This window comes from Cololabis saira, chromosome 7, assembly GCF_033807715.1.
Source record: "Cololabis saira isolate AMF1-May2022 chromosome 7, fColSai1.1, whole genome shotgun sequence".
NCBI classification, from domain to species: domain Eukaryota; kingdom Metazoa; phylum Chordata; class Actinopteri; order Beloniformes; family Belonidae; genus Cololabis; species Cololabis saira.
Genome location: NC_084593.1, coordinates 18916368 through 19045412, shown reverse-complemented (window position 1 = coordinate 19045412; position 129045 = coordinate 18916368). Strand labels below are relative to the sequence as shown.

Sequence of the window (129045 nt, the reverse complement as noted above, 5' to 3'; positions counted from 1 at the left end):
TTGTGCATTTAATTTTCTATTCTACCCTGGCTGTCTAGTTACTAGAAAAATTAAATAAAAGGTTGATTTTCATTGTCAATTATTTCAGCCACTAATGAGATAATTGATTTTCTTTTTTTTTTTTAGCTAAAAATGTCAGAAATTCCTTCAGGGACATTAAGATCTGCAAATACTGGTGTATTAACCAACTCAGAAATTTCGGCTTTTCATGCAACAGTTTCATTATTTTCAAATTATTCAAGGATAAAATTAGTGTAGGTGTTGTACCTGGATTTTTTAAATATATATATATATATATATATATATATATACACACACACATACACATTAGCTTTTACAACAAGAAATAAATCAAAATGAGTAAAAGCGAGTTCTTGTTCAATGTGATCATTTTCATTGTTAGCAGCAGGAATAAGTCACTAAGAAAGTATTTCATGCAAAAACAACCAAATGTGATGTTATGCATGTGTGCATGACATACATTTCTTGAATTTAAAATTTAGAGTAATTGTTAAAATTCTATCTCAAACGTTTTACTTGTATTACATGACAAGGGTTTCTTTTGAACTAGAATGTCAGCTATCTGATATCCTTCTCCTCCTCCTCCTTTCATGTCTGGTTCTTACTGTCTCCCATCAGTTGGACACTTGAGATGACAATTGAAAACTGGTTCCACCTCTGAATCGGGTAAAAATTCTACAAAGAATTGGATTTCTAGACCGCAGAAATTATCAATGACTCCAGGTGCCAAAACTGTACATAGCAAATCAATGCATGATATTATATTTGACATCCATCTCTGCAGTGACTGATGAAGAGCTGTGAGCGGCTGCATTTTAATAGTGCTGTAAGCTGCAGACACATCATGGTACTGATTTGATGGCAACTTTCTGTTCTTTTTGAATTTGAGACACTAAAGCCATTAGTTTAAGGCAAACATGTTAGGCACATTTGTTTCATCAGTGAAGTTCTTTATGTTCACAATCACATTTCATGCCGACTATGTCAAGCTATATACACTTTATTGTTATATTTTGTCCAGAATTCCAATCTTCCTTAGATTTTGTTGTCGTTATTGCTTGCTTTGATTTACACGCTATTGTCTATTCAACTTAAGTAATTTCCTAGTTCAGCTCCAATTATTGTTATGACCTAGTTCGTTGAGCTGCAACATAAAATGGAGAATGAACACACAAATAAAAAAAGCAAAGGCGAGCCACTCGGTGGCGTAGTGGGTTAAGCAAGCGGTTCATACCGGTATATACTGAGGCTACAGTCCTCCTGCAGCGGTCGCAGGTTCAAATCCTGGCCTGCGCAACTTTGCTGCATGATCATCCCCATTCTCTCTCTCTACCCCCTTCCTGTCTGCTACTTCAACAAAAGGCCAGTAGAGCCCTAAAAAAAAAAAAAAAAAGCAATGGCTTCATTATAAAAAAAATGAATATTAAAATCCCTCCCAAGAAAACCCCAGATCTACCAAGAACAACATTGGAAAACAACATCGATGCGCTCTCTATGACCCATGCCAGGCAAGTTATATGCTACACCTTTACAGGTGTAGCCAATGACGCAATTAAAACACCCATGCATTGACACTGATGCAAATCTGGCAGAGTTGCAGAGAGGCGTAACACTATATATCTATCTAAAGTTCTAATGATCATAACTATGATGCATCACTGAACATTTCTCATTAATACCGTGCTTCGGTATGTGCCTCTTTCTCCTGGGAATGCAGAAGGAAAAACCATCTCTCAGCCGTCCTGGTGAACTTTTAGCGCTGTGCCATCGAGAGCATCTCCACCAGCTGTATCTCAGTCTGGTACAAGAAAGGCTCTGTCTCAGACCGCAAGGCTTTGCAGCTGGTGGGGGAGTCGCCCCAACACATCACAGGGACTGTGTTTCCTCTGTAGATCTTCAGTGGCAGGAAGCAGTGTCTCCATCAAGCTCAAAGGATCATCGAGGACTTTTCCCACCCAGCTCACAAACTGTTTGTCCTCCTGCCTTCTGGGAGGCACGTCAGGAACTTCCAGATAGAGACCAGCAGATTTAGGAACAGCTTTTTCTCCATAGCTGCCTCTTAAATGAATTCTGCCCTCTGCTGACTCTGTGACACTTGTACAAAAACAAAGATAACAAATGTAATTGTTGAAATGTACCAATCAGGAGAAGAATATAAAGGAATATCAAAGGCTCTGAATGTATGGTACACCATGGAACACCATCAAAACCATCAGTGATAACTGGAGATGTTGCAAAAAGTTAGGACGCCCCTCCACAGTTGAGGAGAAAAAGAAGAGAAACCTTGTTGTTGATGCTACCATGAGGCCAACAGCAATGATGAAGGAATGAGAGAAACTTCTGGCAAAAAAGAACATACAAGCCTGTCCAAATTAGAATTAACTCAATCATCCCAAACCAAGTTGGAAATTTAATGATGGTCTGACAAAGCAAAGGTTCAACTTTTAGGCCTTTTTGATCTAAAAGATTTGTTTTTGCAAAGTCAAAGAAGAGAATCTTCCAAGAAACACTATACCAAAGAGTCAAACATGGTGGGAGTAGCATCACGTTTTAAAAGGAACCCTGGTTATTAAGACTTGTAGTCCCTAATTAGCCACAATTGTTCTCTTATACTAAAATATGTTGTTAGAAACACATAAAATAATCTAATTGCTTTAAAAATCTACAATGTTTATCACATATTTTGACCTGTGGGAGGCGCCATGTTTTACCTGCGCAATGCATTCTGGGGGCGATGACGTAGTCCGGTGGCTCTGGGAAGATAAGCCGCGTTAGTTTAACTGGGACAGGTATCTAAAGCATAGATGAGCAGCTCTCTCCCGGCCGTGGAGGCTGACGAGGGAGCCCATAAGACGTCTCGGTTCAGGCAAACTGGATCAAAGTTCTGTGATGCACGGGAGATCTGCAAAAATGATCAATGTTGTGCGCATCTTACGCCGTTGACGCCGTAGCCTACGGCGTGGGCTCCTGCGTAGACGGCGTAGGCTACGGCGTAGACGGCGTAGTCGTGGCTCTAGAGCCTGCAGCGCACCGCCATCCGCTCTCGCCGCCGCCGGAAATGGAGACGCCGGTGGGCAGGAGGCACGTTTGGGTGGGCACAGCCCACCCCTCTCCCCCCCTAAAACCGGCCTCGCTGCTGGGTCCACCGTTTGATGACAGACCAGAGGCTGAGGGGACTGGCCCGGGACTTTGACGAAACGGGAGGCGCAGACTTCGCATCAAATAGGCAAGAACATCTTTATTTAATTTAATGACACCAGATCTGGCTGGGGTTTTTATTGTAGCATCGGCTATCTGCTAGTTGAAACGTGTGGTCGATTAGTCTATCTGAGTTTTATGGTGTTTTTATAGTTCATGCTTTATGGTGCGGTACTTTTTTTTTTTTTTAACTTTTTTGTAGGTGCGCCGTCACCTTAATGTTTAGCTGTGTTTTGATCTGTGTTTCTGGTGCGCCGTCACCTGTTTAGCTGTGTTTTCATCTGTTTCTTGGTGTCAAAACAGTGTACGGGGGCTAGTAGGAGCCACCGTCTGACGTCACTACCCAGAATGTAAACAACAATGGCAACCTACGAGTTAAATTATATCTTCAAATTTTATAAAAACGAAGACATCAACAAGGTTTTTTATATCAAATTGTTATAATTGATACCAACATTTATCTTTTAAGACCTACATGTCTTAATAGCCAGGGTTCCTTTTAAAGCTGCTCCTCTTCAGCGGGGTTGGGCCATGGACTAGCTCAAAATACCAAGAAATTTAGATGGAATACCTTTTATCCTTCAGCTAAAAAAGCTGAAAATAAAGGTGAATTTCACATTCCAACATGACAAACCCCCAAAGCAGACATCAAAATCAACCAAGACATGGCTTCAGTTGATGTAGGTCACTCCTATTCACCAACCTCAGTTTACAGATGAAACAATACCTTTCTGCTGCAGCAGTTACATTGGGACAAGTTGTCTTACGGCTCCCCCAGCTTCACATTCAACTCCTTTCCTCGAAAAACATTTGATATCCATAACAAAAGAAAGCTAGGACTTGACAACTGCAGCTGCCAGCTTGGTTTACACTCCGCCTGTCGCTGTGAATAAAATATATACACCCTTGTTGAGCAGGGCTATTTAGTAAACATTCAGGGATGGGGCCTCAGACACTCTTGGTGACATTTATGAAGTCTCTGGGTCTAGCTTAATAAACTAAAGTACTTGGAGTTTGAGTTAGGGTATAAGCTAAATATAGTAGATCAACCAACAAGTCAAATCCCTAAACCTGGATCTGTGTCCGCTGTGATGTTAAAAGACAGCTATGGTATTTTTTTTCTTAGGAAGACAAATCAACACATTTGATTTTCACTAATGCACATTTGCTTTTATATTTACTCGGTATGTTTCTAGATAAGGAATAGGCTTTGGGATGAAAGGAAGTGTAGTTCCCAGTTTTTATAATATTCACTAGTTTTTGTTGTTGAGGGGAAAGGTGGTTTTATCAAGGCTGACTAAATTAGGTGATATTCTCCCAACAGGCAGGCGTTGACTTGACTTGACATCTGGAACTGAAGCTGTGGAAAAGGTGTTCAGTGGTTGGTGGATGTCTGCAGGGAAGGAAGAGACAGACGGAGAATCTCTAACCCATATCTTTGCCCATGCAGAGACTTTTCTTCAGGCTACATTGCTGCTTGGTCTAGTCTGAACAGCTTCAATGCAATGATAATGACTGAATGACCGAAAGGGTGTTATCAGAGGGGAATGTGAACTGACATCCCCATACACTCAGCCCACCAGCCTGCTGGATTCAGAATGTCTCTTTTAGCAGCAGAGCATAAATTCAGACAGAAACGTTCTGGATGATTACTGTCAGGGAATTGGTTGCGAGTCAACATTTTGAATCATGACGATTTGGTTGGCCTAATTTGAAAACTTGTATGTGCAACTGTGGACCAGTACATTACATTTGTTGGGTATGTGGAAGTATTTTTGCTATTCATGTGAAAGTGTGGCGCAAGTTTGCTTCTGATTGTCTAAGATGTTGTATAATTAATCTAATTTAAAGCACTTTGCACAAATTTGGTTATAAATGCCTTTAATGGCTCTTCACCTGGATTCCTTGTTTCACCACTCAGGGGCAATTTTGTTAAAATGTAGTGGGCTCTTTTCTTTTACCTTTAGGTCAGCCAGTTAATTGCATCACAGGCTCTGCTTCTATCATCTCAGCTCTTTCAAACTGAAATACAGTACCTACCAATTAAATCCCATTGGAATGGAAACACGCTTGGGTGAAGGGCTACATTTAATTAATGCAATTCAACGTGACAAAGGCTACCTATATATAGGGCTTTTCTACATTTGTTGCGGTTTGAAAGAGGAGCAGTGAAACCGTACCTTTTGCATAAAGTGTGAAGTTGAAGTGTGAGTGGGGTGTTCCTATTGACACAAAAGAACCTCTTTCCACATCTCGAATGGACTTTTGGAGCCTTGAGAGAGGATATTCTGCTCAGTTTTAACAGTTTTTTTTTTTTTTAAAGTGACTGGAATTCAATATTAGATATCTATATGTTTTTAAAGCCTGATTGTGGACAATAATACAACAAACCTATATTGGAAAAACTTGGGAGAGTAAAGCTTTGGCACTTTTGTAGTATTGTAATATTCATTTCCACAGTAATGATCTGGAGCATCCCGAGCAAACATATCTTTAGGTGTACAGAGTTTGGGCTGATAGTAATATGACATTTTTGTCAACAATTAGTCATTAACTGCAGATTTGTTTGCTTTGTTTTTGCTCATTTGAATGCATCATATATATGCCCTACTATCCTAACTTTTTCTCATCGCTGTTTAAGTTCAATATTTTTTTAATTCTTTCCTCTTTTGTATTCATTATGGTTTTACACTGCACAGTCATCGGTATGCAACTTTAATATTATAACCGTCTGTAGACACAGTTGTGCATTTAATTTTCTATTCTACCCTGTCTGTCTAGTTACTAGAAAAATTAAATAAAAGTTTGATTTTCATTGTCAATTATTTGAGCCACTAATGAGATAATTGATTTTTTATTTTTTTAGCTAAGAATGTCAGAAATTCCTTCAGGGACATTAAGATCTTAAAATACTGGTGTATTACCCAACTCAGAAATTGTGGCTTTTCATGCAACAGTTTCATTATTTTCAAATTATTCAAGGATAAAATTAGTGTAGGTGTTGTACCTGGATTTTATATATATATATATATATATATATATATATATATATATATATATATATATATATATATATATATATATATATATATACTGTATATGTTTAATAGATCTATCGATCTATCTATCTATCTATGGTCTGACAATAATTTCCTTTTGTGAAACAACTGTCCAAAAATGGGCAACACTGTCTACTTGGTAATGGGACATAATTTAAGCCAAGGGATGATTGGAGATGGCATTTTTGAAATGTCAGAAGGGGTTAGAAGTTCAGAGCTGTCACAAGGCTTATCTGTACTTTGTTCCTATATAGTATTACAATGTCAGAGAGTATATACTTTATTTAATTTCATAGGGAGCTATGTTAGGGGATTGTGCTGCTGTTGGGGAAACAATAGAGAATGTCAGACACTGTTGTTTACTGGAGCAGTAACTGCACACTCAGATGTAAGGAGCTCTATTATTTTTCCAGTGTATGGCAGAAATTGGGCACTGAGTGATGTGAGGTCAGTTTCCGAGGCCCTCCTGATATTTCGAGATGCCCATCTACAAGACCGCCTTGAGCTTCTACGTTATTACATTCTATGAAAATATTATTGACAAGCTGAACCTGACACACTGCCTGTGTAGCTGACTGCTCGACCATACTCTGTTCAGTTAGTCAGTTCAGGGTGTGTTTTATTGGCCAGCTATATATATAACACTGGCAGTGGTTTGAGTCTTATTTCACTCTTTTTTTTTATTACCTGCTTGATAAAATGCACCATCCATCCATCCATCCATCCATCCATCCATCCATCCATCCATCCATCCATCCATCCATCAATTGATCCATTCATGCAACCCTTTAGTTCAATTCAGGGTCAAGGAGACCTGGGGCCTGTACTACGAAGCAAGTTCAACATACCCAGGATATCTTTTCCTTATCCAGATTCACTAACCCGGACAATTGCAATCACGCTAAGCGGTCACACGACGGTGGTTATCAACTCGGTATATCAACCCAGGTTTCTCCAATCTGGATATGAGCGCGTGCACATAAAAGGGGCAGTGTTTTCAGCGCATGACCAATCGCAAGCATGGAGAAGTCCGCTGTCAGAGCCGCTTATTTCAGTAGCGAAGAGCAAACAATAATTTTACGGAAATATGATGAGTATAGGCATATAATACAGGCAAAAAGCAACACAGTTGCAGCTGCAAAATGCAGGAAAGTTCATAGGGATATAAACATCACTGCCCCATCATTAGGGCATAAGTAGATCTGACTATAATTACAGTTGTCTATTCTGTTAAATGCATGTGTTGCTTAGATGTATTCGTATGGCGTGTATGACAATTGTAGCCTCATTCCTTCAGCTGCAACCCCAGCGGAGTGAAACGCACATGGGAGCAAATAAAAAATAAATATAAAAACATAATTCAAAGCGGTAAGTAGGCTCACTTTCATATCTTAGAAGTACAAGTACAAGGCTTTAGTGTTTCTATCACTGTCTGTTTTAGGATGATATCAGTATACAAAAGCACAATGAAATAGCATTGACATTACTTGCAGCAAACAGAAAAAAAAATGACAAGAAGAAGATCGGAGGGATCCTCTCACGATCCGCGCACCGAGCTCCACTGGATTCTCTTCGAAAGGGCATGCCATTTTCCAAGAGAGCTGATTGGTCAGTGGGCGGTGCTTTTATACCCGGCAATCTGTATCTCGAACATAACCTGCTCCGGAACAGGTTAGCTGTTCAGCATAAGTTACCATGGCGATGTATCCCGGTAAGAAGTGAACCACCGTCGTAGTCCTGAAAACCCAGGGTTAAACCTGAAGTTACCTCGCTAACCCCAAATCCCGCTTCGTAGTACAGGCCCCTGGTTGAGGCTATCCTAGCTATCCTCAGGCCAAAGGCAAGGTACAGTCTAAACAGGTGACCAGTCCATCACAGGGACACACAGAGATAAACAAGACAAACAACCATCCACACTCACAATTACTCCTATGCACAATTTAAAATGACCAGTAGAGTACCCGAATCAAACCTGTGCTAGCCCACCACACCAATGCATGTTTGACCTGCTGTCCAGCACCTCCTTCACTCAGCCAAATCCTAATGTTGTCACTGATTTTGGGTTTCTTTGTTCCTGTCTTATTTTGAAATTCTGGGTCCTTGTACTTTAATTCTTCCCCTTGTTCATCTGCCATGAGTGTTTACACCTGTGTCTCCTCAGTCCTTGTGTGTCTCGTCAGTCCTTGTGTGTATATCTTGTCTTGTCTTTCCCTTGCTCCCGGCTAGTCTGGTCGGTTTTCTTCCGTACTGTTTTTTGCCATGATTACTGTTTTGTTTCTACTGCTTGTGCCACAATTATGGTCTGTTCCTGGTTTTTGTTTTTGTTTTGGATTCCTGGATATGCAGTGCTTTTAATTCAATAAATACCCTTGGTTTGGAACTCCGTCTGCATCTGAGTCCTACATTCCCCAAGTCCTGACAAATGATGATATTAAAATATTGAGTTACACTTTCAAAAAAAAGAACCAAATAGTTCCCCCATAAGATTGCATAGATTTGAGGATAAAAAAGGCCAGAAAAACATCAATACTCACTAAATATGTTGCCATCAGATTTTCCCGGTAAATTGAGTGAACGTTTAGTCGCTATTTTTATTTTTTCTCAGGTGGCTATGAAATACAAGCCACTTTTATTCCAATGCTGCACAACTGAGGGGAATGTTAATCCACTGATTAGGTGGGAAGTTCGATTCCCCAGCCTATGAGTGATGATGTGCTCTTTGGCAAGACAATGAACACTATCTGATATGATCATTTATGTGTCAGAGCGCATTAAGAACTGCTGATGATTTTTTTTGAATAGGTGATTTGTGGAGCCTGTGGATGGTAGAAAAGCTGTTATATAAATGCCAAGCGTTTCCAGCTAATACAGTCTACAGTTCTAAAGTACACACTGTCGTCCCAAACACACATTTTTCTTATTTTTAATTCATCCTCCATTCTGAATTACACAGAATAACATGCCTGTAATTATGAAACAGCCCCTGGAGGAGTGGCATTTGATAAGAAAATGGCCTTTTCACAGAAAATTTTAAGATTGGATGAAGCTAGTGAGTTCGCATGGGACCTCAGTTGTTATCTGCGGGGGCAAAGGTCAGTGAAGGCTTGCCGAATAGTGAGCAGTCCGTATTGTCCAGCTGCTCCCTCTCTGAGACTGTACTGCTCAGGGACACGAGCATCTCTTCTGCAATGCAGCTGCTAGAATTTTCAGCATATCAAATTGAGCCTAGGTGTCTACAAACACCTGGGAACGGCTAAGACACATCCAGACACTTTCATGTATAGGTCCTATTTCTTTCAGGAAGGCCTCGCTACAACACAGATTTGTACTTGTCCATTTGTCTTAACAAAGATACAGCTATGCAAAGTGATTAAGGCCGTAAGAACAGATGTTCACAGGCATACGCCTACATGCTTCACAATGCATTATCACACGCCCGCCTCTATATACGAGTACAGATGTGAACAGACAAATGTGCTCATAGACAGACTGCACAGCTGGAAGAGTATATTTGGCGTATATAGGCATCACTTTTCAGCTTGCTAGTCAGAGATGGCAAGTTAAGCTTTTTTGCTCAACAAGTACAAGCTGTTGGAGGCGGACTAACCCATAAATCTGTTCATGAAGAGGGACGTGAAAAAGGCAGAAACAGGTTTTATGATTGGTTTGGTCCAAAACATAATTATCTCCATCTTAAGTACGTGGACTTTAAAAGAAGGCTATGTCTTTGTTTTCTAGGCATAGACAGGGTATTTATTTTAGTTAAATAACAAATATTTTACTGCATATATTACTACTCAATTGTTTTATGCTAAAGGACTGGAGAGCAACGTATCCAAAAACACTCATTTGAACTTTGTTCGCTTCTACGCATAGTTAAAATGAGCTACAGCCACGGCTTGTCCTACTATAAAAGCACAGCATTGATTTATTGATTGAAGAATGTCCGACTCAGTTACAACAGGTGACATACCTGCTTTCAGATTGTTAGCGTTTACCTTTTTTCTGGTTGACGTATTGCAAAACACTTAAAAAAATGTTAAACAGTTCATAAGGTGACAAAATCACAACAAGCGATGAATTGGACAGCTTTTGTGCTGTATGCTTTTACTGCATTTTTCATTTTTAAAGATGAGCAATGTCTCCTTTGTTCAAACCTCGGATTGTGGACTGTGGAGCAGTTTAAGTGAAGAAGTAGTTCAATTTCCAACCACATCAGCATGAATTTTAAAAGACCAATTTTAGTCCAACAAAGAAAAAGATTTCATGTAAATATACTGGCTATTTCTTTTTATATATGCTTTTTTAATGAACACTGAGCATGAAATGTCTCTATTTTTACGTTACAGTAACTGACAATGTGGATGCAGTTTTCTACTGTCATCCAACACAAAAGTTTCTCTGCACTTTATACTGTGAAAAAGATGTGTAATTCATTGCCACCTTTACTGTCCTTGAAATCTGTTCATGCTGCACCTGTTTGACTTTTTATTTCTGAAATAAATAATGCAAAACACAAACAAAATCAGGTACGATACAGCGTATAAATTTGAACTCTCATCATGTATCGACTTCTGCTCTGTTTGATATGGAAATCGAATCTCTAGCTTTGTAGTAAACTACTCGTAAACAAAGTACTATGAAGACCTGTATGTTTGAATGCAAATACTCACCCAAGAACACTTTAAAAGACATGTTCCTCCCCATGCTTATTCCAGTTTCCACACATTGCTTATTTCAGGTTATTGCACAAGGATACATTTTCTAAAAATGTTCACGTTTCAGCGTTCATAAAAATGTTAGTAGTTCCCAACTTTTTGTAGGTACATTCAAAATCTACCCCCCACCCCCACCCAGTCCACAAAGATATGTTGTGTAGATAAGATGTCCTTATAAATATTGTTTGTAACTCTCAGATTTCATGACAATAATTCAGTGTGTGTTCTTTTTTTCCTTTAAAAAAAAAAATCTTTTAAAATACGTGTTTCAAACACTAAAAGATACATTACAAATATAACAGGTTTCTGTTCATTCATGGGAATTCCACGCAGTTCAGGAGCAGCAGGTGAAGGAGCAGATGCCAATTGAAACATGAATTACGTCCATCCTCCCCAAAGTAATTAAGAAAAGATCTGGGCTAATCAGTATTTTAACATTTCCTTAATCTGCAGATGAATTTGTTTGAAGCTACCAAAATAATGTTGTTTGTGGGACAACAAACTTTAAGTAACCTGCAATTATGGAAATGAATGGGCTATAGACTGTATTCCTAGCCATCATTTCACATAGTGTGTGTTATGTCTGTATGCTCCATTGCAGTGGATTTCCTTACAGAGGATGCACCTTTACAAAATGTGAGACTAAGGAACTATGATCACTGTTTCCACAAAAAATACAACAGAAAAAAAAACAAAAAAAAATACTTGTTACTTGAGACTAGCAAGCTTTTTGAACTGGTGCAATTCTGACTTCAGTGTTGGTCTCTCTGCAAATCCAGTGATGCTCTGGGACTTGTTTGTAAAAGAGTCTCTCTTGAAGTGTTGCAAAAGTGCCCTGCTGGCATGAAAAATCTAATTGCGTCCACTGAGCCATGGTCCCCAACTTTCTCCTGACAACTGAAACCACATTTCTTTGGAGACATTATGGGAACGAAAGCAAGAGGCTTATACTCGGTACACCCTGCACAAATCGAGTGTGAACGGTGTGAACGGTTCAATGACGGCTGTCTCATAGCTCTTGCACGCAAAGATTGCCCGAGATAATCTTCTGACAGTTTCAGAAATCCTAAAACTGTCTTTATGACTGGAAAAGTAAATCACAACACGAAATGACAAATGATTTAAGCTGAGTCACCACTCCATCACCAGGCCACATACTGTAGACAAACACACTACCGGATCCACAGGAATGGAAAACTCAGTCCTTCCTCTGCAGTTACAAAGGTTTGCTTTTAAAAAGACAGATGAAGCTTTCGCTTATTCTGAAGAATATGACCATACAGGGATATTTTGCCCTCTATGAGGAGTCAATATTAGAGAAAGTTCTCTAAATTGAAGCGTTCTCAGCATCCTGAGCACAACAATTTTATAAATAAGAATCCTATAATATGTATATCTATTGTTTTTTTAAGCCTCTGGTCAACATAAGATTAGAATTAGTCATTACAACACTGCAGATAAGTCAGAAACATGGAAAAGCTACGTATATGGCCACGTATGCAGGTCAGGGACTTACAGTATACTATGCCCCTACGGACACCTCAGTATATTTGAAGAGATTTATGCAAAAGTCTTGATTTGTTTTCCAGTAAATGGTTATATTTATATATTTATCTGCGGTCTCAAAGCTGATGTATCACAGCCTGAATACCCACATGTAGTTCAAACACTTTGTTTCACCCTCAATGTCACTTCCCACATAGCTTAAATTATTACATTATTCAGAAGCCGTGGGTAGGTGTGTATTATTGGTAATTGCAGATTTAATATGTGCAAGTCAAATTACATCCCGGCCACTGAAAGTTAATGTTTGGCAAGTAACAGTGAAAAAGAGGTTGATGAATGAAATGAAATGAAATAAAGCTGCGTTATTGTGCTGTGTGTTCGGGAATTAGACGAACGCATCAATCTCACTTCAAACTGGCAAAATGAAAACAGTGAAAAAGCACGGAGTCTAAACAGACTGGCTGTGAAAGCGTGTGTTGATATGTTACAGGTAAAACAATTTGCCGCCATGGCAAGAGGCTTTAATACCCGAGAGCAGCATCTGATTGCTATTATTGATTGTTATTGGATTCAGAGTCAGACCAAGCAGAAACAGCGGTCAAGGACAGTGAGGGTGACTGAACTGATGTGAGAATCCAAAATATATAAAAGTTATATACAAGACAGATAAGAAAAGAATAAAACAGAAAGTAGCAAAAGAAAACACTATATTTCTCCCTTTGTCTAGTATTTGAGGATATTTTATCTCCCAGTTTCCTCCATCTAGTTTAGATGACCTCGATAAGCAGTGAGCCATATTATTTTTAAACTACTTAGTTGTCTTCTCAAATTGGGTCATGGAGGAGGATGAACGGATTTTAATTTTCTTGTCAGATTCCCATATCCATTTTTTTTTTCTTTAAAGATCCGGCCTGCCAGCTGTTTTTTTCTAATTCAGATTTTCTTTCTGTAAAACTTTAATCAGCCGTATGCAAATAACATTTTTATCTATTTATATTATTTTGTTTGTTCGTTTACTCCAGTACTGCTGCAAGTTACTCTTCTCTCGCTGTCGTGGGAAGTCCAAAAAAGTAATGTGTCCCAGGTGTATACACGTACTGTACTTTACTTCAATTAATGAGGAAAACTTATGAAGTTCAAAACAGTGATTATAAGCATCATGACTTAATCATCAACAATTGCTCATCATATGTATATATATATATATATATATATATATATATATATATATATATATATATATATATATATATATATATATATATATATATATATATATATATGATGAGCAATATATATATATATATACACACACACACACACACACACACACACACACACACACACACACACACACACACACACACACACACACTTTAATATTATTTAAAAAAAAAAACAGATCCAAGGCTGCATACTTGTGGAAGCAGCTTGAAAACCAGGAAAGGAAGGAAAAATAAGTGCTGAAAGGTGTGTGTATACAGGTTATAGAACTACACATACTGTAGAGCCTTGCTTCTTTCAGCTTGATGATGCTTAACCCCGAAGGGATGTTTGTAATTCAATGTAATTCAAGACTGGAAAGCGTAATTTAACTAGTTAGCATATACATTAAATGACTTATTTGATAAACTATAGCATGGGTCATCAATTTACAAATGAAAAAGCATCTCTAAATGATTAATTAGCTGGGCGTCAGCCAATTTAGCAGAATATATTTAGAATATTCAGATTTATTATAGGTATCTGTTTGTTTTTCTTAACATTTGTAATGCAATATTCTTCTCGCTGTGGAGTGTCATTTTGGAAACAACACCACTACGATTTCATGATGTGAAAGCTGTATAATATAAACACAACTGCTGCATTCCCTTATATCTGCCTTTTTCCCAACACTAAATGGGGATTCTGATCAGGAAAACTCTGAATTTTAGACATTATCAGACTAATATTAAGGATCTGGATATTTATTTTATACTCTTTATTAGCACTTGTTAAACCTTAAATCTGTCCCTATCAGCATCTAAAAATAAAGCTTAGTTATGACTTGGAACAACTCCTTAGTAATACTAGTAAGTAATAACATAATAGATCAAAATGTTCACATTTACTTTTGCCAAGTCAAAGCAACAATATTATCTGCTACATTTACCAACACTCCAAAAATTATAATTATATAATCTAATTTCTTAAATTTAACTGCACAGATAACTTTTAATTATCCTTTTACACAAAACTAAAGTCAGAATGTATATTCTAGAGGGAAAATAGATTAATATAAAATGAAAATAAATAATGCAATAGAAATCATTTAGAATATGTGTTACAGTAATTCTGGACAAATGAAAAAATATTGTAGGGTTCTGTGTTCACCCAAAAGAGATTTAACTTAAATAGCTTAAACCTTTACTCATTTTACCCAGTCCCAACTAGGCTTATTTTTGAGATTCCAGCTCAAAATATGGCATACTTAATTTTAAAATGAGTACATTTCATATCTGAGCATGGCCATATCTCAGGAATGACTTGCCCAATTTGAATGATTGACATCTCCTCTGGAATACTCACAGCCAATAGAATTAGCAGACATGGATTCAAAAGTCCATATCGCGTCAAGAACATTAGTACTTATTAAAAGTATGCGAAGAACTAACGTTTCCCACAAAGCCTTGGTGTCCTATGTTGCATGAGATCCTGCCAATAACAGAAATCGGAAGCAAGAGAGCGACAGGGATTTTTGACTTGGTGAATGATGATGGAGAAATGCTAAAGTTAGGACAAAATTCAGATTTGGGCTATGGAAAATTAAGTTGTTTTTTTTAATGGTGATTCTAAAACCATTAGAGACTTAGCTTTAACTAACGATCAGGGCATACATACAGTGTATTATTGTTTGTATAAACAAAAATGATTTGAATAATCTCTCAAATACCACCAGCTCTGGGGATGCTCGTTCCTAAAATGATGGGAGAACTTTTATTTGAAGGTCCTTTTTAGAATTCACTGCATTTTCCCCAAACAGAAAATACAGAATAATTCATTACTGTCTAACCGATACCACACTGGTGTTGGTGTCATTTAATAATTCAAAGCATTCACTTTTGTCTCTGGGACAAAACAATCAGAGCCCCTTTTTTTAAACAATGTTCACAAACACAATGAAAAGTAAAATGGTTTTACACTCGCAAACACTTGGCACAAAAGCTACAGCTTGAATTACATAGAATCACTGTTTCTCAAGTTATTTCCTTTCAAAACCAAGAACATACAGTATCTTTGCTGATAAAGACCAAGTACTTATATTTTCTATAAATGGCTTTAGCATCTTTAGTTATAACAAGTGTAGTATTTAAGAGTTGTGGAAAGGTCATCAGTTTGTTTGAACAGGTTGATAACTGTCACAGTTTCTTATCCACGCTTGTTTGAGACATCTCATCTAGACAATGCTTCTGGATATGGGGTCCGTTTTTTAGATGAAGATACGTGGATGTGTAGTTGACGTGTTGTTTGTTTGTCATTCACTTCCACTTGTTGTTGGCCAGTAAAAAGGTCCACTTTCAGCCAGTTGAGGAGAGAGGTGTGCTAGCTCCTTCCAGATCCTTCTTAACCCTTACAGTTGACAAAGTCTGCTATTTTCCTCCAATCATTTTCCATATAAGAGTTGCAGCAAGCCAATCTTCGTAGGTGCAAACTTCATGTCACTGCAGTATCATACATACCTGTGTGTATATGTTTTGTTTTAACTTTGAATACAAATACAGCTGGATAGATGACAGCAGGTTAGTCCACAGCTTTGTAGGATTATATGAATGTACAGACGGGTTCCACACCTACATCTGTGGAAGATTCCCACACTGTGAGTGAGAACACTGGCAGGTGCAACAGGACTATTTAGACTGGAAAATAGAAAAACAGAATCACTGTACATATTTAAATGGAGGAACAGTGCCACATGGTCCATTTTCCTCTGAACTGCTTCGGTGCTTCCATCTGCTTGGAGGTCCTCAGAAAGATGCCCTGCAGTGTTGCTTAGTGTCCATTGTTGAAGAAATGAAGGAGCAACAACATAATGTTGAACGCACCATTAACCACTATGCTTCGGGATGATGCCGAGTTAGGGAGGCTGTTGGAAGGCAGGCTGTCATGACCCACAAGTAGTTCATTTCCCAGAGCCTAGGACAGAGAGAGAGGTACAGAGTTAGACTGGCTTATGGAAAACACCCACCCCACCCCGTCTCCCAACTCTTTTTGATAGGGCTACTGCTAATGTGCAAATGCCGTACAGCCACTTGAGTCTCAAAGGGTGATCAATGCTCCTTTTAATTGGGACTAATCAAAAACAGTGATGGAATAACCATGTAGCTTAGTTTTGGGCATACGAATTGTAATAGGCCCTCCAGTGAGCTTTTTCATAAGGCAACATCCCCTGTTCCTCCTAAGTGGCTATCGCAAGGCTGCAACACTGATTTTAAAAGATGTATATCTTGTGAAAGAGAGGAGTGGAGCCTAGTCAAGTGCATAACTCCACTGCCTAAAACCAGCTCTATGACCCATAAAAGATATTGAAAAGAGAACTGTTGTACAGAGTGTCTGTGGTATTTTGAGTGATACAGCTCAGTTTTAGCTCACTCATTTATTCAACTGTGGCCAATTTTTATTATATAAGAAAAATTCTGATTAAAAAAGGCATGAAATGTGTCTTTTTAATATGTAATATTAAAGAGTGATATTCTGTTATTGGATTTTTTTTTTAAGTTTTTGACAAATATCATTATAGAAATTTTAAACCGTGCATGTTCTTTTGTTATTAAAAACGAATCAATCTCCTTTCGCTTGCTAAGCATTAATCAAAACCTTTTTTTCCTTACCCTTTTTTTTGCTTGTGAAAATGAAAATACACTTGTGTTGACTAATTCTTGAACTCTGTTTATTACATGAAAATATTCTTCTTACACAAGAAGCTGTACAACAAACTGAATAAAGACAAGGACAGAGTAAAAAAAATACATCTAATGGGTCATCTGTACATTTTTTGACAGAATGACCCAGAGGCAAGACTAGGCTTACAAAACAATGTGTGCCTTTTCCAACAGTCATTGGGTCAGTTGATAATAGTAAAAACTCATCCCTGATAGCTATGTCACACTGGACATCAAATAAATCAAATTTGGGGCATTCACACACAAAATGGGCCACATCGTATTTTAGTTTTTTCCTTTTCATCTTCATTGTATTTGTTAATTTACAACATTCTTTTTCAGGTGTCCAACACCATTCGTTCTCAAAACCCAAAGGTTTTTGTATCCTTCAAGATTGCTGGAAATTGAGATTTTTGAGGGTTCTTTTCTTCTGCTTTGTCTGCATACACGTTTTAATGCAATTGATATGGTCATTGTGGCCACATTTTTTTAAATTCCAAATTATTTTCTCTCTCTCTGAATTTACAATGGGTCAGGACCTGTATCCGCTTCTTTCTGAATCACACCGTAATACGTGAGCATTGTGATTTTTGACAGGCTTTTTTGTGAAAAATGAATGGTTTTCTCTGAAAAAGATGTGGTCTTGAAAGCAGGATATTTACTGAAACATCTAATTGTACTCTCAAGAAATATTGCTCCAATATATCAGAAATATATCAGAAGTGTCAATAACATTTGCCATTGGCTCTGATACGGCCCCATACCATCACTGACTGACTTTTTGACTTTTCAAGTTTTGTGCAGCCCATACAATTTCTTTCAAAAGAACATCTAGAATACTGATTCAGTACACACTTCCACTGAGTAATGATCCATCCCAAATGCCTCCGAGGACAGAGAGGTCAACACCATCTCTGGAGAATTTAACATTAGTCTTAAATGGCCTTTGTGAATTTAGCTCCAAATTGTTTTGATTGACAGAAGTTTTCTTTCATGGTATGAACTCCCATGTACTGTAGTTGTATTAAATAATGAGGTAGTGCCATTTGAGGTGTTGGAGATCAATGGTATCCAGCTCAGGCCTGAGCTCTTGTCCTTACACACTCTAAAATCATCTAATGATAATGTGCAATATAGAAGCGGAAATGTGAAAACCCATTCCACGTTTTGTGTCAGGAAGAGTCTGTAAATGTTGCAGTGATCCACACCCCATCTTTGGTATAATGACAAAGAATAATATGATTCTGATTCTGTTTGAGACTGGGTGCAGAGAAATAAATCATGAGTTTGGGGTCATGTGTTATGAATGATAGTTACCTTATAACCAATTGACATGCAGCCATAGTGGCCCACTTTTGTTTTAAAAGAACTTGTGTAGAGGACAGACAGAGGTCTAACTGCAGCCATAATTTGTGTGCATTTTTGTTCTTGATGCTCCATGTCTCTCGGGTCTGTCAAATCTTCTGGCTGATTTTGTCTCAGTCCATCAGAGAACTCTGAGACTGAATAGTTAATGAAATAATAGCAAAGGTCCCAAAAAACTCAGAAATGTACACACCTGTGTTGGTATTACTGTATCCAGAAGGTTCCTCATAGTTTCTATTGTTTCCGGTGGAGAAGTGGTGCTGCTGTTGTCTCTTCTGCTGCTGCTGGGTGTGCTGGACTGCCTGGGTGTCGGCTGCTGGTCTGATTCACTTCCAAACGTCATGAGAGCATTCTCTGAAACACGAAATGGTTAAAAAAAAAGTGTTAATTTAATTAATCAACTGAATGTGGGCTTGGTATCTTTTAATGTAGTTTCACCCACATCTTAATCAGTGACATATGCCTCCGGTTCTGAATTGTAAATTTTGCCTTAGAGCTGTGCTTCGCAGAGCCAGTTTGGAGTGGGTCAACAGAGGGGAGAAAAGTGAATACTCAGTATTCTCTTCAAGTATCTCGACTGCACCTGCCTCTCCACATTGACCTCATTAACGCGTGAGCATTTGCGCTGGCCAAATAACTCTGAGACCCCTCTCTTTATTTTTTCTAGGCAAGGGCCCAAGCAACGACTGCCCAAAGATTCACCTCACCGCGCGCCCCAAACAAAGATAATCACTGTATGCACAGGTTCAGTGATAGATTGGTATCGACTTACTGAGGTCAGCAATAGGGGTATTAATTACTGACACTTCAGAGAAGAGGTCACAAGAAAGAGAGACTGCATTCGGCTCAGAATTGGGTGAGGAGATGTACTCGTAGAGCAGTGTATGACTACTAAAGTAAGGCAGATATATCACCTTGAGGTGGTGAAATGATCTTATGATTATGTGTTCCCTTAGTGAAATGATTTTATGTGCACTTTAAACTATCACATCATTTCCATTTGCATGTTTTGTCCTCTGCTTGTGTGGGCTCTCACCAACTTTGTTTCTCACCACAGTCCAAAAACATGCATTTTAGGCTGTCCTGTCCAGGATGTAACCCTGGCTTTGACCCAAAGACATCTGAAATAGACTCCAGCAGACCCCTGTGACCCAGAATAGGAATAAGTTCATAATGACAACGGATGGATGTTTCTATTAGCATCATTCATGGTCTGAAATCCATTTTTCAAAACTGGTCATTCTCTCTTTTATTACTTCTGACCTGAAATTATAGCTGGGTAGTGTAATGATTAAAAAAAAATTCATATAACACCATTCGTATTTTTCACCTTGTAAAGCCATTAAGTTGGTAGAGCTTTGCCACTTCCTATTCATCTGTATTTTTCATCAACACAGTTAGCTGCAGACTCCCTAATAACTACTTATTTTATGGCAAACCTAGAAATTCGGGTTTTATTTGCTTTATACATAACCCATTTTTTAAAAAGACACCAAAGTAAAAACACTCTAAAATTAATACATTTGCATGATATATTCATCCTTGTCATTAATTGTCCAACAAAAAAGTTAATCAAAATGATGTGTGAAAAGGTATATGCATGTTTGCTGCTTCCGTAGGAGTTACCGTATGAGAGTAAGTAGGAGCCAGGTGTTGCTATGCAAATGCCACCAACTTCACAGGACAATGATCCCAAACACAACAGTACATTTACAACAGAATAGTTGAAAAGGAAAAAAAGAAATGGTAGGGAAATGGCCCAGTCCACATCCAGACATCAATCTGATTGAAAAGCTGTGTTGGGGCCATAAGAGAGTCGTGTAAGAATGAGTGTCTGCAAACCTGAAACAAGCTGTACGGAAAAACTGCACTGCAAAAAATAATAACTTCAAGTTATTTCTGCTAAATGTAGTTCTATAAACCATTGAATTATTAAATGTACTCAGATTTTCCAAACACTGATTATGTGTTTTGTAAAGGCTAATGTTTTCTAAAATGTGAGGTTCATTTAATAATGTAGTTTTATTTTTGCACACTGCTTTCAAGGGTAACAGTGAGAAATGGTTCTCTGGAGTCACAACTGTATTGTAAACAGCTGCTCTTTAGTTTGAGCTTTGCCAGTCAAATGTGCTTGAATGAATAATGTCTGCAGCAGCTGGCGAAGATGGAATAAGAAAGAAGTTATGTTTTTTCAGCACGCTCTACTTCCACCCAGGTGGAATTACCAAGGAAACCTTGTGAGAGGGATACTAATAACAAGAAGGGATGGAGTGAGCATGTAAATGGGAGGGAGAGAGGACTGTTATTAATGCTACAAAAAGCACAAAATGTCTGATTAAATACATCTCACTGCTTTTGTGGGAGCATGCTGGGAATCATCTTTTTCACCAAATACAGACAGCTCCGATCTTTCCCTATTTCAAATTGAGTCTATTTGAATGTTCCTTTTTACAGGTTATGAATGCAAATTATTATGATTAGTAAGTCATTTTTGTCTTTCATTTGAAGGATATTCATCCACTGTTCCAAGTAGGGAATAAAAGCATGTTAAACCACACAAGCAGATTTTGTTTCAGCTCTGTCATCAATTCTTTCTTTTTATAACAGTTCACTTGTTTTACAGTGTCCATGCGGTTCATTTTTCACCAGGTAAAATTAAGATGTAGTTTATGAAGAGTAAATAATGAGCATCTTCAAGGTGACCGTTTTGTTTTTTCCGATATTTTTTAATCAGTGCTTTAAAAAATGGCTTAAAAGATACATTACATTTGTTCCATGCAAACAAATGTCTTGTTTGCACAGGACAGGTATTAATTACCAGCAGTAATTAGTAATGCAAGGTAATTTTTGATATTCATCCAGTGCAAACGTGCCATGCCTGTAATTTGTAAAGTAGAAATTCCACAGTAATTTACCTCCCATAAATCAGAAAACACAGAAACTCATTTTAATCCTGCAGGAACCCACATCTCAGTGATCCTTTGCTTTGTTTTGTTTTTTTCTGTTCCGTTTCTTCAGGCCACCTTTTCTGCCTCTTTCCTGATTGAATTACACCGACTTTGGTTGATGTAATGATTGATTATATTTTGGTAGAAATTCAAGAAGGTTTTCAGCATTTAGCGACACATGGAGATGCATGAAAAGAATGAAGGAAAGCTCTGAATACATTCACTGTTCTGTTCACTGTAATTTAAGCGCATATGTCACTTTTCAGCAATCATTTTATCCACCTGTCTAAATGTGACCTATTGTAACTGAAGCTCAACTCGAGAATGTCTGTCTGATCCTAAACTTTTGATTTAATATGTCAAAATATCAGGGGATTAATGTTGTTCAATTTCTACTGAAATGCAGGCTTGTGCTTTGGGAATGTGCAGCACAAAATCTAGTCATAGGGGTGTGATTTTTAAATTACTACAGGTCCCTGGGTAATTCTAGTGCCAACAGGGGCAAAGGATATATATTTAGCTCAAACTTAAAAGCAAAATGGTGTCTGGGTCTTGTTCTTGATCTTTGGAGCTCTGCTGCCCATCTTTGTCGCTGAAATTTTGAAAATTCTTGTTCTCTCTACACAAAGCCTTTGTGACCCACACAATGATTGGCATCCAGTAAAGGAGTTTCAAGCTTGTAGAGTTGGACAGCACTTGAGTCTGACATGACGCACATCTGGTGATACCCACCAGCTGCACTCCATGAACACCTAGCTGTGCAAATGAACATGCTGCCAATGAACGAGACCCACTCAAAGTGGTTAACCCAAGGTCAAAGAGTCCTCATCCTGAAGGATTCCCAGAAGGAGGCACTTCCATCCAGCTACCAGCCAATAACCTGCTTTTCCACGACATGGAAGGTCCTTACAGGCAATATGGTGGACAAGATAAGTAGAAGCATGGATCAATATACAGTGAGTGAATCTCAAAAGGGAATTGGAAATGACACCGGAGGAGCCAAGCAGCAGCTACTGACTGACAGATGAGTTGATCTGAACTGAAAGACCAGACAGATGAATCTCTGCACAACCGACTAAAAGAGACCGTGACTCAATGCCACACTTGAAATTCGACATCAACAGGAAAGCTTTTATCAAGAATTCAGTAGGATTGTGAAAAACACACCAAGCGGCCAGTTGAAAACCAACTGCACAAGTTACCGTCAAGTGTGGTATTAACTAATAAATCACTGCAGGTGCAACAACCTCTTCTACATGGTTGATGGCAAACTGTATGCCAGGACTGTGAAAGATACTCACTGACTGACCACAACAGCAGGAGTGTGAAGCAGTGATACAGGACTGTTAGTCAGTCGAAACTGAATTCGAGTGAGGGCAAAATCATCAGAAATGACTACAAGTTTACTAACAAACCACGGTTTCCCAAAGGCAATATGGCAACTCAAGGCAAATGGCAACCATGAATTCCCCTGGAAGCTCAGGCAAATCCTGAAAAGCCAGGTGAATGGGAAAATCAATGTCTATAAATGCACTAAGCCAGCCAAGGATCAGAAAACCCACTGGTTTGATAACCTGGCCCCAGAAGGTGATGGAAGCCACTTGTGTCAAGACAAGATGAGTCAGTGAGACAAACTTGTGACCATACTTGGGCACTAGTTTGAATGTCTAAATATTTTCAGTCTTTGTATAGTATAGTGCAAGTAATTAGATGATGCCCTCAAAATGGTTCGGAAATTTCAAATTTAACACTAAACACTTCTTTCACTTGTTCCATTATGCAAGGGTGCCACTTGTTTGTTTTTTTACGTTTTCAGTTAAAAAGTGGGCAGTGGTCTAAATTATGTACCAATGACAGTTAAAGGTCCAACCTCATGTAAGAGGGATAGACATTACATACACATAATAAGAAAGAAAATAGCTTTTATTGTGTCTCTATCAATGAAAAGTTGAATCTTAGCAGTGAATCAGTGACTTGGGTAAAGCAGCTGATGAAAAAGGTTCATCACTGTCATTTCCTGTAACAATGGCATTATTTATGTTGGGACAACTCTCATTTGCCTATGCAAGTACAAAGTAGATAGTTAACTAGTTACACAGTATACTTAGCAAGTCAGTTGTCTTTTTTTAGTTAGCTTGCTATCTTCTCTTGTTAGCAAGATAGCTGTAAAACTTGTTAGATAGCTAGCTAGTTAGCAACCTAGATAGACAGTCATCTTTTACATTTAGGTGGCTGGATATTTAATATGTTTACCAGATCAGCTATCTTACTCACACAAACACGAACACATAAGCACACTTCTCCCATTATTCAACGCCATTACTGGCTCGCCCCCATATCAACCCTCCTAGCACAGCAAACCAGGTTGAGGTTCTGCACCAGGAAGCTGTGGAGCTCACTTAGGTGGCCTATGCCAGGAACTCCACCGTCACTCCCTCCACATGTGCTAGTGTTTGAGTATGTTGCTTTTCTCTGTGCTGAGGTGTTTTTTCAGTGTCATCCTTTCTCAGCTAATAAGGGTGGCGCCTACCGTGGCTGCGGCCCCAGGCACCTGTCTACCCCTGTCTAATGTTGTTGTTTGTTTTGTTTTGTTTTTTCTGTTCTCTTGGATGGCTGTACTGGAATCGTTGGCTGTATCCGAAATCGCATACTAACGTACTACATGCTACTGCATCAGTATGTACTGTATACTGCTTACTAAATGAACGATTCAGTACGCCGCTCCAGCAGACCGTTCACACAGCAGTAGCAGCCAGGTATCCCAGAATGCATTTCGCACCAAAACGTCAGCGGAAGCCGAGAACTAAAAGCAAGCTAAAAGCTGTTTTAATTTCCGCTGTAGCGCTGTTAATATTCCACTTTATTAAGTTTTAATATTTTTTCAGGCGTAAAAGTAACCGTTAAGATCCCCAACCCGGGCTCAGTTTATCCAAATAATGCCTGTTAAGAAATTTGCTCCGATGTTTTCAGGGATGAGAAGAGCCGCCGGCTCGGGCGCAGCAGCAGCTTACGACCGGAGTACAGACTTGATCGCCGGGTCCTGGGGAGAAAGTCATCCAATGAACTGACCTGCAGCTCTGTGGAGAATTACCGCTGGATGAAATAAATCATTTAGGAAGATAAATGTTGGTTTAATAGATTAAATCTAACAGTTGTAGCTGCCACATTAGTTTTTCTGAATATAAAGTGAAGCTTCATGTTTTTACTGGAGCCCCAGAAGCAGCGCTGCTGCTCTGTCTGTACATCAGAGCCGTCACAATTTTAATAAATGCATTAAAATGAACATATCAGTCTATTGAATTTCATTTTATTTTATTAAGCTACATATGTTTGGGTTTTTATTTAGTGCACCTCTACGTACTTGGTATAAAACATAATAAAAATAAAATTAATATTTCGCGCACATCCACTGACGTGACGACATCCACTGCCAATCCAGGAAGCAGGAACACACGCACGTGTGGTCCTCCTTCCAATTTTTGAATACGTGATCAGATATTCTTTAAATAGAATTCTTATAGTTTCATATGACACGTTAACTCTTCATGTTAAACTGCCTTATAGCCTACCAGTTAAAGAAGATTTTAAAGATGTTGATATTGTAGTGGCGGCTGTGGATGCCGCGGCGCCATCAGGTGGTTTGGTGCAGGATGTTTCCTGCGTTGACTGTGGTTTTATGTGGTTTTACCGTTTCTGTTGTTTTTTGTTCTGGTTGCTAGTGCACCATGAGGGAGATGGGCTTAGCAGCTAATGATACCCCTCTGTGTTGTGCGATGTGTGGTTCAATGACTTGTTAATACAGTCAGGGTTTTGAAACTTCTAAAAAGTTTGTCTGAACCCATTAATTTCACGCCTTGCCAGCGCTGCGATATAGAGGTTACAGATAACTACAAATTTTCAGCCTCTGCTCTAAAAAGCCTGACCATATGTTCTGCTTTGCAGTGGGCAGAGTGATACTCACTGAGACAGATGTTGTCAGTAAAATACCCCAGAAAATGATCACAGTCCTCTCCCTGGCTCCCACCAGCTGAGCAGGAACACCACGGGGCCACGTTGGATGTGGAGTTGTCAACGTAGTTGGGAGTTATTGTACTTCCTGCAGATAGACAGACAGCACCGGGTTTCGATCAGTATTACATATTCATCTTCCTTTCACTTGTTACATTGTATTGATAGCGCTCTATTAATGGAAACTGCATTTCCTGTACACCGACCTGCTGTGGAAGGGGATGCTAATACAGCCTTATTGGAGATTTTGGAGGTTATGTGATGATTCAAGAGATAAGCGGATGCTGATGAATACACTTATGTTCCTTTTTGAGGTCACAGATGTTTTTTCCAGCATAGTAAAGGTGAGATTTCATGTGTATTAAAAAAGAATTGGGCATGGAAATGTCAAAACAAATGTTTTTCCTCAGGGACACAATTGTTGGTTTTTGAAAATGCTGCCCAATGTTTACACTTTTATGGACAACTATAATTTTCTTTTCTTAGATTTCACTTCTTGTCCCTCTCCCACACGACATATGGCAGATACCTTCGTATACTGGATCTCACTGCTTTACAAGTTAATGTCGTTAAATTTTTCCTGTCAAATATATATGTTTTTTACTGTGTTACATCTCAGATGTGCACCCACCTATAAGCCCTGTGTAGGCGAGGAGACAGGCTCCATAGTTCCCCTGCTTGCAGTCACTGGCAGATGTTTCCGAAGGTTGACAGTCATATTGAAACTGAGCCAGACGAGACCTGCAATAGGTGAAACAGGCAATGATGACTAAAAACATTATAAAACCCTTTATTGTTTAATGAAAAAGGTTTACTGGTATTTTTTTCCAATTATAAATTCCTTTTTTCTATTACTTTAATTAACATGACATGAAGATATATAGATTTCCCTGCTGAAGACTGAAAGCACTAGACTGTAATGTGAATGTGATAGAAAGAGTAATATATTTCATCCCACAGACCTGGGATCATTAGTAAAGCCCTCTGAGTGTAATGGGGCTGTGGAAAAATAATGGCTATGACCAGAGATAGCAATGAGCGATAACTCTGATCCATCTGGCTCTTTATCTGTGCTAAATGTTTAATGTGTTATTCCAACAGGCTCTCTGGGGTGTTCGAACCAATGGTGGCAGAAAGCTTTAGGGTAAAACAGTGGGCTGTTTGGTTGATTGAAAGTCTGTTTATTTAGTATCAAAGAACCCTAATGCTGTATTCCAATGGCCCAAATATATATATATATATATGTTGAGTATCTTTAAAATTATATTTAAGGAGCACTCATATATAAAATGAAAAATGTGATACATTAGAAAAAGAGAGATGGCTCATAAAACCGAAACAAAACTGGGAATTGCAATCATATTAAAACTATATGTAATTATAGTCGTCTGAGATGGTTAAGTAATATCTATTATATAAATTACATTCAAATTATAATAGAAATAAGCCAATTAAAAGCTTACATTTAGCTCAATCTAACCTGCACACATAGTCAGCCTTGCAGATCCTCATCTGTGCAATACAATCAGGTTTTTCCACACTTTCATAGGAGCAGCTGGGTACAATGGTCTGCCTTCGACGCTCTGCGCAGGCCGTGTCCGTGCAGGGGCAGAAAAGCAGCTCGTGTGTGTAGTCAGCAGGAACCCGGTCAAAAAACCTACGCAGGGCCTTATTGCATTTAGGCCGGTTGCACAGGCCTGACTTGGCAGCGGGTTTGATACAGGCCGAGACGTATTCTGTGCGAAGCTTCTGGCACACGTCGTCCACGTTGCAGGCCTTGGCTGCATCCAGACATCGATTCACAGTTGTCATGCCAACCTCAGAATCTGTGGATGGGAGTAAAGTCAAAGACGAGATGTCAATGGAAAAGTAATAGCAGTATATAAAAGAAGCTTTATGTTTGCATGGGTAAATGCATATGATCCGCCGTATGAACTTGGCTTTCGGATTCATTCCTCTCTGATGGAAACTCATTTCAGGCAGGTGGTTTAGAATTGAAGATTAATGTCAAGAGAGAGGGACTGTGTCTGTAAATAAACAATGGAGACTTGTTGATGTTTTAAAAATAGCTCCATTTTTTTGCAGTTATTTTTGTTAGCTTTAGAACCACATATTGTCCATCTCACTGACTCATCTGATTCAATTAGCAAACGCTACCAGACCTTTTAAAGTCAGCCTTTTGTTATTTTTTTTACAGGTGAAATGTCTGAAAATACACTTTTGTCTTCCTTTTTGTCTGTGAAAATGTGGAACATCCTGACAGTGTCTCTCCAACTGTCTTGCCAAGGTAACTGTAGCTATGCAGTCATATCTGTGAAACGCTGCATATTTTATAATTTTTGTTGTTGTTTCACACCTACAGTATCTGTATATATATGATAGTTCCAACGTTGGCAAAATAAATTCTATATGTATTATATATATATATATATATATATATATATATATATATATATATATATATATATATATATATATATATATATATATATATATATATATATATATATATATATATATATATATATATACATATATATATATATATATATATATATATATGTGTGTGTATATGCAATTTGATGTTGCAGCAGATGTAAGGTTTCTTGTGCGAATGAAGGTGAAAGTGCTCTACACTAGCCCTCTTGACAGTCTAACAAACTTTATTGGGACCTGGTCAAAATCAGAGGACTAAAATCTGAGAAAGTGGAGTACAGAAAGACAAAGACGGACGATTTTGATCGATGTTTTTTATAGATAACGCACTGATGTGTGTGTAGTGGTGGTGTGTGAGTTTCAAAGTTTATTTAGACGGGACAATGCATATTCATGAACACTACATTAAGCAGTGTAAATACACCAGGTTTAGCAGAGATGCTAGTTTCCACCCGCAGTCCCCACAAACACTCACACTAACACTCACACCTACGGGCAATTTAGAATGATCAATTTACCTAGCATGCATGTTTTTGGACTGTGGGAGGAAGCTGGAGTTCCCGGAGGAAACCCACGCAAGCACGGGGAGAACATGCAAACTCCACACAGAAAGGTCCTGCTGGGCCTGGGAGTCGAACCGGGAACTTGCTGTGAGGCAACAGTGCTAACCACTAAGCCACCGTGCTGCCAGACGTGCTGTGTGGTTATGTTGGATGACCACAACCGGACCGTTGGGCTGAATCAGTTAGTACTGGTATCCCAAATATACCATGACTAAAAACTAAAATCAATCCGTCAACACCACATCTAAACCAATAGCATGACCCGGTCTTGCATTGCTGCAACCCCATTCCACCTACAGTACATCCCCCCACCTTTCTTTCTTTTCTCAAGTCCACAGTCCCATACACCACGCACTCTATACCTCTACTCTGCACTTTATAGCTGTGACACCAGCACTTTACATAGACACTTGCACTGTACTTTAGTCTGCTGCTATAACTTATAACTATAACTTATGAATGTAAAAATACTATGAAATGTGTTATGTGGGTGGTTGTATTACTGTTGTATTGGTTATATTATTGTACTATTGTATTTTTTTAACTGAACACTGTATTGCTCTTAAACTTGCCTGTTTTTATATCCTAGCCGGGGGGGACTGCCAATGGGAATTAGCCAATAGGCTACATTTGGGTGCATCTGCCTTTATTTTGTAAACGCATAATGATGTGCACTGTCCCTCCTCATCAAATAAATAAATTGAAATTGAAATTGAAATCTTGGGTCAGTGTCATGCAGCAGATCTCCACCAGCTCAATGTTGGTTTTGGTTGTATTGTCATTGCTTAACTTCTTGATGGCTGCAGGAACATGTTCTGGACTTCAGTACCTTTCTACTCAGCTTTTGGAAAACCGGACAACAAAGACAGAGCGAGGAGAGTAAAGAAGGAAGGATTGCACTGCTTCTTAACAGATCGTGTAAATGTAGACATACATATGTTCATGTCATTTCATTGTAGCTGACCTCATTAAATGGGCACTGTTCACACAGACCCAATCGAAGCAGCACATCAGAGTGATTAAACACACAGCATGGCAGCATGGTGGAGACATTTGAATGGCAGGAACGTTGCCTTCTTCGGTGCCAGCATGTGCAAACACTTGTTGCTTCTGTGTTTTGCCACTGCTACCTCCTGGGGGGGTCAGCAAAGATGTCCCACTTTGAAAGTGTTGTATGTAAGAGGGGATCAGAAGTGATGAATAACAACCTAACCTCTTTAGAATAGAGGTGGGGTCTGGGGAGGTGGTGGGATTTTTGAACAGCAGCAAACTTGGCAGCTGTGTTTCCTTTTAAAAATGCAGAGATCAATACAGTTCCTCTTTTAAATAAATCAGCCAACTAGGCCTTTAAGCACTTTTCTGTCTGGTGGTTTACAGTCTTGACACATCCTCACCACCGCCCCTCCAACCTTTGGGTGGGTGGATACCAATTATACTATATTTATAGCTATTCATATCATATTCTATCTAATCAATCTATTCTATCATATCTCCCATTTACTGAATGATGAAAAGGGTATGGAGTCATACCCAAGCCATGAGAGGCATTTCTCTGGCAAAAACTTTGAAATCTTTAATTTGACCCGATTTGGTTCATAATAGCATTACTCAGACTTCCACATGTTATGATACTCTGTTGCTATGGGAGACACGGAGCAAGAGACATTAAGCCAGATGCTCATTTTTAATCATGATGCATTAACAAATATATTAAATCAAATTACATTGCTCCAATCTGTAACGCAATGTGATCAAAACATGAAAACATACAGCAGCATTAATGAATGGGTGTCTGCGGTGAGAGAGGGAAACCTTTTACTCTGTGTGGAAACTTCCAAGGGGTGAAAGACATACTTGCTGCCAATGAAATGAGCAATCAGGTGACAGCGTCATCAGGCAAAACTCATCTGCAGTGTGTTTAAAGTTTTTTAAGACAGGCAAGTATTCCATCCAGATTGGCGAAATCTGTTTCTGATTAAATATGTAAACAGTTGAGTATGCTTTTGTTTGAGTGTTGATTTATCATTTCACTTAAACTTAAACTTGTTTTGTGAATCAACTTTGTCTATAGTCAGTCACATCTTTTTTTTCTGCCGTGCTGTTCTCTTTTACAAAGTAAGTTAAAGAATAAAGTCATGTAAATAAGTGTAGCTCTTGTAAAATCCAGACAGCCCTCTTTTTTTATTTATGTCAATGATATGATCTTCCTCTGAAATGCAGAGTATCTATCATCATACAGGTAAAGTGCTTTTACCTTCCAGCTTAATGTGATGTTTATGTCATCATAAAAAAACTAAAAAAAAACCTTGTTCAATTATTTTATTCCAAGGAGTGTAAAGTTTATTTGGGAGGCCAAAATGACATAAAGGGGAGCAGTTTTAATTGAAAATATGTGTTTACCTCCCTCCTCCCTGTTTTTATGGCATTAATCACATGCACTCAACACAAGGGGCGGGAGGGGGTCCCACATCACCCGCGTTCCCTCACCGGCCTGGGCCTGGGACGGGTGGGTCGGGTTACCCGGGCCTGGCGGGGCCCGCCGTGCAGCCTGGGGTGCCTTCTGGCGTTGCTGGATCCCCCCGGGGAGGGGGAAACGGTGCGTGATTGTATGTCTGTGTCGGTGAGAATGCGGTATGGAAGGGTCCTGCCATGGAGGATTTGAGCCTCCATTGGCAGGACATCAAAAACTTAATAATTTATCAATATTATATTATACAAAGATGGTTATTATTATTATTATTATTATTATTAGTATTATTATTATTATTATGTATAGTATATTATATTATTATTAGTATAGGTATCGGATAGGTGAATGGATGAATGAATGGGATGCCTGGGTCTGGGGCCCTCCGTTGTCGGGCCTGCGCGGGTGTCGCCTTGTTGGGGGGTTCCCTCTCTCCGGGCCCGTCTCCAGTCCCCCCCGCTGCCTCTACGGCGGGGCGCCCCTCTGGTCTTGGAGGGCCACTTTCGTGGGGGACGGGTGCGCCTGCCCGCGTCGGCGGCCGGGGCGGCTCTGTCTCTCCGGGCAGGCTGGCCCCCTGCCGGGTGGGGGTCGTTGGCCTGAAGGGTGAGGGCCTCCTGGCCGCGTGTCCGGCCCGGACCGGGTGGCCGGGGATTGCCTGGGTCGCGGTCCGCCGCCGCGGGATCCCTGGCTGCCGCCGGGTGGGGGGGGGGCCTCGCAGGCGGTGGGTTGCCTCCCTCCTACTTCTCCCCTCTGTGGGGTTGCCGGTGGCCTGGGTTCCGGGCTCTTCCTTGTCGGCCTCTGGTCTTGCGGGTGGCGGGGTTGCTCCCCCCCCTCCCCCACTATAGATACACTTCAGGTGGAGCTTTGTTTGGTTTATTACACACACACACACACACACACACACACACACACACACACACACACACACACACACACACACACACACACACACACACACACACACACACACATATAGTCATTTAGTCACATGCATACACACACACACACACACACACACACACACACACACACACACACATGCATGATCATATACATACACACACACACACATAGACATACACACTGGCTTGTTCACCTGCATGCTGGCTCTCTAGTTTTTGGGTTTAGGTAGCGGTAGCGATAGCTTAGCTCAGACTGCGATCAGATCTCAAGATTTAGGTCGATTGCTGTTCGTGTTTTGGATGGCTCCGTGCCGGTTTCGTGCTTTGTTTGTGGTTTTTTTGTTGTTGCAGATTTCCAGTGCTTGACGTGTGTCTCCGTGTGTTCCTGCTTCCTGGATTGGCAGTGGATGTCGTCACCCCCCACCCCCACCCCCTCCCCCCCCCCAAAAAAAAAAAAAAAAAAAAAAAACACTGGGTTTGTATGTGTATATTTATGTATGTGTACGCATATGTGTGCGTATATATATGTATATATTACATATAGTAATAATGCACATATATACACTTTTGGTTTCTACCGTCATGGTATCAATCAATAATATGTGTGCAGACAAGGTAAAAAAAAAAAAAATAAAAAAATAAAAAAATATGTGTTTACGGCAAATTAGCAATTAATAGCCACCCAGGGCCAATTGACCTATGTCAAAATAAATTGCCATTTTAAGCCAGACTTGAGTGATTACGTCAATAAAGTTCCAACAGACAGACTGAGGAAATGTTAACTTTGTAAATGTTTGAAAAGTGTAAAAAAGAAAAAGAAAATGACTGTTTGTTGTATACGCACGTGCACGTCTTTCCAGTTGGCACCAACTTTTTACAAGTCTGCTAAGTAACCACCACTGTGGACCACATGCGTGGGACCAAATCATTTTGGTTCACACAAATGCAGGAATTAGATCCATATGGATGTGAATGAGCAAGAGGGATGCACAGCACTAAGCTGGTAGACCTCACAGACTGAGAGGACCGGGACCAACTAGTGAGTTATTAATGTGTGCGAGACCAAATGAGGAGTGCACAACAGTATGATACATACACATCAGTGGGAAAAAAAGCCCTATCTAGGGATAAATGCTCAGGGGTAGAGTTAATGATTCGCCAGCTTGTCATTGCTCAATTAAAAGTATACCACACAGCTGAACTCTACGGCATGCCGCCCTGGTTAACAGTCAAAATGAAATGTAGCACTACATTTAATTTGACATTTCAGCCAGGACCCGAGGGGTTCCTGACTGTGGAGGCACACAGAGGTGCACTTGGGCTCTTATGGTTGCCCTAGGCTCTCCTGGAGAGCCTAGGGCAACCTTTTATACCCAAACCTGACTCCGTCCTCCATACTAAATAAATAAATAAACATATTTAAAAAAAGTAACTGATACACACCAGGCCACATGTTTAGACACCTTCGCTTTTATCCTTCATTTGTTTATCACAGTGACTTCAAGTAAAACATACTTTTTTATCACCATTAGGCAGCCCTTGATATCATACACCTGAAACATGGCATACAGCTTTGGTCAGAAAACTGTATGCCTCTCTAGCATACCTGCATCGCAAAATTTGTTATCTCTTAATAATCATATTCCTAAGTTTCCTTTGTTTGTTGTCAGATCTTTGGTTGTGTTTTGTCTCCTGCTTCCCAATCAGGGGGTCAGTGAGTCAGTCTTTGGCTTCTATGGTCTGCATTTCAAAATGTCCTCGGGCAAACATCTGAAGCCCACATCACCAACGGTGCTTTGCCTTTCAGCAATGTGAAAGTGTTTGTATGACAGAGCAAAGCCTGAATTACACATCAAGAAGTTCAGTATGAAGGTGTATTATAGAAATGGGACTTTTACTTAAAAGTGTTTTGAGTGGTCAACAAAGCTAAAAGAAGAAAAAAAAAGTATAATATAAATTAGTGAATTTACCACTTATCATGTTATTATTACACTGTTAGAGACGTATGTTACCAAGGAAAATAAGGCAAGCTTTAGAATATCATATCACGGCAAGTCAGCTATAAAAATAACTCCATTATTATGTTATTTCAGCATCAGAGTCTATGATGTGAATATGCATCGGACATCATTTTGTATACTGCGGTTATGCTCGAATGAAGAACATTATTTGTGCTGTGTCTGTAGAAGGTGTACAGTATATTCTGTTACCTAAAGGTTTATTTCTAAGGACAGCTGTGGAAGCTTTGCGTTGTAGAAAAGAAACAATCAAAAAGTGAGATAGTTTAAGATGACGTGAACGGTAATAAAAGGTAATTCAACTTGCCTGCTGTAATGGAGGCCAAGCGGACATAGTCGTAATTCCTCCGCACTGTCTCGTAGGGAAAACTCTCCACCAGGTTGAGTCCTGAAGGGAATGATGAACATATGGAGTTGGTGGCTTAAATGAACATCACATCTCATCAGCAGTATATGAGACATAACACAGAAATGTTGGTTTTATTTATAAGTACATTGTTCTGATTTACTGGATATAGCAACCTTTAATTTAGTTTTAGCTGTTACAAAGTTTTCTTCACTCTGTCCCCTTTATACACAGTATAGACAGTATAGAGTGACTTGGTCTCTACAGTTACACAACAATAATCACACTGCAGTTAAGATTTGTTGTCTTGTGCAAATAAGTGTCAACATGTGGAGGAATTTAAAGGCGCAATGTGTAAGATTGTAAGTTTACAATGTGCCGAAATAACCTTGAAACTGCAAGAAAGTGAGAAGAAATAAGTGCAGTCCTGTCATAAAAACGATGACTATGTCTTTGGCTGCTGAGATATCCACCGAGTTAGGGTTGCTAAATAACTAACTTCAGTCCGTCCTGTCTTGTAATACCATTTTCTGCCATGTGTGGCAGTAGCGAGCAACATAGAGGCTTAAGTACAACATAACACAAAGAAGTTTCAAAATTTGTAGCAGTGCTTGAACTTGTTGTCAATCATGTAGTTTAGAGGTGGAGAATTCCAGTCCGAGGTGCTGTCATGCATGTTTTTTAGACGTTTCGCTGTTTCATCACGTTGTCATTAAGGTGTGTACAAGTCTGGTAATCACACATTCATTTATATCAGGGTGTGTTGAAGCAGGGAAACTCTAAATCGTACAAGACAGTGGCCGTCTCGGACCAGAATTTCCCACCCCTGATGTAGGTACTGCCCACAAGTTACCATTTTAGGATAGGTAAACAGAAAAGGCAGGGACAGCTGAAGCTCTCAGGAACTTTGCAACCATCATATCCACCCATACAGGGAAAGTTTATTTAGGAAGTGAAAAAAAATGCAGATAAAAACGGGTAAATTTAGAATAAATATCGGCAGTGCTTTCCCTCGTTGGAGACGGATCATGGACAACAAAGAAATGAATGTTGATACAGAACTTGCAATGTTTCTTTTTGATTGGTAAGTGATTATTATTTCACTTAACATTTTTGATGATAGTGTAAGTTATAATAGCGTCAGGTCAACACCAATTGTATTGATTTCGACTTTTTCCTGCCTGCCCGCAGTAGATTGACACAGCATTGATTTGACTTGTTTCAAAATTGCGGAGATGGCTTTAGAAATGATGTTGAGAAAAGAAAAGTGTAAATGAGAAAAACAATTTCGATGTCCGTTATAGATCTTGTTTTCTTGGTTACAGATTCTGTTTGGATTCTCAGATTTTTGGGTTTGGATTCGGGATATATGTCATAGAATTAATGGGGAGGGACTGAACGATTTCTTGTTTCTTACGCGAGGGTAGACCAACTCACTTTGCACAGCAATGCTGCCCCCGTTTTGATAGGAGTATGAATTACATTTTGTGCTTCACATTACACATTGCTCCTTTTTAAAGATCAAATTGCCAACTTCTGGTTAAGGGATTTTGTAAACCACATCTGCCCTAACAGTTTACTCCGGTGGTACACATCAGAAAACAAAAATCTTAATTAGACCCAAACCTTTGTCTTTTTAATGATGTATTGTCCAACAGTTATTGTGTATATACAACCTAAATTCCAAAGAAGTTGGGACACTTGTAAAATATAAATACAAGCAGAATGCAATGGTTTGCAAATTCCCTATACCCTTATTTTATTCACAAAAGAATATATAAGACATATCAAATGTTTAAAGTCAGAAAATATATCGAAAATAAATAAATTACAGTTGGGATAAGATCACGTTCTGTGTAGCATCCCCAGTTTCAACAGCAGCTCATATTTGAAACTGAAGAAACCACTGGGTGACGTTTAGGAGAGATTGAATCCTTTTTAGGGTTTGATATAGCATTCAATCTGCTCAACTGTCCTTAGTCCACTTTGTTGTATTATTTTGTTTCATGATGATTGAAACACTGCAGGAAGGTCAGTTCAGCCCCCAGAATTCTCCGCCACAAAGCTATGCTTTTGTTATGAATGCATTAGCAGTTTAGCATTGCTCAAAGAGCCTTGAAAGATCTTCCCTGACCACTACTTTCTCTAGTTGGGAGATGTGTTTCTCTGAAATCTGAATTTACGTTTCCTTCCTAATGCCTTCTTTTCCAGATATGCAAGCTGGCCATTCCACAGCCACTAAGCTTGGCATTTTGATTTATTACTTTAATTATATTATCTCTTTTCCAAGACATTGGTTTTTGAGGCATTCTTGGAGGTCAGCACAGAATTAGGCATTTTAATGGAGATAAAAATATATACACAGATATGCTTACATAATGTTTCACCATTTTAAAGAAAGTATGAAACATATAAAGAGAAATTATGCAATGTTTTCACCTAGATGGAAGCTGTACAAATATCCAATACATATCCGATTTATTTTCACACATTAATAAAGCCTCAAACTATTCTCAGAATATCTGAATACGTTTGCTATTTACTTATTTATTTTTGTAGACAGTTTTACACAGATTAGTGAATATCTAACCATCTGTGGTTGTTGAAGCGTCTCTGTGTCTCTAAGATGTTCTTTTTATGCCTGATCATGTCACTGACCCATTGCTAGTTAATCTAATAAGTTACAAATCTTTCCCCACAGGTGACTTTTTAGGACCACGGACATTTCCAGCCCTTGTTTCTTACCAACGTCACAACTTTTTTGAAATGTGATACTGCCATTACATGTAAAATGACTTAATATTCATCATGATGTCTTATTTTCAACTAATGTTGTGATTTCCTTTTTATTTTGAATAAAAAAAGGATTCATTAGATTTACAAATCATTGCATTTTTTATTTTTTTTGTACACACCATCCAAACATTTTTGGAATTGGGTCTATAAGTAATTTAGAGTTTGGATTCTTAGAAATCTTTCAGAGCAAATCCACAGACCATGTATGATAGACTGATGAAGGCTCCAGTAGATGCTCAGGCAGTTCTTCTCTTTCTTCATCCCTCGCTTACACTGGCAGCCATGTAAAGGGCTGGACAGGAGGGCGGACACTGCATTGGCACACTGGCTTCTGGCACCAGGCCCGAGCTTCATGCTGCCGTTGCCAGCCACACACTGGCGCAAAGTACGCAGGCGCGGGCTACAAGTCTCATCACTGGAGCACGAGACTCCCGCTTCCAAGCAGTCTGTGCCGGCAAGTATGACCTCTACCAGGGCTGAGAGGGAGGAAATCAGAGCACAATAAGAGCAGAGAGGTTAGAGGAATCGAGAGCCAATGTAAACATTCAGATTAGCTGCTGGGTAGATGAAAAGAGGAAAAAGAACAATGTAATGAATAGGAACTTCTTTTCTGGAGACACTGGGTTTTATGTAAAGTCATTAAGGACTTCTCACTTTCACGGGTCTATTTCATGGATTGGCACGTGTGGTTGCTAGTCCACCACAGGACCACACAGACAGAGACAAACTGTCCAAAAGGAACCCCACCTCCTCTATGACAGCTTGTGCCAGCCAAGTGGCTGGTTCAGCCTTGGTTGCGCAATTCCTCCATATGAATTTGTAATATATGCCCACAGATTTGTAAACGTTCCCACAGATTTACAAAGGGAAGTGTTGGTTAAAAAGCTAGGAATGCAAATCTGTGGGCACAGTTTGTGGAGGGCATGGATCATAAACCCATACTGACTTCAAAACTGATAACAGACTTGATAAAACGAGAGGATTTTAGAGACTTTTTTGTATGCAGGCTCTGTATAAAAAAATATGTAAAACTTTTAACAATCCTCTCATGATTTTTATTTTTGATATCATTGTTCACATTTATTACACCTGAGATGTGTCTTACATGGCCAATAAGTGATTGTTTGCAACAACACTGTTGCCAGCTAACGCTTGATAATAAAAAATTAGAACAGACTAAGGGAATTAGTAGAATAAACTTTGTGAATCTGCTTTTACAAATAAAAGGTGAAACAAATGAATCAATGACTGTGTTCTATGTAGTCTCCCCTATAGAAGAGGTCATTTCATCTTTAATCCAGGTTTGACCAGTCTAGGTATTGTAGTTTTTGAACTGAACCTGGTCTAAGGTTGTCTCAGGACTTGTATTGTGCTCCCTAACATCTCTAAAAAAAAAATGACTCTTTGCCTTCTGTGGAAATGGACACTAACTCCAGCATTGTGGTGTAAAGGTGGAGTTTGCCTTTCCATGCCGACAGAAACTGAATGCCTTTTGCTGTGACGAACAGTACAAGGTGATGCCAAGTCTGGTCATATCTGGAGAAGGAGATGGATAAAAAAAACCTCACAAACCACAGAGTAATTGTCTTCTTTTTTTTTAAGTGTCATAAAATAAATACCAAAAAAAGACCCTGTGCCAAGCAGATGTAATGGAGTTATCTATCAAGTAATTGATTATAATCTTCATCCTGCAAGATTCACAAAGTCTACAATACTTGATTATATCTAAAACGTTCTGATCGTGTGTTACCTGGCAACAGTGCTGCTGCAGAGAATCAGCGTACACTGATAATGGTGCCTCAATGAAATAATGCTCCTTGTATGTATCTGTAAGATCACATCCTCTCATTTTACATGGTTACTTCTCCATGCAATAAACGCGATAAAGTCACAACATGTAAATAAAAACATTTGGTAGTTATTAGATGGTTTATTTTGTTACTAAGGTTAGGTGTAGCAATCCACTTCAAGTGACGATGCTAAGCTGGGAAAGTGGGGTCACACTGATTTACTGGATGAAAAGAAAAGACAGTGGTATTTAACCTCTGGGGTCGATGGCAAATGAGCCATTTCTAAGAATGTTGGCGTTTCCCTTAACAAGGTTTTCAATTTGGTTTTCAGAAGTTGAAAATATGAAAAATTAGACAATGTTCTCTGTCGGCACCACGAAATAGAAAAGCAAACTATTGAATTAAGCATCTTAAGCAAACTAAGAATGTCTCTTAATGTCAAAATAAATAAACAATATAAACTACATTAAAACATTCTTTTTTCTGAAATGTGTATCAATCTTTTCGTAGCTTTGTCAAGCCAGGTTGCTTTAAATTTGATAACTTACTCTCACTGCTGGTCATTAAACCAGGTCATTCAGTTTTCAACACCTAAAGTTCCCCTTTAGAATCATTTTTCAACATGTGGGATAATCCCCCCCATAGGTAATGTCACTGTTCTACCATGTGCTGCCATGTTAACCTCTAAAATTAAACTTTTGCATATAACTATTTTTTAACCCCTAAACACAATGTTTGCCTAAACCAAACCTTTGCAGGAGTAAACCTCACAAAACAGCTACCTAACACATACTTATGTTGCTTTGGACATTTAATATTGAGCCCCAAAGCCACAATCACAGCTGTCTTATTCAAGCCAAACCCTGGACAGCAGTTACTAAAGGGATTTCCTCATAAATCTTTTTGCTGGAAAATGTAGCTGTAAAGTGTACCATATTAAAAAAAAAGGTGTACTCAGTGAGTTTAAGTATGACAACAGTAGGAGGTTTAGTGCAAATGTGTCGATGACACAAGGGACAGAATTACAAGAAAAGGTCCATGCAGCCAAATGCATTACTGGGTAGATGGCGTCAAGACTGAAATTAATGCTTTGTATGCATTCACAAAGATATGTGTATATGCAATTACTGTGTGACAGATTCAATAATTGTTAACATCATGAAAAATAACAACAATGTTCAGGTCTCCTCTGTGGTGCTGAAAGATGTGCAGCTTCATTACTGCGGTTCAGTGTTTTCAAGTTACTTTTAACACCATCTTTGCTGTTTGTAATTATCTTCAGGTATAGAAAAACCTTCTTCTGAAACAACCCAGTCATAGCTTTAATATTAAAACTTTAAATTGAACATGATATCAAACCAATAATTACTAAAAAATAGGTTTAAAAAAACATCAAATTAGTAGTTTTGTTCTACATATCCTGTGACATGAAACCATTTAACCCATTCAAAAACATGACTAGCATTTGTCTCCTAAATACAGCTTGTTCAACAGATTGGTAATTACTCCTGACTCCTCCAGTTAAAATCCATTTTGGCACATGGGTACAGCTGGAGCACTCGGCGTATGCTTAGCATCACTGTTTACGGATGTTATCGCTCCGCAGTTATCTGCACCCATCGTTACTGCTGTAGTTATTGTTATGATTATTGATCTGTGTGTGGCCCATAAGAGTGGCAGACAGCGAGTCACTGCTAAAACTCGCCCTGAGTAGATCTGACTGCCATGACCACAGGTCCCTGAGAATAATAAAGAGAGGAGTAACTATGACTCATTGCTGTAGCAAAGATTTCACTGTGGAGGTCACTGTTGCAGGATGTGTTGCCATGGTAACCTAGAAAACGAAAGGAAAGCTTTTGCTAAAAACAATTTTAATAGGCTGACCAGTCATCCTAATTCTTTTCCTGTCCAATACTAAGAATTGATCTGGTTCCTCTGGATTAGACTGTGATTACATGGGGTGAGTATCACGTGATGCAAAAGAAACTGCCTCTGGATGCCATTGGACAGGTATTCAACCAATCAGAGAAATTAAGTAGGTGACATGGAGAGACTAGTATCAACCATATATACTAGACCCAAAACCAGAATATCAACACAGTAGGAGAAAAAGAAGACGAATAACAAAGAAGGAACTGGAAGAACGCCAACACAAAAGTGCGTGTGGCGCCACCTAGCATTGCGGAGTGGATCGCACCTGCCTCAATAATCGATTGTCTTCTTCATGTATACTTGAATTTCTCTGATCCTCCAGTTTAATCCTTAGCTAAATTGTTGCCAATAGCTTGATTTGGAAGTGCATGTAACCGCACTGAGTAAGTGGAATACCAGAACCAAAGTGACTGTGCAGACTAACACAAAAGGTGACATTGTTGCTATTATAATGGATTGATTTATGACTTTTACACCTGAATAACTTGGTGACCCCATCTCCTCAAACCCTCTGCTGCTTACAACTGTTAGCATTGTAGGTAACCGTGGAATAATGTTGCTTGACAACCCATCAACGTCATGAACTTTCAATCTGAATCGTTTCTCAAAGCTCATAGGTGTATCGGGTATGACTTCACATCAAAAGATATGAAAACTCTCATCTGACTTTCAGCACATGGCAGCTACACACATCAAGTGGACATGTGGATGCTGGAAGGGATAAAAAACAAAAAAACAATACCAACATCCCAGCAGGCCAACCTGGTCAGATGCAAACTAAGGGCCAAAATCCCATACTCTCCCTCTATGGTTATGTGTGTCAGTTTGTGCTGCCCGGGCAGATGCTGAAATGGACACCATACATCATGAATGCAAATGAGTCATTTGATTTGACATTTCCAATAAGCAGATCTCAGTGTACCAGTAGGTTTAGCCCATTAACCCAGCCAGTAATCAATGTGTTCTGAGACTCAGTTAAGTCCTCAGTCTCCCTGCCACATTAATCACAGGCAGATTAGCTGATCAGTTAGCCATGCGCACATACTTAATGGTCCACTTCAGAAGAGATAAAATGGGAAATGAAACTTAATGAAGTCAGCTGAAATGTTACCTGCACTTCAATACACCTTCAAAGCTGTGAGGCAATAGGTGAAAATGGAAAGCAGCGGTGCACATAATGAGAATCTTTGTTTATGTGCTCTTAAAATTAGTAAATTCTAGGCCATAGTTGGAAAATGATACAATTATAATTGGAGCTTGCAGCCCCACAGTGAAGTGAACATGGCTGCTTGGGAGGATGTTGGGGAACACAGTGCAGGACATTTTTGCTTAACCATAGATGTACCGGTCTTAGCTCAAACAGTTTTTCCCCAAAGCAAGTGTTTTGCTTGATTTACATTTGCTCCTGTTGTAACATTTGTCACACAAAATAAAGATGCTCACACCCATGCGGGTGTATTTTACTTTATTGTATGTTAAGTATGGTCTTTCCATAATTTTTTTTAATCAACTGCAGATCTTAAACAGAATCAAAATTATGTATTTTTTTCATGTGGCTGGGTAAGGTTTTTAAAAATAATATATAAACAAGTGCAATTCAATTCCAAATAAACAGCCAATGTTTTGTCTGATATGAATGCAGCCTCGAGCAGTTTTTTTTTTTCATGCAATTAATTAAAAAAGTTTAGTCGTCTCCCAGCAAAAGAAATCAACTGTGTTCATCAACCGTCTCTGACTTGAAAGGGAGGGGGATATGCTAGTTTGCGAATATGGCAAGGCAACAACTTAATTTCTAATTTAAATCTCCAGACACATTGTCACAGTTGTTTCTCAGGTAAATTATGTTCTGCTACAGCTACTTTCCTTGCTTTTAGTGACGTTAAATGGGACATAATTGGAAAAAAAAAGTGCATTTTGTTTTATATGTGCGTGTGTTTCGGTGTCTGAATTGACTCTGAACTGAAAAACTTTGACATAACACATCCTTGTCACTTTGTTTGTGACCAACTAAGACTCGTAATGTGACATTTAGTAAGGTGTTGAGATTTGCAGGGTATCATGACATCAAAGATCCAGGCCGGAAAACAATTATTGAGCCCACATGTGTATCTCTTCCAGTCTTTACATCATGCTGCTTTTACACTACCTTAGAAGTGGGGAGCACAAAAGTCTATTTCAGATCTAGTTGTTGCTGACTCCACCCCCTAAAGCAAGCTATGAGCAGATTGGTGGAGACTTAGTGGAGAATATGTTAGTTTGATAAAAACATGTAGAGAAACTTTATCATTTTTACCTAGCTTCTTATCAATAGCACCATAACGTCAGGATTTGTAGGAGAAGGACCCATAATAATACTGTCCTTTCATTAATTATTGCATGCAAAACAGGATAATCAGTAAGAAAAACGAAGGCAGAAAACAGGAAGTAGACGAAGAGCGTCAAGGCTATTCTTGCAACACCAACCCCAATATTTGCATCTGAGTTTAAATGCTCAAAGAGGATTTCAAATAGACTTTGGTGTCATTTGTAGATGTGGCTTTAGTCTGAATGCTGTTCATTATTTTTTTTTCTCACCAATGGTAGGCTAATAACATGGTGAAGCTGGGGACAGTGGTCTTTCAAAATGGAGGGGTTTACTGTCACTTAGACCTCAAAGCTTTGCAGTTGACACTTCAGACAGATCAGACAGGTCAACCTGTCTGATTAAACCTTGAGCTGTTGTCTTTAGTTTCCAACTCATCTTCAAAGGGCAGGTATTTCACTAACAGAGCCAGTGCCACTTCATAACCAGGACTTCTTGTGAATGGTAAGAAATAAATAATGTGTTTGTATACTAATCAGAGATACTTGAATTAGTCTGTTTTTTTTTTTTGTTTTTTTGTTTTTTCCCCCAGGATTTTTTCGGTTTAGCCAGTGGTGACCGGGTCAAGAGACTGACGACATGACATTTGAGTTTTGATAAAACGTGCAGTCCTACTTTTGCTAGTATTGTGGTATCCATGCAGGTACCCACTGCTCCATGTGGTTTTTATCTGTCTGCTTTTTTTATGTCCGTCTGCTATGTCCCTTAAAAACATTTTAAAGTTCACACAGCTTTCTCATCTGCATCTGTACTGTTCTACAGAAATTATGCCAACTGCAACTGTTTCTCAATCAATTCAAGATGCGACTTTAGTAAAAGAATGTGTTTTTTTTAAGAGCTTTCACAGTTATTTTTCCTTACTGATGCTTTTCCTTTTTCATTAAACAAATCAAGTCTTTTAAAGCAGCACAATGTAACTTTCAGCTTTTGTTGAGTTTGGCGGCTCCTTTGGACAAAAGCGGTAGTGCTTTACCAGTAGTGTGGCAGGGTTCCTACCATCCACCTCAACGTTACATAGTGCCAGTGAAGGCGATACAGACCCCTCAGACCATGACAGAGGTGTCATTAAACCTGTTGGAAGTTGATGTACCATCACAATGACTCTGGAAATATTATATTAAGGTGGAAAAGTTACATCGTGCTGCTTTCAAGTTTTATATGAATCTCTTGAATCTTTTTTGTTTTTTAAAAGCCCTTTTATTTTGTGTATTTTTTTGTCATATCAATTCAACCAAATAGACAGCCGTGAGATGGAAAAAAAACATTGATTTTCATTACGATTTTAATTCCTGAATCAAAAGTAATGAAAGTAGTTCAAAGGAGTTCAAAGCTGGCACATTTTAAAGACATTCAAATGACGTTTCTGTTTGGTCTTGTTTTTGATTAATCTCCTGGTTGGAACATTAGGCTGTTTTAGGCAGAGCTCTTTGCCTGTGACAAATATGAACGATGTCATATAGAGCTGCATATGTTTATATAGAATAGCCTTTACAATGAGAATATAAGAGAATATAATTGATCTTATGATTTATAAGCCGTTGTAGCATAGATGCAGCCAGAGTATATTAAATGACTGCCGCCTGATTCTCTGAATAATAAAACATTATTCGCATTTATGGGAAAAAAAAACACTTTCAGACATCAAAGTAGACTGAATTTAACAAAATTACAATGCAAAATATCCATCTATGTCCTCAATACAAATGTGTCAACCCCTATTATAATTCACACATCAAACAAATATAAGACCTGGAGAAACCCATTAATTTAGTTTCAAAGTCTTTGAATAGAAAGCATTTGTGCTTTCAGCATGTAATTTTAGCTTTCATGCAGTTTTAAAAGAAAAAAAGCATATCAATCCAGCTGATTCTTTTCAAAGAGCAGCCTCTTTCAACTTTTACTGATGGCAAAAGCAGCTTTAATTTAAACTGTGATTTTTAATCAAATATTTGTTGGTGTGAGCCCTTCACGCGCAACATATCGTTTGGACATTTTTATCACCATACGAAAGGAAAAAATATAAAACATCACCAAATTAATGTGTTGAGAAACCAGGGCACGTTTCACATGTGACAATGGACATCATCATCAACCATCATCGATCTGAAATATGACCATTTTCCAAAAACTGTTGAGCTTTTAATCGTACAACAGTGGTTTTAACCATTTTGCTCTGAACCATGTAGTTCACACTAGAATGTTTCCAGATGTGTTTAGTCTGGTTATTACTTACCTAATAATGGTTTGTGTCAGTTAGGGATGGGCGGTATGGACTAAAAAATGTATCACGATCATTCTGGCATTTATCCCGATAACGATAAAAATGACGATAAAAAAATATCTTTCTTTCTTTCTTTCTTTCTTTCTTTCTTTCTTTCTTTCTTTCTTTCTTTCTTTCTTTCTTTCTTTCTTTCTTTCTTTCTTTCTTTCTTTCTTTCTTTCTTTCTTTCTTTCTTTCTTTCTTTCTGGCTCATTTCCTTCCTTCCTTCCTTCTTTATTTCCTTCCTTCCTTCCTTCCTTCCTTCTTTATTTCCTTCCTTCCTTCCTTCCTTCCTTCTTTATTTCCTTCCTTCCTTCCTTCTTTATTTCCTTCCTTCTTTATTTCCTTCCTTCTTTATTTCCTTCCTTCCTTCCTTCCTTCCTTCCTTCCTTCCTTCCTTCCTTCCTTCCTTCCTTCCTTCCTTCCTTCCTTCCTTCCTTCCTTCCTTCCTTCCCTTCCTTCTTTTTCCCCTTCCTTCCTTATTTCCTTCCTTCCTTCTTTTTCCCCTTCCTTCCTTATTTCCTTCCTTCTTTTTCTCCTTCCTTCCTTCTTTTTCCCCTCCCTTCCTTCCTTCCTTCCTTCCTTCCTTCCTTCCTTCCTTCCTTCCTTCCTTCCTTCCTTCCTTCCTTCCTTCCTTCCTTCCTTCCTTCCTTCCTTCCTTCCTTCCTTCCTTCCCTTCCTTCTTTTTCCCCTTCCTTCCTTATTTCCTTCCTTCCTTCTTTTTCCCCTTCCTTCCTTATTTCCTTCCTTCTTTTTCTCCTTCCTTCCTTCTTTTTCCCCTCCCTTCCTTCCTTCCTTCCTTCCTTCCTTCCTTCCTTCCTTCCTTCCTTCCTTCCTTCCTTCCTTCCTTCCTTCCTTCCTTCCTTCCTTCCTTCCTTCCTTCCTTCTTTTTCCCCTTCCTTCCTTCCTTCCTTCCTTCCTTCCTTCCTTCCTTCCTTCCTTCCTTCTGTCCTTCCTTCCTTATTTCCTTCCTTCCTTCTTTTTCCCCTTCCTTCCTTATTTCATTCCTTCCTTCTTTTCCCCTTCCTTCCTTCCTTCCTTCCTTCCTTCCTTCCTTCCTTCCTTCCTTCCTTCCTTCCTTCCTTCCTTCCTTCCTTCCTTCCTTCCTTCCTTCCTTCCTTCCTTCCTTCCTTCCTTCCTTCCTTCCTTCCCTTCCTTCCTTATTTCCTTCTGCTCTCTCCTTCCTTCTTCCCTCCCTCCCTTCCTTCCTTCCCCATAAATCCGGCTTTACACAAAAACGTCATCAATTTATCGTTTTTACCGTGAGATACAAATTCTTACCGTGAGGAATTTTTTTGACGGTTTATCGTGAACGGTAAAATATCGCCCATTCCTAGTGTCAGTCCAGCATCCCCTGCTTTGTAGCTGACTGATTTGAGATAGTTGTCTATCTGTTATCATTTAAATCCTGACTGTATCATCATTACTCCTTTATGCGTTTTAGTTCTGTGTGTTAGTCAAGTTGTGTTGAGTCAGCACCACATATCAGTAGCTGTATGATGCCCTTGACCTCCCTCCTGTTCAATCAGGGCTCGTAGGTCTGTACTTGTGTGAGCGCAGTTGGATTTCAGTCCCAAGTTCACCCACTCACTCCTCCACTCAATCACTAGATCAGTTGTTACCGTCTGAGTCCACCACTTGTTTCATTCCTGTACGACACGTCATCCATTTTACTCACTCAGGTTCAAGCAACTTTGTTGTCCACAGTTGTCCACAATGTTCCCATCATGAGACTTGTGGCTTATGTGCTGCACGAAGTTTGGCCATGTATTTCCATTTAAGATACTTTTGTCTCTTCCCCACAGAAATACAAGTCACTAACTGGTCAGAACTGGTCGGTGGGAGTCTCTCCATCATGTTGTTTGTGCACTATGTTACTAGTTTTAAGAACCCTGGTCAAGAAAAACATTTCTTACCATGGACAAAGATATTTTTGCTTACACTATTTCGCAATTTTGATTACATTTGTGGAATATTGTGCTTATTTCTAGAGGGACTGTTTTTTCAGTGTGCACAAGATTTGCTGTAGTTGAGTCAGTTCTGCAGACATCACAGTTTTTTTAAACATCCAAAACAAACAACATTCATAAGCATGACACACCATGGGAAAACACAATTAAAACAATAAATATCAATTCATGACTCCTAAAGCGAAAGAGAAACACAAAACTATAGGCTCGAACTGAACAAGACAACTAAGGGCGACCGAATCAATACCCAAGACCATGACATTCAGCTGCTGCCACAGGAAGCACTTTGTAATCTCACCGCAGTTAAAACGGCACCTCAACTTTACAAAACAAATGACTGGTTTTCCTTTGGGACCTGTTTTGTTAGTGGATTCTTCCAGGAGTCATGAAGCAAGTGGAAGTACCCAGCTGAGCTGTTAGATAAGGAACCGGACCCTTCCGAACCCCCTGTTAGAGTCGTGTGTTAACGTTTTTATACCTGGTGAGTAGGTATGGGCGGTATGGACTAAAAAATGTATCACGATAATTTCTGGCATTTATCCCGATAACGATAAAAATGACGATTAAAAAAAACAAAAAACAATTCAACTCCACCTTTTTAACTATAAATCTGTCACCACATTCAGTCTTTGGAGCCCCCAAAACACTGCTCTAAAAGAATACTGAATGCTACAAAACGTCATCAATGGGAATTTATCTTTCTTTCTTTCTTTCTTTCTTTCTTTCTTTCTTTCTTTCTTTCTTTCTTTCTTTCTTTCTTTCTTTCTTTCTTTCTTTCTTTCTTTCTTTCTTTCTTTCTTTCTTTCTTTCTTTCTGACTCCTTTCTTTCTTTCTGGCTCATTTCTTTCTTTCATTCTTTTATTCTTTCTTTCTTTCTTTCTTTCTTTCTTTCTTTCTTTCTTTCTTTCTTTCTTTCTTTCTTTCTTTCTTTCTGACTCCTTTCTTTCTTTCTGGCTCATTTCTTTCTTTCATTCTTTTATTCTTTCTTTCTTTCTTTCTTTCTTTCTTTCTTTCTTTCTTTCTTTCTTTCTTTCTTTCTTTCTGACTCCTTTCTTTCTTTCTGGCTCATTTCTTTCTTTCATTCTTTTATTCTTTCTTTCTTTCTTTCTTTCTTTCTTTCTTTCTTTCTTTCTGACTCCTTTCTTTCTTTCTTTCTTTCTTTCTTTCTTTCTTTCTTTCTTTCTTTCTTTCTTTCTTTCTTTCTTTCTTTCTTTCTTTCTTTCTTTCTTTCTTTCTGACTCCTTTCTTTCTTTCTTTCTTTCTTTCTTTCTTTCTTTCTTTCTTTCTTTCTTTCTTTCTTTCTTTCTTTCTTTCTTTCTTTCTTTCTTTCTTTCTTTCTGACTTATTTCTTTCTTTCTTTCTTTCTTTCTTTCTTTCTTTCTGACTTATTTCTTTCTTTCTTTCTGACTCTTTCTTTCTTTCTTTCTGGCTCATTTCTTTCTTTCTGTCTCCTTTCTTTCTTTCTTTCTGACTTATTTCTTTCTTTCTTTCTGGCTCATTTCTTTCTTTCTTTCTTTCTGACTTATTTCTTTCTTTCTTTCTGGCTCATTTCTTTCTTTCTTTCTTTCTTTCTTTCTTTCTTTCTTTCTTTCTTTCTTTCTTTCTTTCTTTCTTTCTTTCTTTCTTTCTTTCTGGCTCATTTCTTTCTTTCTTTCTTTCTTTCTTTCTTTCTTTCTTTCTTTCTTTCTGGCTCATTTCTTTCTTTCTTTCTTTCTTTCTTTCTTTCTTTCTTTCTTTCTTTCTTTCTTTCTTTCTTTCTTTCTTTCTTTCTTTCTTTCTTTCTTTCTTTCTTTCTTTTATTCTTTCTTTGTTTCAGGCTCATATCTTCCTTCCTTCCTTCCTTCCTTCCTTCCTTCCTTCCTTCCTTCCTTCCTTCCTTCCTTCCTTCCTTCCTTCCTTCCTTCCTTCCTTCCTTCCTTCCTTCCTTCCTTCATTCATTCATTCATTCATTCATTCATTCATTCATTCATTCATTCCTTCCTTCCTTCCTTCCTTCCTTCCTTCCTTCCTTCCTTCCTTCCTTCCTTCCTTCCTTCCTTCCTTCCTTCCTTCCTTCCTTCCTTCCTTCCTTCCTTCATTCCTTCCTTCCTTCCTTCCTTCCTTCCTTCCTTCCTTCCTTCCTTCCTTCCTTCCTTCCTTCCTTCCTTCCTTCCTTCCTTCCTTCCTTCCTTCCTTCCTTCCTTCCTTCCTTCCTTCCTTCCATAAATCAGTCCTTACACAAAAACGTCAACGGGAATTTATCGTTTTTACCGTGAGATGACAAATTCTTACCGTGGGGAATTTTTTTGACGGTATATCGTGAACGGTAAAATATCGCCCATTCCTACTGGTGAGAGGGTGTCAGATTAAAGCTGATATGATTGAAATGATGATAGAACTGACTCATCTGAGTCAGAATTACAGGGGTCTATGAGGCAGATCTATCACCTCCCATTCTCCACCAATGCCAGCCTTTCAAACGCAGCTGTGTGTTTAACTGATGCTCCACTCGGAGGAGCTTAAAACTCACACTGCTTCTCCAAACATGGACTCAAACACTGTCTATGTGGAAACATCAACCTCAAATATACCTAATCCCAATCAGTACAGTGTGTCTGTTTAGATAAAGGCTCCTCTGAGATCCCATTACAGAGTTACCAAGGAAAACGGTACAAGGTAAAATCCACAAATGTGTTAGCAAATCTTGGTGTACAGATGTTACAGTGTTCAATGAAATACACAGTCCTCGGTTTCCATTACTTAGTAATAAACCCATTTTATTCACTATGAGTGTTTTTTCTCAAGGGGAGTTATCAGTATTTATGTCCCACATCTGGGTTAGGTTAGTGAGGCGTTACAGCACCTGCTGAATCAAGTAACATATATGGATCATAAAAATCTAGACTATGTACTTATTGCTCTAGAGGGGCATTGGAAGTTCACATTCTAGTCACCATACATCGTAATTTTCCCATGCATTGGAAACTGGGGACTTTTCAGTCAGGTGCTGAGCTGATCATCAACGGGTGTACAGATCACTACAAATCTCAACCCAGTGTGACAATTTGACTTGGCTTTGCTAAAAAGGAAACATTTTGGCGTTCATATCTGCGTTAGCACAACGCCAAAAGGGAAAAACATCACGAACACTGCTAGAGAAGCAACTGTTGCTGCACATAGATGTGGAAATTTCAAAACAATGTTCTACTGTCAAAAATATTATTTACTTGTGGACAAAATTAAAGTCAGCTGCCAATGTTCCTGGAAGTGGATGATCCTAAAAGATGCAATGCTAAAAAGAAAGCTACATGTACATCCCACTGAGCACGTTAAAGTCCTTGACAGCACAATTAGAAGACAACTGTAGGTTTTATTAAGACGGATTGCCAAGAGAACGCTTATTCTCCTTTAACAGAACATGACGGTACAACTGACGCATGCAAAACTGCAGTCATGACAATGATTCGAGGCCCACAAAAGAAATCTACATCACAATGCCTGAACAATGAAAGAGGTGTGGCTTCTGGATCTAGTCAATGTTTAGATCTCAACCCAGCTTAAATGCTGTTGCATTTCCTTCAAAGAACACCAAAAAACCTCAATGATCATTCAGCATGTACATGTGACAGACTGATAGTCATACAGGAAAGTATTACTCCAAGTTACTGCTGCTGACGGGTCTACAAGTTACAGTATTTATTCATGGGGGTACTTGGTTTTGTCAACACTTTTTTTCACCCCCCATTTTGGCATCATTTTTGTTAAGGAATGTAGGCAAATTGAAAAAGGCAATATGCTGTTGTCTATCTGAGGTTCCATTTGCTTAACACTGAGATACAATATGATCAGATGTTTATTATTATGTTTTTTTTTTCTTTTACAAAAGCACAGTGGAAGGAAGGGGCACAAACATTTGGACGACAGTATTCTTACTCTGGATGTTTTCATAGATCATCCATCACCATCCATCCATCCATCCATGAACAAACCAAACAACCGGCCACTGCTATACTGTAATAAACAAAACCTGCTGCTGTCTCTGGGAAAGTCTTTTGACTAAGATCACTGTCAAATTTCTCGTGACTTGCAGGCAGAACGAAATATTCGGTTTGCCTGCGGTCAGAATAGTGAAGACATGGATTAACAAACTGGAAGTCACTGATGCTTTTTTGCATTTTAGGATTTTTTTATGAGGAAGTGTGTCCTGACTAAATACTCCTAGACATAAACAATTATTTGTTTTAATAAAAACTCTCCCATGTCGCTAAGTGAAAGAGGACAGACTTGGGGAGAGTATCCTGTAGCCTTCAGCACAGTCACCTACACACCGACTTGGTTGCTATAATGATTTTACTTCACTGTTGATTCTAAGTGATGTCCATATGTCAGTTTAAGTACATGTTTCCATCACAGATTTGGTTTTGAAAAGCGGATAAGATGTATTTTTTTTGATTACCTGAATAACTATTGCCAACAGCTCTTCTGTTGATAATAATTACTTACCATTAGCGTTGTCAGTAACCAGTTTCTGCCTGTTACTGTTCTTCCTGCACAGTAACAGGCAGGTTTTATTTTTTAACATGTATATATATATTTTTTTCCAAGTTAAAGAATTCTACAAAAACCTAGACTGGTCCCAAAAATCAATGACATGCCATGTGAAAGGGAGGGGGGATTATATCTGAAAGGGACAAAGATGATTGTTTATGACTTGAATCGCTGCCTGAGGAAAAGATCTGTGTCAGCTTGACCTGAGGACTTGATGCTGTGAAATCAACCAGCACAGCTGCAGAAGTCTGTTAGCATTAAAGTTTATTTTGAACTTCAGAGTAAGGCCTGAGTAGTAAAAGCTTGACCATGAATTCAGATCCTCTTCATGCACTGCCCTTTTTAAGATCCAGTAAGTCTTTAATCTCCGAATGCAAACAAGTCCACAGTTATGAGGTGCGTGAAGTGTCATAAAAATCTTGAACTGATTAATTGTTTTCATACTAAAACTAGAGGTTATTGATCGAATAAAATGCTGTTATTCAACCTTAACATCAGAGAGGCAGCATAAAACTCTGATTTTTCACCTTTCTGCTTTTATTACTGAAGGGGAACAGAACTACAGATATATATTCAGTCTGCAAAACCTTCAGCACTCCTCTCCTTCCTCCTCAGGGGGCTTCCAAAGACTTTCAGAACCACGTGAAGCTGATATCACCAGCAGGCGTAGGTTCCCTTAAAGCCCTGGGCCACAAGCCAAAAATCAAACTGGTACAACACCACACACCTGCTCACATATTCTACACCCAGACGTAACTACGAGTCCACAGCCTGTCACAGCTCAGCAGGAAGTTGCTGAGCCACATGAAACACAGCAGGACAAAACTGTGGGAACGAGGCCAGTTCAACTAACAATGTAATTAGTAGCAGACCAGTTGTTGCGTATAAGATTCATATATTGCTTCAATCATTAATGAATCAGACTTCCATCAGTGGAAAAGATAGAACACACAGCACTCAACATATAGAGACACACATGCCTGATGGCAACAATGAGCACAGCCTGGAAAAGGCAAATTTAAGGTTTTTGTCAAATTCCTTTTGATTTGAACATCCTGATACATACAGCCAAACCCAACTTTAGACTATCACCATAAATCTGTAAAGAATGTTGGGATGCATATGTAGTAGTTTCAACATGTGTTAATATTCCCATCGCCAGAAAAGAAAAGACATTCGACAACTTCTGAACAAGCTCAACAAAAATGATCACTTTATTCTGACAGCAAGTGCTTCATTACATACACATATTCATCATTTTAGTTAAGTTCTGTAATTTAGACGACCTTGTTTCCTCGCCAACTGTATAATGTCCAGTTGGACTTTAGAAAAACCTTGTCCTGCAGGTGTTATAAATGCTGGCCAGCGTGTTAGACAGTACACAGACCTGCTGGCCGACTTCAGGATAATCTGTCAGTGTCACCATTTTTGAAGCGGCTGAGCAGATCCACTCAAAGCTCTGCTCTCTTTTGTCAGCTTGTAGCCTTGTATACACCCTCCTACCACATATTCAGGTATTTGAGATTAAACTCTACCCATCATTGATTTAGACAGATGATAATATTACACATAACAGTGACAAGATGAAAAAATGTCAACTCCAGCTTCCCTTCGTCCCTCTGCGCCTGCACACGCAGTGCTGCAGATGAGCACATCAGAGGACAAGAACCGAGATAAACAACACTAAAAATCAAGAGATACTGACATTGAGTTGATATACAAACATTCATTCAACCTGACTGGCCTGTCAGGCACTCTTGTTGGTGTTACATGAATTTCTGTATATTATAGTTTTTGTTTTGATATAAAGTTGCATTTTGTTGCATATTTTTACATCTTTTCTTTCAAACTCTGACTTGCAGTTAATATTTTTGCATAAAAATTCAGTCCAGAATATAATGCAGAAGTATCGGATTTCTGAAATACCATGATTCTTTCATAATGAAAGTCATTTGTAATGAACTTCCCTGGTGACTTTTCAGAGCTGTTCATGTTGAAATGAGCTAGAGGCTGGTGCGGCACGCTGTGAGCTCATGTTAGCTTTAATTAAAGCATCTTAGCCTTTGTTCATTTCTTCAAATTGTTCAACAAGGCAAGCTTCTTTTTTTTTTAGACCCTGGACCAAGTGCCTTGTATCAAATATTTTTGGCTGACACTCATGGCACGGTGTGCCCTGCAGATGTTGGAGATCGAAGGTTTTGGTCCTCCTGACTTGCCTGAAAAAAAAAAAAAAATAAATAAAAAAAAAATAAAAAAAAAAAAAATAAAAAAAAAATATATATATATATATATATATATATATATATATATATATATATATATATATATATATATATATATATATATATATATATATATATATATATATATATATATATATATATTATTCTGAGCTATATCTGCCAGTCATTGATCATTGTCAGTCAAGCTATTGATGAAGCATTTGTTGCATACCTGCTGGCTTTTCCGGCTAATGGAATGGAAAAACAGAAGATTTGCTTGAGTGGAAAGACAAAATTGAAATGCATTGAGTGGTTACACTGATTTTAGTTTCTTCACAGTCTAAGAAGTCATCCTGCAAATTTCTAACATAACCTGATCCATGTGCATGTTATATATAAGAGAATTCCCAACCATCTTGGAAAAAACCTGAAAGTTACAAAAGATAAAAACATTAGTCTGTGTTCAACATAAGTAACGATGTTTTTTGAGATTTGATCCTACTGAATATTTTCTTTAATAAAAGAAATTAAAATGGCATGGGCAAAAGTGATGGTAGCCTCAACTTTTTTGTTGTAAAATAACCTTTAGCATCAGTCATGCCTCAGGTATTCATGTCCACACTTCCAGATCAAACCGTTTCAGCTGCCTCAGGGCTGAAGTGTGAATTTTGCAAAGTGCATTTTTCACTTGTTCATACATTTAATTTAATTAAATCATACTTTTTGACTTCCACTGGGACTTAATATACAAATGTTTAATGCCAAAGTCAGGGCACAGAGGGGGCCGTTTGAGAATAGTTGACAGTTTTTAATCAGTCAGTTGTTGGTGCATTTAGTTGTGATTTGGGTTTTTATATTAGGTCCCCTTCACAGATTCAAGGCCACCTCATGCATGATGCAACAAAGCAGCTCCAAAGCAAAAAAAACTACGCCTCCTCCATGTTTAACAGCACATATGGTGGTCCTTTCTTTCATAGCATCATTTCCATGGTCTGAACACGGAGCTGGTTCGACCAGCCACAACGCTCCAGCCTTGTATCATCAGCCCAAAGGACTTTCTCCTTGACACCTTGTACCTCGTCAATACACATTTCGAGCAGAGTGGGCTTTTTTTAAATGTTTTTCTTTTGAAAAGTGGAGTCATCGTGGGACTCCTCCGTGGAGCCATTGTTGTTCAAGATGTGACAGATGGTGCAATCAGGCAGTGACGCACCTTGACCTCAAGTTCAGCTTGAATGTCTTTGGATGTTTTCCTTGGCTCTTTGTGTACCTTCAGCACTGTCCTTCTAATCAACCTGGGATCGCTTTTCCTTTTCTGGCTACATCCGGAAGGTTGGCTACCGGCCCAAGATCCACTCTTTCTCAACTTCCCAGACAAATCTCTTCTTTGCTTAGACTAGTAGACCATCAGTGTAATTCAGACGGTGATACCAAACAGCAAGAATAGCTGTTCAAACTACTGAAGACACCTGTGATACGTATAAAGATTAAAAAAACAGTTTGAAAGATGACTATAGCGCAGTTATATATATAATCCCTTTTGGGAGTACTAACAAATCTGTCTCGGCTATAATACCCATTTCAAATTAAAGCTGCAAGGAGCGATGAACGGGCCCTCGCCCCCTTGTGCACATTCAGGCTGCAGTGGAAGTGCTTGTATGATTTGCCTGTAGATTCTTCAGGCCTGGACATTTAGCGGATGACACCACCCACAACGCTCTATATCAAACCATTTAAAAGTTATGGCAGAAAGTAGGAACTATCAGATATCAACCAATCAGATGAAGGGGCGGGGCTAATTCATGCCAATGACGGTCAAGTACTCAACACCGAGTTAGATGACACCACCCACGAGTCTTTATGTCAAACCATTCAAAAGTTATGGGAGAAAGTAGTAACTATCAAATATGGACCAATCAGATGAAGGGGGGGGCGCGCTTTTTGGTGTCTATCGTCGCCACGGTAACGCTTTTGACTGAGAAAAGTAATGCCCGTCGTCACAGGATCGAGACGCACATTTTGATGTATAACACACCTGGGTGCATCTTACGGTTCAGGCCGCATTAACGGCCAAAAAAATGGCATAAATTGCGCCAAAATTACACGATTAATTCAAAATGGCCGACTTCCTGTTCGGTTTTGGCCATGGCGCCAAGAAACTTTTCTTTAAGTTGCGACATGATACAGGTGTGTACCGATTTACATGCATGTACGTCAAACCGTGTTGTGGGGCTTGAGGCACAAAGTTTTCCGGGGGCGCTGTTGAGCCATTAGGCCACGCCCATTAATGCAAACCATTAAATATCTAATTTTTCGCCAGGCCTGGCTTTCGTGCAAAATTTGGTGACTTTTGGGGCACGTTTAGGGGGCAAAAAGGCCCTCATTTTGTCGGAAAAAAAAAAAAAAAAAAACAAGGAAAAAAAAAATTCCTACAGATACAATAGGGCCTTCGCACTGTCAGTGCTCGGGCCTTATAAACAATAAATCCTCTATTTTCATACTTTTATTGGAGTACTCAGTTAAGCCATGCTAGTATACATGAGAAATTTGTTTTCACTAGGAAAGAACATGGTTTCAGTCACATATAACAAATGTATCTGCATTTACAAGTTGCAGTTTCACAGTAGCCTGCTTTTGACACACCTCATTTTTATGCAGAGCCTTTATTCTGGTCATAAATAAACAGGAAGCATCCAGTATTTACATGGTAGGTGGATGCAACCTGTTGTTGTTAATTACTGTTGAAAAGAAACTATGAAAAATTCTTTCAATGCAAAGTAGTTTCCATCAGACATATTTTTTTTCTCAGATGAGAGTAAAATATAAACTAGGATACCATCTTAAACCTTCGGCAAGCCTGAAGGACTAAATATGTGTGTATGTAAGGGTGTGTACAGCCATGCTAGTCTAAAGGCTTGTGAAGTGCAAGCTCAATACCACACAACAAAGACTTCTTTATCTTCACTTGGAAGTGGTGACACTGTGGGTGCATCAGCTTTGTGTAATGGTTGCAATTAACTTATCGGCATATCGTCTTCTGCTTGTTGAGAGAGAGAGAGAACCTGCACCAGCCAGCCACCGCATACAAATGATGGGCCTTATCAAACACAGAGGGCAGAACACAGCACTGATCGGATTTGAAATGTGTCACAGTATAAGATGGCTGCCAATTATATTTTGGTTGAATCAAGATCAGAGAGCTGCCAAACAGCCACCAGGCTCGTCCGCATTACGATTCATCTCCTCACAACGCTCAGTGTTTATGGATCTCACATACATATGTGAAAGATTTCAACCTTGTACCCTCAACCTCTGTTACGTGTGAAACACGGCATGGCAGCATTAGTTAACAATGCAAATGAAATGTCAATTAGACGCCTTCAAGAACACAAGAAAAAAATACGTCTGGTTGCCTTTTTGAACCTTAAAAATCAATTAGAAGCTTTAAATATGAAGGATCACTACTATACCACTACTATATACCTTTTCCATTTTACCATGTTCAGGAAATAGTTATTTACCATAAGAACATAAAAACAACTGTGGTCATAAGTTCTACAAAGCTTTGAGAAGGAGCAACGCCTGTAAACCATAACCAGTTTTGTGTTTACTTGTTTACTGTACTTGTATTTATCCATATCTGAAATGATGATGATGATGATGATGATGCAATATTAACGACTACTTGAGGCAATTGAGACAATGACTAAATTAAGAAAAAATGTCTGAACCTTATAAATCCAGGGAAAAGTTGCCCTTTATAGCTACAAATCCATTGGAGCGCATGAGAGAGGGCACAGATTTTAGGATCTTCCTTTCTTTTTTCAAACCCTGAGAATATGTCCATCTTTAATAACAGTTTCATACAGGGACCAATGCCAAACAAAACAAAAAATGTAAGAAAAGCTTTTTTTATGGTGCCATAATGCCATTTTAACTCATTATGTTATGCATTTTTAAGACTTTGGAGACAATTTCTATATTTCCACGTATATTTCCATGAAGCCTTTCTGGATTATCAGTGTAATTGTTTTTTCAGCCAAATGACCCACATTGGAAACAATCATTGAGCCCAATTTATACTAGTAAAAGCAGCATAAATCTTTACTTAAAGGTATTGTGACATGAAAAACACATTTTTCTTGATTTTTTGTGTTTTGTTGGGTGTCTTGACATCAATTACACCCAAAAAAAAGTTGGGAGGAGGAGCAGGGCAATGATTGACAGGAAAGGGGGAAAAGGACGCGTTTTTCAGGCAAAAAACACCGTCATAAAAGATGCCAGGCATGGAGTACTGGAGTGAAGTTTTTCTTGTCACACCCTTTTAGACACATTTGAGGGATATTGGCCAAGACTTTTAATAGTGTTAAAAGCATGTTAAAAATTATGTCACAATACCTTTAAGTACTTGCGGTGGTCTGGGCACCACAGATAGGAAACCTCCCAAGGGAGTGTTCTGTACATGTCCAACATGGAAATCCCTCAAGGTTTTCCTGGAAGTGGTAGAGGAGGCAGCAGAGGAGAGGGGAGTCTGGGCAGCTTTGCTAAGGAAGGAGCCCCCATAACCCAAATGTGGATAAGTGGGAGATGATGGATGGAGGCATGGAAACAATCAGTTGGCTGACAAATTCTGAAATAAATAACTCTTCCTCCTGCTATTTGTGGTGGTTACAGAAGTCCATGATGACGTGTCCCACAATACATCTTGATGTATTTTTTTTTCAATAGCATCTACCCACTGCAGTATAAATAAAGCTATTTCCAAAGTGGTAAAATCATTGACTTGAATCAAAAATGTCCATGTAAAGAAAAATACTCTTTAAGAGGAAAGGCAATCTGAAAATAGAAAGGAAGTAAAAACATGTCTCTTCCAAGCTTCACTGGAGTGAAATAAATGAGGTGTCAGGAGCACTGCTCAGAAAACCCATGGCTGATGTCACATGGGTCTGATCTCCAGAGTGTATAAAAACTGGACAAATCGCCTGTTTTGGGTGCGTGCCTAGTTCTGTGGTAGCCAGGTGAGTGGAGAAAACTCCAGTCTCCATGAGGTAGGATATTCCTGTCACTGTTGCAGGCAATGTGATAAATCTTCCTGAGAAAGGAGTGATGTGTTGATGAAATTATTTCATAATCATTTCAAGGAGTGAAATGAACACCAAGAGCAGAGCTGAGCTCAGAGAGACAGGAACAGCGGGAGAGAGGCAGAGATTCTCAGCTAGGTTCCTCAAGCTTTTAACAGTCTTATAAATATGGAGCAGTTGTAACATTGAACAGGAGTTTTGATCAACCTGTTGTACTGTATTATATGTTTGGCAGTGCTGTGAATGAACAACAACATTTATCCCACTCCTGGGTCCCACCAGGCACCGAGGTGCCATGGTTCAGCTACGTTAGGCCAGGCGTTGTGAATCAAACCAGATCTAGTAAAAAAAAACTGTGAAATTTAAGGTAAAATACTGGCAGCTGTGGTTGCCAGAATTTCACCGTAAAAAAACGTTAACAATGTATATGACATTACGGTATGCTTTTCAGGCAACCATAAATTTCATAGTTGAGAACTGTTGTGTTTACGGTAAATTACTAGGAAAAACAGACATATTGTAAACCTGTTTATGTAGAAATTACAGTATGTTTTTGCATAATGTTGAACAGTTTTATACTGTAAATCTAAATGTAAACATCAGCTAAATCTGTAATTTAGACAGAATAATACAGTTAATTTTAGGGTAATTATATGCTTGTGATATTACGGTATTTTCAAATTTTTTTACCAAAAAATTATATTTTTACAGTAAAATTGTGTGATTTCTACATATTATTACAGTAAAAAGTATAGTTATGTACTCTTTTCTTGATTTAGGGTAATATAATGTATCTACTACAGTGATATACTATTTTGGATTTTACAATCGTTTACTGTTGCTATTTTACAGTTTTTCACTGTAATTTTTACGATCATTTCTTACAGTGTAGGTGAAAGAAAGTACGTTTTAGAAGAATCCCTTAAGCTTTAGCCACCACTCTGTAGGCAAAAGATGTGTTGAGTCTATTTTGGCTGAACTGACTCAATTTAAACACGGCAGGTTGAGTAGGCAGGAAGTCAGACACAGGAATGCAATAGAAATTCTGGTTGGTTTCAAAAATAAAAAAACTTGCTCTGCTTTACACATCTCCATTATATTTAACCCATGGAGCCTCCAGGTATGAATTTCAGAGATTCTCCGAGGAGATTTCAATCACGTACTGTACAAAGAGAGGTTCATTTTAGAAGTTGAAGAGTTTATTTTATCTCACACCACCCCTTCTTTTTTTTTTACCACACAAGAAGAGAAATACATATTTTTACATCCACATTACCACAAGATCCTGACGTGACCTCAGATAAAATTGTCCTCTCACGAATCCAGCTGTTACACAGCGCTCACAACCTCTCTGCGTCTGAAAAGCTCACAGTGGGACACGCAGACTGAGCAAAGCCGCGGAGCAGCGCGACCACAGGGCATCCGCTTCTGGTGGGACTCGGCTGGACGGGGGTTGGGGGTGGGCACTTCTAACGCCAGGATACATCCCTGCTGATCCCTGCTGATCGCCAACATCAGGCGACAAAGCTAACAGTCTGAAATGACCTGCGGTGCAACTATTCTTTTCTGTTGATCAGATTCATATCAGACTTTTATTCAGGACTATGCAGACACAGAAATCATAAAATCAGATTTCCTGAAGAGAATTGGGGCACTTCAGTATGCAGTCCTTGATAAATAGTCGACGCGCAGCTATACGACAAGAGTGAGAACAGAAATAACGGGATTCCCGTGGCTTTGTGTCTATACACATGTTGATGTCATCCAGCCTCAAAAATCAATGCACTCCTTGGTTTTTTCACACACAGCTGCACAAGTTTGGAGCTCAACGTAACCATGTACGAATCTGCAAATGCCTCCATGCTGAACTGTTTGTATCTTGTCCCATTAAAATCTCACAAATACTTTTCTGCAATACATATGACAAGGAGGTACCTGATACACATGTGTTTTAGAAGGCTGTGTGTAGATTACATGCAGTACTCGAGTTGAAGGGGGATGAGGGGGGATGGCATCCCCCCTGAAATAAAAACAGTAAAAATCATCCCCCCTGTAAAACTGCCATCCCTCCTTTCCATCCCTTATGTCATTTCATCAATGAATGTGGTTTTACTGCTATTTCAACCTGTACATCACCAGAAAAATAACACCATAAAAATAACTTATTTGACAATTTTCACCTGTTTCAAGTAAATTTTCACTTGAAATAAGTAGAAAATCTGCCAGTGGAACAAGATTTATCTTCTCATTACAAGCAAAAAAAATCTTGTTCCCCTGGCAGATTTTTCTACTTATTTCAAGTGAAAATCTACTTGAAACAGGTGAAAATTGTTTTTTTTTTCAAGTGATGAGTTTTGTTTTAAGTGTAATAAGATTTTTTACTAAAATGAGACATTTTAACTAGAAATAGGACAAATATTCTTATTTTGAGTTTTTGCAGTGATCCATTTTACTGTGAAGGAAAGAGGCATATTGATAAGTTCAGAAAACTGTTTTTTATTTTTGTGTTTTGATGTATTTGATGTAAGCCCAGTGGATATTTAAAGCTTACAGAAGGCTGCATTTAACTGCTGCTATGTCATTCCTGCAGGTGTTTTGGTCAGTGCTATTATTTGTAATATATTATATTATTTGTAATGAGCACAAATTATCTGTCCCCATATGATAAAATCCACCATCCCCCCTGATTGTTTTTTACAACTCGAGTACTGATTACATGAGATCTTTGCCAGATCAGAATTGTTTACTGCGGTAGTGTGAAAGCAATCTTGTTATTGTGGATTTTGGACCGGAGGTTGGCATTAACTAAGTGACACGACATAAAGGTTTTAATCTTTAAAAACACCAGAGGGCATGATGTAGAGATCAAAAGGAAACCGACTCTTCAGTTGGTACTATTATGGTATATTAAAATAACCCATCACAGATCCAACACTGCCACTGCTACATAAGCAGTACTCATAAAATCTTCTTTAACTATTGCCTGCCGTGGTGTAAAAAATATTAGCTTGTCATAGCTGGACAAGTATGATTGAAAAGGATATGTGAAAGTCATTGCTAAAGGATCTAAGAGCTGGCAAGCTATTTGTCACCTTCAGAGCTGTCAGTCATGCTTACACCTCAGCTGGAGATAAATGAAATTTGTAGTCAGATGCTGAAGTCTAGAAATGCAGAAAGATGAGAGCGAAGCCTCAACTTTATCCTCTCCTCGTTAGCGAGTCGCAGTAATAGCTCTGAACATGCCACGTGGCCCCGCACGTTGGGGGTGAAGCTCCCAATCATCACGGTTCATAATTTCATCATCACTTTGCATCTAATTTGCCCTGTATTTTCTGACATGATGTCAGCGTTATTTCTTTATCTGCTTTGTTCACATTCTGGAAAATATTCTTGTGTTTCTTGTGCAGCTTTATAATCTGTCAACTGTTTTTGTAAACATACCAACTGAATGACTGACAAGACCATCTACGGATTTCTGTTATCCACTGCAGAGAAAAAAAGACTTTGATGATGATTATGTTCTTATTTTTCACTCACATTAATTTAACTTCCACTGGCAACAAATGATAATGTTGTAATCGATTCAAGCTTTGAAATTCAAAATTACTGGGTCATGGCTTGCTGGGCCGAACAATAACAAATCTTGAGTATAACTGAACAACTGGCTTCATTAACCACATTTCCTGTGTATGTGTGTCTCTTTATTCCAACTCACGATGACATCTAAGACAAGAATGATTTGCTGTAACACTTGAGAAATGCCCAAAAAACACAGAGATAAAAAAAGCTTTGCCTGCTTTAAACAATTCCAGTAATGAACCTTTGGAAACTCTTTGTACCTATTTGTTAACATCTGTCTTGGCTTCAAATACATTAATCAACATCTGGCATCAGAATGCTTCTCTGTATGGGTCTCAGGTGACCAATTTTGAGATGATCTACTTCCTTCCTTTATATTTAGAGTAAATAAACATGATTTCTGTCTGCAAAGACCAACAGCTGGAGTGCTGCTCTGATCCAATTTGCAAATCTACATCATCAAATTTTATCCATGGTAGAATACCATAATCATATAAAAGGCCATATGTGTAGTATATAGCATTTTTAATCTGTAAGCATTCCACGATGTCTTACTCATTCACCTACACACAGACACAACACACCAGTGGTGGTGGGGTTGCCTTGCAGGGAGCTGGCCTGCCATGTGGAACAACTTGGAGCAATTTGAGCCTTAGTGTGCCCAAGGATACTTCTAAATTGGAAGAGCTACTGCAGAGTTACAGCCATCCTAAAACCAACAGAAACCAGAACCAACCTGTTGGGTGTGTTTATGCTTGCATAAGCTTTTGTCTGCCGGTTGAAAACAATAAGGTAATAGCAGCATTGGATACTATGGCTGGGGATCGATTCAAATACCAAGAATCGATTCGTTTCCGATTCTTAAGATTCAGAATCGATTATCACGCTTTGATTCTATTTGCTACTATTAATAAAACTGTTTTTTCAGCTGTTGCATGAATTATATGACTGTGTAGTTCTGCAACATATTAATACTAGTATTATATTGAGATTCAACAGCAAGTATTGGCAGCTAATGATGCTGTAAGGACCAATCAGCTCCCAGAATGCTGATAGAACTGCTTTCAGAAACATCGTGTGGGTCAGAATTATCAAACAGATCCAGGGCAGCAAACAGAGGACGAAAGAAATCGCTTTTATTTTTTCCCCATTTATGAGAATTTGGTTTTTAACATTTATCCAAATGTAACCCCAAGACAGTATATAAAGCAAAGAAATATAGACAATTTATGCAATTATAACTGAAAACTTTAATGTTTTCATACCTTTAAACATATTTAAAGGCAAAAACATGGCTCCAGTTATTCTCGTGTCCAACAAAACATTCCTTTTTTGGGCATAAACAAAAAAGTACCAAAAGTTGAAAAAAAAATGATGAAAAAAAAACGAAAAAAAAAAAAAAAATTTAAATCGATCTTTAGACATATGAATCGATTTCTAGGAATTAATATGAGAATCGATTTAAAATCGGAGAATCAATCTTTTCAACACAGGCCTAGTGGATACGTGATCCTGAACAGGCCTTGTTGTTTTTCCAGGTATGTCAACTGAGTGAAACCCTGGTGTGATATATTTATGTGCAGACTGGTAAAAGAATAAGTCCACAACATGTGGACTAAACCATAAGAGTGTTTGGTTTGACCAACTGGATCTCGAGTCATCCTTAATATTTCTTCAGTTCAATCACATTTGTAATTAAAGATGTGTCCACTATCCTATTTGATGACCGGAGACGTCAAATATCCACAGTCATATTTCCACAGAAGGTATTTAACGGATGGATGCATTTTGAAGACGGCCATGGTCCAGGAGTCAGAGCAATCCTCCGCTGATCAGAAGGTCAGCAGTCATTCCCCAGACCCGGCACCTGTCCACGAGTCCTTGGTCAAGACCCTGAGCCCAACATTGTCCTTTGTGAATTTATTGGTGTGGAATATTTACAAAAAGAGAGAAAAATGGCCTGCATGTAAAAAATAAAAGGCCCTAAACACATATCTGTTTAAGTGGAAGCTTGAGAAACACATTCACTTTGCTAAACTTCGGCACATTTATTTACTATATGTAGACGTGCAAGTGTAGAAGTTGTGCAAAGTATTTATTGAAAATGAATGGCCAAATAATAACAAAAACACTTCTCTGACTTGTTATACTGAAAATTGAATTGAGAATGAAATTAAAATTGAGAATTGTGGACTAGGTTTGTTTGTCAGATGATGCATACCTAATAATACCTGGCAAAATAATTCTTAGCACTGCTCTCTGTTTCTCTTTCATGTGGCCGAAATGTCCTGTTAGATTCATAATCACCTTTTAGAAGCAAATAATATTAATCCTGTTTGTTTCAGCTGTGATTCGACACCAACACATCAAAGTTTATTCACTCAAAACCAGGTATCAATAAGGCTTCTAATTTGCATATTGTCTACGAATGTTTTTTTAATTTCTCTTTTTCTTTTTTTTTTATTGATGAAAACAAAAAAAAACTGACCACAGAGGTAAAAATACACCTCACATTCGACAGACTCCCCCTTTTAGGTGATTGTTACATAAAGCTTTTGTAACAAATACCTTCTCTTCACCACTACACTAAATCATCTGTACTAATATGTTTTGCAGATGTGTTCCTTCTGCTGGAATGGCTCTCCTGCTGTCTTGTACCCCTTTCACACCAACGCCAGCCTCAACAGCCGATCTGGGCAGAGTTGCAAAGCAGGAGGTGCTATTTCTGTTCCCACAAGCAAGATTTATGTCCTTTTTCTCCATGCACGATGTTTCATACCAGCGGTATAAGCTTGTTTACCTAATTTTTGAAGGAAAGTGTTACAGATACCTATGATATACTGTAGCTCAACAGTTTATATGTACATTTTCCCAAAAGCTAGAACAGCGATTAAATCTGCAGAATAAATAAATTCAGCGTTGGGTTCAGCTTCAAATGCAATTACTCTGTCAGGTTTTATATTCAGCTGAAACATATGAGCATTTCCCCTACTCATCACAAGTCTGAAATTACAGCAGTGGTGGCTCATGAGTCAGTATTATTCATGCCAAACTTAAAGAAAAAAGGATCGTCCCTTGTCACAATCTGAAATCACTGGTGACCTTAACATTATTCATGAGCGTTCAGTTTATGCTAAGTAATGCTGAAGATTGGGGAAAGAAAAAATGGTTGTGAAATGAAAATTCAGAGTTGGAAAAGATGCTTCAGGAAAGGATGTACAACCCAGACAGCTGTTTGATAGTGAAAATGACTCCAAAATCAGAGAAAGGTTGGGATGATGTTCAAAATGCAGAATGCAAATTTTTAAAGCAATGACTTTCAAATGTTATCTTGACTTTTATTTCTTTGCTGACAGTTTTAAAGATGCACAAAGGTACTTATGAATTTTTTAGCCAAGCCCCCTGAAGCATACTGTCGAGGTTAAATCGCTTCCATGACTCTGTCTCAGATTTTATTATTCTTTAGTCTTTTGCTCGGCCATTTTCTCCTCTGTAATTACTTTCTTGAGTCTCTTTTTATTAAGTCTCTCTGCCATCAGATGGGTGAGCTGTCGTCACTGTGAACATGTGAAATAGTCCTGTGCATTTTACGCAGTTTTTCCTAAGGACGCCCAGGACAGTCGTCTAAAGTTACTTTGGCTGCATTTCTATTATTCCCTTTTTTATTTTAACATAATAAAATAGAATGTTTTACTATAATTCTACATAAATTACATCATATGTACCATATCTGATCAGTGCTAATACAAAAGTATAAAATAAATATGAGATCATAAAATGTCCATTGACAACCGACTGATGCAGTGGATTGTCTCCAGCAATTTAAGCCCAGTGTCTGCTGAGACTTCTTGACTGCTGCCATCGCGTTTACAGATCCGCAGAGGTCCCTGGGAACTTTAAAGGGGACCTATTATGGCATCTAATACCTATTTTAAACAGGCCTTGAATGTCTTAAAAACAAGCTTTTGATTGTTTTTGCTAAACAAATTAGAAATTCAGCCTCTGAGCCATGTCTTTATCATCTCATTCTCTAACCTCATTATCTATGCAGATTCTGAGTGGGCGGGTAGCTATGATAATGAGGCTCTGTGCTGATTGGCTGCCTGACGCGATGACACGAATGACGAGATACACCGCTACGAAAAAATGGTGGAAGCTCCGGCCGGCGGAGTTAGTTGTGGGCGTTGTTTCACGCATCGGAGGCCAACCGATGTAAATCGCGCCCGTCGTTACGTAACGACAGGAGCAGAATCTGAACGGCTCGTAGAAGCCTCATCACACTGGACGGCTCATCCGGGCGGCTGTACAGACACTGCAGAATTTGGTTGCTTTCCTCCTTCTCTGAGTTGGCAGGCTGAGGGGAGACAACTTTATATATGTTAAAGCAAGAAAAAACCTGTTTTTCATAATAGGTCCCCTTTAAGGTGGAGGTTCTATACCTCGTCCCCATTGATAAAGAGTCTGGCAGTGTCGGTCCATTTCCCCTGAAGTCAGTCACCATATCTTTTGCTTTTCTGGTGCTAAGAGCAAAGTTGTTGTTGTTTATGCTTCACTTGGACGGTGCCCAAACCTCGTCCCATTACACCAACTCATCACCTCCGGTTATCAGTCTCATCAGTGGTGTCATCAGTTAAACTAATGATGATGATGATGGAGGAGTGGATAGAAGAGCAGTCAGAATTTTAATGTGAACAAAAGTCTTCAGCGCTTCTGTAATCCAACATGTCTTTCTTTGTGCATTGACTGCATTCATCTTATTTTAATCTCTAAAAATGTCAAACGTGTGACAGTAAGCTTTTACCATTTTGTGATATTGCACTTCCTTCCCACAGCACTTAAAAGGCATTTGGGCATTGGATATACCAAGTGTTTAATCATTTCGGCAATCATATTGCACTAAAACCCCTTCCTCAGGGGTTTTAGTTGTTTTTTTTGTTTTTTTTGTTTTTTTTTAATAACCAACTATTTTAAATTTAGAAATGGCTTTATATTAACAAATAAAATAAGGCTGACGGGCAATAACAAAAAAAAAATATCGGCTTCATGCTGTCTGCGTAGTAAATGTAAGAATCTGAACTTTTTGTATTATCACAGCTTTTTTTTCCTCACCTTTTTTGGAGCCATTCTTGAAACATCATTTAATTAATTACAGAGGAAGGAAATTTAAAAGCTGAAACGTGGAAGAGAAAAGGGAAACTTCCAGGTGTGTGTTAGAAATATTATTAAAACGTATGTCAATGTAAAAACAAAAAGATTAACAGCTTTCTTTAATGAATTTCTCCACTCTGCGTTGAATGGACCCATGGTATATGTGCATCTTGAGGATGGAATAAAAAAATGGTTTGAGGACAATTAGAGGTAAAAGTCTGAAAACTTGACAAGTAAAGCCTGTGAAAGAGGTGTGGGTGTAGAGATTTCTCCCCTCTAGGATCCATTTTGATGCAAATGTGGACTATTCTGCATCAGTGTTGTGACAGACCATAATCAAGGGTTCACTGCCTTCAAAAAGTCATTGTAATCGTAAATTAATGATTTTCAGAGGGAATAATAAATGTGTACATGTCATTACATTAATTTTGGCTACGTTAAAACACATAAGTACCCAAAGAAACAGCATCATAACAGAAGCCATCCCCTTGGCATTAGCTTCAATGTTATGCCAACTGCAATATGTTAGACAATGAATAGGATATCCTATAACATGCAGAAAAGATAAAATAAGACTTTACTAGATAAAACCACACCAAAATTCAACTCTATATTAACAAAACAAACAAAAAGGACTATGTTGTGTTTACATTTAGCTAATATATGCATGCAAAAGAGAGCACCCAGTCTAAATAATGAGCTGCAATGCAAAACAGCTGTTTAACAGCTGCCTTCAAGCTCTTACAGAGAAATGAGTCACTTAATCTATAGCTACTTTTAATAGCTAAGGACCTACGGTCTTCAGAGAGATGAATCAATGTCTCAAGTTGCTGACGACTTTGGTATAAGTCATAAGCTCCAGTCACAACTTCACTTTATACAGTAGTTCTAAAAATAAAACACTGATAACTTTAAGCAATAATCTCCTGCTTTCACCATTTTATTAGGGTGTATACCTTCATTAAGAAGCTCCCTGCACAATACTGAATAACAGACATTACACAAGCAATCAGTTTATACGCAATTTCAACCCAAACTTTACAGGTTGCATCATAAATGAAAGTTGTGTGAGGATGTGATCCGTACGGCTTTTGAACGAGTCGAGCAGAAGGGATGAAACAGAAAAGCGAAGTGCCAAAGATGATGCAGTACAGTGGAGCAATCGCGGCTCTCGCAGTCGTGTTGATGTGTTGTCAAAAACGTTTGGAGGTGCACGTCAGGTGATGCAGAGCTCCGTGGAGGGGGGGCTTGCATCAATGGAGAGGCTCTGCATCGCTCCGCCACTGATTTGACACAGTAGCATAGGTCAGGCTGTAATCCCTTTCAACCCACAGAGAAATATAGATTTCTGCATTGTCAGTAAAAATTACAAATGCTCAGCATTTACTAACTCACATAAGATATGCTTTATTTGCTTCATTGCTATGCCTGCAAGCTACAGCGCTGCAGGAGTCTCGAGTCTCATGTGGGACTAAATTTTGTTGCAGTTCCTCGACTGGCCACTGGAGGCCGAGTGAGTCAGTCTCCATTGACTGCCATGGTAAAATGTCCAACTTTAGAGCAGAACTAAACTTATTTACAGCACGTTTCCAATATCTGTGACGCAGCCACCCATTTGTATCAACCCAGTGTCAGACATGACTGTCATTTTTGATTTTCCTGTCGGGTTAACATGTTAAACGGTATATTCCGCTGTAAATGTCTGACAACAGCTCCGCAGCTATTTCAGCAGATTTGGTTGAAGGAGCTGGGGGCCAAAGCTAACTTTGATTGACATGCGGTGAGCGTTTCCCATCAGCTTCTTGAGCTACATGGCTGCGCCCAGTACAAAGAAAAATGGGTTTTAAAGCCGTTCTTCAAAAGGCAATGGGTCATGTGACTTTGCTTTGTTACCACCTAGGATTTGTTGATGTAATTACAGTGCAACAACAGAGTTATGGCGGTCTAATCAGAAATTTAATCAATTTTAAACTTCTAAGAATGTATTTCTTGTTACTATGGGCCACCCATAAAGACATGTAATATTATGACATATAGACAACAGAATGTGTGATGTCCACATACATGCACGCCAGGTCTTAAGAGGTTAATTAAAGTACCTCCATTTTCAAGCCCAAGTGGAGTAAATAACTGCCTGAAATCTGGAGGGATGGACATGCGGACCATTAGGCGCAATTATAAGGCACAATATCAATGAACGGGTCTATTTTCATACATAAGGTGCACCAGTGTTTAAGGCGCATGATAAAACATATATAAAGCAAAACAAAACAGTCAAGTAAGTCGCACTTTATTCAACTCATTCACTATAACTTATAATATTGTTCAGTTGTAACTAATACAGAAAAATACACTCACATTTTAACTCATTCGTCTTCCACAAATCCACAAATCAAAACTGGCGGAGGTAAACGTCGTACTACATCCTGTTCCCTGATTGGTTCATCGTTGCCAGCGATAGCAAACACTTGAAGTCAGAAAAACATTGTATTCCAACATTTGATTATAATTGGATTATGATATAGATTTGAAAATTGGGTTTGCGCTAAAAAACGTTGGTTTATAGTAAAGTAATATTGACTAGAAATCAGTAACCACAACAAAAAATGATTATAGGGCGCACTGCAGATTTTAAGTGCGCCTCATAGTGCAAAAAACAAGATAACCAATTTCTGAGTTTTTCTAAATGGAGATGCTTTGACAGGGTTTCACTAAAGCCAGCTTTTGTTGCTGCTCTTTTGTAGGCCTTTATTTTTCCAGTTTTGTCCTTAGTAAGTGAAAAACATGCTCTATTGAGTTGCGATCAGATGACTGGCTTGGCCATTTAAGATTATTCAATTTCTTTTCCTAGCAAAAGATCTGTAGTTGCTTTCAGACTGTGTTTAGGGTCATTATCCACCTACACTGTGAAGCACCATCCCATCTTTTTAGTCTGAATGTGAGCAATGAGTATAGCCCTGTACACTTCAGGATTAATCTTGCTGCTTTTGTCAGCAGTCACAGCAGCCTGTTTCACTGACAGCCATATATATCCATACCATAAAACTGTTCCTTTCACATGCTACACACATGACTACAAGATTTCAGGTGGCATTCATCATTGGGTCTGCTCTCCCAGTTTCCATTATGAATGTGTACGCTTTTGATGTTATAGACTCATAAATTGTGACAGGCTACTTATACGAAAAAAGACAACAAAAAAACAATTTCAGGTTGGTTTGATTGCGAGTACTCATCCAGGACACGAATCAGTCTCTTGTTGTTATACAGTAAAATGAGGATGCAAGACACTGATTTGCATCTAGCCATTAACAGGAGAATCACAATAGAATCAAATCATAACACCAGAAAGATCCACACCTCTATTGTAAAAATATTCAGTGCCAGTACATTACAGGCTTCACTTATAGTGTGTTTTTACTTGTATGATAGTCACATAGATTGCATTTCCTCCCCTTTTCATTTGTTTCTAAATACCAAGACTGACGATCCTCATACTGAAAGCACTGTGTCACCTCCCACCAATCTTTTCAACATCCAATAGTTGTTGTTTTTTCTAAATGGATGTATGCATTTGCAAAAAGAGACTGTTTGCCTGCATTATAAACAGAAATGTCCTCCCAACTGATTATCTGTGCTCAAGTCAATAAATATGGAGTTGTTTTGGGTCTAGCTGTTCACTCTATTGTATATGAGAATAAAGGCACTCTGCTCAGGGAGGTTGCTGGCCACTTTACTTTCTGTCACAGCAGAAGTAATGGCAGGGATCATACAGCGTTTCTCCTCTGCGCATGGTCTCATTTTGCTGCAGTGGTAGAGCAATAAGTACCCTACAGTCTGTCTTGTGTTTACATTTCTAGCGCCTTTCTCATTATGTGTTTGATATGTAAGAGGAAGGACAAACACTGGAAACAGCAAATAATATGGCGCAGATAACAATAATAAGACGCAGATAACTTCAGGCAATAATCTTCTAGCTTTTACTATGTTGACAAGGAGCTTAATACACTGATACACAATGTGAAATCACCGTTACACGTGTGAAGATGGCAAGCTGACTTCCCCAGAGGTCGCCCTTTCGTAGAGATGTAGAGATGTATAAATGTAAGTATTACAGTATGTATCTAATTGAATTTATGAAAGCAAAGACTTGTACTTGGGTTAGAACATTAGTGCCATTGCTTCTGATTGGAATTGCGCCAAAAAAGATCTTGTCCTCCTGCCTTGTAATATGAAACATCTTTTGTTTTAAGCAACCTTTTGTTCGGCACAGCATCGCCATGTGTTTTCCTGCAACCCTTAACAGGAGTTACATCTGGTCTGAAGGGCATGCTCAAAAACGCCCATGAATCCTCATCCTCCACACTTTCGCCGTCCCACCTTATAAAGCACCTTTCCTCTTCCAACGGCCGATTGAGCCACTCTATAAGACGTAAGCAGCGTTTTATAGTGATGCAAACCAAGAACTGCAGAACAACGGATTAACATCGGAGCAGCACAGACAATGCTGCAGAAAACTGAGATGAGAACTTCTTTATCACCGATTAGGGCTGGGCGATATATCGAGATTTTAATATATATCGATATATTTTCAAACGCGATATGGTACCAGACAATATCATTTATATCGATTATTAACATTTTTTTTTTTTTTTTTGATATAGCTTATTTTGTGACAAATTGACTTGAATGTTTTATTTGAGATTTGCACAAATGTTTTGTTAATTGCAACACTGTCAACCTCAGTGGAAAAGTCTGCCTGTTACTGTTACATTGCACAGTGTATTTTAATTGAATTGTTATGCAGGAAAGGGATATTTGTTTTATTTTATTCAAGAAGCATTTTTATTCTATATATGCAGGCAGTTTATTTTTATTTCATTTGTTTTATACATTTTGATATTGTGCAGACCTCTGTTAATAAAGGAACCTGTGTGACATTTGGCACGAGGCTTTGTATTAAAACTGACTGTTTTTTTAAGGGTTTGCCTCAGAAAAAAATGAAGCTAACAGAGATGCTATGCTATAATGCTTTAGGGGAAACCCCAATTATGTCACAGAAAAAATATCGATATATATCGAGTATCGCCATTCAGCTAGAAAATATCGAGATATGACTTTTGGTCCATATCGCCCAGCCCTATCACCGATCAGCCCTATTTTGCACCATTGATGAACAGGAACAAGAAAGTGAACCACACTTTAGCGGCAACATTTTGACCGACGGTCCCACAAGTGTAAACCAGACATCAGAGACATATTGATGGTTGAGATGAAGCAATTACTGCCAGGTCAGAGAGCTGAAAAGAAGTTCTAAATTTAACCAGGACGTCACCCCTCTCTGACTGATTACCTTCTTTTTCAACATTGTTGAGTTGTATGCATTACAGCTGTAGCGCTGTGAACAAAACATTCAATATGTGCAAGGATAAAGGTTAGGTGGCTCTTCTAAATTGCACTGGGACACAGCAATAAGGAAATAACAAAGGACTGGTTCCTTAACACACACATGATCGTGTATTTTTTGCATAAAGCTAGTTCCCCCTCCAGCATTAATTGGATGCCTAACAAGAACAACATCAAAGATGAAAGGTGATTGATTATTTCTCATCTGTGAGCTTGTCTAACAGCACCAGAACAGCTGTCATTACTTACGGCCATTACACACAGCTGTGCCTGCTAAAGGGAACTATACCAGAAATTCAGAATGGGCTGCTTTAAACCTTTACCAATGTCATATCTTGGTAGATTTACGGCACTTGTGTTATTATAAATGTTGTAAAATGTGAATTTGATTTGTTTACTGATAATTAATTCATATTGTGATAATGAAGCAAAGCTCGACAAGCGTGGCATCACATTTATTTTTCCAGTGATATAGTGGTTGTGACTCAACTGTGCAATATATTATATTGTATTATGAAGATATATGTCGAGCATCATGACATGATATCACAGAAAACAACTTCAAAACCCAAAGCACCTTTCAAAGCACAGCCTGTCGGCTTATTAAAACAGCAGCAGGGTTAAATCCCACAGGAACCGTGTGGCAGCGAGTCAATGGACCTAATATGGAGCGATTCCTCTCCTGGGGCATATACATGGAAATGTGGCTGTGATTTTACTGTTATCACTCACAGAGGACTGTCAAATGCTTAGTGGCATTCTCTTGATCCAATTAACTCGGGCCTGAGACGGCATGGAACGGATTTGGATCAACAGGGTGGTGACAGAGTCGAAGGCCCGACAAATGAGGCCGACTTATCATCACACCCTGACTGTTAATGACTGTCGAATACTCTACATGTAAAAACAGGGAAACGGGATTCAACGTTAAAGGGTCACTTCTGTTTGGAAAACTTGGATGAGATAAAACTTGGATAAAAAAGTGACGAGTTATGATTCTATAACTTTTCGTCCTTTCAAATAAATTCAAGAATGAGATGGCCATCTGCTTTAAAAGCAGTGCACTTCAAAGTCTTCATTCCTGAATGTAAAAGAGGTAATCAAGCTTTGTTGAACAAAGGTGGCATCCTGTCCTGCATGGAGCAGATGTTGTAAATTCACTGCAGCTCAGTCAGACAGGTGCCCTCGAGCTGGTTCCTGTCTGATGCTTTAGTAATGGTGTATTTCCTTTTCCTGGAAGATTGCAGGAATCAAGCAGCACTCAGTCCAGCTTTCGTAATCTCGTCATTACAACGCTGTGCAGAGCACGAGTAATCACCTACGGAGGGGCCTTTGTGCAATAAAATGCTTGCAACATACATGTATCGAATTATCTGATTAAAATCCAGTGAATATTTTTAAATGCAAATAAAAAGAACTTTATTTTAGTCCCTCAGAAAACAGAATAATTTCCAGTATTCACGTCACCAGTATTATTCAAATATTACTGCATTAAAAGGGCAGATTTTTTTTCAATTCTCTTTTCTGTTATGTTGAAAACAGGAAACCATCAGAGTATCAGATATGTCCTTATCAAAAGCAATTCCCAAAGCTGTAAAGCAAATGCCAAAGATCCTGGAATCCCTGTTTTTGTTTTAAATGTCATCAAGATGTTTCACCGTCATAAACCTATTTTGATAATACCAGGATGAGGTTTTGAGAAGAAATTGAGCCAGCGAGGTCTGTGAAGGTTGTGGATTGTAGAAGAGTGCTTCAGGCTGACTCAGAGCACTGCACGCACCGCATACTCATGGTACGAGTGTGGCTTTCTGAGCTAGAGCCAAGGGAGACAACACTACTGAACGCAAGAGCTAAAAGGCAATACTATTATGAAAGCCATCTTTCATAAATCCACCTAAACATTTGCGAATGAGCAGTGCTTCAGGAGCCCAATGCATCACTTTGCCTATAACATACAAAGCAGAAAGTGCAATGAAAACAACACCCTCGTCTTCTGAAACACGGTGCCATCATGGTGAGGGACTGTACGGCTACTTGTGCATAACTAATTAGGTGGTCTCTTGGCAGATTGCCCCTAAGTGATTTGCATGTACATTTGGACAGAACAGTTTCACAAACAGCAGGTGGAACAAACCTCCAGAAACAGACATCTGCATCCCATAACACTACAACAACATTAATGAATGTCAAAAATATATTAAGGTTAGATTTAGTTTTTTGTTTGTTTTTAAAATCATAATATAAAATCCAACTATGTTATTATTCAGTACATTTTCAGACTTAATTGTGACATTTAGATTCTGCAAAAAGTGGCTCATTTAATTCTTTCAAAGTTCCTATTCTAAAATAATTGTTACCAGGCATTTATTCTTAGAAACGTATTATCTCATGTTAATTGAAAATGCAAATGCTAATAATTACAAATTTAAAGTAGCAGGGCAATGATGGAAATCCGGAGTTTTGTTACTGTAAGATGGTGGTGCTTACTGTACCCATAATTTATTTCACCTTAAATGTCACCAACATCTGATAAAGATAATACATTTTGTATTTTCATATCCCAAATGCAGTATTTAGACCTCAGTTTTTGGAAGCACATGCAAAAATGATTGTGCACTGGTCACCTGGTGAGTGGGTGGTTCATATATGGTCTACTGATACAGCAAGACCGGCGAGTATTATTTCAACTAAATTAGATGTTTCTAATTCCCATGATGGCTGTGTGGAAGTTACAACAGTATTTATGAGGACATTGGAGTCACATCATTCAAAATGAGGAAAGAAGGCCTCACATGATCCTTGATCTCAGGTAGGCGGTCATCCTATAGTCATTTTGCCATGTCTTACACTGCACATTCTCAGTGCACATAGTGACTCAACTTATATGCAAAAAAGCGCTTCCAGCCAAGCCTCTTGTCATTCTGGCCACAGAAAGAGCTAAAACTGATTTCTCCTGATTTGATTACCTGGACATCTCATCATGCCGGATTAAATTCAGAGAAAATTATTATATTAAGTTCCAGCTCAGCTGGTATATGGTTTAGTCTGGGAAGTCTGAGTTGCACTGCAGTTCAGCTTGAGCAAATTGAATCATTTCTTATCACTTGCCAGGGCATGTAAACAAACGAGACTGTAATTAAACACTTTCATGTCTGAGACAGCATTTATTTTAATGAAAAACAGCAATCATGTAGGGCACGTGCGCATAGGTACAGATGCAAAATAGTTTATTTAGTGAGCTCATTTAGCCTGCATGTCAGAAAGCCTGTTTTGGTACCACAGTGATGCTAGTGGACAGCATTAATCATTTTAAAACAGAGTTGTTTGTAATTCATTTTTCCGGCCCAAACATTGGTTTGTAAGTTTTTGTTCTTTTTTTTTTACTTTCCTGAATTTATTAGAAGGTATAATGAGCCAATTTGCATGTAAGCAAATAATTAAAGATAGAGTAATCCATTTCTAACTCAGTACAGTTTTTGTCACATTTACTAAATATTTCCTCACCTGCTGCCAAATCAACATTGCAACAGCCAATCAGTGATAGGGGGAGGGTTTGTGATTGTACATGCCACGAGGCTTGGGGAGTTCATGATTGTCCATTTTCATGGAGACAACTGGAGTGACCCTGCGTTCACACTGAAAGCGTCAAAAATCTCCCGACGCCAGCATCTCGCTGTTTGAAGCGTTCACACTGAAAGCTTCATGTACTGTCGACGCCCGGGCTAAAGCTGCGCTGCAGAACTGGAGGGAACAGTGGGAACAGCCTACACATATAGCGTACACATCTTCAGTTTCCTATTTCACCATAGATCACACTTTGGGACGCCTTGTAGCGCCCTATAATGTTATAATTTCCTGATAATGTAATAACGCCTGAAAATATAATAAGTTTTGCACTTAACTCAATCGAAAATGTAATAAAACCCAATAATGTAATAACTTAACCAATAATGTAATAAAATATCCTGACTGATATTGTAATAACATTTTTACCGATAAGTTAATACCTTATTACATTATTGGGAATTTATTACATTTTTTGGTGGGTCTTTTTTTTTCAAAACTGATAATGTAATACTTGACAGATAATGTAATATATATGTTTATTTTCAGTCCAGAGTTCAACATTTTGTGTTTTAAGAATCTAAGAATGTTATATACACTGGATGTGAAACACCAGGTGGTATTGGGGTAACTTAGGGGGTACTAGGGATTACTTAGGGGGTACCAGGGGTTACTTAGGGGATACTGGGGGTAACTTAGGGGGTACTGTGGGTAACTTAGGGGGTACTGGGGGTAACTTAGGGCTACAGGGGATTACTTAGGGGATACTGTGGGTAACTTAGAGGGTACTGGGGGTAACTTAGGGGGTACTGGGGGTAACTTAGAGGGTACTGGGGGTAACTTAGGGCTACAGGGGATTACTTAGAGGGTACTGGGGGTAACTTAGAGGGTACTGGGGGTAACTTAGGGGGTACTGGGGGTAACTTAGGGGATACTGGGGGTAACTTAGGGGGTACTGGGGGTAACTTAGGGGATACTGGGGGTAACTTAGGGGATACTGGGGGTAACTTAGGGCTACAGGGGATTACTTAGGGGGTACTGGGGGTAACTTAGGGGGTACTGTGGGTAACTTAGGGGGTACTGTGGATAACTTAGGGGGTACTGTGGATAACTTAGGGGGTACTGGGGGTAACTTAGGGGGTACTGGGGGTTACTTATCGGTAAAAATGTTATTACAATATCAGTCAGGATATTTTATTACATTATTGGTGAAGTTATTACATTATTCGATTTTATTACATTTTCGATTGAGTTAAATGCAAATGTTATTACATTTTCAGGAAATGATTTAATTATAGGGTGCTACACGTGGTACTGGGGGAAACTTAGTATGTCAGGTGTCATGTTTTGTGGATGTAGGTGTCATGAATGCTTATGTACAGTATACCCTCTTCAAATTAAGTGTTACCGAAAGTTGTTTTGTTGGTTTATGGTTGTTTTCATGAGGTAGTGATTTGTTGGAAATCTGTGAAGTGAAGAGGTACGTTTAGGAAAGAGTTACCTAGGGTTTCCAGTTCTGCTCAGAAGCTTATCTGAGCTGGAATTCTGGTCTCCCAAGGAGGTAAGTCCATCTCCTACTCAGTAAGAGCAGGATGTAGCTGCATGTCCCTGAGTATCTGCATATCTGCGTATGACTGTAAGGAACTCAAAGTCTGCAATTTAACCCAATAGTCATTCTGGTGTTTCACATCCAGTGTATATAACATTCTTAGATTCTTAAAACACAAAATGTTGAACTCTGGACTGAAAATAAACATATATATTACATTATCTATCAAGTATTACATTATCAGTTTTGAAAAAAAAGACCCACCAAAAAATGTAATAAATTCCCAATAATGTAATAAGGTATTACATTATCGGTAAAAATGTTATTACAATATCAGTCAGGATATTTTATTACATTATTGGTTAAGTTATTACATTATTGGGTTTTATTACATTTTCGATTGAGTTAAAGGAGCTTGAGGCTCCTTTTAAGAAATGAGACTCTCTAGCGCCACCCTTCACCACGACGGCCGTTGGGGGTACTGCAGCCAACAGTGAAGCCGGCACGGGAGAACGGGGAGAACGCACATACAGCGTCATGTGACGTCACATCCGCAGCCCAGCGCGGGAAATTCGGGCCCGAATTGCAGCACATTTTGCAGCACACAGCCTGTTCAAGGCAAAGGAGAGATACACTAGAGGGATCATTCTTTTGGGTTTGGAACGCTTCATCTGACATTATTACTAGAAAACTTAAAACGTATACGAATTTTTTTCATAAATCTTGCCTCAATCCGGCCTCAAGCTCCTTTAAGTGCAAATTTTATTACATTTTCAGGCGTTATTACATTATCAGGAAATTATTACATTATACGGTGCTACACGCCTTCTTTATATTTTAGCGTTATTTCCGCGTAGATAAGAGTGAGTTTGATGCTCCTTAACAAGTCTGGTCCGCGGATCAACATCAACCATCGGCGAGTCCTTGCTCCCGGCGATCCATAAATCCGCCTAGGCTGATTTATGGTTCCGCGTCACACCAACGCAGAACCGTAGGGTAGGGTTCGCGGCAACTCACACCCTACGCCGCCGGCTACCCCGTCAATTTAACGCAGAACCATAATTCAGGCGATGCTGCCGTCTGTCTGCGCTGAACACTGACACACCGGGTCGGAGCGGATTTGGTCATGATGTTTAACCTGTGATTTGTGATTAATAAGCACGGTTTTTAATTATTTTGCGTTGGATCAATGTAGCTCCCGCCGCTCCTCGATGCGCGTTTTCATAGACAATGAATGGCAGCCGGCTGCCTATGACGCCCGTGACGCTTTCAGTGTGAACGCAGGGTAAGGAGCTTGCTCTATGTGTTGTGTTTTGTTTAAATTTTACCAAATAAGTGATATCATCCAGAAGTTGCTTACCCTACCTTTAACTTAAACAAACAAGGAAATCATAAAGAGACTTTTAATTTTTTCACTGCAGTATATACAATTCGTTTGCATCTGTGAAACTGGTTTAACTTTGTTTGTACAGCACCAATGCACAATAAAAGTAATCTTAAGTTCTTTAAAAGACAGTAAAAAAGCCCGTTGTTGTCCAATTAAATACAATCTAATTTGGTCCAATTGTAGTCAAGTCATATTCCAATTAAATCCACTATTCTGCTGAATATTGCTTTCCAAGAAGAGCATGACTGTGTGGTATTTTTCACATTACAAGAAAATTAGAAACGGCAAATGGGCATAAGAGAGTGATTATGAATATCTGTCATTTCCATCTGGAGGGAAAGATATTGGACAGGTGACTGATTCATTGCTAAGACACTTCGTTGGCTGCACTCTTTATGGTTATTAATACCAGGAAGTCAAAGAGGAAACAGAGAACCATCCTGTATTAATCAAACTGAAGTTCAAAATTGACTCAAGGTTATTACATCAAATAAAAGGGAGCACTATTATTAAGAAGCCCACATCTGCTTATCTTGTCATATTCAAGGGGTTTGCATCTCTCTGACGCCAGCAGAAGTCGGCGTAACTGCTGTCCTATTTCCAGGTTTTTTTGATGATATATTCTATTCAAGTCCTTCACAAAAGAATAAAATGTCAGGAAAAAATAAACTTGCACAAAGTCCCAAACAATTTCAACAGTGTCCCAGAAATACAAGAAAACAAGACAGGGAATGGAGGCTGAGCCCTTCACTTGAAATGTTGTCATAAATGAGCGCTGCCTACTTGTTTGGCTCCCTCTCTCTCTGGATAACAACGTACACTCGTAGCGTTATGAGGCTCTGCTTGGCCCTTTGAAGCTGGTGTATAGCATATTTACAACCTGCAAGCTGTTTTCACTATTCCATGACAGATCTGATGGATTAAGGGACAGGTTTTAGGTTTTGGTCTGGTCAGTGTTATTTGTGGAAGTACTTCAACATTTTCAAGTCATTGAATTTGTCACTATCAGCTCTTTCCAAATGATTGCAGCAGGCAGATTGTAGGAATCCTATATATCAGGGCTATTCAATTGGCGGCGCGCGGGCCACATGCGGCCCGCCAGGAGCTTTTATGTGGCCCCTGGTCATATTTCAAAAAAGGGGGTGTTTGTTGAAATTTTTTTTTTTTTTTTTTTTTTTTTAATAATAGTGATGCACCGAATGTTGAAAAAATGAAAAAACCGAACAGTTAATAACAGCTAACAGATACAGGCAGACACACAGGCAGACAGACATGCCAGGAATGCGTTCACACAAGGTGCGATTTTTATTTGTAATGTGTGCAGAAATGCATATCGCATTTAAGTTTAAGATGCTTGGTAGCCTTTTTTTAGTTGGTTAACGATGCATAGTGTTTGTACATGTTAATCTCTGTTGGAGATGTTTTTTACTTCGGATTTTTTGCCAGTGTTGCACAGTGTTAATGTTTGTCACATTATTTGTTATTAACCTCCGTTTATAGAGGACTTGTTTACATCATTAGGCTTCTAGGATTGGCCTGAAATTTTTTTCATTTGAATAAGTGAGGACTTTGCATTTCAGATGGAACTTCTAAGCCTCCTATAATTCGTGATTGTTTTGTTTTGCTGATATAATGCACAGATGTTTCATTAATAAAGGAGCTTATGGTTAATATTTTGGTTGCTTATTTATAACATCAAACTGGCCACTATGGACTGAAATGCTTGTGCTCAATGCTTAATATAATATTCAAATAAGGAAATCTTGGTGGAAAGTGGTGGTTTGTCATTATGGCGTGTTTTATTAAAAGTAGGTCAATATCAACTTCATTAAGTTTGCACAATGCATGGTTTCAAAATGAACTTGCATTCAAAATAATATTTCTTTATCTGAATATTATATTTAACATTCACAATGACTAAATCTGGAGACAATTAATACATAATTCATATGTAAACTAGATATATTCAAATGTATAATACAAATTTATTATATTTACATAAGTCTTCGTATTGAGTGCAAAATACATTTTGAAAACCCCCAAATTTTCAAATTGTGCAGCCCTCTCCATACAGTCCTTTTGCAGATGTGGCCCCCGGCCGAATCTAATTGAATACCCCTGCTATATATGAATAACATCTCCATCAATTCAATTCAGAAAAGCACTACTCATGCTTCTTTTCCCCATCTTAGTCAATTTGCTATACATTTTGTGTCTCAGGTTTCAGTTGATAACATTACTGAGACTCGTGTTTTCATCCCAAATGTGTAACTGAATTAATTTTCCAGCTAACTGAGCAGCAGTCTCACAGTACAGATGTGCGCAAATATGTATGTTCTTTTGTTGGTGCCAGCCTGATTGTCGCTCTGCCAATGTCACGTCCATCATTTCTCTGACTGGTGGCATGCCTGTCCAACGGCATCCAGAGCTACGACTCTGAGGCAGTTTCTTCACGTCTGCTGGTACTACTCCCTGGATATCAAGTCCAATCCAAAAGAAACCAATTCTTTGTATTGAAAAGGAAAACTATTAGGAAAGCTATCCAGACCATTCAGGGTACTTTATAATGCTTCAGCCGCACTATTTCATTCAGCGCCGCCACTGATGGATTAAGGAAAACATCTTGCTCAACAATTCAGTGAATCTATTCCGATGAAACAAAACAAAATGTACTTCTGAGAAGCTTGATGCAACAGCTACCAAGCATGAGGTTTTCCGCTCCACAAAGAAAACATTTAACCATGAGATGGATTGTTCTTCCAACTTCAACCACACTGGCTTTTCTTGCCAGAACCTTTGTCAGAGGTTGCTTTTGCATGGCTCTGAACTGATCCAACAAACTGGAGGCTTTGTTTTAAACCAGCCACTGTGCTTCAGCTTTTAATTATGCATAGCGAGAAAGTAAGCTGAAAGAAGAGGTTATTCTGGTAATATACATGTGACCCTGTACATATTCTTGCTTGCAGGTTCCTCTTATGTGTAGTATAGAATATAATGCATCCTTTGCAGCTCAACTTATTAATATTCAATGTCCAGTGTATTAGAGTGGGCACTGTTATTATCTAAAGTTAATAATTGCTATTGGTAGCCATATCAAAGTCCGTTTAGAAACCTTGACAAGTGTATTTCACTGAATATGCTTAACTCTCTATCAGGAGAGCTGTATAAAGTATTTGGCTTTCAGTGCATTACAGTGTGAAATCAAATCATTACAGGTTGAATACGTGTTTCAAGAACTTAACTCAGAATTCAGTAAGAATTGATTTTAACAGACATCTGCAGGAAAGGTCAACCAACAGTGCATTTTTTAAAGGCAGATTAAATAATAAATCGCAGCATAAAAACCCAATAGTTGATGAGTCAGCCAATAACCCCCTGCCCTGCTCCGGCTGTTTGAGCGAGACGGAGTCTTGGACATCATACACTTACTCAGAAAACAGCTTTCAACACAGCAGCACTCATCCAAAGTCGAATACATCAATAATTCCATGTCATCACCAACGGCTTTATCACGCTCACGACTTTAGGAATAAGGAGGCCTTTGTTGACTTTCACTGAATTATTAATTATCTCAGATACACAATTTCAAGTCAAACTCAGATTTATAAATGTTGTTGGGGATAAGAAAAATGCAAAAAAAAACATTCTGAAACACATTTCTTTTGTACTTGGGATCAATTTCCTGTTGGAAGGCAACATTTTGTCAAGCTGTCAGACAAATGGGTTCATATTTCCCACTAGAATCATTGGGTAAACAGAGAAGTTTTTTGACAACTTAATGACAGCAAGACGTGGAGTTTGTTTTGAGGTTTTCATACTGTGATGTGTTTTAGCAAAGTGAACCTCTACTACCAGGCACAATCATGCTTACTAGCTAAGTTTTACTTGCTTGTGAATCATCTTTCCAACTGTTGAATGACAGGTTTTGTTTCAGAAAAGACATGATGCAGATCCAAAATAAAAATTGCTTCTGGAAGTTCGTTGCAGATCTCTTTCCTCTTCAGAGCTGTACTGACATGCACCTCGACACTCCAAACTTCGCCAAGCGAGCTTCTACCACTTTGGGTTTTTTTGTACGCTGTAGGTAAATTTAGAATATATGGTATTGACATTCATCTGAGTTCTAGCGCACGCCGGCCGCCATGTGCTTAGTTTTGAAAACAGAGAGTCTCTAAGTGGACCAGGCAAGCCTCTTGCCGCTATTAAAGGACTCTGCTGGCAGTTTTTGGCAGTCACATTGAATTGTGGGTGATGTAGATGTTGTGGTTTTGACAAAAAAGATCATGTGGGTAATATGACTCTAATGCTGAATTTGTAAAACATTTACTGTACACAGCTGCATGGAAATGTCACCTTTATAGCTTCAGTCATCTAATTCTAACTTTAGAGCCATTTTCTAACCGCTGTGAGATTAAATTATTACTTATGGTTGGTTTATTAGAGAACACTTGGGAAAAAACAACTTGCATTTTGAATCTGGGGTCCTCAAACTGTGCAATGATTTTGTCGTTATAGCTATTTCCAGATTTTAAATGCATTTTGGATATAGCAGCAATGCAACTTTTAGTTTGAAGTTGGGTTTTTGGCTACTAAATAAAAATTCAGTTTTCACTAAGTCTGGTCCTATCAGGACTAATTATTTTAGATTATTAAGCATATAATAACTATTTAATTGCCTGACCAAAATATGAGCTGAGATGCACTAGAATGATTTAATTAGCTGAGGGAAATGGCAACATTGTGTGACAAATAGTTTTTGTCATTATGAGCAAAATATGGAAGAAATTGAATTTTGCTTTACTGTTGTATCAAAATATTGACTGAAGCAGACTTTAACCACGGTAAAAATGACACTGTATTGGTCTCCAAATTATCCATGGGTGGTCATTTTCTTCTACCGGCATATATTCAGTCGCTTGACTTTCAAAATGTCAACAGTGATAGAACTGGAGGCGTTTTACTTCCAGGACAGATTAGGGCTTTAAAGTCAGACTCAGACTTAAACATTTTCACCCACATGCTGTTAATCATTCCTAATAAATGGCATGCCTTTCACTTTCATCCTCTCCCAGCAGTTTTCAACATTTCAAACTTAAGACATTTCTACTTGGTGCAGCGGCGTACTGTTTAAAGTTGTTGTAGATTACAAGGAACAATTTGTGTGAAAAACTGAATAATGTCACTTTTAAAGGTTAAAGCCATCAGAGTCACTGGAATGTGCCAAAATCAGATTTAAAAAAACCTCAAATATTAAATACAAAAGGCATATAAATGGCTGTGACAATGGCAGGAAAACAGAGGCAGCCGCCCGGCAAGTAAAGTGTTACAGTCATTCTGTCTCTGAAGCTTTTAACGTCCAACTCTACCAGCAAGCAACTGCTGCTACCACATACTTTATTTATATTTTATATGAAAAAATCATACCCTTTACAGCTTTATATATTGTACACCATAAGATTCATGAAATATAACGCAGATCCTTAAGGTCTTATAATCAGGAAGAAAAGTTTCAGCAAAAATGTTAGTAGGACATTTGCTTTAAGAACTGCAGGTGTTTGGATTCTTATAGGAAACCATTACCTCTGTTGAAAAGCCCTGCAGGCCCAACAAGTATGTACGCTTGTGTATGCTCTGCCTGGTGAAGTTGAGTAAATGTTTTACTTGCATTCAATTTAATGGAAAAACAGATGAAAACATGGCAAAACCATAGAGAGATAAGTTTTTCTAGAAAGACATAAAACATTTTAAATTACAGTACAAGTTAGAACTCCAGTGTTTTTGGTAGCACATACTATGTGTTTAATTAGATCCTTTTGTTACTATCACACATAGAATGGCAAATTGTTTTTGGTATTCTTTGTGGACGATATTAACTCAAGATATGCCGTAATTCTTTTTTTTTTTTTTCCAGGCCTGCAGTGCATGTAAAAAACAAAACAATGGGCTAGTGATGCTTTTACCACTTGGTAATACTGAAAAGCTGTTCTGGCATTGCAGATACCTACAATTAAGTTGTTATTTTGTACCTCTTTCCTTCTTCAAACACATCTAAACGAGTGCAACAGTACAGCCTTGTTTCACTTTACTTATTTGTTTAGACATTCTCCACCATTCCCAGTTGACATCTGGGCTGCAGGCCGGTCAGTCCAGTACCTGAACCCCCCTCTTCCCTATCCATGTCTTTGTAATGTGTGTAATGTGCGTTTTACTGAAAGCTGTGTGGATGTCCCTGGAAACTAAAATATCATCTTGGAGATGTGTTGTGGTAAAGCCTCAGTGTATTTCTCTGCATTGATGCTGCCATCACAGACGTGTAAATAACATTTGCTTATTCACTAATACAGTCCCACAGCACCTTAGAGCCTGGTTTGGGGGCTTATGGCAGATCACAGGATAGTCCTTGTATTTGTCCATGAGAATATTCAGCCCACTTTCTCCAAGAAATATGTGGAATACTGATTTTTCTGACCACAACATGTATTTCCACTCACTGATGGTCCCTTCCAGACACCTCCGAGCCCAAATATGTCAGCACTGCATCAAAATTAGCTTCAGAAGAGGACTCTTTTTTTGCACCGTAATCTTTTAAGGGACGTTATCTAATAGTCGTTTTTTTTTTTTACTCCCTTCTTATATGACTGCATCAGTTACTGATGAGTTTCATATCTTAATGGGGTCCCACCTGAGGAGATGGGGATGACGGGGAGATCACAGATTTCCCATTAAGGTTTGTGCACTTGCCCTTTACCCACTAATATTCCTTCAAACTCCTTGAATTATTGATGATATTATACATAGCGCCAGACGAAATATGCACATCCCTTTCCATATTTCTTTGAAGGATGTTCTTTTTGCCCATTTCTGTTCCCCAAAGACCTTTCAAGGAAGCTTCTTATCTCTCCAAATAATCATTACAATCACCAGATGACAAGTGACATCATTATTGTGTTTTATTTCGCTACTTTGCTAAGTGTTAATACCCAATTTATCTGGACTGTAATATGCAAAAAAATTGTTGACTATGAAAAAATGTACTGAAGTTGACAGAAAACATGAAATATTCTAATTTATATAATTTATTTTCTATATTCCTTTTTTTTATTCCATATAATTCCAACTTTCCCTGGTTTGGGGCTTACAGATCTTTACCCAGGAGACCCCAGTCTGCTCAGAAATACCAAAATTAATAATGGTTATCTTTCTCCACTTACATCTTAAACATCAAATTAAATAATGTAGCACGATGGTGGCTACAAATGAGTGCAGTCAGCAGTTTTTGAGAAGGTTAAAGGTATTTTATCGCATAAAAAAACATAACTGAAAATCAACTAAAAAGCTGACAGGCCTTGCAATACTTTTATTAATTTCTAGAAGAGTAATGATGAAATTGAATGTCTTTGGCAGTTCAGCAGATCCTCACCCTAACTAGTGTGCCACTAGCGATCTTTTCCTAGGCTTTCAGTTTGACCTATTAATATTAAAGGTAATCACCTTTGCCCACTACTGGGTCTTGCATCCTGATTTGAATTGCCTGTGATGTGACTTCTGTGCACCAGTTGCCATTTCAAGTCAATGCTGCCAGAAAGAGCTTATTTAACCTTTAAAAAGAGAGCAAGAGAGAGACCTAACCTGCACAATTGCACTTAATTCAACATAAATTTGAGCTTTAGTGTGTATTTGTCAAAGTGAGCCCCACTGCACATTAATCACCCTGATAAGACCAATGCGTGGACAGCTATCTACTCGCCTTAGAGTTTTATTCATTTATTTTTGCAAATTTCATAACAAAGGAGGTAACAATGCGTCTCCTATGAATACACAATCCGACCCTTGGCTAAATGAGTAGCTTCTTTGTTATTTGCAGGCCTGAAATGAGCATCGTCACTTATCGATGTTCATGTCTGAGCTCAGACAAACTAAAATCAGAACACATCAGAGATGCAGTAAAGTGATAAACAACCCAATGTGTTTAGAAATTTGTTGATTAGAGGAGAGGCCTGGGAGAGTTCAGAGTGGGGCATTCTCTTTCAGGGAGCTTTGGAGGGAGATGGAGGGGCGTAACTCGCTCTCTGCGTTTTGTTGATGATTTGCTTCAAATATCAGACAATTACATCCACTGACGAGAGAAGTGTGTCGTGTTTTTGTCATTTTTCTAGTTGATAAACACAGATTATGCAGTAAACAAACGTAAAGCACAGAGAACATTTATCACTATGGAAACATACACTGTAATCTTCAACAGCTTGGTATGTTTTGCTCAGGTTATTTAGTCTTTTTAAGTCCAGGAAGCAAGCAGGGATTGCTCCTTTTTGTTTAAAGGGGGCCAACTCCCTTCAGTATTTTTGAATTATATTTTTATATTTCATCTTACTTGTTGAAATGAAATATATGGATTGAAATTAAAACATCTTGACTTATTCTGTGAGATCCACTAAAAGGGCATCATAACATGTACGTGTTTTATGGTCATTAATTATTCATGTCTCATCTTCTACTGTCATGTTGCTCTGTAATTCTGATGAGTATGTTTCCTTTTTTTGCCATTAATAGCCTATGATGGTTTGAATGGCTATGCAGGTTTGCTAGCAACTAGCGCTGAGTTGACTGAACAAATTAATAACCGACAGCTCGGGTTAAGTTGAGTTCAGATAAGCTTGAGTTCAGGGTTTGTTAAACCTCCTGTCTGGAATACGCCCCAGAAATCTCTTACCATACTTTTAAGTATTGCAAACGGCAAGAAAATGATTGCCTTACTTAGGCTTGCCTTTATTTGTTTCAAAATAATTTGTATAAAACGTAAAAAAAATGAACAAAGGAACATTCCCATTCTGAGAAAATCCTCAGCAGTGATTATAAACCTTTTAATAATCATGTGCAGTCACGGAAATCGAGTTTGACAATTTGATGAGTGCATTGATGTACCGTGAAAAATCTTTTCGTCAACATTATCTGGAAGACCTCTAAATCACTATACTTAAAAAAGTGAGGATTTACATGGTTTTTCCTTCAAGAAAACCTGAAAAGCATCTGGCTTTATATTCTTTTCTAAGTCCTACGGGAGTACACGAAAATCTTTCACTGTTGTCACCTAATTTCACCAAACAAAGAAAAGCAACATAAGACACAAAAAATAAAACAACAATGCTCACCTCTAATGGCCACTATTTCCAGTCCAGAGCTCATTTTGGAAAATGACGGTCATTTGCTGTGACTTGCAGGTATCTAAAGTAGTTAGAAGAGTTGGAAAATGTCTGATATTTTTTTCTCTGTCCAGATAAACTATGGATGTCAGGGAAAGTGCCCAGAATGCTGGGAAAATGGGTTGAGTCGTCTAAACAGACAACACTTTATGCTTGGCTATTTGATACTTTAGCTAATTGATTTGAAAAGTCAAATAAAGTCAAAAACTGGCAGCTACAGAACTCTGTTTTTATCGCACGTTTTTGACACCAACATGGATCTGTAGGGCCACTAAAAGGCAGTTTAAAAGTGGAGTGTCTCTGGATAAAGGGGCACAGACATGGTGTTTTTGTCTCTTTCTAACCAAGAAGAAAAATGCATTTGTTAAAAGTGTCGCCGGGAAAGCTGACTCAAGAAGAAAGCTAATGTTTCCATTCAGCATTTCTTACTGGCATCTCCTTTTATTCCTTTCCTGAATGACTCTCAAAGAGGATGGCATATTAATAATTAACAACAGGGTTAGACATACCATAATACATTTTGCTGCTTTTGTTAAGCAGGAAAGCTGGTGCCAGTTAAAAAGACAGCGATCCCCTCTGCTGCTGTGGCCTCGGTGTTTATAATCACATTAGTCGGCACGGTGCCAGCACAACTGAGATTGACACATTTGTGTGCAGTGACAAAGAGACACCGAGAGTGCAACAACGTGCCCCTCTCGTCTCTCAGGACTGTGGATTGTTGCCACTAAAATCAATATTACAGCTTCATTCAATTACAAAGAGAGCAAGTACCTCGGTGCCACTCACTGCGGTGACTGATGTGGCGCTGCCACTGGTCACTTCTGGAGGAGTCGCCAGAATAAACAAGCAGCTCTACCTTGAAACTTGGAATTCAGAAACCAGAATCGCTGATATCATTCAGTATCACTGTCAAAAACAAGTATTAGGTATATTGGTTTAGTGTGTGGTTAAGCCATTTATATTAACCTATGGCTGTTTAAATATAGACAAGTAATTCCTGATTTAAAAAAAAAACGGGTTCAATTTCTTATGGCCGCAAAAGGAACGTCTGCAAAATGCTAAAAAATACAGCAGAAGTAGGGATGGGCGGTATGGACTAAAAAATGTACCACGATAATTTCTGGCATTTATCCCGATAACGATAAAAATAACGATTAAAAAAAATACCAATTCAACTCCACCTTTTGTAACTATAAATCTATCTCGCTCTCAGATCCGCCATGTTTGTTTCATAAAAACATCATCAAAGGGAATAGATCTTTCTTTCTTTCTTTCTTTCTTTCTTTCTTTCTTTCTTTCTTTCTTTCTTTCTTTCTTTCTTTCTTTCTTTCTTTCTTTCTTTCTTCCTTCCCTCTCCTTCCTTCCTGCTCTCTCCTTCCTTCTTCCCTTCCTCTTTTCTTCCTTCCTTTCTCCTTTCCTTGTTTCCTTCCTTCCTTCCTTCCTTCCTTCCTTCCTTCCTTCCTTCCTTCCTTCCTTCCTTCCTTCCTTCCTTCCTTCCTTCCTTCCTTCCTTCCTTCCTTCCTTCCTTCCTTCCTTCCTTCCTTCCTCTCTTCCTTCCTTCCCTCTCCTTCCTTCCTGCTCTCTCCTTCCTTCTTCCCTTCCTCTTTCCTTCCTTCCTTCCTTCCTTCCAAAAATCAGCTTTACACAAAAACATCATCAACGGGAATTTATCGTTTTTACCGCGAGATGACAAATTCTTCTCATGAGGAATTTTTTTGATGGTTTATCGTGAACGGTAAAATATCGCCCATTCCTAAGCAGAAGCTCTTTTTCTAATGTGTTTTGCCGATCAATAGTCACGGAAGAGGTTTGAGATGGTGGATTTGAACTGGGACGTTTCCCAGCTCCGAGTCTAACTCGTTCCCCCTGAAGTCAGAATTTACAAACCTCAACCCCACCCCCGACTTATGAATCAAATATGGCTGCTAGTCACGTCAACAAAATAAACCCTATAATTGTATGGTTTACAGGAGGTCTGTCTCATTTTATTCACAGTGAGGTGGTCACATGCGTGATGCTTTCACCTTTGAACTGTGGACGCGCTGCTATGCGTGAAATACAGCGTACAGAACAGGACTAGGGTGTTGAGGGCCCTGCAGCGCCCCAACTGGCAGAAAGATAAAACTACAAGGCAAAAAGTTGAATAAAATCCACTAAAAGATTGATTACATAGCATAAAAGGTCAATAAACATACCTATGTAGCCATGCACTTAAACTTGTGAACCATTTAATCCTTTTTTTTTAAATAGGAATTAAATTCATCAATGTTGTTGGTTTTATGAATTAGCTCTGTTAACATTGTCTAGCAGTGAGAGGGGGTAGTCTGACGTTTGAAAAGGTTCATTTTCCAACTTAGCAGCTCCAACGCAGTCAGCTGTGCCTCTTTTGAAACTGGTGTTGAAGATTTATGCTGTCCATTTATGAGACACAGCAAATGATCATGATGGGAAATTGGTTGGAGATGAAGACAAGAAAGGGCTGGATGATGTGGGTTTGTGATGTCACAGGACCCCAAATATGAAAGGGTCACTGAATGACACTTTTCCAGACCCAGGCCACCCCAAGGTGACTATTGTGTTATAGTGACATTTTTAAGTCGGTACTCACTTCAAACATTGACACAAATCGTATCAAGCACAAGAAGGGATTTTTTATTATTCATTACCTTTTTTTTCTTTTATAATAATCTCCCCTTGGAGTAAATGTGCCTATGCAAAAACTGCTTTGCAGCTAGTGATGTGGGACTCAGCTGATTTATCACACAAAGTTCATATTCTTGAATTAAAAAAAATTAAAACCCAGCAGCAAGAGATAATAGCAATCATTCAGTTCCACGCAGAAGACAAACAGAGGGAAATAAAACAAAACTCTTCCTGATGATTTAATCACAGATCTTCAGTCGCACCAAATGTAGCAGGTTGTTCTGTTTCATTCCCCTCCACTAAAGACAGATGACATAATAAAAAGAAGAAACTTGTTACTTACCCAAACTTATGAGATGAAACAGCGAAACTCCCCACAGATCCATCTCTGTCTGAATTCAAATCTGTATGCGTCAGCGCTACTTACACCTACAGCTGGATGTTTACACGGTGAGAAACAGATATCCTGGTGTGTATTGGGAAATCATTGTTTGCGCAAATATTTTTTACTCGTGAAAAAATAAAGAAAAGAAAAACAAAAGCTCTGAAGTAGTCTAAGCTTAGATATGATCCTAAAATCCCATCAGTTTGTTCCAGAGACGCCGCGTCAGCCGCGCTCCCTCACCACGGCAGAGCCTGCGTAAAACGCTGGGAGCCAAACTTGCTGCGCGCTCCGGAGTCGCTGCTGTCAGAGCTGCTGCTAGAGCTGGTCCACCAGTCAGTCCCCCAGTCCTGCTGGAGAGATGCTGAGCGCTGGGAACAACCACTGCCAACAACAAGGAGGGAGAGAGGGAGAGGTGTTGGTGCAGGAGCGGACACCAGGCTGTCCGGATGCACAGTGAGGGTTACGGCAGGGAAAATAGTGGCTTAAAGGGGACCTATTATGGCATCTAATACCTATTTTAAACAGGCCTTGGATGTCTTAAAAACAAGCTTTTGATTGTTTTTGCTAAATAAATTAGAAATTCAGCCTCTGAGCCATGTCTTTATCTTCCCAGTTTCTAACCTCATTATCTATGTGGGATTCTGAGTGGGCGGGGAGGCTATGATGATGAGGAACTGTGCTGATTGGCTGCCTGAATGACGCGATGACGCGAATGACTTGATACACTGCTATGAAAAAATGGTGGAAGCTCCGACCGGCAGAGTTACCGTGTCCTAACACCATGTCCTAACTGCATGCGATGCGAGCGAGCGTCAGCGACAAAATCAATTCCATTGCTTTATTTTCTATTGGACTGTCCTAACTGGCCGCGAGCGACGCCGCGCCGTTTTGAGCTGAACATTTGTCGTACGCCCTGCTTCTATTTTTTCCTGTCGCTCGCGTTGAAAGCCGGTTGAAAGCACTGTAGGAAATGGTCATGGATGAGGAACGGCTGTTATTTCTATAATACCTCCTCATTTCACTACAAAAACTTCAATAAAGTGGCAGCTGGCTGGAGGGAGATGGACAGAGAGCGTCCGATGTCACGCAGTGCGACGCGATAGTCGGACTCTCGCATGCAGTGAGAACACGGTGTTTAGTTGTGGGCGTGGTTTGCATTTTGGTTACGTAACGACAGGAGCAGAATCTGAACGGCTCGTAGAAGCCACATCACACCGGATGGATCATCCGGGCGGCTGTACAGACACTGCAGAATTTGGTTGCTTTCCTCCTTGTACAGTATGTTAAAGCAAGAAAAAACTTGTTTTTCATAATAGGTCCCCTTTAACATCCATTTAACATCAGAGACACCATTATGTCACTCCAGCAGTGTGTTTACACTACTTTTAGAGAAAAGGCTGATCTTAACCTGCTGTGTTGTATTTTCCTGCATGTATTATATTACAGACCCTTATGTGTAAGATCAATTTAATTAGTCGAAATAACCTCGGTTTTAGACTTTCATTTATTACATTCGGTGACTGGGACATAAAAAGTTATCTCTTTCATAATCACTACTATCTATTTTATTTTCCACCTCAAGGTCCAACGCAGTTTGCTTATATAACGTTTGTTTTCTTCCCTTTTTTAAGCTGAGTAACGAAAACAGCTACTAAGGAAAATTGTTAACTGATACTTGACTCTGAGGATGATGTTGAAGCTTTAATGTGGTGCAGCCATTTGATGCAGAGCACCCACCCCCAAAATGTTACAGTCCACGCTGAGAGACATTTTACTGGGCTGCCAGCAAATTAATCATGAGCTAAATGACAATGCAAGATAAAACAGAACTCTCAGAGGAGGCAGATTTGGGACATTTTTGCTCCATGTTCTATTTTCGGTTTCCTTGCACAAAAAGTTTGAGCACTATTGGTTCAAATTTCAGTTGACAGCCCACCTCTAATTGATAGTACAAAAAAAAGCAGCAATAAAATAAAATGATAATTATGAAATCCAAACAGACAAGGCAATCATTTCTGGAAAAGTCCATCTCATCTCGGCAGCTATTTTATGTTAAGTTCCCCCACATTTAAACTTAGATATGCAAACCCAGAAACCCTGCTTGGCAGCCTCTGGGAAGGTACAAGCATCCAAATTCTTTTGGATCAAAAATACATTCTTTTTTTTTTCAACTGGAAAATTATGAAGGCAAAAACACTTGGGCCCCCGAGCGATGGTGGATCCAGTTCTTGGTCATTCCCGACCACCAGAGCTGCAGCTCTCCGTTTCCAGAGCAGTTCGCTGCACTTATTATACAGTTATTGATTCTCGAATGCTAAAGATTCCTTTCATTTCTATGGTTCAGAGGTCCATCTTACTCAAAAAAGCACACCAGTGGACCTACCAGCATCTACATTTAGAGTTTGGTGACTCACCGAATTCCTGCACCTCCAAAACGGCAACAACAAATTGAGTTTCCAGATGATCCAAACAAGGCGTGCGAGTAGCAGATAACAAAGGATCACCATGTTGGATCAGCCAGGCACAGTGTGTGTGTGCTTTACGTCTCTGCGTCTCTAAAGCCACCCACAGGTCCAAAAGGATGATCTAACTGTGAACCGAAGATAGACTGAAGACCTCCAAAGAGCTTTTTAAGCCTGTTCATGTTAACTTTACTGCTTTAAACAGTATAGCTGCTCTTATATAGTGCTTAACTGGATTTACAACACGGGCAACAGTAAAGCTTTTTTTCAAACAATAGTTGTTTCAGATTTGTCTTTCATTTCTTTAGCTGAGGAACAAAACCGGAGAAACTGTAAGTGTGAAGGCATTTGCACCCCAACAGTTGTAATTTTCCCTCTAACAAGCTCACTGTGAGAATATTTGGAACAATATATTAACATCTCTTTTGGGACTTTGGTTTACTTTAGTATGGGGAAATGGTTCTGGTCCTGAAGCCCCTCTATGAATTTTTAAAGAGCGACTGACTGCCATGGGGATCTAAAAGGTAAACTACACATCTGTAGTGTGTACCTGTGATTCAAATCAAAATTAAAATGTGCAAAACTGAAAAAAAAAAGGCCCATACGGAGAGAATTACAGATGCCTTTGGCTTCTTCCCAGTGGATTGTTGTTGCAGAAGGGTTTGTATCGCTTTTCCTTAAATGAAGAACTGCTAACCTGATGTGATCTGAATCACATCTGCTCCGAGTTCTCCTGTGGAAATCTGGCTTTCACCCCAAAAAACAAGGTGGTAAACATCAATGTTTGTCCTGAACATGTCAGCAGGTCCACAAGTCTCGCTCCGCCAAGAATCTCTCAATGACAAGTGCAGGAGCGGCGTAAACACGGGAGATGGACAGCTCTCACTTCTTGCTTTAGGCAAAGGAAGATTGATTTCCTGTCTTGCAGAGCCGCAGCAGTGAGGACACAATATTAATGAGGGATTATTAATTGTCCTTGCAATTATTTTTGTGTTAAGGCATCAGAATTGCAAATATTTGTTGGAACAATTTAACAAATGGGCTTCATGACAAATTCTTAATGTGATTTCTAAAACAACAATGAAGCCTCATTTTCTTTTCTCCTACAATGTTGAATGTCCTTTATTATTGTATGGCTTTATGTTTGTGAGTCCTTTGGGATGTTTTAAATTTGCTAAGTATCATTAATTTTATCTTCTTGCATTATAACAATTCTGCCATTTAATCAGCAAGATTAGTCATAAGCAATGAAGTCAAGTTTATTAAACTTGTGGAGAAGTGGAGCATGGGCAATAAAAACCTATTACATTTTTATCTGGATCAGGATGAGTTTGTACAGACCCTGGTGGAAGCGCTATTCTCACAGTACCGTGTTGGTTTTGTCTGAAGGAGGGAAAAGCCTGGCTTATCTGACACAGGAGATGGTTTGTGACACGAATCCATCTGGGAAGCATCACAAAGTGTTTGGAGAAGAGCAAACCCTGACAAAAAAGCCCAGCAGGTGGTTGGATGAATCATGCTTTCTGATCACTGTCACCGTTTCTGATGCACTGACTCAACCAGATCTGATCAAATGTGTAAGAACAGGTTGGCAAAACAGAAGGCAGTTGGGAGAGGAGCGAGAACGTGTTCTCCACCAGCGAAGCCTCCTCAGTCATCACTCTGCACTCCGGTGAAGGCATGCCCTGCGGTTCAGACGTAACTGGTGGTGTGTTCATCTGTGCTCATTTCTGTGGGAGCAGCTGTTTTTGACTCACTGGCTGGTTGGTCCAAAAGGGAAAAATACAACAACTGCTGTGTCAAAAAGAATGCAACACTTTCAGCCTCTCAGGATAGATTTGTGATCGCTTGTGTGTATCATTTTGGAAAAGCCTGGCAGTTTTTTTTTCATTTTTTTTCAATGCGCCATACAAAAATACCTTTTTCAATACCTTTTAAGATTGATGACAATCAGAACTGTCAATGGTGTGTAGCATGCTTGTAATTTGTCAGACACACACTGCCGTTTGTGCAGAATCATACATTCAAAAATAATATAATAATTACTACAGAGGAGCCTTTGAGCCATTTTTAGCTGAGTGGGCCAGTCTATAGAACTGGAGGTTTAAATCACCTCATTTTATAGTTTTATTCTGTTTAACATTTTTTAAAGGTATCTGTTTTATTTATTTATTTATCTATCTCTTATAATGTTTTTATTTTTTATTTTTTTTATTGTTGTGGACTGATTATTTTTTTAGCCTTAATCCTTGAACTTTTATCTTTTTATACATTTTATATATTCTATATTGTATGTCAGGATGCATTGGTCTCCCAGTTTTTATTTTTTGGTCTCCCAGTTTTTATTTATTTGTTTATTATGTTTTTTTTTCAATCAAAATGTCAAAGCACCTTGTATTTCATGTACCTGGATGAAAGGTGCTATATAAATAAAAATTTGATTGATTGATTGATTATAATGCTGTCCAACAGTTTAGTTTTGTTTGCCTATTTGTTCGGTCCATTTTTTTCGCCCATCATGAATTAGATAACACCTCATAAATGTAAGAAAATATTATTTCAAATCAAATAGAAACTAATATATTAACATAAAATAATAATTTTTTTGAGTTTTGATTTTTCTCCTTTTCACAATAAATTATTGATCGTCAAACTAATGCATTTAACACTGAAATGTTTTTAAAATCACAAGTTACTTTACCTTATTGCTAATTTACTAATATCAGTTCATTGTTTCGTTATATCTAGGGTACTTTTTTCTCTACCTTGGAGCAGTGATGGAGGCAGATTGGGACTGTTTGACCAAGACATGGCTACAGGAACATGATCTGGACTCTAACGTCCAGATTTCAGGTGGTACATGCAGTCTGGAGACAGAGAGGTCCTGGTAAAGGACGGGGCTGCAGTGCTGGTCAACAAGAGATAGTATAATCCTGTGAACATATTGAACTGTTAACCGTGAGTTTCCTTCTATGTCGTCTACCAAGACAGTTCACGTGTGTTTCCTGCATGTGACGAGATCAGCTCATATAACCACCCGATGCATTCATGGTGATTTTCTGGAGATTTCAACAACTCTTCTCTCTCTCTCTCTCTCTCTCGGCCACAAGCAAAGCTTCCCTAGTATGTGTCAACTAATCCTAAATTTCTGTTTGTCTATTTATTTTTTTCTCCGTTTATATCGTCATCTATTAGCATTTGCATAAATCACAAGTCAGGGAAATGTCACTCAAGCAGTCCGCGCACCCACACAAACCTGAGAGGAGGTCTGGACCACTGATGTTGGTCACAACAACCAGCGCGTGTGCCGTAATTCTATTTATTCCTCAGATGTAACGGTGGATTTTTAATTATGTGACAGCTGCCTTAATTACCTCCCTTCTACACTTAATACAGCAGTATGAGATATCAGAACTTGCTGTCCTTCAGAAGCAGCTGCCAGAACTCATTTATTTTCTCCACTTTGGTGTTGTCGATGCCCTAAACATCTCCCAGGCATTATAATCCGTCAGAGCAAACATAAAACCTTAATTCTATGCTGTTACTTTGCTGCCCGGGTTGAGAAGTTTATATGAGGGTGTGCATCAGCTGTCAATCATCTGACATTCACAGGAGGAAATGGGCAGTCGGCAGGCAGAAATTGTCCCTTTAAAGCTTGTAATGTCACCTATTTCTTTCTTTTTTTAAGCTCACGTCATCATATTTTAGCAATTTAGTTTGGCTGGGATAGAAATCACACAAATAACTACTTGTTAGTTTTATTATTAGGGACAGAGGTGGGTCAGAAGTAGGGATGGGCGATATTTTACCGTTCACGATATACCGTCAAAACAATTCCCCACGGTAAGAATGTGTCATCTCGCGATAAAAATGATAAATTTCCGTTGATGACGTTTTTGTGTAAAGCTGATTTATGGTTCTGCGTTAAATCGACGCACAACGTACGTGAAGGAAGGAAGGAAGGAAGGAAGGAAGGAAGGAAGGAAGGAAGGAAGGAAGGAAGGAAGGAAGGAAGGAAGGAAGGAAGGAAGGAAGGAAGGAAGGAAGGAAGGAAGGAAGGAAGGAAGGAAGGAAGGAAGGAAGGAAGGAAGGAGGGAAATGAGCCAGAAAGAAAGAAAGAAAGAAAGAAAGAAAGAAAGAAAGAAATATATGAGAGTGAAAGAAAGAAAGAAAGAAAGAATGAAAGAAAGAAAGAAAGAAAGAAAGAAAGAAAGAAAGAAAGAAAGAAAGAAAGAAAGAAAGAAAGAAAGAAAGAAAGAAAGAAAGAAAGAAAGAAAGAAAGAAAGAAAGAAAGAGCCTGAAAGAAAGAAAGAGCCTGAAAGAAAGAAAGAAAGAAAGAAGGATAAATTCCCATTGATTACGTTTTTGTATTGGTATTTTTTTTATCGTTATCAGGATAAATGCCAGAAATAATCGTGATACATTTTTTAGTCCATACCGCCCATCCCTAGTCAGAAGCCTGCTCACATGTGTTTCAGGACTTCAGTGTACATCTTCAAATATTCCCAATGTTGCACTAAAAGCAGCCTATACTGCTCCCAGGATCATGACGTCATGCTCACGCTTGAATGCAAACACAGTGGCGCTTGTTCTCTGACCTTCTCTGGGGCACTTCCTCTTTCTCTTTTTGCCCCTTTGTTACAGCCGAGAGAGTTATTATGGGAGAGACCTGAAACAACTTGGAAGTAGACCACTTAAAAATGCAAGAATAGAACAGAACTGTCTCCTCTTAGATGCTTGAAGATGATCCTCCTAACGTAGTTTGGTAGAGCTAATCTGTTGTAATCTCAGGTGTTTTTCATAAAAGGAATTAAGTATTTGTCAAACATGGGAGGAAGTTTAGGTGGATGTTGTCACAGCGATCTGAGAAGAGTGTTTCATAGCCGGTGCCTTGCCAAATAGAGCCATGCTCGATTGGTGCCAGACTGTGTGGCGGGCATTTGCACAGGCAGTGACTCCTTTACCTCTCGCTGCAACAGATGGTGTGTCTCATGCATACTGTGTGGAAGGTTATGTTACTGCTCTGTGGACACGTAATTGTGTCTTAAACTTAATTTGGACCAAACCACCACGGACACAAATATGCACCCAAAGTAAAACGCATTATGCAGCACCAAATCAGTCTGAAAGCCGCCAATCCTTTTCTTGAACAGCTGAAAAACGTGTTTAAACCATAAGTGTGCTCTTGTGGGTTAAACACCTTCCTTCACTTCACCTCAGGGTTCAGTTACTGTCATTAAACAGACAAAAGAAACATGGCTACGTCGCCTGTGACAGAGTCATTATTTGTGTTCTTCCTTTCTTCAGAGGGGGGTCGTGGCTCCGTGTTAGGTTTAACGGGGGGTTGGGAAGGTTATCCGGGAACATCTATCACCGATCGTTTGACACTCCCAGTGGCCAAAATAATCAGACAGCACCTGGATCAACAGCTTTGTGTTTTAACTCATCTCGAGGGATTTATCGAATGTGAGCGCACACACCAAAATTTGTGGGTGAGTGTTTGAGCATGGAAAATTGTTATTCGGCCATTTCCCCTGAACGCCACATGCATCTTTACAAGCAAGAGGCACTCAGCAGTACGAAGAGATGCTGCTAATGAAAACCAGCATGAATTATATCTTGCTCAAGTTGAGAACACTCACTATCAACATGAGATCATTCAAAATAAAGTGTGGTTACTTCCAAAGTGAAGTTTGGTAAAAAAAAAAGTTGATTTATGGGGCATTTTAACATAAAATGAGGAATACGCTCCCCTGCTGGTTACTTCTGTAGGTGGTTACAGGATCAATTTGAATTGTCAGTTAAAGGTGTTCACTCTCTGCAACAAATAAAAACAATATAAGTGATTTAAGTATTTCTAAAGCAAGTTTATAGTCAACATTTGAGGTGGATCAAAAACACTTCATCAAAGTTGTCTTAAGTCATGACGAGTTTGTCCAAAATTCCTTCATAACATGTAAATGTGTTTTTAAGCATGTTTCCCAGCTTTGTCAGCTCACGTGTAAAAGTGTCATCATTAAAAGTACGTAAGCCTCCTCGCTAGAAAAACAAAATTATACACATACATTATATGTATAGATTCCATCAAGCCAGATAAGCTTAGTTGAATATTAAATGTCATATTTAAATCTGTCTTTTATCACATTAACTCAGTATAATGCAGTTTATTACTTTCATTTTCTAATCACTCTCATTCTTATCAGCTCACGGCAGTGCAATTTATTCCCAAATCATCCATCAAAACTGCTAAAATAAAACATCAAATCATATTTTGGCAGTGTGCTGAATCAACCAATTAGACAGTACAAACATTATAGTTATAAACCAGTATAAGTTGTTGTTTAGCTCATGCATGCTGTCTGCTTGTCCTTTGTTTTGTTTTTTTGACAGGGGTGGAACCTTGTACAAGTTCGCTATAGAACTTCGTTCCCTCCTTGCGCAGTGCTTTATGCATCTTTTTGTGCTAAATTAATAAACTCTAAACTCTAAACTCTAAGACATAATTATATTTATAAAGCAGCATAAGAGCAGCAATTATTAATAGTCTAATATTAAGGACTTTATGGCACCTCCCTCTCCCCCAGCTACTAAAACCGTAAATGATTTGGTTTAAGTAGTGTTAATTACTGTAAAGAGTTGAGTGTTGTGTTAAACATTTGTAGTTAATGCTAATCCTGTTTCTTTTCCAAAGAAAAACTGAATCTGCCTTTGCCCCATTTTCCCTTATTCCCTCTCTGTCTGCAACTTTTGGCAAAACCGAGCACAGACCTTGAGAAAATTTGATAATTTTAACTTGCTTTAAATTGAGGGAACAAGGTCACCTCCTATTAGCAACACACCTGTACCAGTATCACCTGTCTATCCATTAATACATCCATCCATCTCAGCTTATCCAGGTTTGGGTCACCAGAGCAGCAGTCTAAGGACGGATGATCCAAAGTCAATTTGAAGCCACTACCAGCTCCTGTAGGAGGACACCAAGGTGTTCCCAGGCTGGTTGAGATATAAAATCTCTCCAGCATGTTCTGAGTCTGATTTGGGGCCTTCACTTGATTGAACATATATGGCGGCGGCGGCCCCTTAGGGCAGAGGGGGGGCCCTCTACTTTGAAATGTTGTTGACATTGGGTTTTTATAACCCGGAAACCCGCGCCAGCGTCGCTAGTGCCACTAAGGAGTTAGAAGGGATGCAAACATCAAGATGAGTGGCAGTGCAATAGGACCTTACTGGACTTGATTAGACTAAATTCAAGCCTCCACTTGTCACATCTTCCCGTCTGGCTCCGAGCCTCAGCTGTCACATCTTGTGTTGGGAATCCCGATTGATGAGGCCACTGTGACTTACTGACTTATTTAACAGCAATTTTGTTTAAATTGGAATAAATAGAACAGAAAATGTGGTTCTTAGCAAATAAAACAATCAAATTATTAAAAAATAATACAGAAACTGAAACAATGCAATAAAATGTAGGCATGTTTTCGGATCATATAACAGAGAAGCAAGTAAATACTAAGAAGTAAAAGTCTGGCACGCAACATTAGGTTACTTTTTAACAAAGAAAATTTATAAACTCAAGAAATTTCAGTGGTCAAGCTTGATGAGAAGCTTTGTGTGTTCATGTTTTGTTTTTTTTAAAGCCCACTGTTTTCACTCAGTGGGATTTAGATAGAAAACATCTCCTTGCATTAAAAACATTACAGGGAGCTGTGTTGTTAATGATCCTGAAAACAATGAATCCAGTATGCTGAGATAAAGTAAGATTAGTACTGTGAGACAGTGTCTCAAAGTTTTGGACCGGCCGACACTGAACCCTGACAGCTCATATTGTGTCGCTTGGCAGTAAATGTTAAGTTTGGTTGAACTTGTTTGCCAAAGAACACGTGTTTTTTTTTCTTTTTGTTGTTGTTGATTTTCGCCCAACAGCCCTCTGTACTGGAACTCTCAGTAGAAATATATTTTTCTTAAATGTCCCTCTGAAAGCAATCCTCATTCATGAGGGATGAGAGGAAACTGACATTTGAACATGTTGATTCAGGTTGAGTTTTTGTGGTTTGGGAGGCAGAGAATGTCCTTTATAATGCTGCTAAACAGGATATCTCTACAAAGTGGAGCAGAAACAGGAAGCACAGTTGCACAAGAAGGAGCTTATACAGGGAGCGAAACAGGACAACACAGGACAATATATGGACAGAGGGGTTGATGAGACACAGGTGTTTAAAATCGGGACAGAGGGGAACAGTCAAGCAAGAACTCTATGCCAAAGGAGTAATACTTAAAGAATAAAACAAGTGAAGAAAACCTGATGAACAAAAAAAACAGGAGAACAAAGGACAAAAAGGAGTAAAAGACGAAAAGAGAAAAAAAGGTCAAACCCCATAAACCATAACATATTAGTGACAAATGACCCCCCCCTTGACCCAGTCCCACTTTGTGTGGTTTCTGCTTACCATATGTTAGTAATCAGAGCATTATCTTTTATTCCACTTATTAAACTCTTATTCCACAAGAATAATCCTGGTGACAAAACTTCTAGGAGTGCGTCTTCCATTAGATCCTCAAACATGCTTATTAGGAGATACTACAAATATTGATGCTCAATTAAGAAAAGCTCAAAAGAAGTTTCTCGCACTGGTCTTGTGTGTTGCCAGGAAGTGTATTGCCATCACATGGAAGTCTGACTCCCATCTTTCTATAGGAAGATGGGTTTCAGAAATGAATAGCTGTGTTCCACTTGAAAAAATTACATAAACACTCAAGAAAGACTATCAAACTTTTACAGAGATGTGGCAACCCTATTTGGCATATATGGACATATTGTCAGCCTGTATGATAGACGGGTTGTAGATTTATAAGCTTTTTTTTGCTGTCAGTGCTTACTGTTGTCTATCTTGCCTCTCAACCTCATTTATTTGTTATTTATGTTTTCTCTCTCTTTTTTTTTTTTTTTTTGGGGCGGGTTGGGGAGGGTTTTGAAGTTCTGTGTTTGTGTGTTCATGTATATACCTTGAAAAATGCTGAAAATAAAATGATCTAAAAAAGAATAATCCTGGTTGGAGTGTGCATGGTTGTCTTGTGTGGCCCTGTGATGAGCTGGCGTCTTATCCAGGGTTGACCACCCCCAACTCTCTCCTGGCGCAGCTGGGATGGGCTCCAGCACTTCTGTGACCCAGAACAGGATAAAGCAGGTATACATGACGGATGGATATTTTTATGAAGGTAAAAGCATGAGACGTTTAAGTTGTTGCGAAAGAAACGAAAGTGAAATCCTGCAGATTAAGTGTTTCTGTGCTGGGTAATGGATGACAGTTTAAAACCTCAGGGATGTGTAGACGGTCCCTGCTCCCTCAGAGGTTCATGCTGTGACTGAAAGCCCCGAGCTGCAGAGGGCAGATCACAGTCAACATGAAGACTTAATAATTTATCACCGGTGTGACGTGAAAGATGGGGCTCATGGTAGGTCATGAGCTGTGTTTTAACACTAACCCGACCTGCAGACTGCTTCGCTGATGTTGTCCATGTAGGTCATATATGTGTGTGTTCCCCTGGGAAAAGGAAAAAAAGAAAACGCAATTAGCCAAATTACGAGGGAAAATCTGGAGGGGGCAAAGGTCAAAACAGGATCCAGTGTGATTCTTCATTCTCTTTTAAAAACAAACAACTGGCCAGAAATGTTATTTCTCCTGGACTTTAATGAAAAATCCATCACTTCGGCTGTTATCCAACTGTTAACGCAAATCAGCTTTTTATTGGCATCACACTTTTGCTTTTTTGTCAAAGAACTACAAATATTTGTCAAAGACCTGCACTGATGAAGACCCACTCATATTGTTTCTGTTAAGTGTTTCACAAACCCCTCTGCGCTCATCATAATGTCATTTCCTCTCAAACAAAGTTGCAACGTTGCAGTTTGCTCTGCACCCATATGTATGGTGGGCTGCAGAGCGAGCGGCTGAATTAGGGGGTTTCTGCATGAAAATGAATGAGCATTTTGTGATGAGCCCCGCTTCCATCCAAAATAGTAGTTAAGGAAATTAGCTGTTTGGCAAGTGCACATGAGCGCAACGGTGAACATCCGCACAGCTGTTTCCAAGCTGTCCTCATTATTTTATAAAAAGTTTTTGTTAATATGATAATTCTGTTTGTTGATTCATGTCGGCAGGATATTTAACAGTTTCTTGTTATACAATGAAGAGGCGTTCTGATGAGAAATTGTTAAATAAATAATGTTGAGAGCCTTTGAACATTTTTCATCTTTTCTGCTACATGATGTCGTAAAGATGTTCAGTATGTTTAGCTCACGGCAGCGACTACATATCAGGTGATGATTTCCCCCACGGAAAGGAAGTGTTAGCCTTCACCTCATGCAGTCTTGAACCATACAGGTTTAATGTGGAGCCTCCCATTGCTCATCCTGGACCGAGGTCTTCATGAATATTGCACTACGCTATACTCGATGGTAAATTCCATGTTGTGAGCTGTATATCATATTACTAGATGCATTATGAATGGGGCTTATGGAAAAGGGGTAGCTCAGATACAGCGTAGTTTTTCCAAGCTTGATTCTGGATCAAATCTGAATCTACAGTATATGCCAAAACAGGATCATTCAGATTCAGACAGCTATTAATCCCAAGAATGGACCAGTATTTTTAACCCTTCATATTTTTCCAGAAACTCTCCGATCTATACTGTATGTATTTGTTTCCAGTAACTGTGGTCAGTTTATGTAAAAATATATAAATACATAAAACTTTTGTGATTAAAAATTGAAGAAGAAACAGTTTCAAAGTTCGATCATATATTTTCTGTTTGTTCATAATGACCCAAACTATCTACTTTGTCTTGAGCAAATACTATATAAACTCATTCAGCTTGGTCGAGCTTGGTATATATATATATATATATATATACATACATATATATACAGTATATATATATATATATATATATATATATATATATACATGTATATATATATATATATATATATATATATATACATGTGTGTATATATATATATATATACACAGAGACTCTTTCAGTGAAACATTATTATTGTATATTTATCTATTTTATTTCATCTTGGGGAAGTAAAAACATGTTGGTTGGTTGTCAGCTGTTTCTTTGCTCTATGTGCATTTGCGTGTGTATTCGCTGCACGGAGCAGATTAACTCAAAATGACAGTACGGCCAGATATTACGGACTAGTGTGTCTCATTGTGTTTTTGACGTCTCTACAGCTGTTATCATCTGACCTCTAACGTCAACAGAGAGCTGTTTTTTGCCCAGAGAACTGCCACTCTCTGAGTATTCTCTTCCTCTATAAATCCTGTCTAGAGACGGTTGTCTGTAAATACTCACACCAGCCTGCCTCGCGCCAACGGCCATGCAGCGTTCAAAGTCACATAAATCACTTGTCTTCGTAATTCCGGTGCTCCGTTTGAACTTCAGCAGGTTGTTTTGACCCCATGTACATGCGCTAATTCCATGATAAGACATTCGCCACAACAAGATGCTGAACAGGCGTTCCTAATAAAGTGGCCTGAGGGGGCAAGATGAATTGAAATCTTGATTGAACGGTGAATGCCACAAGAGAAGCAGCGTGATGATTTCAAAGTAACTCTCCTCACAGCAATGCTCTCATAAGATCCCATTGTAAAACTTCTCACATAATATACAGCAAGCTATAAGTAATAAGACAATATGCTGTAGGTGTCATCCCTCCTTCTTTAATAAATAATGGCTCCAGCACAGGGTCCCCAGATGACATACAGTAGTGCTTGAGTTGCTTTGTTAAACTGCAAATGAATGCAATGTTTGCAATTTTATATCCTTTGTCTTTAAAAAAATAATCCATTTTATTTCATCTTTGTAAGAGTCCCTGCAGACATAATTCTTTGATACTTTTTTACCTTTGCACTATTTACAATGCAGTGCAAGGAGCTGCTTATGCAAGCAACAAAACCATTTTCATGATAACAGATGCAGATGAAGACGCATGAAGATGTTTCTTCTTTAAAACAAGAGGTAAATCACATTTTGCAGCTCGTGTTCAAAAAGGTCTCGGCCACCCAAAAGTGTAAATACAGTAAGTGTTTAAATTAGTTAAAACTGGTCAACTGCAAGCTCCTTTTATTCCTTTCCCACTGTGCTGCAGGAAAGAAGCAAGTGAACCCTTTAAAGTAATACAGCAGCTGCAAGTGCTTTCAAAAGCTCTGCAGCAGACCTGCTTCACCTAAGACACACATGTGGGATGTCTAGTGTGAATAGCAACCTTCATGTCACTCCACAGCACGTGAGAAGGGTAAAGGTCCGGGCTCTAACCCGGCCACTACAACAGCAGGACGTCTTTTTCTGAAGCCAGTCTATAGTGAAAAGATGCTTATTTTCATTGTCCTGTTGGATAAAATAACATCTAACCTTCAGCTTGTGGACAGCCACACTTACGTTATCCTGGTGGATATTTTGGTAAATTTAATGAGGACATTGAATTCACTAATCTATGGATTCACCTAATTTTGTTTTACCATCATGAATCTCAAACAGATATTGTGCTTTTAACCAGCTTTTCTGAGCTTTTCATCAGAAATTGCACTGCTGGACTCATCATCCCTGACAAACAAGGAGCTTGAGGCTCCTTTTAAGAAATGAGACTCTCTAGCGCTACCCTTCACCACGACGGCCGTTGGGGGTACTGCAGCCAACAGTGAAGCCGGCACGGGAGAACGGGGAGAACGCACATGCAGCGTCATGTGACATCACATCCGCAGCCCAGCGCGGGAAATTCGGGACCGAATTGCAGCACATTTTGCAGCACACAGCCTGTTCAAGGCAAAGGAGAGATACACTAGAGGGCTCATTCTTTTGGGTTTGGAACGCTTCATCTGACATTATTACTAGAAAACTTAAAATGTATACGGATTTTTTTCATAAATCTTGCCACAATCCGGCCTCAAGCTCCTTTAAGTGTGTTGCCTGTATTTATTCAATTGTAAACTGTATGCTACTTTTTGGGATGCAAAGATCTAAAAAAAAAAAATAAATAGGTAAATGTTTTTGCAGAAAACTGTCATAAGCAGCAGTCATGAGTATATTTTATTGCTAACAATCACAAATCAAAAGACAATGACGATCACATGACCATATATCAGAGGAAATGTACGACAGTTTTATTCAGTGTTTCCACTCAGGGCTTGTAATTTCTAGTTTGGTGACTATAGTGTTTATCTTCTCTTTTGAAAAAGTGGATTTCTTTTTGTCTTTTGACATTTGGAAAAGCAAACTTGATCCTCTTTTGTACATGCACACAACGATAAACTTTACTTTAAAAAACAAATAAAATGTGCTTTTTCAGTTATTTATTCAGGAAAAATCAACAGCTATAATGTATTTTTTAAATAGAAAAAGGTCCACCCATGGCTTCAGAAGCAAGTTCTACCCTTTTAAGGAAAAGAAAAGAAAACAAAACTCTCTCATAACCATTTCTCAATACTTGTTCTCCACTTGCTGACATCTGGGTAGCAATATTTATTTCTTTATTTTCAAATTCTCCATACCAATCTCAAAAAAATAAGGGACTTTGACTGCGGTCTGTAATGCTCCAGTCGTCTTGTCCTAGCCTTTACTTTCAAGTTTCTTGTCACCTCCACAAGGTAAACCTCAAAGCTGCTTGACAGAAGTGCTGATAAAGTGGAGCAACAATCAAAGCTGATTAAGCTAATTATGTAACATCCATTAGCTTAGGTTATAATTATTCTCATTATCTCGTTGAATCGAAAGAAGGTTGGTGACTCGTGCGGGTCAAATTTAAAAATGTTACTTGAGAAAATGACATTTCATATAAGCATGAGGCTTCAAAAGTTTCATGAGGAAATTAAATAAATGGCGGCGACACAAACAATTAGTAGTTCTTTACAACAATGCATTACTTAATGAAATTTAAGCTCTTGAACGATTTTCCTTTTACATTTTTCTTAATTCTCTTTAAATATTTCCCTGTGTAATTCCCACAGGATTGGTTCGTTATAGTGATATTTAGAGTCACAGAGGTCTCAAAGGAAATCAGTGCAAAGTCTCAGTTAATCACAGAAGACTACAGCATGCTGCTTAATCTGAGTATTTGTCCACCATTTCCCCACAATATATATGTAATAAGAATATTAAAATTCCATAGGAGTAGTGGTGAGTTTCTCTCTGTCTGCGCATTGTTTCTCCAGAGTCAATGAATACTTCCCTTTGTCAGGATGTACTGTACATCCACCCTCTGTACTCTTAACCATATGCATTAAGGCCATTTTTGATCCAAACATCCCGAAAATATATTGCATGCAGGGTAATTCAGATCGACAGGAAACGTGCCCCCGTGTCCCCTGGGGAGCGAGAGTGAATGGGAAGATTCAGGATCCGCTTGGCTAGAGAAGGATTACAACCCACAGAGTCTCGTGGGGAGAAAGACACAGATGCTGCATTGATCCTGCTGATAAAACACTGAATGGCTGGAAGCTCCAGTAAGTGTCAGGTTTCCCAAACGGAAACACCAAGACGGCCAGGGATGAAGTTAGGAGCTATGCATGAGGGATTTGCAGATAAACCTGCAGTATGAGAAATGAGCAGAACTAATGTGCGCTATTTGCCAATAATTTACTTCACTCACTGAAATGCAGTTAATAGAAACATGAACTTAATGAGTGACAGATTTGGATTACATGTGCTATTGCCCAGGTGGTGTGTGGTCTTGTGCCCTGACTGTGCTTTTACTTTAACTCTCACTCATATATATATATATATATATATATATATATATATAAATTCTGATACACTTTTACTTTTCACACTAAACTCAAATTTGAAGTACGTCCGACTCACACATGGAAGATTAGGAGCCAACGTTACCTCGATTACTTACTTTCCAGCCTGACTATTATTGATTAGAATACCTCACCCTTTACTTTTAATGTGTTGTCACACTAAACTGAGAAACATGGATGAAGCAAAGTCATTGTATTCATGCTGACTCATCATCTGACCTCTAAATGTCAAACTGTTCAATTAAAAAGATGCATATAATTATTTTGACATTTAAATACATGAAAGAAGAGAGAGTAATGTAACAATGCACAAATAAATGGATTACATACAGTGACTGTCGCATTAACTGCCGAGTTAGAAATGTGGGTTATTTTCTGTTCACTGTTCATCTTCACTGGCAGATCAAAATCTTCGGTATCATAGTGTTACAATTTGTTTTTTCAATGCTTGTTCAATTTGTATTTACCTTCTGCAAAAGTAAATACAGAGGTTTGTTTTCTTAATGTATTAACTCTTTATAGGGCAGTCACTAAAATACTTAAAATGTTCAACTCTAGAGAGTATTCTAATTTTAATCTTCACAGTGTGTAAGCTTATAGTTAACAAAATTAGCAAACATGGTTTGCTAACTTTACATTTCCCCTGTAAAGACTTGAGTTTGACATGAGTTTGTGACATATTTGGTCAAACATTCTGGATCGGTGGCACATTGTACACGGAAAAAACCTTTAATGTTGGTGTGGATCCAGTCCATCCATCCATCCATCCATCCATCCATCCATCCATCCATCCATCCATCCATCCATCCATCCATCCATCCATCCATCCATCCATCCATCCATCCATCCATCACTATCACATTTAGGGTCATAGAAATCAACAGCTGGAGTGCATCCCGACTATCTTTGGACAGAAGGCTGGTTAGACCCTTGACAGGTTGCACATCTATTACGAGGCGAATGCAGTGCATTTTATTGAAAATTGGAAAACCAAACTAGCTTTCATAAGTTCTGCTTTCATAAGGAAGCTGTCATGCTTTTGTAAATACGCTTCAGCCACAGACAGCCCGCAGAAGCTGAACAAAAGCAGTGGCTAGGATCAGTCCTCCAAACTGAAGGTTGGTTGATAAACACCGACAATGCCAAGGTGTTTTTTTTAGGATGCTTCTAAGGGCCCTTGTACTGATAAGGGCCCACAGAAATCAATATAATTGTTAGTAGCAGTTTTAGTATCATCAGCATCTATTTTCGTGAACTAAAGTTGTAGCTAAATATAGCAAATCAGTTATAAACAAACAGAAGCAAACGCCTGTACAAAACAGTCCTTTTATCCATTTTCTGTACACTAAAGGCTAAAATTACCTCTGTCTGTCTGCAGGGACCTCATCAACACTATCTCCTAAGAGAAATAACATTTTTGAGTCTTGTCAGAGACTTCAAATAGCATTTTGTACTGACATAGACAGACTGCCCCCAATGCTAACATTAACTGCCTTTTGGCAGCAAATGTATTCCCTTCTCAACCCCTCAAATTCTCACTTGACACATACGTAACATTTTGTTCCTTAATGAGCATTTACACTCCTTGCCATTTCATCAAGGGTTTGTCACCTCTGAAAATGAAACTGCAATTTTGATCCAGACGTAGATCTGAAAAATCTGTAGCCACTTATGACGCTTTTCCACTAATACCTACTCAGCCCGACTCAACTCGCCTCGCCTCGGTTTGGCGCTTTTCCACTAGGGGTCTAATGTGCCGGGTAGATACTTTTTCTGCAACTACTCTGCTGAGGTTCTAAGTCGGGCTGTATCTGATGTCATAACAGTACAGGCCACCGATTGGTCGGGGGGTTGGAGTCAGACGTCTGAGTCAGGATGTGACATCAGCGAAAGAGCGACCCTGACGGCGGCTTCTTGTTCATTTTATTCGACAGGCAATGGCAGCGCAAAAGTCTGTTTGGTGATCCAACTCTGAGGTGCAGATGTTCATAAACCTGGTGCTGAGGAGAGAATTAAAAAGGGATCTAGACGGGCGATAAGGAACGACCAGATCTACCAGGAGCTCTGCCACTTCATAGCTGCTCGCGGCTCCCAACGGACATTTCAGCAGCGCCGAGACAAACAAACAAAAAAAAAAGCGTTGCAGCTTGAAGCTTCTCTCACTCTAATTTTTTTACTTGATATCAAACACAAGCCACAGAGAGGGTTGCCACCCATCCCGTAAAATACGGAATTGTCCTTTATTTGAGAAAAAAAATGTTGCATCCCGTATTGAACTAATACGGGACGCGATTTGTCCCGTATTTTCATTAGCGCCCCATACACACGTCTGTCACTCACACACACACACACACACACACACACACACATCTACACTAAATTTAACAATAATGAACAAAATAAAACACAGGAAACATTAAGGCCAGCAAAGTAAATTTGAGAATATTTTATGAAATCAATAAACAATTCCATCATCAAAATTATAACAAATAAAGGTTTAAAATATCTTGCTTTGCATGTAATGAGACTATGTCATGTATTAGTTTCACCTTTTAAGTTGAATTATTGAAATAAATTAACTTTTACACCATATTCTAGTTGAATTATTGAAATAAGTTAACTTTTACACCATATTCTAGTTGAATTATTGAAATAAATTAACTTTTACACCATATTCTAGTTGAATTATTGAAATAAATTAACCTTTACACCATATTCTAGTTGAATTATTGAAATAAATTAACTTTTACACCATATTCTAGTTGAATTATTGAAATAAATTAACTTTTACACCATATTCTAGTTGAATTATTGAAATAAATTAACTTTTACACCATATTCTTCACCTGTATATTCTACATCTGGGCTGATGTGGACATACATAGAATAGGAGGCTATTTCAGTTGCTAGTATGGTTGGCTGTCATGCAAGTACAATGCTAAATGCTAAATGTTCAATGCTGCGCTGCTGAAATCGGGGCGTCCCTTATTTCTATTTCTGAAAGGTGGCAACCCTAGCCACAGACCCAGCAACACATATATATCATCTACTCCAGGTTCTCCATCTTTAGTGTTGTTGTCTTCTTCGTTTTGATCACACAATCAAATACGTCACAGCAGCTTCTCTCCAACCACCCACTTCTGCTCCAGGTAAATTGTTATGGAAAAGAAACCAGGTCGAGTTGAGTCGAGCCGAGCTGAGATGAATAGAGCCGAGTAGGTACTAGTGGAAAAGTGCCATTACTGTGCTTGCGATTTTTCCTCTAGCTAACCATTCAAACTAATCTTTTGTCATCTAGAACTCTCTAAAGCCCCAATTTAGTCACTGCTAATCTTGTTGTTCACTCTTATTAGCACTTATCCTGAAAAATTGCTGCAAGAGGCAAAAGCCAACTGAAGGCAGGGAGCAAAAATTACAGTGGACAAAAAGGAAGAACCTACACAGTGGTCTCCTTGTGGCACCAGAACCACCTGACCACACATGAGAGGGGCCTTTATGGATAAGACAGGATGCTGCACAGCGGAGGAAACATAACAATCTCACCCTAGCACCTCTGTGATTAGCGCAGCATGAAACGACCCTGCTGTTTCTATGAGCAGAGGTTGCGGCCACCCATCAGGTAGGGACTGTAAGGAAAGGTCCAGCAGGCCTTCCTGAATTGCGGGTACATTCATTGAGTCTCCAGGGAGGTCGGCTGATTGCCTGCAGCACTACTAATTGATTTAGTGCAAGGTCACAGCCTGAGTGACAGAGGGTAAAGAAAGGAATTTCCTGCTTCTGCATCTATAATTCAGAGACTTCCTGTGTGTGTGTGAGAGAGAGAGAGTGCACGCTTGTATAGAAACGCATTTATGAATTCACATGTGCCTCACATAAATATCCACCCTGTATATACACTCACTGGCCATTTAACAAAAACTAGTGTTACTGGCGTTGCAAAGTAGTGGTTTGCTGCAGTCCGTTCATGTTAAATGTTAGCAATTAAATACTGTTATTATGTGAAAGCGGATGCGTTAGCTATATTTGTCCACACATTTAAATTATGTTGTGTTTAAGCCACATTTGCAGTACAAATGGACAGCAGGACATTGATGTTCCTCCTGGTTTATTCATTAGCCTAAATTATAGTATGATAACAACCATAAAGCTAGGATAATTAATTTAAGCATTTTTAAATAAATATATCTATATGGGCTTGACCAGCATGGAATTTTATTGGGTTTAAAGTAAAGAGGTAAAAAAATCTGAGCATCTTCTGGAAATGATAATGTCTCAAAGCTAACTTCACTTTCACCATTTCTCCAACTTAGAAAGAATGGTATCATTGTGGTAAATGCATAAATACCCTCAGATTATCATCATAAACATGTCTATGGCTTGCTCATCCATATGGTGGAGCTTGTTTTGTTGTTTTTCTTGTTCTCTGGTGGGTTGATGAGTGTTGTAGGGTATGCAAGCTGTCCAAACCAGCGGACTGCCAGCACTCCCCGCTGCGCTGTTCTTTTGAAGGTCTGGTGGATTTCCCTCTGCACACTCAAGACTTTTCAACCAATACCACAAACATACCGCCGGTTTTATGAGACAGGCCTTTGTTTTCAGCTCTTTTATGCTACGATGCTTTGAGCCCATTGCAACTGTGAGCAAACTTTGTAGAGCTGCAAAATCTGTCAATTTAGCAGATGAAGATGATCATCTGAAACATAGAGTGAGGTACTTTAATAGTTGAAAAGTGTCCCCTTAAATCACAAAATCAATGAGGTTTCATTAAAAACCTAATGAAACTCATTTCAAAAAGATATTCTCTTCATTTATCTTTATATATCAGTTATATTTGGACCATTATGTTAAACCTTTTTATTTTGAACCCAAAAGTTACTTTTTTTTCTCAATTAATGTATCAGTTTCAATCTCATTTTAAGGAGGAAAAATGGCAGAGTGACAAGCAAGAGATCAAAGAAAAATTATCTTGGACAACAACTGTAAAGGTTCTGATTTGCTGCTTCCCAAGTCCCAAGTTTGTGAAATGACCACAGATTGGTTTGTAACTGATGGTCTCTGCCATGCTAAGAGGGACAGGAAGGAAGAGACAGCAGAGTCTATTTATTCTCTCAAACAGCGGAGATACGTTTCATGTCAACATGCAAATGTTTCACTGAGAAGGGAAAAAAAAAAAAAAAAAAGACTGGATCAGCCCAGGATTTCAAAACAGCCAGAAGCCACCAAAGTGTCTCCTCAATCACTGTTTCTCCAACACCCACCTTCATAAAAACTCATTTTCCCATCATATATAAGAGAAACATCTGTCCCCTCGGGGGCCTTCATTCTGTGTCACACCAAATAGGTTTATGCTAACAAAACGCTAAATAACTCCTGAGGAAGTGCAGCAGAATTACGGTGTTCGTTATGGGATTTGTTGAGTGGATTCCCTTCCACAGTGGTTTAGGCCTTAATCACATTTCCAGCTTGTGCTTGGATCGGGTGGATTTTGCACTTAGAAGTTCAATCATGAAGCATTTTGGAGCCACTAAGTTTCAGACAACACAAGCTTTCAGAAACACGTTCGTCTGGCGAATATGTCACTCCCTGCCTCATACTATAAATGTGGATACTGATTCAGCAATTGATATGCATCAGTGATCTCTGTGGAAATTTGTTCCTCAAAATATATCAAGTCATCTGGGAAATTTTGCAATGTTTTGGAACAGTAGCTATTGTTGTTTTGTGGGCTTGGAACATGGTCTTAGATACATGTTTAGCCATCTTTTCAATTGATGAATAAATATTTGTTGGGAGAATATTGTGACAAAAAATAAAACCCTCGCTCCCAAAAGGCTGAACAGGTTTGCTGTATAAAGAAAAAAGAATACAATGAATTTCAAAGTGTAAGCACTTTTTGCTGTGAAGATTGGATGAAATTTTATGAAGAAACTTTTTTTTTTAATGAGCAGGAACTAAAACAAATAGCTCTAGTTTTGTTGCATCATGGGAGAGAGACCTTGGTTCATTTATTACCCAAAAAGAGTATGTGAAACTTTATTTATATAGTGCCACTACAACAAATGGCATCTAAGAATAAGTAGTGAATTAGTAGGGGACAAACAAAAATCTATGTACATATACATAAAAATCCTGAAATGCAAAAATGATGTCTTCTGTGTAAGAAGAAGAACTTAAAGGTATTGTGACATCATTTTTAACATGCTTTTAACACTATTAAAAGTCTTAGCCAACATCCCTCAAATGTGTCTAAAAGAGTGTAACAAGAAAAACTTCACTCTAGTACTCTTTTCCTGGCTTTTTATTACAGTGTTTTTTTGCGCCGTGAAAAATGCTTCCTTTCCCCCCTTTCCTGTCAATCATTGCTCCGCTCCTCCTCCAAACCTCCTCCTCCTCCAGCCATACGCTCACAGCGGCGTCGGAGCGACAGGCGAAGCATGCACGGAAAAGCAGGAGGGCGAACCACAGCAAACAATCATAAAAATAAAGGCATGCAAGCAGCACTGTCCCCTTATCTTAAGTCCAGTCAGTGGCCGCGGGTCTTCTTAGCAGTTTTCCTCCGGTGATTAGAACAAAAGACGCTCTAAACAGCTCCGTGTTAAGCCTCATTTATGGTTCCGCGTTAAATCGACGCAGAGCCTTGCCGTAGGGTTCAGCGTACGGTGCGCGTCGTCGCGTAACCCTACGCCTTAGGTTCTGCGTCGGTGTAACGCGGAACCATAAATCAGCCTTTATGGTGCGCTGGAGAGGAGAAGAGGCAGGGAGCTGGGTGGAGGGGGCGGTGATTTAGCGGGCCGTTACGTAACGGCCCGCCTGCAAACCAGGTGCGCCGTTTTTGCATAGTTATGCGGAAAATCCCAGAAAGCACACAATACACTGAATGTTAAAAGTTCGTTGTTTTTTGGGTGTAATTGATGTCTAGACACCCAACAAAACACAAAAAATCAAGAAAAATGTGTTTTTCATGTCACAATCCCTTTAACAAGAGATAAAGACTTATGGCAAAAAGATCATAATTCTGAATCTTCATTGGCATTGTGAGCACTACAGAGACTTTGGGACTTGTGAGACCCAGTCCTTCTTCCGATCTTAGTAAAGAGATGCAGTCATCTCTTAATACAAAAGAAATTTCAACTATCTGTGGTTTGGGTTGGTACAATTCATTGCATTGTCATCTTTTTTTTTTTTTTTTTAGGAACTTCTGCCGGGGAAGGATTGGACAATATTCTTCCTTGATAAAAACCACTAACACAGCAGGATATCCACAGACCCAGAAACCCGAAAGGCAGAAGGCAATTATTAGACAGGTGAACAACACGGGGAGTAATGCAGGAAGGAACACAAGAACGGTGACTGACCAACTTGCGCAGAAGGAGGAATGACAACACAATATATACTTCTTACACCAGTTGGACACAATCAGGAAAGACAAGGAGACACAAGTTACAAAAATCAAGAAAACCACGAGCTGAACAAGCAGACAGGGAAGTATAGAACCCAGATCAGAACCCCAACAAAGAGCAGAAAAAATCCAAACAAGAAAACATGAACCCTGAAACAGCATAACAAAAACCAGAACAGAGGTTATGAAGAAAGTGACAGAAGACGGTGGTCCGATGGTATAAGGAGGCCCTTGGTGAGTTTCACCAGAGCGTTTTTGTGCTTTGATGTTCTCTGAATCCTGCTCAAGCACTTTGAACAGTTAATTTCTGTGCAAAAGGAAACATTGAACTAAGTGTTGAACATTCATGGATTAAGAAACTTTAAAAGGTTGTGGCGTGTTGACGGTGACATGAGTCTCATTGACACTAACAAGACTGAATGCTAATTTCGGAAGTAACATGATCTTTGTGCTGCAACCAGGTTTTGATTAGATGGATTAATCTAGCTTGATGATTAAAATTAATTTAGCTGACACTGACCAATAAAAGAGATGTTTATTAGAGATTACCAGTATGTCTTGAGGTATTGATTAATTGCACCCCTGCCTCTAATAAATAGACCATATACCATGATAGCGATGCAATATATTCAACAAATTATTGACTGAAGGAATATTTAATTGTAACCCACACTGGAGGGAGGGGGCAAGGTCACACTTTGTTAATCAATGTTTTCCATTGAGTTTTCTTGGTAATTAGCTGCTCATGTCAAGAGTTATAAATGTGTGAGTTGGAAATGTAACACATGTATGAAGAAAATGGTAACTGGGTTAACTCACCCTGAAAACATAATGTGGGGGGTGAAACTAAGGCTCCTCTGTGGTCTTTCTATGTGAAATGAATTGAAATTGCGAGGTCCTCAAATAACCCCCCTCTTATTGGTCCAAGCATGTCCTCGGGCACTTTGGTGATGAGGGAGGAGGGGAAGGCCGGCTCACTTTCACATGCAGGCTAAATCATGTGGGACGAAGCAGAAAAATTTACAGATGAAGGATCATTTTCTTTTGAATCTAAATGTGGAGACCATACATCTTGAAAGGGTCACTACACAGGGGGTTTGGGCAGGCAATTTCATCACATACTGGGAAGAAGCTTAAATTCTCATGGGACCAAATGCAGTGGTCTGTGTGGAAGCCAAAAGGATCAATTGTCTAATGTACAAGACTTCATAAACAATCCTTCACCTGACTGCACAATCTTCAGCAACATCACACATGACTTGCAGTAATGCACCGTGCAGTCCTGGACATCGTCAGCGTGCACTATAGATTCAGTACATATAACAGTGAATGATTTGGTCCTAGATTTTAAGTGGCAGGATTTGTTTTCTTTATTTATTTTTATATTATTTCATGTTAAAATCAGTTGCACTTGAAGGGTTATTTGTTTAGTTTTAGGAACTGTTGTCAAATACATTTGGACTCCCATCCCAGTCATCTCATGCAACAACCGCTTCACGGCCCTACATGTACATATACATGTATGTCTGGCATCAACAAGGGAACTATCTCACAGACTTGCAGTGGACATCTCTCTTTTAGAAGAGTCTTTTAAAAGAGTCTCCAAAAAGTATTGACGGAAGTGAAAACACCAAGGTGACCAAGCAAGACTAAATGTAGGACAGTATCTTTATTTTCGGGACTATAAGCCGCACCTGCATATAAGCTGCACCCGTTCGATTTTTTAAAAAACAATTAAAAAAGATATACAAGCCGCACCTGCATACAAGCCGCATCCGCTCTATTTAAAAAAAAAAAGATATGCAAGTCGCAGATATTTATGTTGTTAGATTAGATATTTAATACATCTACAGAAGGATTTTGAACTGTAAATGATGTACATGTTTGTACCTAAATAGATCCTTTCCTAACAGTGTCTTTTAACACGGCAGCAACTTTTCTGATTAAAACGGGACAGAACCAAGAGAAAATAACCTGTATTTATTTATCTATTTATCTGTTTGAAATCTGCTTCTACCTACTTCTATCTGCTAAAGAAGAAGTGGCGTATTCTTCTTTGCATTTATTTTGTCTTAGTTTTGATTCTAATTGCGGTTAGAGCGCCCCGAGCGGTGGAAGAAAAATCCACAGAATAGAACCTTTGTATAAGCTGCATGGTTGAAAGCCTATGAAAAAAGTAGCGGCTTATAGTCCAGAAAATACGGTAAACGTGCCCTCCGTGAGGCTACGTATCAAGGTCAAACATTTGCTCTTCATTTGAAAAGAAAATTTCTATCAGGTGGAGAGAAACTTCTCTCATAGTAACTTTGAGTTTCAATAAATTATGTTGCCCCAACTCTTTCAAAAAGTAATTATATATATATTTATGTTTTAATAAAATGTATGTCTTTATATGTCACGTACTCTCTTGCCTGAAGGCAGAAGTTATATCACAACCAGCCTTCGTAGACCTAAATGAAGAATCTGGACTGATTAACCGAAATATCTCATCTTATTCCTGCCTTGTTTTATATGAAAAGATTCCTGTTGTAATTGGTTCACAAATGTGACCTTTTGTATGATGAACAGTCCATTAACCAGCTGTCTGCTGAATGTGAGAGAAGCCCTTGATATTGAAAAGTGTTTTTATCTAACAGAGCAATCTAGCTTGCATGATTATGATTCTGACTTGTGAGAATAAGCTGCATATAATTGGATATTGTTTCTCCTGGACTCCAAAATTCAACAGCCAAAGGAAAGCATTAGCCTCACCCAAAAAGGATGTGCTGAATGTCCTAGATGAGATGTGAAAATGAGATAGCAAGAGATAAAGCTGAATAGTCAGAGTGTTTCAAATGTCTCATTTGCACCGCATGAGTCAGACCATGTTCGGTCTCAGTAGGAATGTCTGGCATGACCTTAGAGAAAGAATCCATCTGGGCATTCACAGTTGACCACAGATAACCTCTTTCACATGTGCCACAATGGTTTTATTTTAATTGTCCAAGCCTCAAACTTAGAGAGTTAAAACAAAAGAAAAATAGACAAAGAGACCTCCTGATGAAGGTCTCCAATTACAGCTGAGGGCCTAAAACTGTTGTATATCGTGCTTAGTATAACGTTCCAAATCATTAAAACAGTCAGAAATTACCCTGACAAGGCCAATTCATACTTTTGCAATCAGTTCAATTCAATCTTATTTATATAGCGTCTATTGCAACACAAGTTGTCTCTAGACGTTTTCCAGAGACCGAGAACATTACCACCGAGCAATAATTACATAAACAATGGCAGGTAAAAACTCCCCTAGTGGGAGAAAAACCTTAAGCCAAACAGTGGCAAAGAAACCCCCCCTTTAGGAGGGAAGAAACCTTGAGCAGGACCTGGATCATGAAGGGGGACCTTCCTGCCGAAGGCCAGCCGGGCAGAGCAGGAAAAGAGAGAACAGAAATAAATTAAAAAAAAGAACAGCAATGGTGTATTTTTACATCAGCATTAATTCTGCATATTTCTTTTTATTTTGCACAAAGGCTGCATTTCCATGGCCATGTTTGCAGCTTACAGGAGTACAAACAATCCAGGGTCACTGTAGAGTTGAATAAGAAAAGAAAATTACCTTTATTCACTAACTAATGTCTTCAGACACAATTGGCACCTTTGAATGTCATCTCTCTGTGTCTCCTCGCCCCATTAGAGCTCAGTGCTCCATTGCATATGATCATTAACAACATTCTTTTACAGTGGTTTAAACTTGTAATTGGGATTGAAGAAACCACATTAGCCTGGCTTTAACTGCATCACCCTGATAGATACTAGTTTGTTCCTGTGAATGATGAGATTTCTTTCTGCACCAGAGGTGGTCATGGTGTTCCACAGGGTTCTGTTAGTTTTCCAAGTAACCTAAAGGCATCTGGCTTTCTCCAGCTCTAATGGCTGATTATTCCCTTCATCTCTGCTTCTCCCGACTGAAGCAACAGTTGTTTCTCTCTCCATTGCCAGATGCGCTCACTGTGTTCCAGCCACCTGTTCCTGTATTCCTGAATCCGTGTGTACTTCTTGATCTGTTTTTGATTACGACCTTCTCCTGGGTTTTGACTTTGAACAATTTTTTTGGACATAGACCGGCATGTGAATAGTATTAGGGCCAATCCCAATTCTCCTTCACTCGCCCTTCTTTTCTCCACTCGCACTTCTTTTCTTCCCTAAGCCCTAAAAAAGAAGGGGGATATTTTAGGGCACTTGAAATCTAGGGCACTTGCCCAGGTGCCTGTCCCAATTCTCCCCCTACCCCTCGTTTCCATCCCTACCCTGATCAGGAAGCTGAGAGCCAAAAGCTGTTTTAATTTCAGCTGTAGCGCTGTTAATATGGCACTTATATTCCATATAAAAAAATGTGCACAGAAATATTTACAAAAAAAAAAGTTTGCAGTGTATGTGCTGCTACTGCTGATGAGGTGTCCTGTCCACCATTTTCTCTAAAAGGTTTAGGAACCTGTCCATATGTTCTTCATATAGTTTTGTACTTGTGTGGTTTTACTCACTTGGAAATACTTTTAAATTGTCTAATAAAACTTGTTACACAACAGTTTTCTCTTCTGGGGTTTCTCAAAGTAAGGTAATGTCTCAAATTATAAACTGTACAACAAGATCAATAGTAAAATAAGGATAGTGAGAGAATCCGCAGTAAAAAAGGCTTTATTTGCTATATTCAAATAACATTTTTAAAAAGAAAAAAAGTAAACATTGCACGCAGAACAAAGAAAGGTGCTGTTCCATATAAAAAAATTTGCACAGAAATATGTACAAAAAAAAAATTCGGGGGGAAAGTGGACCTGATGCTTCCAGCTTCCTCTTCCAGCTGGTGAGGCAGAGCTTGAGGCCGATGTGCTGGCGTCTTCCAAAGTGTTCTGAGATAAAAAAAAAAGATGGATACACATGTTGATTACAAACATGACTGGACTATCATACACACCCACAACATCATACCAGGTTCATTATCACTGTATAAATAACCATTGCTTACCTTATATTTTTTTTAAAGATTTTCCCATTTTTTGCCAATTTGTGCTGTGGTCTCCTTTCCCTCCAGTTCCAGCTCTTTGATGAGTTTCCTGTAACAGAAAACAGTGATGAATAGTAGTTATACCATGGTTAAGGACCCCATCACAGATATTCTGCAAGCAGATAGCTAGATCACTCACTCCCACAGTGGTTTAGCAGCATATTTCTTCTTAGTAAAATTCTCCTCGTTGGTAGTCCTAAAGCTTATTAGGTGTCGGACCTGATCCGGAGTCCCTGGAATGAAATGTGATTACTGCAATGCACAAACGTCCTCGTAAAAAAAACAAACAAACAAACAAACAACAAAAAAAAAAAGTTTGAACTATGATAACAAGGCAGCAAGCGACGTTATTACTTCGTAACCCCCCCCCCCCCCCCCCCCCCCGCCCCCCAAATAACGTTGCTGCCTTATAGTAATGTGAAATATCCAACAAATTTGTAGAAAATATGAGAGTTAACGAGTAGTTAACAGGACACGGCATGTTATCTACCCGACTCGTCATCAACAGCCACATATTATCTTACGTTAACTCAGAATCAGAATCAGCTTTATTGGCCAGGTTCTAACATTGTCCAACAAGTAATTTGACTCCGGTAATTTCACTCTTTGGTATTAAAAATAAACAATAAACAATGTGGTATTTCTATGTACTGTTCAAACTGTTAAAACATACAAAAGCACTGTGATTTTTTTAATTCCATGGGACATTATACTTACATTTGTGGGTTCAATATCCTCCTGCTCTTTGCGGTTTGCCATTTGACTCAAAAAAATGAAAAAATGCTTGCTTGCTCAAAATCCAGACGAGTCTGTAAAGCATGTTTTCCTCGGTCGGCGAGCTTTAAATAGACGCAGCCTACGGCGTAGCTTACGGAACCTACGGCGTAGCTTACGTAGCTTACGTAACCATATTCCGGCGCGATCTTAGCGAACAACGGACAAAAAAGGGATTATGTACATTCACTGAGTGAATATTATGAAAGTAAAATATCGGTTTGCGCCGAGAAATGTAATCAAAATGCATTTTTATGCAAAAACTAACTCAAAATATTGACTTTACTCCCAAAAAAAACAGAAATGTCCTTCATGTTTTTTTTTTGATTCAGTCCGCAAATGACGACGAAAAGCATTCTGGGAAATCTTCATACCCCCTCGCTCGCCAAGTCAGCATCTGAAATCCCTCGATTTGAAGGGGCTATTCTCAGCCCCTAGCCCTCGTTATGCCCCCTCCCCCTAGGTGAAAAGAGGAATTGGGACACCACTACCTTCACGGGAACGCGCAAAAGTTAGGGTTAGGGAAGAAAAGGAGGGCGAGGGGGAGTATTGGGACGCACCCTTAGTCAATAGGGCATGGGAGGGACCAATTGTTATGGTAATAATTGAATGTTGGACTGTAAGAATTGCCCTTCGGACTTCCTAATTGTTTATTTCTCTGGATATCCCATCAAAATTCTTGGAGACATCTCAACCTCTCGGTATGTTGTTCACTATACATAATTAGATCTCTCCAGCCAAACTATCACAAACATAGTCATCTGTTATGTTAATTTATGCAGGAGAACCACCCCAGAGAATGAAGGTACCTGACCTTGCTGTTGCTGTCCTCAACACCTTTTCCGAGCTCATAAAGCACTTTTTATCCAGTTTTGAGGTGTCTGAATTCCATTTGGTCCAGTCTACTAAACCATTAGTTATCCAAATGATGCTCAGCTTTACATATCCAGCAAGCTGAATGTAAGCTGGCTGGGCTACAAAAATGTCATGAAGATATCTAAACAAATCTTAATGACATTAAAGACCTGGGGCCAGATTCACCAATATGTTCTTAAGAACGATCTTAAGAAATGTCTTAAGATCTAAAATTAAGAAGTTCATAAGAAAGTTCTTAAGTGAAATTCCTCAATATTTTCGTAAGAACCGTCTTAAGAACTGTCATTTCTTACGAATTTCTTATTTTTCCTACTTAAGAACTTCTTAAAATATGTCATTGCACGCACCAACAAACAACATTTATACAGGTAGTTTGCATCTTAACCGTCAGTCACTCCCTAAACATGGAGAAGGAGCAAAAGAGATGCAGGAACTTTTCAAGGTTATGGTGGATGAGATTAATGTGCGAAAAAAAATACTATTGGGGAAAATTTATAATAATTAACTACCACGCTAACTAACATGCTAACAAACAGTTAACAGGCTCTTTGTGTAATTAATTACAAAGTTTATACTCAAAATATGACCTACTAGTCTAAACTTGTCTAAAATGGGTTGAAAAAGGTGATATTAGAGGCTTACTGTACCTTTTCACAGAAGAAATTTGAAGACAGGTCAAGGTTGTCTTAAAGTTAAGAAAAAAGTCAAGGACAAATTTGAGAACTTTTATTTCAAGAATACCATTTTTTTCTTAAGTTTTTTCTTAAGAAGAAACTTAAGAAGAAAGTTGAGAAAATACTTAGAACTTTTTTGGAGAATATGACTTCTTCTCTTTTTTCTTCTTAAGACTGAACTGAAAAAAATTACACTTAAGAAGATTTTTTTTCTTAAGAATGTTTTGTGAATCCGGCCCCTGGATGACTACGGTGTTCTCAGGCGGCAGGTTTTCGTGTTGAATACTTGCTTACCTGGGTAGTACTTTCCAAGTGTGTGGTTTGTTAGAAAAGGGTTTAGTAAAAATGTGAGAACATCCATCCTCATCCATCAGGATAGCTGCTCAGATATGTAACAGCGTAAGTGAAAATCCCAGACCTGCTGGTGCACGAGATTAGAGCTTGAAAGATGCACTGTAATCAGGCGTCATCTTCCGGGAATAATGAATGCCAAATATGACATCGTATTCCCGCAGCTGCTAACGTGGCTCAAAAGCTGTAAATGTCAACAGCTCAGTTTTTTTATTGATCCTTCATTGACCTTTGCGCATTTTTTTCTGTTTGTAGAAAAGACTTGAAACAGACTTTCCAAAGATAAAACAACTTGAAGAACTTTTTCTGCTTTGTAGGACTCTTTTTACACAAAATGTATACTAAAGTCTTCGTTTGGATGATTCACAACTTAATTCTCTGAGTTGCTGTCCACAGTCTCAGGCCACACAGCAGGTCCTATATGATGGTAATGATGCTTTAAATGTTTCTTTCTGAAGATGAGGTAACTAAAGCTGCCCACAGTTTCAAAAGTACCCAAGATGACTGCTTGGCAGACATGCTGCTGACAATTTGTAGCTCTGTGATTTCATCCAAGGAAATTATCTCAGCAGAACCGAACCACAGAAATCTCCAACCCTGAGCTAAACCAGCGGGCCGGTCTGCAGCCACATTCTTGTTCTTAAAACTGCTTCCTTTGTGTTTATTTAAATTAAGGGTGAGCTAAAGTGCAACAACTCCACTCCAGGTCGGCTCATTTCACATGAAGCAGTCATTCATCAACGTAGAGCTGGAGTGTCCCTGCAAGGCAGCAATGGTATCTGTTGTGGTAACTGAGGTGGACAGAACTAATGTTGGCTGGAGATTGTTTCCATATGGAGAGTCCGTCGCAAGCAGAGTCGCTTTGTTTGTATCTAAAAACCAGCTTTCATTTCATAGCTTACCCAAGAAAAACAGTTACGCAAATTTCACACCAGCACTCATAAACAAAGCGGTATACCTCTGACCTTGGCAGATAAATCAACGACAGGTAAATGGAGCTTCTCAAGAGGGAATGTTGGACAGGATTTAATTAACTGGCTCATTATTTTGACAACCTACTACAAGATTGTTAACAATATATAAAAAGACAGAAATGAGAAAAACACGATAAAAAGTGGCATTTCATCTTATAAATGGGCATGGTATTAATAAAAGCTATAACTGATTAATCATTTTGCTGGATCAGCACCAAGACTCATTTATATTATCCTCAGGTGGTGGCTAAACAAGAAAGAGACTTAAAAACTTTGGGTGATAGTCACCAGGGTGTGATTGGCTGCAGCACATACAAATTAATAATAATAATAGGACAACATTTGAGCATCTTCATTACTTTCTACTATATAAATCGAGCCAGTTTTGTGTCAAAGCATATCAAATTGATGAAATATGCTTTTGAAAACCTAAAAGAAAGAGAGAAATGTACAAAAAAATAAATAAATAAAAGCCATACAGACAGAAGGTAATGTTGCATATATTCTGCACCTAACTCTTTAAAACTTTGTAAAAAAAAAAAAAAAAAGAAGCATTCTTCTCTTCATAAGTATTTTCCCGCCTTCGTCTGCATAATATGGTAATGTGCCACTTTCAGATCACTGTAGTCTCTGAAATACATTTGAAGTGTTTCATACTTGATTTGTCAGAATAAAAGATTCTTTCTTTTCGTGGTCATAATGGTTCTTCACAGAGCTCCCTCCTTCTCTTTGCCTCTCCTTACGCACTTGCCTCACTTCTTACCCCTTCGGTCCTCAAACAAGCCGCTAATGGTCCACTTCTGTCAGAGCAGAGTCTTTGACCTCTCTGCTTTGCCTTCTTGAAACAGGCGGACTGTGTGATGTGTGCAGGCATGTAGGATATGCACGGCTGCATGAGCTCAACATTTCCACCCGTGCAGCAGGCGGCTGAACAAACCACCCTCCAAAAGTTGCAGAGCTCCTGCAGCAATTCTGGCATGGCTTCACAGACATAAAGTTTTACTCTCTTTTCTGTCTCACTTTTGTGGATCCTTCATAAATTAACATTTCACACCAATGTGGCAAAGACTGGGGACTGGGGAATAAACAGAGAAGGTTAAAGAAAGGATGTTAGCCAAGGACAGCTGAGATCGCTGGGGAAAAGTGCAGGATTATGTTTGAACTTGTGAAGACATCATGATGCTGTCAGACTTGCATAGTAAATTTGAGCTGTGATTAAACGGTGTATATCAACAGAAGAATATCTTATTTATTCTGCTATGGCTGATTGTTTTAAACATGTTTATCCATTCAGATAATCTCTCCAAAATGTATCTCTTTTGCAACTTCTTTTCATCAGGTTACAACCAGCCACCTCAGAGTTTTTTACAGAACTTCTTATTTATATATTTATTGTTGGTTTTGGTTATTTAATGGTATTTGCAAAATTAAAAATGTACCAAAGTTTAGGCTTTAACAATTACAATGCCATGTCCAAAAATAAAAGCAAGGATGCTGCGTTAAATGCAAACTGTAAAGAAGGATGCAATAATCTAAAATATTTAAACCCCATTTTAATTGATGATACTTCTTTGAAACACAAACATATGATTTGAATTTGATGCCATCTAAACCTTTTAACAAAGTTGTTACAGGGAAAAATTTACTGGAAAAAATGTGCAATATAAGACATAACTGCTGTCATTCCGCATGGGTGATTTTTTGGCAGCAGACCTTTGAGCACCAGATTGTAAAAAATGAATGAAGTTTAAAAAGGTCTTCCAGTGCAGGCTGTGTTTCTCTACTTAATTCTAAGAAATTTTAACCTCCAGGTCAAAGGAAGTTGACTGTCTTTTGAAGCCTAGTGGTTATTTAATGAACTGCAATTTTTCCACACTTCTGCCATGACGTTGGCTTCCCGTGCAGAGTAAATTTATAACACTTTCATTTTTATTTGTGGCTGAGGCCTCAGACCTGCCTCATATTAATACTGTTTGTTCAAGTCACAAATGAAAAACACATAAAGGGAGATCCTCCTGCTGAGAAGCTGAAATCTTGTATCATGCAAAAGTCAGAAAAAGGAAAAAAAGCACATAAAACCACAGGGGTGGTTCTGCTTAATTTGAAATGCTAGATGTTTTATGAAGAGGTCACAGTGGTTTCAAATGTTTTGAAACGCATTGCTAGTGTCAAACTCAAAAGCAAATTTTTCAGACACCAGTAATATTTTTATTGCTTTATTTTATTAGTTGATTTTCTTTATTATTTGAATTTAAATATATTGCTTTGGCTTCCAATTTCATTTGTAATTGTAGAGTTTTATTACGTTTTTGTCGTTGCTGTCCTCATCCTGTTTTGAAACGTTTTTATTACAACAGCTTTCAGTGTAAAAGCCAATTTGACTAATGATTTGTAGTTATTATGGTCCCGTCCACCCTCCACCCCCAAATAGGACTCAAGTGGGTTTAAAAAAATAGATGAATGCAAAAGCAGAGGCTGTGTAAACCAGATAAATGAGTCAACAGACATCCAATTTCAACTGTTTATGAAAGAGCAGTAAAAATGCCAACTCCCAGTTTCCTGCTGTTAAATTTAAGTTACATGTAACGTACACAGCGGTGTTTTCCAGGGGTGCTGTGCCAGAATGCCAGCTGAGAAAAACCAGAATTATTCACTTGATCTTTCCATTTCTTTTTTTTTTTTCTTGAGTTAGTGAAAATGTTGGGATTTGTGATTACACTCATCGACTCGCGTGAGATTCATGGGAGACAGCGGCGGCCATTTCACTCATGCGGAACCATGGGTTGAAATACACTTCTCAATAAATGGCAAACAGGAACTGACAAAGCAATTTTCCACTCAAGGTCTCCATAATACATTACATGAGGGTTAACTTAAGTCCATAGATCCCAGTATGAAAACCAGACTATATTTCAGAGGCTGGAAGCTTCTCGAATGACAAGGCTGTAATTATAATGGGTTTATGATGAAATAAAAAACCTCAGCTTGCACAGTGTAATCAAGAAAGAAACAAGAGCAAAAACAACAGAGAACCAAATGACCTTTTGGTTTTTCCCTCTGTTAATGGTGAGCAACAAAAAATGAAAGCAAACCTGTCCGTTGAACCTGGAGGTCAAACAGCGGCATTGGCATCGGGCTCTCTGGTGTGAGAAGGAATTATTGCGTTTGAAAACGGGTCCATATATGGGATTCTCCATGGTTTCCATATGATCTGCTCATGTACGGGGGTGCTGAATGTGCATGGGTCCAACATGCATGTTCCACTTGGCCAACTCCCATGGGACCGGTCCCTTATGAGGCCCCATTGTTCAGGGTATTATATCTCAGATCAGCCCTGGATGATGAACGAACCCTCCCACAGAAAACTCTGGCTGCTGATGCTGCCAACTGGTCAGTAAACACTAATAATGTG

At 38.8% G+C, this 129045-nt stretch overlaps 1 protein-coding gene across 1 annotated transcript; it reads right to left on the bottom strand.

Moving 5' to 3' along the window:
- Nucleotides 1-15457: 15457 nt before the first annotated feature.
- Nucleotides 15458-92593, bottom strand: gfra4b (GDNF family receptor alpha 4b). The gene is made up of 8 exons (XM_061726197.1): nt 92234-92593; nt 37471-37746; nt 34436-34516; nt 27223-27568; nt 26374-26483; nt 25696-25830; nt 18980-19140; nt 15458-16675 (listed from the first exon to the last, which is right to left on the bottom strand). Exons 1-8 carry the CDS (start codon nt 92274-92276, stop codon nt 16532-16534), a joined length of 1296 nt encoding a protein of 431 aa, XP_061582181.1. The 5' UTR covers nt 92277-92593; the 3' UTR covers nt 15458-16531.
- Nucleotides 92594-129045: the final 36452 nt, after the last annotated feature.

What these genes read in the sequence shown, in the direction of transcription:
- gfra4b (XM_061726197.1), bottom strand. Translation starts at nt 92,276, where the DNA reads ATGGATCTGTGGGGAGTTTCGCTGTTTCATCTCATAAGTTTGG. An exon ending in GTTTCATCTCATAAGTTTGG is followed by an intron (nt 37,747 to 92,233) that starts GTAAGTAACAAG and finishes CCTCCCTCTCAG; the next exon opens with CCCTGGTAGAGGTCATACTT. An exon ending in CGCCTACACAGGGCTTATAG is followed by an intron (nt 25,831 to 26,373) that starts GTGGGTGCACAT and finishes GTCTATCTGCAG; the next exon opens with GAAGTACAATAACTCCCAAC.